This window comes from Monodon monoceros, unplaced genomic scaffold (genome assembly GCF_005190385.1).
Source record: "Monodon monoceros isolate NGI ecotype Baffin Bay Population unplaced genomic scaffold, NGI_Narwhal_1 Super_Scaffold_6, whole genome shotgun sequence".
NCBI classification, from domain to species: Eukaryota; Metazoa; Chordata; class Mammalia; order Artiodactyla; family Monodontidae; genus Monodon; species Monodon monoceros.
Genome location: NW_021703783.1, coordinates 9401784 through 9545962, shown reverse-complemented (window position 1 = coordinate 9545962; position 144179 = coordinate 9401784). Strand labels below are relative to the sequence as shown.

The 144179-nt window shown below is 44.7% G+C and overlaps 4 protein-coding genes and 1 non-coding gene across 6 annotated transcripts in view; 2 read left to right on the top strand and 3 right to left on the bottom strand.

Annotated features, from left to right (window-relative positions):
* Window positions 1–1831, top strand: part of HEBP1 (heme binding protein 1) — a 25478-nt gene extending 23647 nt beyond the window's left edge. Inside the window, exon 4 of the mRNA XM_029206575.1 lies at window positions 1238–1831. Coding sequence (XP_029062408.1) covers window positions 1238–1415 — 178 coding nt within the window. The 3' untranslated portion in view covers window positions 1416–1831. The remainder of the gene's footprint in view (window positions 1–1237) is intronic.
* Window positions 1832–14924: 13093 nt separating this feature from the next.
* TRNAG-CCC lies at window positions 14925–14997 on the bottom strand. Its single transcript has one exon. It is a non-coding gene; the product is annotated as a tRNA-Gly (tRNA).
* Window positions 14998–23339: 8342 nt separating this feature from the next.
* Window positions 23340–31503, top strand: GPRC5D (G protein-coupled receptor class C group 5 member D). The gene is given in 6 exon segments (XM_029205296.1): window positions 23340–23520; window positions 23523–24090; window positions 24092–24279; window positions 29841–29849; window positions 29852–29907; window positions 31251–31503. Coding segments are annotated over 6 exon segments (1074 nt in total). The 3' UTR covers window positions 31323–31503.
* Window positions 31504–51177: 19674 nt separating this feature from the next.
* Window positions 51178–71092, bottom strand: GPRC5A (G protein-coupled receptor class C group 5 member A). Its single transcript, XM_029205863.1, has 4 exons — window positions 70994–71092; window positions 55282–56210; window positions 52448–52506; window positions 51178–52150 (listed from the first exon to the last, which is right to left on the bottom strand). The coding sequence occupies exons 2-4, from the start codon at window positions 56201–56203 to the stop codon at window positions 52058–52060; spliced, it is 1074 nt and encodes a 357-aa protein (XP_029061696.1). The 5' UTR covers window positions 56204–56210; window positions 70994–71092; the 3' UTR covers window positions 51178–52057.
* Window positions 71093–111199: 40107 nt separating this feature from the next.
* On the bottom strand, window positions 111200–131574 carry DDX47 (DEAD-box helicase 47). Of its 2 annotated transcripts, XM_029206525.1 has the most exons (12): window positions 131442–131574; window positions 130669–130762; window positions 120272–120460; window positions 119953–120024; window positions 119628–119746; window positions 118040–118111; window positions 117798–117914; window positions 117097–117243; window positions 116401–116538; window positions 114657–114727; window positions 113950–114079; window positions 111655–112233 (listed from the first exon to the last, which is right to left on the bottom strand). In XM_029206525.1, exons 1-12 carry the CDS (start codon window positions 131526–131528, stop codon window positions 112102–112104), a joined length of 1368 nt encoding a protein of 455 aa, XP_029062358.1. In that variant the 5' UTR covers window positions 131529–131574; the 3' UTR covers window positions 111655–112101. The 2 variants fall into 2 exon arrangements, with proteins under 2 accessions (XP_029062359.1, XP_029062358.1); XM_029206526.1 differs by lacking the exon at window positions 116401–116538 and having other exon boundaries at window positions 111200–112233; window positions 131442–131532.
* Window positions 131575–144179: the final 12605 nt, after the last annotated feature.

Below are 144179 nucleotides of genomic sequence, written 5' to 3'. Positions count from 1 at the left end.
TTTCTCTTTTGCACAGGCTCCGGACGCGCAGGCTCAGCGGCCATGGCTCACGGGCCCAGCCACTCCGGGGCATGTGGGATCTTCCCGGACCGGGGCACGCACCCGTGTCCCCTGCATCGGCAGGCGGACTCTCCACCACTGCACCACCAGGGAAGCCCTGAAGTGACTTCCTTATTTGGGGCAGGCATGCTTAAAGCTTGCCTAGGGGCCCTGTCTTTGGTAGCTCTGTTTTCTTTTGTTTGTTTTTTAACATCTTTATTGGAGTATAATTGCTTTACAATGGTGTGTTAGTTTCTGCTGTATAACAAAGTGAATCACCTATACATATACATATATCCCCATATCTCCTCCCTCTTGAGTCTCCCTCCCACCCTCCCTACCCCACCCCTCTAGGTGGTCACAAGGTAGCTCTGTTTTTTAGCAAAGCTGCTACTTGTCCTTAGAACTGCTCTGCAGTGGGAGAAACTTGAGCTCCAGCTCCACCTTAACTCCCTTGGTTCTCCTCCCCGCCAGCTGGCTACAGGAAGAGAGGCGACTGGGGCAGCAGGGGAAGCTAGAGAAAAGGGTAAAGACATGGCTTTGGGAAAAGTCAGCCTCCCATCTCTTCAGGAAATTTCAGAAAGGGAAGGGAAGCTCGCCTATGGTACCGACTACAGTACTGGTTCCAGACTGGTTCCAGGACCCTCACAGATACCAAAATCCAAGGATGCCAGAGTCCCTTATCTAAAGTGGTGTAGTATTCGCATATAATCTACATACGTCCTTCCACCTACTTTAAATCATCTCTAGATGACTTATAATACCTATTACTGTAAATGCTATGTAAATAGTTGATGGCACGTGGCAAATTTAAAGTTTTGCTTTTTGGAACTTTCTGGAACGTTTTTTTCCCCCAAAATATTTTCAATCTGCAGTTGGTTGAATCTGCGGGTACAGAACCCCCCGATGCAGAGGGCCGAGTGTAGTGTGGTTCAGGCCCTGCGTTAGAGTTTTTTACATCCGTGATTGTAGTTAATGCTCATAACCGATTGGAAGAAAAAGGAAACATATCCCTGTTTTACAAACGAGGCTCACGCTCGGTGAGATTCAGTCCACCCCTGTAGGAAGGGGCAGATCTGAAGTCTTAACAACTAGAGCATGCTTGTCATAATAAGAGTAGTGAGTGACTCTTTTGAAGTCCCCCCATCTCTCTGAGACCCTGTCCTTTCTGAACCAGTGACTTGCTTTGTGTCCTCAGGCAGTTTGGCGGTTATGCCAAGGCAACTGACTACGTAGCTCATGCCGCCGAGCTGCGCGCCACCCTGGAGGGTACAGCCACCTGCCGGAGTGACTTCTACTTCTGCACTGGGTATGACCCTCCCATGAAGCCCTACGGACGTCGCAACGAGGTCTGGCTGGTGAAGAGCAATGAATAATTGGCTGAACTAGAGCTCCCTGGATGCTTGCGTCTGTGCCCACTTCCTCCAGGAGGAAATGAAGTTCCCTGTGCAGCTCCAGCAGGGCCGACTTTCCTTCAGAGCCAATCAGTCACTGCCAATTTCCTGAAATAAGCACGTTCCAGATCCTGAGGCTCTTGTTCTCGTGGAGGGAAATAAGGCACCCACGATACATATGCGTCCTTCTAAATGACTTAGAAAATTCCGTGGTAGACCAGAAAAACCCAGCAGCATTTTCCCAGCTCTCTGGATCCCTAAAAACTGATTTTTAAAAATTATTGAAAGTGTATTTTTGTTATTGAGGAAGAAGTGTGATTTACGTGTGATCTTTCATCTCTGATTCTTATAAGAACTTTCTTTAAAAAGAAACTGGAAATAAAGCTCTTTGACTTAAACAGCTGAGACGAATCCTAAGTGTAGATATTTTCCAAGTTTCCACAGGTGTAGAGATACTATTGATGGTGTTTACTGTCGCAGGAATCCTGTGTTTACAGTTCCAAAGTCCTTCAGAATAGAAGCCCAAAGATCCCAGGGAAGGAGGACACGCACCACATGCTTGATCGTCTCTAAACCACAGACACTTACCGTGACCGTGTCACAGTGGTTCCACGCTCTGAAGTTGAGGAAACTGTTTGCAGCTGTGGGCCACAAAGGGTTCCAGGGACCACAAAGATAGACCAAGAAGAAAAATCACTACCCCAGATGCATAACCGTGCAGACCTGCCCAGAGGGTTTATGCAGGATGATGAGATGAGGTTAGAAAAGCTGGGGTCCAGTTTCATTAACTGAAGAGGATAGAAGTGAAAGAATCAATGTGCATCTTGGCCAGAAAAGAAGGAAAGGGGACTCGAGGCTGTGAGGGGCGGTGGGGAAAGTAGCTAAGCTGGAACCAAGTGCCTGGGTGAGCCAGTAAGGATGAGAGCCAGTGGGTCACAGCACTGGGAGGGCGTGCCATCCTCCCAGGGTGCGCAGGGCCACCCCTGTCAACAGCTCTCCATGGGGTTTGCTAAAGAGGAATGAGAGCTATGTCTTCACCTTTCCTGGCCACCTTTCAAAACAGTGGTCTCTTCTAGGGGATGGGCTTCCCCCTTTCTGAAGATCATTGGGAAATCACAGTGGCTACCGGCCTTGACTGCTGTCAGAGGCCATGCTGGGTGCCTTCCATGCACACTTTATGAGGGAGGTGCTGTCATGACCCCCATGCACATGAGGAGCTGAGAGTCCCAACATTTGTAATGTTTGGACTTACTCATTTCCTTTTTTTTCCATCTCTCACACTTGATAATATGTTTGATAGGAAAGAGGTCCGCACCTGCTTTGTTCTCCATTATATCCCCGGCACTCAGTTCAGGGTCATCCATCATTTAAGAATGAATTAAGCTGTAAGTAACAGAAAACTAAACCGGCAGTAGCTTAAGCTAATAAAATTCTATTTTCTCATGGAGCAGGACATCTAGAGATAGGTCAGTGGCTCAGTGCTTACGTCTCTGTACTCGCCTTGCTCTTTCCCTCATGATTACAAGATGGCTGCAAGCTCCTGCCATCTCATCCATGTTCCGGGTTGGAAAAGGGGAGCAAAGGAAAGGCTGTATTAGCTGCATCTGTCCCATTTTATGAGGAAACAAAAGCTTTCCCAGAAGTTGCCCTAGCAGATCTCCACCTACATCTAATGGACCAGAACTGACACTTGGAGCCACCCGTACCTGCCACAGAGATGGGGAAAGTGTGTGTGTTTGGCTTTCCAGCCTCTATGGTGGGGAGCAGCAGAGGAGAATGATTTTCAGAATGGCTTTGGGGTAGCTAATCTCCAGGGTTTTCTGCAAAGGGATGATGACTAGGTGTGTACATCTGGAATCAAGAGTTAGGGAAGGTGAGAAGTGAGAGACAGCTGGAGAGATGGGTTGAAGCCAGGTTGCAGAGGATCTTAAAGGTTTTAATTCTGCATTTTCACTTCCGAGCCCATGCAAATGGCTCGGGAGCACTTTGCTCCCTCTCTTCCAGTGTCTCCTGCTCCTTCGCTCTCGTCTATCCCTAAAAACCCCAAACAGTGGAGCATCATCGGGTGGAAAAGGGAGGGCTTCCAGGCTCCTGCCCCACAGTGAGGACACAGGTGACTGACGGGATGGCATCAAACAGTGAATTAAGAAAAGAGAGGGACAGGAGCCAAGGAAATAAGTTGTTTATCCTCATTCTGGATTAAATCATGAAAACTAGAACAACAGAGACCAGGGTTGCTAGTTGCCAATCTATGGACTAACGAAGCAATCTATTTTTTTTTAAAGATTTTTTTTTTGATGTGGACCATTTTCAAAGTCTTTTTATGAATTTGTTACAATACTGCTTCTGTTTTATGCTTTGGTGTTTTGGCCCCAAGGTATGTGGGATCTTAGCTTCCTGACAAGGGACTGAACCCACACCCCCTGCGTTGGAAGGCAAAGTCTCAACCGCTGGACCACCAGGGAAGTCCCTAAAGCAATCTTTTTTCCCAACTCCAACCCACTTTCTTGTCCGTATCTTTCCTAAAATAGAGGTCAATGAAAAGACCCTCTGGCCCCATCCCTCTCCTCCTCTCCCTAGAGGAGTAGAACATATGGCCGTTATTTTAGATTGTTGTATAATTAAGTTTGAAAACAGTAAACAGTAGAGATATTAGCAAATATTCAAACTGTGCTCTAGGTGTAATGCTCGGAATCGCAGCCTCAAGGCGGCAGCCTCCCTGGAGCTGCACGTATAAGGATGCTCTGCCTTCCGCCACAGACCATCTTCCCGCGCCATTAGTATTCTTGTATGCAGCTCATTGTGTACGTGTACACAATGGAATACTACTCAGCCGTAAAAAAGAACGAAATACTGCCATTTGCAGCAACATGGATGTGACTAGAGATTATCCTACTAAGTGAAGTAAGTCAGAAAGAGAAAGACAAATACAATATGATATCACTTATACGTGGAATCTAAAATATGACACAAATGAACCTTTCTACAAAACGGAAACAGAATCACTGACATAGAGAACAGACTGGTGGTTGCCAAGGGGGACGGGGTTGGGGGAGGGAATGGAGTGGGAGGCTGGAGTTAGCAGATGTAAGCGATTATATATAGGATGGATAAACAACAAGGTCCTACTGTATAGCACAGGGAACTATATTCAATATCGTATGATAAACTATAATGGAAAAGAATATGAAAAAGAATACATATATGTATAACTGAATCACTTTGCTGTACAGCAGAAATTAACACAACACTGTAAATCAACTATACTTCGATTTTTTAAATGTTGATAAAATTTTAAAACTTTTTTAAATGTCCCTTGTATGTTCTGTGAGCACCACCTCATACATTTTGTCCTGCATGTACCACACCACAATTCTACACTTTCCTGCTTATGTGAGCGCTTACAGGCCGTCAGGTGATTGTGTATAAATACCGTGGGACTCTTGGCTGAGCTCAGGGAGTTGGTCATCACCTGTTTAAGGAAGACCTCCTTCATTTACATTTGGCTTCTCCACTCTTGAGTAATGTTACATTGATCTTGAGCACAGTAATTAGAGCTTCATAGCATGCCACGTGGATGGGTATTGATTTGGTCGAGTGCCATGGGTTTTGCCTTTGAATTTATATCCTTGACAAACTTTAGGTTTTTCCTTTGAAGTATTTGGTTTCTATAACAACCAGAATTCTCTAGGAATTAGGGGATAGTCTCAAGCAGTATCTACAAATGCAGAATCAAGAACCAATCCATGGGGACTTTCCTGGTGGCACAGTGGTTGGGAGTCCGCCTGCCGATGCAGGGGACACTGGTTCGTGCCCCGGTCCGGGAAGATCCCACATGCCGCGGAGCGGCTGGGCCCGTGAGCCATGGCCGCTGAGCCTGCGCGTCCGGAGCCTGTGCTCCGCAACGGGAGAGGCCACAGCAGTGAGAGGCCCGCGTACCGCAAAAAAAAAAAAAAAAAAAAAAAAAAAAGTCAGTTGATGAGCTGGCCCACACAGCCGCTTCTCATAACATGCCTTTTCCTCTCTCTTGGGTTCCTTACCCTCCAGCAGAATGAGAATAAATGCTGGTTACCCTGCACTGTCCCCCACTTTACTCGCCTTTACTTGCTCTGTTCCCACACCTAGAATCCCCCCGCACGTCTCCCTATCCATCCTCTACCCATCCCTCGAGTCCCAGCTCAAGAGTCTTTGAATTCTTCCCTGATCCCTCCATTTACACCCCTCTTCCTAGTGATTTAGAGTCCCCACGTCACCCCCTAGCATAAGGGTATGTGTACAGTAGACGCTCAGTCTTCTTAATGTAGATCCATTTGAATTTTTAAAAATAAGAGTTATTGATAGCTAACATTTATTAAGCATTCACTGTGCAAACTCATTACACGAATTACCTTATTTATTAGACACCACAGTCCTATGAGGCAGTCACAGGCACTGTCATCTCTCCCCATTTACAGATGAACTGGAGCAGCTCAGAGAGGTTCATTAACACGCTCCAGGCTACACAGATGGTACCCAACTGAGCCAGAATTGGAACACAGGCAGTTTAACTCCAAGACCAAATACTACTAAACACTCAGTTCAATGTCTGTTTTCCTTGTCTGGCAAGATAGGAAATGAGGCAGAATGTGGCTCTACAAGTGAGTATACTGGGTGGGTGCTCCCTCTTCCCTGTATCATTTATTCTGAGGCTCAGCCACAGGGGCAGTGATATAATCCCTATGTCCCTACGGCATATGCCACTGCCTGGAATGTAGATAAACAAACTCCATGAACTTACAACTCCAGAAACAGCACGGAGACCCAGCAGCAGCCCTGTCTGTCTTCTCTCCCTCTATAGATTAAAAGTGAGGGCTTCCCTGGTGGCGCAGTGGTTGAGAGTCCACCTGCCGATGCAGGTGACACGGGTTCGTGCCTCGGTCCGGGAAGATCCCACATGCCGCGGAGCGGCTGGGCCCGTGAGCCATGGCCGCTGAGCCTGCGTGTCCGGAGCCTGTGCTCTGCAACGGGAGAGGCCACAGCAGTGAGAGCCCTGCGTACCGGAAAAAAAAAAAAAGTGAGCTAAAAGAAGTTCTGCTGTACTAACACAGGACCATTGTCCCACCTTAAATAATGTCTACAAAATATGGACTCTTTTTTCTTCAGGTTTCAGTGAGATATAATTAATATACAGCACTGTAGAACTTTAAAATGTACAGCATAATGACTTCCATACATCATGAAATGATTATTACAATAAGTTTAGTGAACATTCATCATCTTATATAGAAACAACGTTAAATGGGAGCTCCCTGGTGGCCTAGTGGTTAGGACTCTGGGCTTTCACCTCCGGGGCCCAGGTTCAATCCCTGGTCGGGGAACATCCCACAAGCCATGTGGCACAGCCAAAAAAAAAAAAAGAACCAACGTTGAAGAAATAAAAATATATATATTTTCCTTGTGATGAGAAAACTTCAGGTTTACTTTCTTAACATCTCTCCTGTGTAACAGACATCAGTGAGAATTATATTTATCCTGTTGTGCATGACATCCCCAGGACTTACTTATAACTGGAAGTTTCTACCTTTTGACCACCTTCATCCAATTCCCTCTCCCCCCACCCCATGGCATATGTGCCTCTGAACATATAATGCGTGTATGTAATCATGTTGTCTCCACTCCCAGAGTCCTTTCTTCCGAGCTGCCACGCTGTGGACTCACACAGGGTATTTGCCGTGTGAGCAGACCCACAAATGAACGGGGTCTCCTAAACCAGAGGCAGAGCCCAGCAGAGCCTCAGCCACTCTAAGAATCCGGAGGATCCTTCAGCACTTGGATGCATCTGCAAGGGCTCCGTGGAGGAAGGAGGGTTTGGGGAGTCGGTTTCATTCTTAGGAGAAGCAGCTTGGTACGCAGTGGAGTACGCCTTCCTTGCCTCCTTGCCTCTCTCGAGGATGAGGTGTCCCACCTGCCAGCCAAGGCGAATCCTGTCACTTGTGCTGGGAGCCAGTTCTCTCCCTTCCCTCGGAATTCCCGTCTGTTTTACTCTGTCGTTATGACTTCAGTCTCTCCCTCTTCCGTGGCGCTTTCCTCCTACCACATAATCACGCACACTCTCACGCTCCAATGTGAACAGACGAAAACCTTGCCTCAGTCCCATCTGGCTTTCCAGGCACCATGTCAGGGCTCTCATTTCCCCCACCAATTGCCTAACAAGTCACTCCACGCACAGAATGTTCGTCTCCTTCGCTCCATTCATAGACAGGTACTTCCTCTGAAACTGATCTGCATCCACAAAGTCCAGCAGGCACATTTTGGTCCCCACTGGGTTGAATGCTCCTCTGTACCAGCTGACACTGACACCTCTCCTTCCCCCTTGAGTTCCTCCTTTGGCACCTGTAACCTGTCAATCTCCAGGTGCACCCACCTCTGACCACTTCCTTACTTCCCTCGTTGGCTTCTGTCTCCTGCCCAGCCCTTAAATGTTGGCGTTCTCCAAGGTGGGGGAAGGGAGGATGACATACTCTGTCCTCTTATTACCGCATCACATCACTCTGCACACTCTCCCAAGATGAGCCCATCTGTGACGATGCAGATCACACCCACTGGTTCTCTGACCATCCATGTCCCGGTGACTCCCAAGCGTTCATTTCCAGCCCATCTCTTTTCCTGACTTGATTTTTTTAATGCATCCCATCTCCTTTCAAAATGTGACCCTCAGGCATGCAGAAATAAGAAATGGGTTCATTGCTCAGACATACTCTGAACTGTCCCTCGAGTTTTGTCCTGCATGTTTTGTGACAAAAAGCATAAAAACTTTGAAATAACCACTTGTAAGGTCTCATAAGGCACCGCTAAGATCCATTCTCTTTTGAGGGTCTCTTTCTGGCAGGAGGTGGAAGTATTAATTTATTCTTTAAGTTACGCACATCTCAGAGTACATAAGTCTCAAGTATTTGTCAGCAAGTCTCACCAACTCAATGTGATTTTCCTGAGAGCTGATACTTAGTAGTATTCATTTTTGTTCTCTCAGCTCCCAGTAAAAGCTCAGTGTATGATTGTGGGATGGATAAATGAATGATTGTATTTCCCAGTTCTTGCAACTGCTGAAAGCAAGCTGGGAAATGAGGATGGAGAGGGATGGGCAGTCCACCTGTGTGCTATCCAGCTTGGTGTATATCTACGATGCCAACAGGAAGTTGGACATAAAAAAAGTACAAAAAGGCAGAAAAAAATCTATAAGCTCCAGACGCACAGATCCAACGAACTGCTTGATGTATCCACACAAGTAATTCACAGATTTCTCAGACTCAACATGCCCAGAACAGAAAGTCTCGGTTCAGACTCTTCCATCCCCCCAAACCTTTTCCTCCCTCCATCTTCCTCGACTCTCTAAATAGCACCACCATTCATGAACTTGCTCAAGTCAAAAAACCAGAAATCAGGGCTTCCCTGGTGGCACAGTGGTTAAGAATCCGCCTGCCAATGCAGGGGACATGGGTTCGAGCCCTGGTCCGGGAAAATCCCACATGCCACGGAGCAACTAAGCCCATGCGCCACAACTACTGAGCCCGTGCTCTAGAGCCCACGAGCCACAACTACTGAGCCCACGTGCCACAACTACTGAAGCCCACGCACCTAGAGCCCGTGCTCCACAACAAGAGAAGCCACCGCAATGAGAAACCCGAGCACCGCAACGAAGAGTAGCCCCCCTCGCTGCAACTAGAGAAAAGCCCGCGCGCAGCAACGAAGACTCAACACAGCCAAAAAAATAAGTAAAAAAATAAAAATTAAAAAACCCGGGGCTTCCCTGGTGGCACAGTGGTTGAGAGTCTGCCTGCCAATGCAGGGGACACGGGTTCGTGCCCCGGTCCGGGAAGATCCCACATGCCGCGGAACGGCTGGGCCCGTGAGCCATGGCCGCTGAGCCTGCGCATCCGGAGCCTGTGCTCCACAGCGGGAGAGGCCGCAACGGTGAAAGGCCCGCGTACCGCAAAAAAACAAAAAAACAAAAAACAGGAACTCATCCTAAGAGACAAATCTTCCTTATTTGCTGGACGGTTCTCAGGCAGTTTCCCCTCCCCACGCAGCTATCATCTGAGGTCAGAACATTCCTCCTGCCCACAAGGCCATTCCCCGCCCCCCTCCCCGGGAAAGCCCCCATTTCACCTCGATGGCTTGGCCTCCCAGCGTCTCTTCCAGGAGATGGAGGGGCGGGTGGGGAGGAGTGGGGACCCTCTCCTGCGGCAGGAAGTCAGCCGCAGGGCCTCCAGCCGTGCCCGGTCAGGAGTGGGCCTCTGGGAGAGCGCACGCGCGCAGGCCTTTTGCTGACTCCGCCTCTAAGTCTTCCCCCTTCGCCCTGCTTTAGCCTGTGCTTATTGTTTGTGATATTTGGCTTCGCCCTCTGGCTAAACACCTTCTGAATTCCTTCTCATCATTCATTCATTTCACAGGTATTTCCCGAGCCCTTGCCATAGGCCAAGCACTGTTCTGGGCGATTAGATTTATCAGTGAACAAAACAGACAAAGACCCTTGCCGTTGTAGGGTAGGGAATAGAGAGAGTGAACAATTCTTTGTTACGTTATATTTTAGAAAGCAATAAAGGCTGTGGAAAATTAAAAAGTAGAGCGAGGGGCTTCCCTGGTGGCGCAGTGGTTGAGAATCTGCCTGCTAATGCTGGGGACACGGGTTCGTGCCCCGGTCCGGGAAGATCCCGCATGCCGCGGAGCAACTGGGCCCGTGAGCCACCACTACTGAGCCTGCACTCTAGAGCCCGTGCTCCTCAACGAGAGGCCACCACAATGAGAAGCCCATGGACCGCAACCAAGAGGAGCCCCCACTCACTGCAACTAGAAAAGCCCTCGCACAGAAACGAAGACCCAACACAGCCAAAAATAAATATAAAAATAAATAAATAAAATTTTAAAAAAAGTAGAGCGGGATAAGAAATTGGGCAGCGTTAGAGAGTACAGGATGGAGAGGGTTGTGTGAAACTTTGACGGGTATGGTCAGGGGAGGCCTCTTAGGGAACAAAGCCTTGAAGGCAGCCCTGTGGGGGAAGGAAGTACATTCTAGGCAGAGGAAACAGCCAGTGCAAAGACCCTAAGAAAGGCGAGCCTGTGTGATTATGGAACAGGTCAGAGAGGCTGAAACGGCATAAGCAAAGGCTAAGGTCAGAAAGGTAATGAGAAGGGCCTGGTCATTTAAGGCCTTAAAAGGCTACTTCTTCTTCTTCTGGTTTTTTTTTTTTTTTTTGGCTGCACCTGCAGCTTACGGGACCTTAGTTCCCAGACCAGGGATTGAACCCAGGCCCATGGCAATGAGAGCACCGAATCCTAACCACTGGGCCCGCCAGAGAACTCCCTTAAAGGCCACTTTAAAGACTGGCTTTTCCTCTTATAAAATAGAGAAGCCTGCTACTGGATTTTAAGCATAGGGCTGACATAATCAAACTCAACTTTTTAAAGAACCCCTCTGGCTGCTGTATTGATTATACACTGTAAGAGGTCTAGGGTCAGGGTTGCAGTTGGGAGACAAAAGTGGAAGCAGACGGCCAGTTAGGAGGCCACTGCAGCCATCAGACAAGAGATGGTAGTGACTTAGGCCCGGCTGGTGACATCAAAGTGGTGAGAAGTGATCAGAGTCTGTATATATTTTCAAGATAGAACCAACAGGATCTATACATGCGGCATGAAAGAGAAAAGTCAACGTGAGTCCAAGACTTCTGATTTGAGCCACTGGAAGGATGGATTTACGATAAACACTGGAAGGCTGCTGGTGGAACAGGTTTATGGGTATCAGGAGCCCAGTTTTCCTTCATTCTCTGTCTCCCAACCACCAGCCAGACAGAGAGTCCACTTCCAAAGTGTCTCTTGAATATTACTGGCTCTCTCTATCAACCCCACGCAACCCTAGGAAACTCATAGCCGCCATCACAGCTCACCTGGACTCTTGAGACAGCCTCCTGCCTCCTATCCTGATCCCCTGATCCATTCTCAAATGCCTCGTGTTTCTTATGAGGTTACACAGTCTGCAGCCAGAGTGATTTTTTTCACAGTACAATTCATCTTCCCTACTTAATGCCCTTTAGTGGTTTCCTGTGGCATCAGACTCCATTCCCTGGGTCGCAAGTGCTAAACCCTCCATGATGCAGACAATGGGATTCTTGCAATTTCTCAAATTTCCACGCTCTTTGGCACCTCCAGGCTCCTGCCCATCTTGACCTCTCTGCCTGGAACGCTCTTTCTCCCCCTCTGCATGGGCATGGCTGGTTCTTCCCCATCCTCCAGGTCTCTGCTTCTCAGAGAGGCCCCCCCCAACCCACCCTAACAGAGGCACCCCTCTCCATTGTTCCCCATCACAGCATCTTTTATAGTACTTTCCACAATCAGTAAATATTTATATATAAATATATACATACATATACTTTTTTTTTTTTGCTGTTTTATTGGCTGCTCTCCCACCAAACTGTAAGCTCATTGAGCACGAGAAACATGTCTCTTTTGTTCATCGCTATAGCCACAGGTTGGCAAAAGAAATAGAGATGCTCCATAATGATGTGTAAATAAATATATATATAAATAAATATATTAAATGCAATGCAATATAAAGCTTAAACACAATACCTAAAATTACTCTCCGAATAGCATCTGTACTCCTTAAAATACAAGGCCTGGGACCCTCTGTCTCCTTCTCTCTCACCCATTGGTGCTTCCTCCACACTCACCTACTCGCCATGGCTCACGTTGGTCATCATGGGGGCTGTTTCCTCTGTCTGGAGCTCTCTTACCCCTCATTTCACATAGCTTCCCTCAGCTTAGACATCTCTCCCTCTTGAAACGTCTTCTCTGACCCCCTCACTGGTGTACACACAAAATATTTGCTGTTTTCATTACCTGCTTACCCTCTACTCACCCCCAGTCTATAAGCAACTTGAATACAGGTGATGGGCCCTAAGCCTCATGTGATGTGATATTGTAATAGGGAAGAACCTTTATGTTCTATTACAAGTTAATCACTAAAGGGATGTTGCCTATAAGCTTAAATTACATAAAATGGCCCATCTCTTGGAACCCTGCCTCCCAGGTAATGAACTTTAAGCTAAGATACCTTTGTTTAGCTTGCAAGAAACATACTAACCAGGCCCACATCTGAACGGCTGCAGGAAGAGTCTGGCAGGCACCAGGACTTTACCTCCACCCCTTTTGTATAAAGCCTGAATTCTAACTTGGGGAAGATGTTTCTTTGGGACACTTGTCCGCCATCTTCTTGGTCTGCTGGTTTCCAGATAAAGTCGCTATTACTTGCCCCAACATCTCGTCTCTCAATTTATTGGCCTGTCATGCGGCGAGCAGTATGAGCTTGGACCTGGTAACAATAGCTCAAGCACAGGCATGGTGGCTGGCACAAAATAGATGCTCATAAAAAGTCATTAGAAAGGACTTCCCTGGTGGCGCAGTGGTTAAGACTCCACCTGCTAATGCAGAGGATGTGGGTTCGAGCCCTGGTCCGGGAAGATCCCACATGCCACGGAGCAACTAAGCCCGTGCACCACAACTACTGAGCCTGCACTCTAGAGCCCACGAGCTGCAACTACTGAGCCCACAATGAAGAGAAACCCCCGCTCGACACAGCTAGAGAAAGCCCGCGTGCAGCAACGAAGACCCAACGCAGCCAAAAATAAATAAATAAAATTTTTAAAAAAGTCATTAGAAGAATGAACAAGCCCATGAGTGAGTTAATGCCAACAACATATTTCTAGGGAGAGATTCTAGGAGTAAATAAATGGGCTACTTTAATGTGTAAGACCTAACATTCGAATTTAACATAATACTTTGCACGCTGATAATTAAGGTATAAAAGTCCTTTAAAATTCGTAGTACTCTTCGTCTAAGCAGTCTTACTTAACTTTTGGTGTGGTTTATACCATCATGTTGCTTTCAAAACTCTAACTCAGCCCAGACCAAATGATCACAAAAATCAGTTTTTCCATTATGTAAATATACCCACAGGGAAGAGGAAACATTTATTAAGCTTAAAGAGATCAAGACACTTGCCCAAGATCATAGCAAACATCCAACTCAAGTCAGAGGGTGAGCAAGTGCTCATTTGATGAGACTAGTATTTTTCAAGCTTCTTTTTCATCCCAACCCAGCATCAGAAATACATTTTACCTTTCAATCCAGAACGAGCGCTCACACACACACGTAACACATGTTTTATGAAAAGGTATTTCCCATTACTACCAATGGTAAAGTGAAAGCAGAGTAGGGGAGAGAGGGAGGGATGAAGAGGTGGAGCACAGGGGATTTTTCGAGCAGTGAAACGATACATATGATCCTGTAATGATGGATACATGTAAATTCCATAGAATTTACAACACAAAGAACAAATGTAAACCTCAGAAACAATAGACTTCAGGTAATAATAATGTATCGATATTAGTTCATCAATAGCAACAAACGTACCATATACCATTTCAAGGTGTTAATAACAGGGGAAACTGGAGTAGGAGGCGGGGAAGGGGGAGGATGGGAACTCTGGATTTTACACTCCACTTTTCTGTAAACCTAAAACTGCTTTTATTTTATTTTATTTTTGCGGTACGCGGGCCTCTCACTGCTGTGGCCTCTCCCGTTGCGGAGCACAGGCTCCGGACGCGCAGGCTCAGCGGCCATGGCTCACGGGCCCAGCCGCTCCACGGCATGTGGGATCTTCCTGGACCGGGGCACGAACCCGTGTCCCCTGAATCGGCAGGCGGATTCTCAACCACTGCGCCACCAGGGAAGCCCTAAAACTGCTTTTTCTAAAAAGTCTGTTAGGGACTTCCCTGGTGGTCCTGTGGTTGAGACTCCGTGCTTCCACTGCAGGAGGCGTGGGTTCAATCCCTGGTGGAGGAATTAAGATCCCACACGCTGTGCAGCATGGCCAAAATAAATAAATAAATAATAAAAAGTCATTTAAAAAAGCATAGCAGAGACAACATTGCATAGTATTTTATTTATATAGAATATAAAAACTTTAAATAACACAGAAACAAAAATTTAGACATGATTTTTATTTAGTGAACAAATGTGCTCACCTGCTTGTAAATTCATTCTATGGACTACCAGAGGAGAAAGCAGTGTGTACATCTGGTACACTGTTGGACCTGGTTCTTTCCCTTTTTAAATCCAACCAAAATTGAAAACCCTAAAAATTCACCCAGATAGGTTGTTGTGATTAGTAATATAGTAATACTCTCTATTTAGCACTGGAAATTTTTCTTTAATCTTAATCCACATGATAAACATAATGTCTTTTTATCATTCTTCAGTATAAGAATTAATGCAATCATTTATTCTCTTCATTGTTCAAGTTTAATTCAATTATTGATTCACAGTTTTGAAAAGCAAATGGATCTTTTTTTTTAATATTTATTTATTTATTTGGTTGTGCCAGGCCTTAGTGGCGGCATTCAGGCTCCTTAGTTGTGGCATTAGAACTCTTAGTTGCGACATGCATGTGGGATCTAGTTCCCTGGCCAGGGATCGAACCTGGGCCCCCTGCATTGGGAGTGCGGAGTCTTAACCACTGCACCACCAGGGAAGTCCCTCAAATGGATCTTTTATTCAAACATTTTTCTTTCAAGCTTCATATTTTCCTCGAAAAAGTAATGATTGTGACCTTGAGAGAAAAGCAAAATGTAACAATGCATATCTCTAACTTTATTTCATTCAAACTGACTTTATAACCTTCCATTCTATGTGTTACAATTATGTTGGGAACATACAGCAGCTAGAATTACCTTCTTTATAAGGAAAATTTAAAGACTTTGGAATGAACTTCCTTTTGATGGAATGCTGGTGCCTCTGAGATTACCTGATCCTATAAAGATGTGTGCCTTTGGCTTCGACTAGGCTATTTTAGAACTCTATAGAAATAAACTTTAACTTGTAGAAAACTCATAGCAATGCAAGTAAGTCTTGCATTTGACATGTACATAAATCCTGTTTAGCGAAGGTTTAACTGAACCGCTGGAACAAGAGGATCCATTTCCCAACTGGCTTTTCCATTCCCATGTCTGGTGCTTTGGCCACGATGGCTGGAAGGCTGGGCTCAGCTGGTGCTGTTGACCACAGAACCTACATGTGGTCTCTTGTGTGGCTTGGGATTCTAAGAACAAAGCAACTGTGTCTCAGGAGAAAGCAGCCAGAGACCAAGCATTCCAAGGGACCAAAACTGAAGCTGCAAGGCATCTTTTGACCTAGCCTTGGTAGAATTTGCACATCATCACCTCCACCCCATTTTATTGGTTACAAGAGAATCACTAAGGACAGCCAGGGCTTCAAGTGGAGGGGAATTCGACCCCATCTCTTGATGAATTACAGCCATCTTTTAAAACCACCACGTCTTTTGGAATCCTTGAATGTGTTTGACATGTTAAAATATATCATGATTTTCTTCCAAAATTGTACTTAAGAATGTCCCAAAATCAGTTAAATGTGCACTTTTATTATCCGAATACCATGTCCAAATATATCTGCCAAATGAGACAGTTTTTCAATCCAAGAAATCTACATCTTATTTCTGAGTGTATGTATTATGCTTAGCTTAGTATTTTACCTTCTGGCAACCAGGAATTCCACCATGTACGTAAGTGGATATAGCCAGCTCCAACATCTGAACAAAATATGTCTAAAGGTTTTGCTCACTGGCATTTCATTTGATTTCAATAAATTTGTGAGGTTCAAGTAAAATTTCTTTAGGTGCCAAAGCTTCATGATGAATAAACCATGGTTGTTAGTCCTTTTTTGTGGTCATATTTGTTGTCTAAGCTTGTAATTCCTCTACAGTTTTCCAGTTTAAACAGCTGAATTAACAATATATTTTTGGGCTTCCCTGGTGGTGCAGTGGTTAAGAATCTGCCTGCCAATGCAGGGGACACGGGTTCGATCCCTGGTCCGGGAAGATCCCTACATGCCACAGAGCAACTAAGCCCGTGCTCCACAACTACCGAGCCTGTGTTCTAGAGCCCGCGTGCCACAATTACTGAAGCCCGTGAGCCACAACTACTGAGCCTGTGAGCCACAACTACTGAAGCCCGCGCACCTAGAGCCCATGCTCCGCAATAAGAGAAGCCACCACAATGAGAAGCCCGCGCACTGCAACAAACAGTAGCCCCCACTCGCTGCAGCTAGAGAAAGCCCGCACACAGCAATGAAGACCCAACGCAGCCATAAATAAATAAATAAATAAATTTTAAAAATATATATATATTTTCCAACTCAGAGATCATATCTAATACAGTTGCGAGTGAAGTTAAACACCACAAAAAAAATCCTTTTGTAGGAACAAAATTGTGTTATTTGTAATGAGGTGGATGGACCTAGAGTCTGTCATACAGAGTGAAGTAAGTCAGAAAGAGAAAAACAAATACCATATGCTAAAGCACATATATGGAATCTAAAGAAAAACGGTACTGATGAACCTAGTGGCAAGGCAGAAATAAAGACTCAGACGTAGAGAACGGACTTGAGGACACGGGGAGAAGGAAGGGTAAGCTGGGATGAAGTGAGAGAGTAGCGCTGACATATGTACACTACCAAATGTAAAATAGATAGCTAGTGGGAAGCAGCCTCATAGCACAGAGAGATCAGCTCGGTGCTTTGTGACCACCTAGAGGGGTGGGATAGGGAGGGTGGGAGGGAGGCTCAAGAGGGAGGGGATATGGAGATATATATATATATATATATATATATATATATATATATGTAGCTGATTCACTTTGTTGTACAGCAGAAACTAACACAACATGGTAAAGCAATTATACTCCAATAAATATATTTTTTAAAAAAGAAAAAAATCCTTTTGTCACTCATATCTGATCTAATTGAAAGTGTTGGAAATTTATATCAGTGTTTTTATCAAGCTGAATCACAAACGCTATATCAGACTATAATTGCATTAAAGCGTTGCTTCCCTATGTTCTGCAGTAGTACGGATTTGGTGAGATATTCTGAGATACTAAGAGGTTTAATTTTCAACTTGTCAGCTGATGTATCATTTTACCCTCAAAAGTCATATGTCCTATTCCATACATACTGGAAGAATAATTGTTAGCAGTTGTGTGACCCATTTTCCTTTTTGCCACTTAATATGTTGTTAAATAGATTATTAGAAGTCTCTTTCATTCATAGCAGATGACAACTTAGAAATCATTGATAAACTTATGTATTTTCCCTTCAGAAAGTGAGGGACTTACTGACAGGTTACCATGTTATTTTCTTGGGTGTGTTTTTAATTTTGAAGATTTTAAGTTTTCGTTTGTAAAAATTTCATCACAAATTATATGTTGTCTCTCATTTTTGTTAAGCTTTGCATATTTTATTAAATCACACTTAAATAATGTTCATTATAAGACTTTGCATCTACTTCTTCCTTTTCAGAATGCAGCTCAAATAAAATAAAAAATTTTATTGGTTAGTATTTTTCTCAATATTGTCATGTTTACACTTCCAGATCGAGAAGTTGAACTTGAACATACCTCTACATTTTTCCCATCATCTTCTACTAATAATGATAAAACAACCCAGTATAAGAGCAATGTATATTAGTTCAATTAAAATGTTATAATAGGGACTTCCGTGGTGGTGCAGTGGTTAAGAATTTGCCTGCCAATGCTGGAGACACGGGTTCGGTCCCTGGTCTGGGAAGATCCCACATGCTGCGGAGCAACTAAGCCCATGAGCCACAACTACCGAGCCTCCGCTCTAGAGTCTGCAAGCCACAACTACTGAGCCCGTGTGCCTAGAGCCCGTGCTTCACAAGAGAAGCCGCCGCAATGAGAAGCCCGTGCACCACAACGAAGAGTAGCCCCTGCTCGCCGCAACTAGAGGAAGCCCGCGCGCAGCAACGAAGACCCAATGTAGCAAAAAAAAAAAAAAAAAAGTTATAATAGCCACCAACTGGGGAAAAAACGTCAGATAACTTCCTTCCCCAAAAATACTCTGAATGCTAATTAAATAATACTCAGTTGAGAGTCTTCACAATTTCCTGACCCAAATAAAACACTGCGATTCTTCAAAACTAACTGCACATTATAATATACAATTAAACTGTACAACATTAACGTCCCGATAGGAAATTGATCAAGTTAGCCATCATATACCAGAAAACTGAAGGAGATGCCCAGGGCCAGCTACATAATTTGCAGGGCCCAGTGCACAATGAAAATGTAGGACCCTGCTTGGACATAAGTCAATCCCCCGTTTCCAAGGGCCCATCACCCCAACCCACGTCAGACAGGTGCGCCCAGTGGAATGTGGCAGCAGTCGAGAGACAGGGGCAGAAATGGGGAAACCAGGTGACCCAGTGCACCTGGGGTGGCATGGAGGGGTGGCTGAGAACCTGTCCCAGAGAGGCAGGGAGGCGATGAGACAGAGACACCGTGGAAGGCAGGTCATGTATAAGTCGAGGCTCCAAGCCCCCAGTGCCTGCTTCATTGTCCCATCTGACTTCACCGATACAACACAAATTCAAAGATTAAATTAATAAGAATTTCAAAACAGTGACAGCAAAGCATTAGATTCCAAGTACAGGACACTTCTGTGTGTTGGGCCCTGAACAATGGCACTGGTGGCACCCCCATGAAGCCAGCCCTGGAGAGGGCAGTGAGCAAAAGAGTGAATGATGTTCCCAGCTAACTCACCCCATCTCACATAGCTAGCTGGTCCTCACATGGTTGCCATGACAGCTGTTTTGGGATGAAGGGTATGTGATGCTCTCTCCTAATCTTTTTTTTTTCTTTCACGTCTTGACCAACTTATCACATCTAAGGGCTTATCTCTCTTAGGGCCTGTCCTCATGAGGTGAGAAGTGTCAGGAAAGCAACCTGGCACAGCAGCAAGAATGGGACCAGGAGTCAGACAACTGCTGGTTGTCTCCCTCTAACATTCCACACCTTGGGCGCGTCCCTTCGTCACTCTGGGCCTCTGCTTCCTTATTGCTAAATTCCTCATGTTAAAATGGTGGCTTCCTTATTATTATTATTAATGAAAGGGTTAGACTAGGTCACCTCTAACATTCCCTCCAGCTCTGTTTCTGGGAGAAGGAAACAATGAAAATAGATGTTTGGCAAAAGGCGTTTGGCCTCTTGACTGTTTTATCTCCCTTTTCAGTGGGCTCGTTGTAATCAGTATAATTTGATTTATCAAAGCCATATCTGAGCTGTTTGGTGTGGTGCTGTCACCACATAAAAGACAAAAGTAAGGAGGTGTGAGTAATTTGGGCGTGTGTAGGCAAAGGAAGCTCTCATTTCCTTAGGGCCCAGAGCAGATAGGCTAATTCTGTGACTCCAGATTTTAAAATAACAATAATTAGTACCTGTGACAGTTCTTTTATCTAAGGTGCTCATAGGGCTTTGTTGTCTTTAACCCATTAATTCACCTGCCTCAAGCCATCAGGGGGTCAGGAGGAATCTCCTTAGCAGACTAGCACACCAGGAACTCAAACCTCACAACAGTGAGGAATGCCATGACTAAAGGCCAGTCAGAACTGGGTGGGAGGAGAGACAGGGTCACCAAAATAGTCCTCTTGGAAGAATTAAATGGGAAATCTTCCTGTTGGTCTCCTAACAGCAATTTCACAGCTCACAGGGTCTTTGAGTGAATCCTCCTGGATGTCACATTTTAGCATCTGGAAAATTCCTTTACGCTTAACGTAAACTTTAGATTAGCTTTTACAGCTTCAGACAGACCGTGATTATGCCCAAAGCAAGTAAAGGGGAGGACTCTTCTTCCTAGAATCATCTTCTCTCAGAGGAAAAAAAAGCTTTTTAAAGTTAAGGAATCTTGGGACTTCCCTGGTGGCGCAGTGGTTAAGAATCCGCCTGCCAATGCAGGGGACACAGGTTCGAGCCCTGGTCCGGGAAGATCCCACATGCTGTGGAGCGACTAAGCCCGTGCGCCACAACTACTGAGCCTGCGCTCTAGAGCCCGCGAGCCACAACTACTGAGCCCGTGTGCCACAACTACTGAAGCCCGCGCGCCTAGAGCCCGTGCTCCGCAACAAGAGAAGCCACCGCAATGAGAAGCCCGCGCACCGCAACGAAGAGTAGCCCCCGCTCGCCGCAACTAAAGAAAGCCCGCGCGCAGCAACAAAGACCTAATGCAGTCATAAATAAATAAATAAATAAGTTTTAAAAAATAAAGTTAAAGAGCCTTTATATGATAGAACACCACTGCAGAATGAATTTGTCCAGGGTTTGTTAAGATTCTGATTTATGTGCAGGTGGTTTCCATTTAAAAGCATTGGTTGGAAAACCACACTGCTAAAAAGTACCTTCACATGGCCTGGAATTCTATCATTAGAATCCTTCAATTAATCAACCCATCCATCACCTAGGAGGTGCTCCCCACAGGGCCAGGTGCTATGGGGACATAAAATGTGGAGCCTAACCCCCAAGCAACTACAAGTCTAATCAAGGGGATGAGACCATTACAAATAAAAGTAATTAATAGATGTATTATTTAAATTCATTTATTGCTTATAGCTATTAATAAATTGATTAATACAAATAAAATGGGAAGAAAATATTATTTCCATAATTTTGGACAGCACAGACCCTGCATGTTGTAGAGTTCCTGGCAGGAGTGATGAGTGAGGGCCAGAGTGATGAGGGAAGCTCACAGAGGAGGTAAGATGAACTAGACCTCAGAGGTAGGGAAAGTATATTTGGGTAGGAAGCAGGATCAATGGGAATTGAGCGCAGAGGATAAGTGGGAGGAAAGCAAAAGGCAGTACAGGACAGGGACAACCCCTAAGAGAAGGCAAGCAGATGGGGGGTGAGAAAACCAACCTGAACAAAACACAGGGTCAGCAGACCTGAAGGAAATATGGTTGGATGGGGGAGGGAGGGGCCAGATCACAGGGACACTTGAAACCACACTAACAAGCACTGATTGGGGTCTTCAGGAGTCCCCTGTCAAATGCAAATATCCATATATTCAATATCCTGTAATAAGCCATAACAGAAAAGAACATGAAAAAGAATATATATAAACAGCAAAGATATATATATCTCTGAACCACTTTGCTGTACACCAGAATCTAACATAACATTGTAAATCAACTATACTTCAATTTTTAAAAATTAATTGTAGATAACTAATAGGGACCTAATGTCTAGCACAGGGAACTCTACTCAATACTCTGTAATAACCTATACGGGAAAGGAATCTAAAAAAAGAGTGGATATATGTATATGTATAACTGATTCACTTTGCCGTACAGCACAAACTAACAAAACATTGTAAATCAACTATACCCCGATAAAAAATTTTTAAAAATAAAATTATAATAATAGTTCATTTAAAAAATGAAAGCAAGGAAAACCTCCAAACATTTTTTTAAAAGGCAAATATCCAGGAAAAGAACCAAGGAGTCAAGTAAATTTGAAGGGGAGCTTGGGGGGTGGCCTGCAGTCAGTATAGCCTGGACCCTGTACTGCGCGCTCTATTATACGTCACCACAGAGAAAAAGAATATGTTATACCAATATCAGCTGGAACTTTTAACTGCAAGTTCTTCTATCTTGGGCCCTGGGAAAGCCCCAATGGAATGAGACCCAGAAAGAGTACGTTCTGATGGGGGTGAGGAGAGCAAGGAGAGCGGGAAATTATACCAAAGGCTTTGGCAATCCTGGAAGAGCTGGTCCAGGTAGGGACCCCACTTGATGGGCAGCCGAAGCCTGAGGAAGCACCTCCACAGGAGAGGAAAAGAAACGGGCAGGGCAGAGAAGACAAATTTCCCCTAATTCACACTGATGCCAACCACTGGCCCTTTTAATGTGTGTAACCCTTCTTTATGGCCCAGTAAACGTCTTATTCCTCTGGGATGGATGCCTTTTTGGATCTTATGATCAAGATGTGGGGAAGACTGGAGATGGCTTTTTAGGGAGCAGGTCAGAAGAAGAACGAAGTGTCCTCACGTGAGCCCAGCAGAGGGCCTCTCGCAGCCTCCAAGTCACATCGGAGGCTGTGGGGAGGGGGCGGTCTTTCCCAAAGCCACACCCCTTTGTAGGCCCTGCAGGAACCCGAGTGCGGGCCTCCATCCTTCTGCCCGTTTGGGGACAGATTAAAGACGCTGAGGTTGTCTCCTTCTTACTCATTGGCAGTTACAACCTCGCAGCCACTACAGTCTCAGCCTCCAGCGTGCACACAGAGGAGGTAAGTGGGACTGAAGGGGCCATGCCCTCAGCTGTCAGCCTGGGTCACTCCAGGGAGCTGGCTTGGGAATAGCTGAAGGGGAGTAGAGCTAGGGGTATTCAGCTGCAAGGTACTTGTTTCCAAATGAATATATGTGATGTTTTTCTAGACAACCCCAGGCAAGGCGTAGAGTTTGGTGCTAAACTCTCCAAAAAGTTAATCGAAGGCAGAGACCTTTTTGTAAAATTATTCAACAGACCAACAGTGGGTATTTAACTGTGATGCGCTGTCTTGGATCGACTTGAATTAAAAGAAGGAAGAGTCATTGAAATGACTGGGAAAAGTCATCTGCCTGTCTGCTTCGAGCAGTGCCTCGTGTCTTGAATGATCGAATGGCCCGTTAATGTTGGCAACCCTTGTCCTGGAGCCTGCTATAACTGGAGTCCTAACCATCATGCGAACGTTGTCACACGCCCGATTTTTATGAAAAAGATCCTGCCTTAGCCCTCAAAAAGCCTTGGTGGAAATTATGACGTGAAACTTCATGAGTTATCTGGAGCCCCTAAGCGAAGATGGTTCTCCTTCCCAGCAGGATAGAGCTAGGATAGTTTGGAGGGGTGGATGGTTTTGAGCTATTTCATTCAGTAGGTCCAGGTGTCTTCATGTGGGAATCAGAGACATTATAGTGTCCTGCCCAAGACTACCCAACAGCGGTTCTTGAGGGTGCAGGTAAAGTTATGAAGTTATGTTTGTTCCTTTTTTTTGCACGGGAACAAAAGACCATTCTCGTGAGGTCCACCTACAAGTCACCACGTATGAGGACTGCAAAGAGTCCACTGGGGACTATTACTTCCTCTGTGACACCACGGGAGCATGGGGCATTGTTCTGCAGTCCCTGGCAGTAATTGGCATAGCAGTTACAGTTTTGCCACCCTGGCCTTTCTCTTCCTCATGAGAAGGGTTCAAGACCGCAGCCAGTGGAATGTCCTCCCCACCCAGTTCCTCTTCCTCCTGGGTGGGCTGGGGCTCCTCAGCCTTGCTTTTGCCTTCCTCATCCAGCTCAACAAGCAGACTGCCCCCATCCGCTACTTTCTCTTTGGGGTCCTCTTTGCTGTCTGTTTCTCGTGCCTCTTGACTCATGCCTCCAACCTGGTGAAGCTGGTCTGGGGTCAAATGTCCTCCTCTCGGACGACGATTCTGTGCATTGCTATTGATGTCAGCCTGTTGCAGACGATCATCGCCACTGAGTATGTGACTCTCATCATGACCAGAGGTACGATGTTTATGGATATGACACCCTGTCAACTCAACGTGGACTTCGCGGTCCTCCTGGTTTACGTCCTCTTCCTGCTGGCCCTCACGTTCTTCGTCTCCAAAGCCACCTTCTGTGGGCCGTGTGAGAATTGGAAGCGGCACAGAAGGCTCATCTTCCTCACCGTGCTCATCTCCATCATTATCTGGGTGGTGTGGATCTCCATGCTCACGAGAGGCAACCCAATGGGACGACCCTGTCCTCTGCATCGCCCTGGTCACCGACGCATGGGTTTTCCTGCTGCTGTACATCATACCAGAGCTGTGCTTTCTCTATAGATCGTGTCAGCAGGATTGCCCTCTGCAAGGCAATGCCTGCCCACTCCCAGCTTAGGAACGCAGCTTCAGAGCGGAGAATCAGCAACTCTCAAGAGGTACTTTCCTGGGGAGCTTGGGGAGGCTCTCCCGTAAGAGAAGCAGGAGAAAAAACAGGGCATAGGTGGGTGACGACATAGCTCAAGCCTGGAGACGGGGACACTCAGAGTCAAGGTTAAACTTTTCTAAATAATCAGTTCCTCCGAAATACAGAGATTTATGGGGAGAGGCCAAGAGAGAAATGACTCAAAGGCCCTAAATAGAAAGGGTGTGGCTCTGAGTATTCATGCTGGATAAAGAAAGGCACCCACTATAAAATGAGTTAACCAGCCCCAAATTAGGCTTGGGCCGTGCCATTGCATGACACACCATGCTAAGCACAGATGTTTGGCCATCAAGTGCAAGAGCAACCCTGGCACCGGTAACTGACATTTTTCACATTTAAGTCTCAAAGCCGACTTGCCCAAATATCATAACAGACTGATCTGCACGACTCATCACCTCATTAGAGTCTCAAAGCCCAACAACTTCTGGATTCCTACTTTGTAAATCATTCACTCCTTGAAAGCCTTCGAGGTTTACACAAAGTGACAGAATGAGCCGTGAAGTCAGAATTCTGAGCAACAGTCTCAGATGTGTAATCATTAATAGAAATAAAGAACTTGCTTTTGTGACATTTTCATAATAATTTCTGGGTCGGATTTGTATCCTTATATAAGACCAAGCCACCTGACTATATACTGGTAAAGAATAAAATATATTATCCATGATAACAAGGAGGTTTGGACCCCAATAAACCGGGGGAATTAGTGGCTAATTTCAGTTATCCGGAAATACGTCAAAACTCATTAATCCCTTTCTGAAATATCTGGCCTATTATTCAGAACCCAGCAGCACGGTTTTACATAAAATTTTGTGTCTTAATAGGCATCTGATTTCTCAGTGTGTTTCTAATGTGCAAAGATGATGTTAGTTTATATATTGTATCACGCACATTATGCTCACCAGGCTCAAAAACATTAATAGAAGGTTTCCTTTTAAATCAGACACTTTTCTGAGCTGTAATCTATGGCTAATTACATACTCAAAGTCAATCCTGTTCAGAGGGAAGCATCCATTAATTCTTTTCAGTTCAGTTGACCACGAGTTGGAAATTGACACTATACATCCTTCTTTTAAGAGTTTTTCATTGTTTTTGATGATGTGAGGTTTGGGGCAGAATTGCAGAGTCTATCTTTCTTTTTTTTTTTTTTTTTTTTGCAGTATGCGGGCCTCTCATTGCCGTGGCCTCTCCCGTTGCAGAGCACAGGCTCAGCGGCCATGGCTCACGGGCCCAGCCGCTCCGCGGCATGTGGGATCTTTCCGGACCGGGGCACGAACCCGTGTCCCCTGCATCGGCAGGCGGGCTCTCAACCACTGCGCCACCAGGGAAGCCCGGGTCTATCTTTCTTGAAACTACTTCTTATAGTTCTCACCGAAAAATGGGATAAAACTTCTTCTGTTTGCTTCGTTGCTGTTATGTTTCCAGGAAACAAAAGTCAGAGAGAGAGAGAGAAAGTTCTTAGAGTTTCATAATACCCAAAACCCACTGGGACTTGTAATGATCAATTTTCCATACGCCCAAAAGACTAGGCAGGTGTTTAAAGTGTTCTAAGAAGTGTCTTAGTGGAAAAGCAAGAGCTTTCAAAAGCACAGTGTTTCCTTATAACTATCCTTATTACTGGCGCATGGTTAGAAAATCCATTTCTGCCAGTGATAGTCATTGTCAACGTAGCTCAATATTTTGTGGCAGAAAAAAAAATCGATAGTGTAGAAAAGAACATATAGATTGCTCTCCAAAACTAGGCAGAATAACCAGAAACTTAAGCTTAGAGAAGGAAATCAGAATTTAGGTCACCTAGAAAAAGTACAAATATCAAAAATGAGAAGAATGATTAAAACGCAAGAAAAAGTACAGGATGACACCTAGCTAGGAAAAACATACAAAGAGATACAAAATAAATAAGAGTCAGAGCAGTACAGTATAATAACAGTAACTCAAAAAATCCTAAGTGTTGCTGTAGGTCGTGAGCTGACAGTAGGAGCGCAGCTCACGGCTGTCTGTTTTTGTTTGCCCGAGAAACAATCGTAGTGCTGTGTACACAGACAAGTGGTCGGCTGGAACAATCAGGCCATTGTTCTCAGCACCTGTCAGTCTCTGACAAGAATCCCCTTTCCAGCACTGAGATCCACTGATGAGAAATGTGGGAGAGGCTGGGTGGAAAACCACAGAGATGATGAAGGAGTTATAACGTCAGACCTCCGTGGAAAGGTTAGGACAATGAAACTGAGATGGTAGTTCTTAAGCTCTATGTGTCTTTCTCATGGACATTCAGGTTCTCTCTAAATTCTGTACTGAAACACAACAGTCCATGAGGCGTGCATCTGTCATGTGACTCTTCTGATTTATAGCTATGACCCCAGTCACATAATTTGTTGATTTACCACTGGGTTGTGAGACCAGAATTACTCAGTTGAAAGAAGAGTTAGACAAGAGGGGATTAGCAGGGAATTTCACACGTATGAATACCTCTCTCCGAGAGGTTGCTGTCCTGCTTTCTGTCTCCAGCTAAAGACGAAGGGTGGAAATAGACTCAAATCGAAGCACAAAGCATTTAGATTAAATACGAAACTAAGAGTTGGTACACACTGAAATAGATGAGCAAAGCGGATTAAGGACTTCATTTCCTTGGAAGTCTTTCAAAAGATTAGTCTTTATCTCTCGGAAGTGGCTTAGGGACTTAGTTCGAAGATATAAAAACATCTTGATGGAGAATGAATATGAAATCAGGTATATCACTACAAAACACCAAACAAATGGGTATAAATATTCCTTGCCCCATGTTATAAATGTGTTTCTTAAAAACTGTAGACTGGGGCTTCCCTGGTGGCGCAGTGGTTGAGAGTCCGCCTGCCGATGCAGGGGACAAGGGTTCGTGTCCCGGTCCGGGAAGATCCCACATGCCGCGGAGCGGCTGGGCCCGTGAGCCATGGCCGCTGAGCCTGCACGTCCGGAGCCTGTGCTTCACAACGGGAGAGGCCACAACAGTGAGAGGCCCGTGTACCGCAAAAAAAAAAACCGTAGACTGACTGAACTTTTAAAATCAATTGCTCTTTTAACTGAGAATTTTAAATGTGATATAATTTTCAAACACCTTAAATATAGAATATCAGCCATGAATCTTTGTTTATGAAGGGAAACTCCTGTTCTAATTATTGTCTGCTTTATCTGTTTTAGATGAATTAGAATATTGTTATATCAAGTTTGCTAAAAGCAAGACCCCTGTATATTTCAAAGGATCATGTAATTGTGGGCATTTTTTCTATCCTGTGTTTAAATATCTACAGACAAATCTAGTATGATTTTTTGAAGGTATTAAGACAGAAATAATGAGGCTATGAAATGTAAAAATGGGTCAATGAATACCAAATGATGTAAAACGAGAGAAAAATGTTCTTGCAAACAGAGGTCCTTCAGATTGTTTTCCTTACAGCAAGTACCAGGCATACCAAGTTCTGGCAAACATAGCCTTTTTTTGGACAATTCTCAACATTTTTTGCTTCAAGGTGCCCACCTTACTAGGAGAAACCAAATTTGGATGGTCCCAGGCAGTGTCATTTTTGTTTGTTCTTTCAGGGGGACAAGCCTGAAAACCTCTCTTTGTCGCCCTCTAGAGCTACAGGTCACAAAGAGTGAACTGGCGTAAAGTACAGAAGAAGACGTGGTCTGGGCAAGATTTGCTTGGTGTGAGGACAGACCAGGCAAGGATAATGACATTCTCCTCGTCATTATGCTTGGGTGACAGCAGAAAGGGTGCAGACCCTGTCCTCACATGCCCTGTCTTCGAGGCTCAGCTCTGCTTCTTACCAACATTGAGACCCAACCAAGCTCTGCAACCTCTGGGACCTCAGGCTCTTTGTAGTGAAGTGATGGTCATAGTGTCCCTGCCCCCTCCAGGTATCAATGTAAGGTCTTACTTACTCAACTCGGATCCATACCAGGAGCTGGTGGCAGGATTAATAGAGAGAAACACTCGACTTTTTGGTAAATTCATGAACAATAACTCAAGTTGGAGAATTAGGCTTCTCTGATTTATGATCTGGTCTGATGAGACTATTGGAGGAACACGGGTTACCAAGGGGCTGAGTGGGAAGGAGTCTTGTTATGCTGCAAGGAACAAAGTTAAACCAAGGATTCAGCTCATTTCTGCTGAAAGAAGAATGTTTTATTTTCACAGGATTCAATCCCTCTAAAAAACACCAGTAGGAGAAGGATGTCGGAGCATCAATTATAACTATACCACCACCACCACCGCCAATAATAATATACAAAGGGAAGCACTATGGTGCTTTCTATACTTCATGTCCTATTCCAAGGGCTTTATAGATATTGACAGATTTAATCTTCAAAGCAACCGTATGAGATAGATTGACTATTATGGTCATCAGGAAACTCCCATCAGGAAACAGAGGCAACAAAACATTAAGGAACTTGACCGCAGGTAACACAGCTAACAAGTGAGAGGGCAGAACAGTCCATGCTCTCAGCGCTGCAGCCACCAAGCAGGAACAAAATGACACAGTTACATCCCAGACCATCGAAGGACAACTATGTATCGAGCAAGGAGCTGGTCTAAGAGACAGACACAGCTCCTGTCTTCACAGAGCTTACAGGCTTGTTGAGGAGACAGATATTAAACAACCATGTGTGATTATTCTACGACAGTATAAAATGGTCTTTAAAAATTATGTCCAGTTTTTTTCTTTTCTTTTTTTTTGGCCACGTGGCACAGCCTGCGGGATCATAATTCCCAGATCAGGGGTCAAACCCATGCCCCCTGCAGTGGAAGTGCAGAGCGCGAACAACTGGACCGTCAGGGAATTCCCTATGTCCAGTTTTTAAAATTGAACCAAAGCTTGCAGAGTATCGAGCCTAAAGGGACTTTAGAGATGATGCAGGGAAGGCCTTTGATTCTACTGCTGAAGACAGTGAGATGCCCAAGGTCACGAAGGTGCAAAGACCCTGAGCCCCTGCTGATGCTCTTTCTGTAGAAAGTGACGATAAGCTTTCAGCCTCTTCAGTTACGAAACACAGATGTGCTTCTCCTGAGCACACAAATGTGATCCCTAGGCAACCTTCCTCAGAAGCTTTTAAAACACTCTTTTTAAAAATCACAGATTAGGGGCTTCTCTGGTGGCGCAGTGGTTGAGAGTCCGCCTGCCGATGCAGGGGACACGGGTTCGTGCCCCGGTCCGGGAGGATCCCACATGCCGCGGAGCGGATGGGCCCGTGAGCCATGGCCGCTGAACCTGCGCGTCCGGAGCCTGTGCTCCGCAACGGGAGAGGCCACAGCAGTGAGAGGCCCGCGTACCGCAAAAAAAAAAAAAAAAAAAAAAAAAATCACAGATTAAAACACACACACACACACACACACACACACACACACACAACCTCAGCGGAGAATTCCTTTTCAAAGGGTCAGGAGCCTCTTTGCAAGCCATTGAGTCTCTTAGTCCTCATGTGCTGTTTCCAGGTAAATCTGTGACACTAAGCCAGCCCCTTCCCTCCTTTGACCTTCAGCTCGAGACAGTGAGGAGCTGAGGAGGGTGTAGCAGTAACTGAATACGGTACCGCAATTCAGCAGCGGGTAAATGTGGTCATCTGCATTCTCCAGGGAAGCACAGAGCAACTCACTCCTTCCTCAGGAGGGCAGTCAGTCTTCATCTCCAGTGGCTGTACTGACCTGAGCTGAGCGAGGAGAGGCAGGGCAGGGTCATCCCTCCAGGCATGGGGAGCTTGAGCCATCCAGACTGAATCCACACCAGGGCAGTGCAGTAAAGCTAAATCATGCCTTTGCCTCTGCAGGAGGCCCTCCCAGTCCCCCATGGTGCTATATTCTGATGCAGGTGAATGTCCCTGAAAGAAAAGGCAGCTTGAAGGGTTTGTGTGAGGGTGAAGAGATGCAAGCTCACGGCTTTTTGCCTTGGGGACAACAGGGGATTATAAATATGTATGAGTGTCAGATCTGTTCTTATTATCAGTTGTCTAAATGTATCCTCTGGGCCACGCTGGCTGCCTCTCTGAGTCACTGTCTAGCTCCAGCAGCCCAGGCTGCCCCAAGAACTGGGCTGCGTCTGTCAGCATCATCTGGATGCCCAGATGGGTGTACCAATTTTTTTTATTTTTTTTTTATGTTACGCGGGCCTCTCCCTGTTGTGGCTTCTCCCGTTGCGGAGCACAGGCTCCGGACGCGCAGGCTCAGCGGCCATGGCTCACAGGCCCAGCCACTCCGCGGCATGTGGGATCTTCCCAGACCGGGGCGCGAACCTGTGTCCCCTGTATCGGCAGGCAGACTCTCAACCACTGCGCCACCAGGGAAGCCCGGGTGTACCAATTTTAATCCTTGCCTGCAAAAACAGAGGGACACGGCTGAGTAGGACTGGAAGTAACCTGGATTTGTGCCGTGATGGCTTGAAGACACACAAATCCGAACAGCTAAAAATACCACTTTGGGACACAATTGTTTTATTATAAGGATCACAAGTCACTAAGATCCGAGAGGGAAAGCCATGCTCAGGCTGTTTGTTTAATGAACTGTACTAGGCAACTGTAACTAGGTTAAACCCTCTGGTCTGTTATCTGAGAATTTGCCTTTTCCTGGAATGACACACAGACCAGGACATAGCTATATCATTTGCTGTAATTAATCCTCCAGAGGGCCTTTACACGACGAGAAAATCTTTACTATCCCCGCCAAGAATTTCTCGGATTATTTTCAGTTTCCAGTAATCCTGCAAAAACATTCTTGTTAATGGCTAAGAGGGAAGATGGTAAAGTAGTTGTGATATGGATAGGTTCAACATTTTTTTCTTTTTTTTATTATCAAAAGATTAAATGATGGTGAGATGATAATATTTCAAGCATAGTTTTGGAGAGTATTATCCCCTATGTTGCCTCAGAAAGCTGATGGTGGCATTTCTTCTTTTGCAGACTGTTGATCCCATACAGGAGGATTTCATCCCTTGGGCTAAAGTAAGCCCTCAGCAAGATGCAGAATTATAAAGTCCACAGGAAACATGGGTAGTGAAAACCCAGCAGATCAGCCTAACGTAGCCCTGATGGGCCACCGGGAAGCCCATCTGCCAGCGAAACATCAGCTCATCCTTCCTTCCCTTCCACACAGTCCTCTCCATCCATCTGGACCCTTCATCAGGAGACTGCCCCTTCAAGCATAATTACAATCTTGCTGGCCACCCTACCGTGACTATGTGTCTCTTCATTCTTTTTCTTTTTCTTTTTCTTTTTTTTGTCTGCGTTGGGTCCTAGTTGCACGCGGGATCTTTGTTCCGGTGCTGGAGCTCAGTAGTTGTGGCACACAGGCTTAGTTGCCCCACGGCATGTGGGATCTTAGTTCCCCGACCAGGGATCGAACCCGCCTCTCCTGCATTGGAAGGCGGATTCTTAACCACTGGACTACCAGGGGAGTCCCTCTTTCTTCATTCATGTAACTGAAAGATTCCCTTCCCTAGTAATGCTAGGACAAATTGGCACCTCTTACTAATGGGACCGAAAGACCTCAGTTTGATGAAATTAGGGTCATGCTAATATGACAAATTATAGGTGTCAGTAGCAGTTTAGTACTGGATTACCCCTCTAGTCATTTTTATAAAGGGCCCCTAAATATGACTGACCCAGAATTTGCAATAAAATTATAGCAGAACCCTCAGGATCCCCACAATTGTGCATCTCATGGGCTTGCAATCTGGCAGGTTTCTCCCATGATGTTAGCACCCTCACGACAGTGAGTACGGCAGCCGATGTGACTGAGGTCAATGACCTGCTTTCATGAACTAAAAACAGCAAAGGAAGAGCCACCCGAGTTGATGCTCATAAAGGATTTCGGGTGTACATGAAAAGGAGAGTCCACCTGTCTTGATGTTTCTAACGCACTGATGCCTCTGCCCTAATTACTTTTCCGTCATCCCTCATGCAGCTTCACATCCTTCCCAGTGGATATATACATCCTTAAGACCCATTTGTTAGATATAACAGGTATAACAGGACCAGAATCAGAGGCGTGTTGCCCTAAGGGTTTTTAGAGTCTAATTCAGCCTCCCACCTCGCAGATGAGAAAACAGAGCCTCAGAGAAATGGAATGACTTGTCCAAAGTCACGTGGTAGTTTGTATTGGGCCCGGTCTTCTGACTCTCAGGCCACTCCTCTCTCACTCTACAGGCTTCTCCATGCCTGTATTTCTGTATTAACAAGTAAGGCGTGCACCCTTGAGAATCAAATGTGATATTTCAGACCAGTGACTGTTGAGCGCCTGCTATGTGAAAACACTTTGAAAAGAAACTAAGACTCCATATATTGGGAAAAAAAGCCCTTTTAATGACCAGTGCACAGCACGGATGAGTATTTCCCGAGCACCTGCAAGGTACCAGGAATTTTTCTCAGACTCAGTCCTCGGCAGACAAGGCACACGGCGCTGCTCTGACGGGGCTTACGTTTTTCGTGGGGGAAGATAACACAATGCAGAGAATTTCAGGAACACCACTTCCTCTGTTATCAAGTCCAGACACATAACTGCTCACAGCACAACAGCCCAATCGGTCCAGAGACAAAGTGTTGGGGCAAAGAACAGCAACTTTATTCGGAAAGTCAAAACACCGAGAAGATGGAGGGCTAATGTCCTAAAGACCATCTTAACTCAGAATAGAATTCAGGCTTCTTTTATGCTGAGGGAAAAGGGGAAGCAGGAGGGTTCAAGATTAAAGGATAAAGGTGGATTGCAGGCTTCTTGGGGCCACCTGGCCTTCAAGGGAAGCATAACTTTGTTCTGCTTGCTCACGTAGGCTGGATCACGAGGCTTCTGCAAAACTTCAAGTTGCTAGCAGTTATTTTTACTTTACCATTCTTATCTCTGCTTAGTTGCAAGGTTTCTAGGCTGAAAGAGAACTTATCTATAAGTAATAGCCATAACTAATTCAGATCCAGTCCGTGGTATAGAAACTTTCTTCAGGAGCTTAATGAACTATTTGGGTACAAGTGACATTTCTCTAATGTTTAACTCTTGATGTGCGAGGCTAAAGTAATGGAATACACAGGCTTAAGAATGAGAGAGGCAGTTTCAACATGGTGTTAGTTCTGTTCTTCCTCTGTTACACCTCCTTTTACAGACAAGGAAAGGGACTTGCCCAGGATAATATAGCTTGCTAGGGGCAGAACCGACTAGAATCCAGGTCCCCAGCTGCTGTTCAGGGGCTCACCCTCTACACAGTGTTCCAGCGATTTCATATATTTTTCTGCTGCGCTCAGATTACCTGCTCCTTTTTAAAATCTGTGCCCTGAGCAATGTTCTCAGCACAAGCAAGCACCTAGGTGAACGACCAAAGAGTTTGACCTTCTGCCCTTATTGGTAATAAAAGAATAGAAAACGTTTAAACATTAAGACTCTGACCGGTGGCATACTATTCAACAAACCACATAAGAAACCTAATTTGAGACAGAACAGCAAGCCATGCAGGCTTACATCTGCTCTGGAGGGAAACTATCATCACTGATCCTCCTAGATTTTATCCCCAAAATGATGACAATGACACCTTCAACGTAATTTTGTTTTGTTTAGTTTTGTAGGTAAGAGGTGTTTAAGTCAGCTGACAAATGTCAATCAACCTATTAAAGTCACATAGGATGGCTAATATTGTTTCCCAAAATGTTTTCCCTAAAATCAGTAAAGGTAAAATAGAACCTCTTTGTACCAAATTGCCTCCGAGGTTTATAGCACAATTTGATCAAATTTTGGACCGTGCATTAATATTAGTTAGATTTGGGGGGTTGTAAGGTTGCAAAGTATCTCCTTCAGGCTGTTTCAGGAATGGAGTCGTAAGGTTACATGTGGGAGGAGGGAGCGAAAACTCCCTCCGGGAACCCACTATAGCCGCCGGCTTCATGGAGATGGAATACTGTCAGGTGTTGGGTGGACCCTGTTGTCTCCTGCCCCAGCCCCACAATCCCCCTCAGCCACTTTGATACTTTCCTCACTATTTCCTTTTGTGGTATCTTCACATGTCCATCCACCCACCAGCCGCTGATTTATTCTCTCCCCATATGTCAGATTCCTGAGAGGGAGTCCGCTTGGGCCAGCTGATCATCATTGTCTCTGATTGGGTACTCCTTTGCCTTGGCCAGCCTCTTCATTTACATTCAGCCTGTGGATTGGTTGCCCTTGGATCCCGTACCCACCATTGGTCCATTCGGCTATGTGTGGCTTGGTCTTGTGGTGCAGACTTGATTGTACATGTCTGCCCCCTCAGTGAGATGCTGTGAGCAGGGAATTATCCTCTGAGCAGCTAGGGAAGGTATAGCATGCACGATGAGTGACCTACTCCGGAGAGATTAATCCAGGAAAATATAATTTTATGAAATTATAGAATATTTTAGTGAAAATACCATTTCATTTCTTTTGTGTTTATGCAGCAATTCACGTAAAGCTAAAAACCTCAATAGTCTTCTAAGTTGGGATCCATGAGGAACCACTTAAAAGAGGAGATAAAACTATTTGTGGGGTCCCCTAGTGGCACAGTGGTTGCGAATCCACCTGTCAATGCGGGGGGCACTGGTTCGAGCCCTGGTCTGGGAAGATCCCACATGCCACGGAGCAACTAAGCCCGTGTGCCACAGCTGCTGAGCCTGCGCTCTGGAGCCCGTAAGCCACAACTACTGAGCCCGCGAGGCACAACTACTGAAGCCCATGCGCCTGGGGCCCGTGCTCCGCAACAAGAGAAGCCACCGCAATGAGAAGCCTGCACACTGCAACAGAGAGTAGCCCCCGCTCGCCGCAACTGGAGAGAGCCCGCGCACAGCGGTGAAGACCAAACGCAGCCAAAAATAAGTAAATAAAATAAATAAATTTTTAAAAAACTATTTATGATACGCATATTATACTCAATTACTCAATTCAACATGGAGTATCTGAAGATCTATCATGTACTGAATGCAAAAGCTGTTTATTCACTTAAATATTTTAGATCATCCTCTTCTGATTTTATTTTTCTGATTTTATTCATTTACCAAAAGAAAGGGTATCAATGAAAAAATTCATTACAAAATACCTTCCTGCTGGAGGGAATTCCCTGGTGGTCCAGTAGCTAGGACTCCACGCTTCCACTGCAGGGGGCCCGGGTTCAATCTCTGGTCAGGGAACTAAGATCCTGCATGCCACGCGGTGTGGCCAAAATAAATAAATAAAATAAATAAATAAAATAAATAAATAAAATAAGATAAAATAAAATAAAACACCTTCCTGGTATAGCATGGCTGGTTTGCTCAGTAGAGCATGGTGCTAATGAAATACCTGCCCAGGTAGAATTAATATATCCTTCATCTTGATGAATTTTTTCCTCATCCAGAGCATCAAAGATTTGTTTCTCTCTACATTAAATTTCATGATCTCTCCATAAGCTTAAAGCGTCTTTTACTTATGCCTTATTTCAACCTGTGGTCTGGTCAGGTTAAAGTTTCCTCATTCTCTCTACCCATTATTCCTTCTTCTTTCTTCTTTTAAACAAACGCTCCCTTTTCCTAGGATTATATCTACTTCGTATTGGCCAGATTCATGCCTTCTTATCATTCTTTTCCTCCTTCCACAATCAGCTCCGAATCTACCTTTTCCCAGAAACTTTCTCTGATGACATGGAGACACAGGGCTGTCACATACCAAGCCTTACTTAACTTATGGCAGAATAAAAGTCTCTTTTTTTCTTCAAACTCAGATGGTAAACAAGATACTTCTGTTGCATCTTTCTCTGAATAAGCCTAATCATCTATTTCAAAAGTACACAATTCATGAGAAATAAACTAGAAAATCTTGTTTTTTCTTCCTTGGTACAAAAGCCTCTTTTTTGCATCTGAAAGAAGTGCTTCTCAGTTAACATTAAATGGGAGTGAACATCCTTAACTACTGAGAAGTCAAGCTTGACACCTGAGTAAAGAAAGACTTTTTCTTGGAGTTGTTTAAAATGTCTTTTTTTTTTTAAGATATTTATTTATTTACATATTTTGGCTGTGTCGGGTCTTAGTTGCAGCACGCGGGATCTTTCGTTGTGGTGCGAGGGCTCTTCACTTTGTTGCGATACACAAGCTTCTACTTGTGGCACGCGGGCTTAGTTGCCCCGTGGCATGTGGGATCCTAGTTTCCCAACCAGAGATCAAACCAGCGTCCCCTGCATTGCAAGACAGATTCTCAACCACTGGACCACCAGGGAAGTCCCCGGAGTTGTTTAAAATGTCTTAATGGCTCAGACCAGTTTTAAGCTGCTGGTCTCCAGTGAGAGATCATGTTTGCTACTCTTCAAAGATAGATTAGTTAGAATTATGTTTGCATTTTAACCTATATCAGAACTTATTTATTCAAAGGACTTCAAAGTGACTACCTCAGGAGGCATAAAGATCACCATTACTTAAAGCATTATTAGAATGCCTTTCCTGGACTGCCTTCAAGAATGTCTCAGGGGGCTCGCCTGCTGGCGCAGTGGTTAAGAATCCGCCTGCCAATGCAGGGGACATGGGTTCGAGCCCTGGTCCGGGAAGATCCCACATGCTGCGGAGCAACTAGGCCGGTGCGCCACAACTACTGAGCCTGCGCTCTAGAGCCCGCGAGCCACAACTACTGAAGCCTGTGCGCCTAGAGCCCGTGCTCCACAACAAGAGAAGCCACCACAGTGAGAAGCCCACGCACTGCAATGAAGAGTGGGCCCCCGCTTGCCACAACTAGAGAAAGCCGGCACGCAGCAACGAAGACCCAACGCAGCCAATAAATAAATAATAAATAAATAAATTGATTAAAAATAAAAAAAAAAAGAATGTCTCAGGAAAATCAGAGGGATTGGGTTGCTAGCATGGCCAAACTGTCAGATCAGAGAGGTGAGTTCAGGAGTGAATTTCTACTGCTGATCTCATCCATCACTCAAAGAACTACCACGTACACTTTGGAAACACCATCTGCTATCTTTCTGGATTCTTCTGTTTAATCCTTACGTGCAGGCAAGGTACACACTTGCAAGGCATGTTGTTATTTTGCAGACGAAGAAATCGAGGATCAAGGAGATTAAGCCACTTGACCAAGGTTTTAGATAGTAAGAACCCAATTCTGGCCACGCCACGCAGCATGTGGGATCTAGTTCCTCAACCAGGGATCAAACCCGGGCCCCCTGCACTGGGAGCGTGGAGTCTTAATCACTGGACCGCCAGGGAAGTCCCTGGATTTTTCTAAAGATAGTGGAACTATTAGAACTTGAACCATATTTAGGATGTGGTTAAATCAAGTCTGGGTTTGGAAAAGAATCCTCTGGGCAGACTTTTTTTTAATGTGAAAATTTAGAGGATTATATTGACTTTTCTATGTTCTTAGAGAAACCCATTCCCATCTAAACGTCTGATATTTGATCTGAGATTTATTCACATTTCTACACATGAGTTCTTTAATGGGAGGTTAACGTAATTTTTCATTTCAACAGGATTTTCACATGATCACTGTCACAGATTGTGGGGTCACAAGTTCTGTGTCATCACAGGATTCAAGGTAAACTAAACTGGTAGGAGTTTCAGTTGCCATCCATTACTGTCCACTAACTGTAGGACAATGGAGTCTATGCTGTGAAGCAGATAGAGAAGAAGCTATCCATTTTAAAAGGTGTCAAACACAGACAAAGAAAAGATACAAATTAGGGCATTGCATATATATTTCAATTTGTAGAACTGACACTTCTTAACTGTAACATGTTCTTTGTATGATATAAATGCACTAAGGGAGCACATTGCGCTTTTAAAGTTCCTTTTTGAAATTCACCCCTTAATTGTTGTTATTAAGAGTCGAAGGCTTTGTAAGTCTTCCACCTGCGTATAAGGAAGGGGGCTGGGCTTTTTAAAAATATATGCCACAAAGGGAACGTTTGGCTGTAGTTTCCACCTGGACTTTATTTGCATGCAGAAGAAACTTGTATAGACTTCATCTTCAGCTCATTTTTAAATTCCTGACTGTCTAATTCAGTGGCCTCATTCCCAGGGCAATTTGTTTCTGGAAAAACTGAGCTTTCCAACTTTTGTTTGGAATATATAGCTGATTCAGACTGAAAGAATGTTTTCTGTGGTTCTGTTCTTATTAGGGGTTTGTTTTAAAAGCAAAGGAAAATCTATGGAAAAGAAATGAGAAGATACCTATAGCAGGAGGAGATCTTAGAACATAAAGATTTGGGTTGACTGGTGCAGTAGACTAATAATAATGCATTTTTAAATAGAACTTAGTTTTTAGCATCTTACAATTTGCAAATGGTTTTCACATCCACTGTCTATCTCATGTGATCTACTGGATGGATTAGACAACTTATTTATTTATTTATTCTTAAGATACTAAGAATCTAAAACTGCCCTTGGGCCACCATCACTCGGCTGTTTTGTACAATACAATCTGAACTATAAAATAAAATAGACACATACGTCCAAAGAATCCTTACTTATGGACAGAGATGTCACTGAAAGGTTTCCAAAACAGGCTGTGCTTTAGCTATAGCTGTTATTGCCATGTCCTGCTGTTGATTTTTCTGAAGGCCAAAACAACTGGTAGAAATGGCTATTTAGGAAATAAGAAAAGTCAGTCAATTTTATGGAAAATGTCAATTCTGGGAGTCAGCAGTGCTGGTTGCCAAATGTTTCCAAACTCTCCTGCCGTCCAGGCCCATGATAGGATGGCACTTTTTGTCCCTTTTGAGGTTGGGTGGGACCACACATTAATTCTGGCCAATAAGTCGGAGCAGAAATGATGTCATTTCCAAAGCTGATTCCAGGCAGAAGCAATTAATTGTTGGTCCAACAAGATCAAGAACTTTTTTCCTCCACCATGTGGCAAGCAGAGCTTCAAACAGTGGCTACTGCATCCATCTGGGTTCCATGATGAACATAACGGTGTGAGCAAGAAATAGAACTTTCTTATTGTAAGCTGCCCAGATTTGGGGTTGTTACCTCCACCTGCCCAGCCCAGCCTGACTGACTGTCGTAGCCACTGAACAAATTGTCCGGTACCTTAACGTAAAACAAGGAGGTACTTGTCTGAATGTTTTACTTTACCACTTGCTCTTCCAGTGTTCTACAAAGGCATCCTTAGATTAAAGAAAAACCATCCTGAAGTTAACTGATATAGGCCGGACCTCTCTGCCAGGCGTGTGGCTTTACAGCTGTTCACATAATTACACTTCGCTGGGACAGCTGCCGTCATAAAAGCATGCAGAGGGCGAGGTGGTAACTTAGAGTCACTCTGTCTCAGAGACCGAGGGCAAGAAAGACTTCCCAGTAGAGGTCAAAGCTTGAGCTCTGTCTTACATGGGAGGTAGGCAGGAATTCATGGGGCAGATAACGTAGGGAATGATACTATGAGCAGCCGCTAACAGGGCGTCTTTGTTTAAATTAGAAAAATGTGCCCCCTCTGGGTGGATGAATCAGAAAACATGCCCACAGCCCCCAGGGATGCAGCCTATGCTAAGGGCACGGAGCTTGGTAAGCGGAGCAAGGCTGAATTCCAACCCCACTCACCATCTCAGCCAGGTGTCTTGGCGCAGGGCAGAAAGCAACAACAACTATGCAACTGACTGCAATGACCCAGATTTGCAGGGCAGAAAACATGCCAGTGCAAAGGCGTAGCTGCAAAGAAAACCAAGGCGTATTGGAGAACTGCAAGGCATTCATTATTGCCAGAGCAGAAACACACAAAGCAGAAAGCAGTAAGAGATGAGGCTGGAGAACTGGGCTTCCTCGGCTCACACCGGGCTTATATCCCAAAAGCAGCAATCTGGATGTGGGTGTGAAGGACGTGAAAGGAGCGGCCGATCAGCCTGGAAGCTCGGGCACGAGGCATGTGTACCCCTGAGCACGCTTATCAACAAATCCTCCCACATTTTGAACCTAATGGAAAAAGTTAACAAAAGCTCTCCAGTCAAAAAAAAATCTAGAGCCCTTCATAGCACAATCTGTTTACACGCCTTTGTCAACCCTCAAAAACCCCTGGGAGGGACCTGACAGGCACACCAACCCAGGGAACCACAGCCTGATTGGAAAAAGTTGTTCCTGTTGCGAAATAACGCAGGGTCGTGAAACAAACCGTGACAGCCTGTTTTTTATAAAATGTCTCTGTGTTGTTGATCATGGACTTTTTGCACTAATTTTGGTTTTTCAAAATATTGTAATTTATCTTGATGACTGAGGGTTTTGGCGCTCCCTTGAATTTTGTGCCGGAGGCAAGAGCTTCGCTCTCCCCACCCTGGCCCCAGCCCTGCCGATGGATCAGATTTGCCTGGTGGGAAAGGGTGGGACGGCGGCTGGAGAGGGAACCCTGGCTGATGTTAGAATTACTTAGGAAGTTTTAAGAGCTCTCCATGGCCTGACCTCACCACAGACCAATTTAAATCAGAATTTCTGGGAGTGGAGCCCAGGCATGGGTATGTGTTTAAATCTTTCCAGATGATTCTGTTTTGCAGCCAGGCTTGCAAACCACTGCAGTTAAATGGATATTTAGGCTTCGAGGTACAGAATGAGGAAGAGGAAGGTGCCAGGATCCTGACCTGGGTAACTCGGAGGGTGATGCTTCCACTTTGTAAAAGAGGTGACCCCAGGTGGAGGGTCCAGGAGGAGAAACAGATCTGGAAATGGAGAGGACAGCAGATGAGTTGTTTTGAACCAGCTGAGTTGGAAGTGGAAATGCGCAGCTGAATACAAGGCCGTGGAGTTCCACCAGAAACAGAGAGAGAGTTTCAGGAATGAGCTTAGAGGTGGAGGTGGGTGTTGTGAGAGGAGATGTGCTTTTATGGGGAGCATGAGGAAAGGGCCCCAGAATGCTTCGTGGTGGAGAAGCCTGCTCCATCCCTAAGGGGATTCTCTCCTGATGCCGTTGCTTTCATAGCCACTTCCACCTTTAACACTGGGAGGTCTCCACCAAGATCCCTCCAGAGACGGAACCGGAGTCCTGTTTGCGGAATCACGCTATAGCTCCAAAACAAGAGAGCAGACTGAGAGTCTTCCTCTGGATTTGAGTTCAAAGGTGGGGAAGGCAGCTGCTGGGGCTTGCCTGGAAGATTGGTGAATTAGAAAATGAGGACAAATGTGGCTAACTCTCCAAGGCCTTTCCCCAAACCTGCCCAATCAGAAGAATCATCCGGGATACTTGTTACAAATATAACTTCTCAAACCTGGATCCGGACCTACTAAATCAGAACCTCCAGAGAGGGCCCTGGGACTCTGCCTTTTTAACAAGTTCCCATGTGACTCTTAAGATAGTATGAGTTTGGGAAGCGCTGCTCCGTTGACAAGAGAAGGCTTCCTCTTTGCTCTGGTTTGGAGCAAAGACTGCCTGGGCTTTTCCAGTTTGGCCCGAGAAGGCAGAATGCGATTGGCCTGATATGGCATAATCAATGGAAAGATTTTATGAGTCAGTCCTGTCCCTAGGAACATTCAGCTTCCAGTTTGCATCTTCTTCTCTCCCCTTGTCCGCCGAGCCCCGCCTGCTGCATCCCTGCTGACCCTCGCCCACTCCCATCCAGTCCCCACCCAGGACACACTCACCCAGTTTTCCTAAGAGAAAATGTTGCCAGAAGCAGCTTACTGCCTTGAAATGTAAGAAGATAAATCCTTTCTGAGCCTTCTTGCTGACACTCTCATCTATTTCCAGCAGGGTCTATATAGTCTGAAAGGTCCTTGTTCATCCATTTGGTTCAAGTCAGTTTAGAAAAGGAATGCACTTGAAAAAACAACGGTTGCCATCGATCTTGGCAGGGCTGGGGAGGGGGGAATCAATCTAAAATGCTTCTTTGATTTTTGCCTTGGGGGCTGCTTTTCTCTTTTCTCATATTTGAAGTTTGTTCTTAGTAGTTCTCCTAGGAAACAGCACTTTCCCAAGCTTGACAAAGAAAAGCCTCAGGGAAATAAAACTTGGACGTGATGAAATGCACTCAGCCCAAAAAGTAAAGAATTTCCTTTCTTTCCTCCAAGCCTTAGGCTTGTGAATAGCTTTTATCACATTGGAGTTAAGTGTTCTTGTACAGAAACAAACAAAAAAAATCGGATGGTTGATCAGCTGAAATTCATCATAATTATTTAAAGATAAATGACACCGAAGACACCAGAGCAAACTAGAGGGAATCTGATAGCGGTGCTCTCTGAGGGAGGTGCCATAATCCTAATTAGCCTGTGACAAACAAAAAAATTACCTTTCTCCCCCCAAATTTATTGGTTCCTACAACAAATTCTCCTATGTGTGCAGGCACTGTGCTAGGCCCTGGGGCTACATGAGGAAACAAAACAATTTTCTGTCCTTCTAAAACATTCAGAATAGTGGGAGAAACACAAGTAAAAACACAGAAATATAATTGCAAATTATAAGCGTTCTGAAGCAAACAGACTGATGACTCAGAAGACCAGCTGCTAGGGGAGACCAGCATTAAATAGAATGGAGGTGGGAGGCCTCACTAAGGAAGCGACATTTGAGCTGAGATGCAAATGTGAAGGGGAAGAGCTGCAGCGGTGGGGGCAGGGAGACTCCAGTGAGAGGCGTGTAGAGCTGGGCCCCCTCGAGGGAAGAACTGCTGGAGAAACTTGTCTCAGAAATGAGTGACTGACACGTTAAGAACTCGGGGACTTCCCTGGCGGTGCAGTGGTTAAGACTCCACGCTTCCACTGCAGGGTACACGGGTTCGATCCCTGGTTGGGGAACTAAGATCCCGCATGCTGCGCGGCACGGCCGGGGTGGGGGGGACATTAAGAACTCTACCTGGAAGGGTCAGAACCAGATAGGAGAGAGGCATTGAGTGGAACGGATGACAAGGGTGGCAAAATGTTGATTCCCTAGGCACTGGGGCAGCAGGCAGGGTTTGGGGAGACCAGAGACCCAGACTGGCTATGTGGGACAATGTACAACAGTGTCCATTTACCCCTGTGAGCCTTAAATTATTTGTACCACTTCTAAGTATCCCAATAGGTGAACTGATTTGAAGGCCCTACGTAATTAAGGCTTTAGGCCCAAACCGAACCATCTCGTGAAAACCTACTTGGGATTAACCTTGACTAGGTATTTAGGTTATATGCTCAAATTTCTTCACTGTATATGGAAAGGTTTTTTCAGACTGGAATGCATTTCTGGCTGATGGGATACGCTGAGAAAAGCAGGGGTCTGGGAAGCTGGAGGAAGTGGGGTAATGCCGTCTGGCTGTGACCCAATCCTTAGGGTACGTGAGATTGTGGAGACCAAGGTCACAGGGATGGGTCATGCACCCTGAGTAAGGGACAGTGGTTGGCATGCATCCCTTCTCAGCTACGCACTCAGCAACCTTCTGATCTGCTACTGATTTGAATGGAAATATGTTTTCTTTGGCGTGATAATATGTATGCATACAGGCAGCGACTGGGATCAAGGATAATCGTTTCGTCACGCTTGTGAGAATGGCTCTCCGTACCTTACAGTTCCATCTGATCTGTGGCTATAGGCAAGGGTAGATATGTGTATTGCCGGGGGGAGGGCTGGGGGGTGGAGTGCACATGTGCTTACACAGGCGGACACCTCACACATGTACTGGGATTTCAGAGACTCCCATAGGCTGCTGGAAAATATATTTGGAGAGCATGAAAACTCTTCCATTTATCCCTTATGTGGACTTGATAAAGAACAATTTTTTTTTTCTTTTTAAACCAAGGCCTTTTTTTTTTTTTTTTTTTTTTGGCCGTGCCATGTGGCTTGCGGGATCTTACTTCCCCGACCAGGGATCAAACCCAGGCCTTGGTGAAAGTCCTAACCATCCTAACCACTGGACCGCCAGGGTATTCCCAAGAACACTTTTTCCCCCTATCCTCTTGTTTTCTCCTAAAATTAAATGCAGCACACACACACACATACGCATGCACACACCCCAGTGACCTGGGGAAAATAAACGGGTTCCGGTTTGGTGTGTCACTGCCTCGAGGTGTGGTGTGTCAGGGAAAGGAGGGGACAGAGGCCCCAGCCAGTGCCTTTGAAGGGGGTGCGGAGGGGAGGGGGGAGGGAGGGTCAGTGCAATCAGAAGAACCACATGCCTTCAGAGGCTGCTTCTCCTCACACCGTCCCAGCCTTTCATGATTCAGGGAACTTCTGGGAACTTAGAGGGAAAAACAGCCATCCTTCCTAGGAGGTTCTGTGATGAGGTCAAACCCAAACCCATCTGCCCAATATCACAGACAGCTCATGACACTCTGGGAACTGGAACTTAATGTTTTCCTGAATTTCTGATTCTTAAGTCCTTAACTTTTATTTCACCTTACAATGCTTTTTTCTTCATTATTTTGCCATTATTTGGTTGACGTTACAACCCTTCCTCCTGCCTTTCAACCCTCTCTCCCCATCTCCTCACCCCCACTCCCACACTTTCTCCCCAACACAGCCCTGGTCCTCCCCCTCCCCTCTCCTCCCACTTCCTCCTCCTCCTCCTCCTCCTCTTCCTTCTTCTTCCCCTTCTTCTCCTCCCCCTCCTCTCCCTCCCCTGCCCCTCTTCCCCTCCCCCTCCCCCTCCTCCACCTCCTCCTCTTCCTCCTTCTTCTTCCCCTTTTTCCCCTTCTTCTCCTTCTCCTCCTCCTCCTCCTTCTTCTTCTTCTTCTCTCTCCCTGTCTCTCTGTCTCCGTCTCTGTCTCTGTCTCTCTCTCTCGACTAGCTAAGTACAATCAGATGCTCCCTCTGACCCTCATCCTGGTTCCCAAGTGTTCACAGACTTCATGGGCTCATGACTCAGAGGACTGAGCTCATGCTGTACAGGCGCAACCCACAAGCCTCTTTGATTTTGCTGAGCAATACGGATCATAGCGTTCTTATGCCATGAATCCCCCTTGAAGAACGACATGGACTAGTAGTTTTTGAACTTAAGACATAGTAGCTTTTGAGTAAAGAACTAAATCAGGCAATATTTTGGGCATGGAGTGCATGTACCCGAGGCAAGGGGTAGGGGCACACTGGTTTTTATAAAGTTCAAGTATCGATGCAGAGGGTTCTACATCATCATCATCACGTCCACAGTAAACGCAAAATTAAACATGGCACAGACTCCATTCACAACATGGCACAGACTCCATTCACAACATGGCACAGACTCCATTCACAACATGGCACAGACTCCATTCACAACATGGCACAGACTCCATTCACAACATAGCACAGACTCCATTCACAACATAGCACAGACTCCATTCACAACATGGCACAGACTCCATTCACAAGGCACCTTCCATTCTAAAGCAAGGCTATGAAGAAGGGTTCTGTAAAATACAACTACCAGCCAGGGGATGGATTAAGACCCCCAATAATAACACTTACTAAAAGGTGAGGGCACCAAGAACAACAACGCGGCAAGTAAAAGTCCAGAGCCCAGAGGGTTACAAGAGGTTATCTGGTCCGGCCTCATTCCTAACGCAGAATTCCCCGCATTATCCTCAGCAGAGCACCCTTGACCTTGAACACTTCCAGCAAGAGATAACCCACCGCTTTGCAGGCAGCTCTTCTGGGATCCGTCTCCCTCGAATTTCTAACCCTGGAGCCGTCTGCTGTGCTGTCATGATTACAGGTAGTTGAGGTGGGCTGGAGCTGTGCATAGGACATCCAGAGGTGGCCCTCCAGCTTTGACTCCCAGCCCTCCCACTTGGCAACTGTGTCACCTTGGACACTAGTTAACCTCTTAATGCTTCCATTTCTGCAGCTGTTCAATAAAGGGAGATGATGATCCTAATAACTCATATGGTTTTTATAAGTATTAAATTATACGAAACAAGTAAAGCACTTCAGTGGAGCCTGGCATAGGGGAAGCACACGATAAATGTTAGCTGTGGTGATGGTCATACACCCTGCAAAGTCTTCTCCTTTCCGGATGAAATATCTCCAATACCATCAACCATGCTGTATCTCATGTCGTTCTAAAAATAGCTCCTCCGTTAGAAGCTCCTCCATTACAGTGAGATGCACAGAATGGATTTAATATTCTGATGTGGTATAACCTGCCCCGAGTTCAGTGGGAAGAGCACCTGCCTTGACCCAGATTTCACGATGGTATCAGGGCTGCCTTCGATTGAGTTGGCTTTTTGTCTGCTTGGTCCTTATCAGTCTTATAAACACCTAAAACTACCAGGCTTTTTTCATAAAAATTGCGGTCGAACCAAGCCTTTCCAACCTATACTTATGTAATTTATTCTGGAGGCATGAATACATTTACATCTATTAAACTAAATGCTTGGTCTGGGATCTTTATTCCAGTCTACTGCAATACATTTGTATTCTGGTTTCATTATTCAGTCTTTCCTAATTTTGTGTCATGTGCAAAATTTGAGAAATATGCTTTATTTTTATCCAAGTGGTCAATAAAAATGTTACCCAAACAGATCCAAAAACAGAGCCCTGTGGGACACCACTGGAGACCTCAGGCTAATAAATGACCTTTTCTTGGATGTTTGACTTATGACTCAACCTAACTCTATGGTCATTAGACCTGCTTTTTTCATGAAGATAGCTTGTTCATAAAGATATCATGCTAGACGCAAACTATTATATGTAGAATGGATAAACAACAAGGTCCTACTGTATAGCACCGGGAACCACATTCAGTATCCTGTGGTAAACCATAATGGAAAAGAGTATGAAAACGAATATATAGATGTATAATTGAATCATGTTGCTGTACAGCAGAAATTAACACAGCATTGTAAATCAACTATATTCCAATAAAAAAAATTTTTTAAAGATACCTGCTAAAACAATGTATGCTTTTACTATTTCAATTTCTTGTGGGTAAAAAAATGGTTGATCTGGAATTATTCCTCCTTAAGAGAAAGGAAGTAGCTTTACATAATCGCAGGGTATGGTGCGAACTTCTACCACCATGTCCCAGAGCTCAGGGCATAGCTACATGGGTTTCTCAGAGCTTTTTAAATTGAGTTGATAAAAATCCAGCGGGTTTGGTAGATCATATTGTGGAAGGGGATCTGACTCAAAGCAGCTGGTAACCAAATTTCATTCAAGTTTCATCTTCTTTTCTGTCTAAGATCGTGGTTGGATCTGGTGCTTGAGATCCACTACACACACAACAGCTCCTTGCAAAGTTTTCCTAAGGACTGCCTCTGAAATCTGCCATCAGAAACCGCATAGGGTGGTGATCATTTTGTAATGAATATAAATATGGAATCACTATGTCGCACGCCTGAGACGAATATATTGTAAGTCAATTATACTTCCATCTGAAAAAAAGAAAAAGAAATCGCATAGGGAGTGAGAGATTGCCAAGGGGATCTATAGCTCCAGGCAAAGGAAAAGAACAGGGGCTGGGTACAGGTTTTTGACACAGGCTGGGACTCAAGGAAGTGGAAGGATTATTACAGCAACCGGGAAGATGAACTCTTGCCTTCCCTTGCAGCCCCTCCTTTGACAGAAGGAGGCTCGTGTGGCTTGGAGGTTGCAGAGGAGTGACCTGGGGTGACCCAGAAAATGTCAGTCCTCATCGGGTCCCTCTCCCCACAGCTTCCATGCCCCGGGGGGAGGGATGCCTGGAGGAGAAAACAGGGGGTGGGCGGCAGGAAAGGCATCTGGGGAGGCAAAGGAAGATGAGAGGAGAGCTTAAAATATATGCTGACCACAGTCATTTTGTCTGATTCTTTTCTCAAACACCCCCTTTGGAAAAAAAAGTATCTAAAACAGACCACACAAGTGTTGACAGTAGAAGGAGCGCAGTACCAGAAATCTGAGCCCCGTTGCATTAAGTCCTTCAGGACTGAATTCCTTCCTCTGTAAAATGAGGGCTGTGGTTACCAACTACGGAAGCTCTGTGACCTTCTCAAACGCTAACGTTTTAGGCAGTGGAGTGTCCCACTCTGAAGGGGCAGGGAAGTGGTGGTAATCAGGAGGTTGCAGAAATCGGGGTGAGGCACCCATCCTCTACCACACAGACTCCTCTGCATACCTGGAAAACCTGAAGCCAAGGAGGCAAATCATTACCTGCCCGATGGAAGGGATGCCAGAAAATGACCACAGGTGGACCACAGAATTTCCAAAGGCAGCTGGCTACACCCTGGAGGCCGAGTTCCCAGATCCGGGATCTCAGCAATCGACACCTGAGAAAGATTTTTCTGAAGCTGCCACCTCCGGTTCTAAAGTAATCTCGTGTTTCAGGTTGGGGCTGGAACAGTGGCAAACCTGCAAACCCGGTAGCAACAGGAGGAAGTGGAAAAGGAGGAAAAGATTGGCGGGGCTCAGTTCGGTTCTCAGGGACGCTGACAAGTCTAGAAATGACGGCAGAAAACCCAGAATGCATGGGGAGGGGATTTCACCGCTGCATTTCCGGGGCCAGACCGTACTCTTGGTTTTGGCAAACTTTCCCTGACAAAAGCCAATGTTCTCACCACATAAATACTCTTCGACATTAATAACAACAGCCTATGAGACCAATATCTGTAAAGATGCCAGGCTGCATGCAGATGAGCTGGAAATACCTTGGAGAGTTTCACAAAGATGAGACACAGGGCAATGAAGCTCCGGGAAAGGAGATGGAGCGTGGATTCTTTAAAGAAGGTGGGAGGGAGAATGCAAACGGCTCACGCGTTCAAGCCTTTTAAAATGGGACACGTTTGCCTCAAGCCAGCTGAGTAGCTGCAGCCCTGCCTCGTACCCTTCACAGAAGAGCAGCTGTGGACTTAGGCTGAGTCCCTGAGGGCCGATACCTGAGGTGTCACCGCCATCCAGTGGAACCAGGGGGGATGGCCGCTGTGGACGGCCTCAGCCTAAAGTGAGAGGCAGAGGCGACACTCGGTCTATTTCTCAACTGACAGTGAAAGATGAGGGGAAGGTTGTTGAGCTTCATTTCATTATCACCCATTTAGTCACAAGGGGATGCCGTTCTGGTTTCCAGCCATCAATCAACTGACGTCACTCAAGGACCAGGCTGGGCTAAAGGTGCACATTCTATGTCAGCCCAGGTGGAGACGGAGACTTACAGGAGGGCTTTGAAACACTCTTCTCCAGTAGCATAGCGATCCTCAGATTCCCAAACCTCCAGTCCCTGAGATGTCCCTATTTTAATAAAAGCATTTCATTATGTCCAGAAGACAGAGACCTGAAGTCAGGTTAGCATGGGTGAGGGGACAGGGGTGACAAGTGCTATTTGAATGGGCAGCATTCTTCTGCCACCTGGAAAGTAAAAGAACTCAGTGAGGTGATGATCTACTTGTCCAAACTGTACTTCTTTCTTTTTTTAAACTTTTTAATGTTTTTGGCCATGCCACGTGGCACATGGGATTTTAGTTCCCCAACCAGGGATCGAACCTATACCCCCTGCAGTGCAAGTGTGGAGGCTTAACCACGGGACTGCCAGAGAAGTCCCCAAACTGTATTTCTTGGAGGAGAAACCAATCTCCAGCGATGGGTGCCACTTCCATGCCCTCTCCTGTCTTTTGTTTGTTTGTTTGTTTTTAATTAATTAATTTATTTATTTTTTGGCTGTGTTGGGTCATCGCTGCTGTGCGCAGGCTTTCTCTAGCTGCAGCGAGCAGGGGCTACTTTTCGTTGTGGTGCACAGGTTTCTCACTGCAGTGGATTCTCTTGTTGTGGAGCACGGGCTCTAGGCACACAGGCTTCAGTAGTTGTGACACGTGGGCTTAGTAGTTGTGACTCGCGGGCTCTTGAACGCAGGCTCAGTAGCTGTGGCACACGGACTTAGTTGCTCCGCAGCATGTGGGATCTTCCCGGGCCAGGGCTTGAACCCCTGTCCCTTGCATTGGCGGGCAGATTCTTAACCACTGCGCCACCAGGGAAGCCCCCCTCTCCTGTTTTTGAAGAGGCTTGAGGATGGCCATCATGGGCTACAAAGGCCTGGCACATTCTTTCCTTAATGAGAAAGCAAATTCACAGTATTTTGTGGCTTTACCTCTCCCTCAGCCCCCTTTGCCTGGTTGACAGGCCAGAGACAGAGAAGGAGAGAAAGGAGGGAAGGAAATACATGTTTCTTGAGTATCCACACTGCAATAGATAATATCCATGAAACGATATTGTTTTCTCTTCAGAACAAACCTCACTGGGTTATGGCCTCTTTGGGAAGAAGACTTGAATGGTCTAGAAGGATCCACATCATCATTTGTAATTCCCCTTTTCAATACAAAGCTGGGCTAATGTGAGTGCGAAATCATATGGGAAACAATCAACTAAATCTCCGTGGAATGTCAATATCCCTAATTCGGCAAGCCATTAATTCCTCTCCAACCTCTCCCCAGAAAACTGGGTTTTCTTTGTGATGAGAAGCCAAGCGTCAAGCTCTTAGGCGGTAACTCCCTAACTCAGCTATAATCTCGTAAAGGTCATTCAGTTTCTGCGCGTGGGGATTTCTTTTTTTCTTCTTCACCCAAAAGCGAGTTTCAATTGCCCCACCCCACAAAGCCGTTTCTGGGATTAAGCAAATGATCATTGTTAGGTACCCTTGTCTTTTCCGAGAGATATTATGAACCAATTCTGTCAAATTAGGGATCTGAATTTATCCCCTCCTACAATTAAACCTCAGATGAAACGAGAAACTGCCTTTGAGGTCTCCTCCCTGTCTGACCGGGGCTGCCAAACCCCATTCCGAAGTTGCCACTCCTCTGTTTCCTGGAGCAAAACCTCAGGTCCATGACCCTTCCCAGCTTCCCCCTCACCTTTGCCACTCACCCCCAAAACTGGGGAACACACACTTGTCGTAGACGTAAGGAGGAGGAAAGAAAGGTCAAGTCCACACCCAGTGGGACTGAACCTTGAACTTCAGCTCCCCCGTGAAGATGAGAGCGAGCCTGCAACTCTCCCCGTGTCCGGCGTCCACCGCTCACACTGCCACAGCAACAGTCCAAGAGCTGCCACCACACCTTTATTGCATCTCCAGTGAAGAACAGTGAGTAACTTATTTTACAAGGCACGCTCCCCCGAGTGGACAATACCCACTTCCAGAACGCGGGGGGTGAACACGGTCTGAGGAGCGAGGGGATGGGAGAAGAATCAGTGCTTAGAGCACTGAGCAGAACTTAGAGCAACCCAGTGCCCACATTCTCCTGGCAGAGAGAAACTGGGCTTGTCCATGCTGGTGAGGGCTGGAGGGAGATCTCCCGGTGAAGCACAGGGGGCAGGGAGGTGAGTCTGGGGACCAACGGTGAGTCTGGGAGTGAATTGGCACTGGGGACCCTGGTTAGGCAGCATCACAGAGGTTAGCAAATTTCGGGTGACTTTTAGCGCCTGCCATCCGGGCATGCAGGGAGGTGTGGGTAAGTTGGCTTCCAGTGTAGATGTGGGCGGGGTGATCTGAGAGACGGGCCTTTGCTGGTTTGCTCAGATAGGCAGCTCTGCTCTGAGCCAAGCGATTCTCACAGAATCAGCCCACAGTTGGAAAAAAGTTGGCTTCTGAGGCTGAATGAGCCAGTGTGTGGTCAGATGACCAGAGCCTGAGTCATGTGTAAGATGGCAGGGATGGTTAAGGGCCACCCTGAGTTGCCCGAGACTCCCACTCGAGAGAAGCAGCCTAACTATGGGGCAAAGGAAACAACTACAGTGCTACTGAGGACTGCTGGTCCCGGCGGCCCTCATTAACCCCAGAACAGAAGAATCGTGGCTGAAGGCTGCAGGGAGGCGAGGTCTTCCTGTGATGTTCCGTACAGCTTCCTGGGAAGACTCAGGACTCAGCCCATGTCCCATGAACTCCCCGCTGGCTCTGCTGACTTGCTGTGTTCATCCCACCCTTTGGGACGTGTTAACTGACATCTTTCCTTCCTTCATAGTCACTGTAAGGGCTAACCCGAGACTGGGCCCGCGGAATGGAGAAATCCTTTGGGGAGTTCCGATTCTGAAAAGAAAACACTCGTATTGTTCAACCCACTCCACTTCCCGGCCATTTCCACAGCACTCTGCACTCCAACCTGGGCAGGAGTCTAACTTTCCTTCCCTTCCTCTAAGCCCTCCCCTGCCCTGCACTCCAGTCTCCTGTCCTAATCCCATGAGGCAGATTACAGAAAGTAGACCCGTGATCCTTTCTAGGTGGCATCTAGGGGCCATCAGAGTGGCAACATCATCTATTCCCAAAGGACAAATGCTCCTGGGTTGCTAACACTGCTGATGAAAAAAAGAGAAAGAGCTCATTTACCTGCAGCTGGAAATGGGTGGAGTACGGGGCACAGAACGTGTCACCTGTCTCTTCAGTACCTGAAACAGACAATGCAGATTAGGTCAATGTCAGGGTTCCCTCCTTGACAGCCCCCACTTCTGCTCGCCCCAGTTATTTATAAAGCATGATGCTTTATCCCTTTAATTTTCTGTCTCCCTGGTAGATGGTCAGTTTCATGTGGAGGAGACTGTGTCCTCAAGCCCAGGCACAGAGTCAGCCCAAAACTGGTTGAACAAATGAACAACTAGCTACATATAATCACTAGGGAAATGCTTTCCAAAACCTCTCCAGAGCCCTCCTCATCCTAGGACCACTCCAAAAGCACATCTGACACCCGTCTTTTCAGACATAGATCTGGCTGGAGGTGTACCTAGAGAGAATCTCACTGGAGATTTACCCACTTCCTTACCTGCCCAAACAGGGGGGGAGAAAGTCACGATTTTCTTTGTGAAGGGATAGAACCTGTGAGTAATTGTTTTCTATGTATTTAGGGGAAATCAGAGGGAATTTTTTTTTTTTTTCGCCACACCACACAGCATGCGGGATGTTAGTTCCCCGACCAGGGATGGAAGCCATGCCCCTTGCAGTGGAAGTACCGAGTCCTAACCACTGGACCACCAGGGAAGTCCAAAATCAGAGGGATTTAAACTCAGGAACAGACGAGTAAACACATACGCTCATCATGAATACGATTTAGGGAATTCCCTGGCGGTCCAGTGGCTAGGACTCGGCGCTTTCACCGTCATGGCCTGGGTTCGATCCCCGGTTGGGGAGCTAAGATCCCACATGCCGCAGGGCACGGCTAAATAAATACAACGTAAAGCAATCCATTTATTTCCCACCAAATTTACCTGTTCAGTTTACTCAATAAATACCTAAACACCTTCTGTCTGTAAGATATTGTGAGGAATAGAAGCATTAATCAGAATGATTCCTGCCCTGATGGTGCCGCTGGAGAGTCCGGAATATATGACAGCTACACAAATAACTACGCAATGAGACAGACTCTGCTAAGGTCATCTCAAAGGTCTAGAGTTAGGCGGGCGGAGCAAAGACTGAGGGAGACTGGGGAATAGGGACTCTGCAAAAGGGCAAGAATAAGGAGGGACGCGTCAGGCGGAGGACAGACGCTCTTTGAGCCCAGACAAGCAGGCAGGAAATTGCAGGGACTTGGTTTGTTTGAACTGAGAGCACAGCTTCAGGGGTGGTGGGTTCAGGCTGTGAAAAGCCTCATCAAGGATTCAGGAAATGCAGTGGATGCTGGGGCGCCAGTGAGGCGTGTGGGCAGGAAGGGAACTCTGGCTGTAGTTGCCAGAGAAGTATTTTAGGGAGGGGAGGCTGGCAATGGCCAATGGAATGAAGGGAAAGAAGGATTAAAGGAAGGAAGGATTAAAGGAAGGAAGACTAGGGACTTCCCTGGTGGTCCAGTGGGTAAGACCCCAAGCTCGCAATGCAGGGGGCCCAGGTTCCATCCCTGGTTGGGGAACTAGATCCCGCGTGGCGCAACTAAAGATCCCACGTGCCGCAACTAAGATCCTGCACAGCCTAAATAAATTAATGAATTAATAATAAGGGAAGGAAGACTAGTTAGGGACCAATAACACAGAGTCCAAGCATGAGGTGACAGAGTGAGAGTGTCCATTGGGAATTCACAGGAGGGGGTGGGTGGTAAAATCTCCCCTCCGGCCCTCTCCCTCCCTTCACTCTTTCCACTGCGCAGGAGAGGGACCAGGGCTGCAGAGAGAAACGCCGGCAAGCTTTGCACTGAAGGCTTCAAGAGCAAAGAAATTTACTAGCTGGAGCTACGAACCTGGCCTTGGAGGTCCCTCACTCCTGTCCCATACCCACTCCCCTCCCCCGATTAGACCCAGAGGCTGATGTAAACCCAAGAGATCTATAGTTTCTGGCTATCAGTGCAGCCTGGCTGCTCAGGACTCCAGACAAGAGCAAAACTCCCTCCTGTGGGCCACGGATGGGCGATAAAATGTATCTCTTCAGGCTACATCGAAATCCTCAGTAAATTTATGGAGATTCCCACTGGTTTATGATAAAAGAGCTTTCTCCCCACTCTGTGCTCTGCGGTCACTGCACGGCTGGGTTTTGTGCACTCAAATCTACAAAGGCTCCACATTTCTGGAAGGATTGCCTAGTTGACGTGTATAAAGAACACTATCTCGCCCACTTGTCTCGGGGAATTTATTTAATCAATCTTTTTCCATTCCTTTGCTCCATCTTGTTTTGATTCAGAGAAATCTACATGGTAGAACATACTAGATAAAGACCACCAAGGCCAGCTTCTAGTTCTACTTGTCTCTAACTAGCTGGATGATGTTTTCTTTTTTAAATTTTTATTTTTTGGCTGCATTGGGTCTTTGTTGCTGCGTGCAGGCTTTCTCTAGTTGCAGCGAGCAGGAGCTACTCTTCATTGCGGTGTGCAGACTTATTGCGGTGGCTTCTCTTGTTGCGGAGCACGGGCTCTAGGTGCATGGGCTTCTGTAGTTGTGGCACGTGGGCTCTAGAGCGCAGGTTCAGTAGTTGTGACACACGGGCTTAGTTGCTCCGCGGCATGTGGGATCTTCCCAGACCAGGGCTCGAACCCCTGTCCCCTGCATGGGCAGGTGGATTCTTAACCACTGCGCCACCAGGGAGGTCCCTCTAGCTGGATGATTTTAAGTAAGATCTGAGCCTTGGGGACCTTATCTGTTCTATCGGGAGAATGACCTGATAATCTTGCATGTTCCTTACAGTAATAATATCTTATGATTCTCCCCCATTTTCCCACAAGGGATTCTCTACCCAGCCCGGCTCTGTACCTTGAGTGATTCCCTCTTGAGAATAAGCTATGTTCTCCACACCATAGTTCTGTTTCACGAGCTGGGGTTTACAGAAAGCATCCTCCACAGGGTAATCCATGGGGTTCCGTTGCTTTGTGAGCAGCTGCAGCTCGGGTGCGACATAAGCCAACAGGAAAACCCAGCCATTGGCCACCAAGGCTGAACTGAGGATGGTGTCATCCCACTGGGGGCCGGGGGTAGGAACAAAGAGCAGGGTGATCCACGTCACCCAGATGGCAAGGGAGAGGAACATAGTGAGGTAGATGTGGGCCCCGTGTCTCTTCCAGCCAGTGAAGGATCCCCGAAAGGTGAAAGAGGCCGTGAAGAAGGTCAGCATCATCAGGAAGAAGACGTAGATGAGCAGCATGACAAAGTCCTCGTTGCGCCGAGGAGGAGAAAGCTCGGAGAAGATGTTGACGTTGGTCCTGTTCATGGTGAGGACCACATACTCGATGGCGATGACATCCTGCACCAGACTGAAGCCCAGGGCCAGGCCCAGCATCGCCAGCATGGAGAGGGGCTGCCTCCCTTGGACCAGCTTCGTCAGGTTGAAGGCGTGAACCAGGAGGCAAGAGAAGCAGAGGGCAAAGAGGATGCCGAAGAGGAAGAAGCGTGTGGGCCCCGTGCTGCCGTCAAGGCTGATGATGAAGGCGAAGGGGAGGCCGAAGATGCCCAGCACACCCAGGAGAAAGAGGAACTGGGTGGGGAGCACTTTGCGCCTGTTGGAGTCCTGGACCTTGCAGATGAAAACCAGGAGGGCGATCATGAAGGCCACCGAGGTCACAGCGCCCACCGACGCCAAGGCCTCTAAGACGATACCCCAGGCTGCCTCCTTATCGCAGAGCCTGTAGTACCTGGGGTCCAGGTTCGAGCGGCAACCATTGGGGGCACCTGTGGCCATTCTCGTCCTGCAAGAAAGCAAAGTCGCAAGGTGGGGGTGAATCTCCCCACAAACTCAGGCACAGAGGACCAAAAACGATTCAGAAACTATCTTGTATATTTAGCCAGGGTTTTGCCCCTGAACTTACAACGTTAGATCAAGCTACTAGCTGTTCTCCACCTCTCATGGCAAATTCTAAAGGCTGATGAAGGGAAGAAACAATCTCATACCTTCCTCCCCGCAATTTAACTATATTAATATTTACCCTGAAGCCAGAGGGCCCAGGGCTCTGATGAGGTGTTTCAGAGTCACATCTCAAAAAATACGTCACAGATAACTTGCCAGGGTTCCTGATATGTTTGGCTAGTGTTTCCTTAGGAATTGGTGAACGTGGAAATATGTAACCGTAAAGTTAACACTTTGGGAATTCCCTGGCGGTCCAGTGGTTAGCACTCAGTGCTCTCACTGGTGGGGTCCGGGTTAGATCCCTGGTCAGGCAACTAAGATCCCACAAGCAGGGCAGTGTGGCCAAAAAATTTTTAAAGTAAACACTTTAAACATAATTTGTCAGTCTCCAGTTTTTTGCCACCTTGGGCCCAGCCTCAGATATTATTTGTAAGCATCCCATTCTCTCATGGACAAGAGGAGTTATCTGAACTGTGGATTTCTCTGCGGAAGGCCAGCCTTCCCCTCTCAGCCACTGGGTCCTCTTCTTCAGCTCTGATGTCACATATTATTTTCCCTTCTTAATTAAGGTTTGTAAGGATGGCTCTGCTAATCCAGAAAAGCAATGGAAGGGGTCTTCCCTGTCATAGGGTTGGCCACGCGTTGTGGCTTGTTGGATCTTAATTCCCCAGCTAGGGATCGAACCCATGCCCTCGGCAATGAAAGTGTGGAGTCCTAACCACTGGACCGCCAGGGAATTCCCCAGAGTGAGCTCTTAATTAGCTACCTGTAAGGAGGGATGGCCTGGATGACACAAAAACAGTGGGTGACCCAACAAAAAATATTACCAATAGCTAATGCTCATTTTTACTATGAATCAGAAACCCTTCTAATCACTTCTCATATATATATTTATTAGTTTAATTTGATAGCAATCCTATAAGGTAAAAATGATTATCCCTATTTGACAGATGAGGAAACTGAGGCAGGGAGAGATCAAGTTACTTGCCCAACATCACACAGCCAGGAAATGGCAGACACAGGATTTGAATCCAGGTTACCTGGCTCTAGGTGAGGATCCCTGGTCCTAACTACTATAGGTGCTACCTCTCCAGGGAGTTCTAACTGGCCTTAGAATGCAATCTGAGATATTCCCTCCCCCTTCTTTCCCTCGTCAGATGCCCCATAAACCAGCTATTTGTGGTCCTAATTCTACTCTCTTAGTTCAGCCCCATGAAGGATAGGCGCTCCCAGGTGATAGATGATCCACAAAGCAGGTAATCTACTCACCCACTCAGGGATAATGAGAAATCAACTTGAGGTAGAGCAGCTTACTTCCTATACATCTGTCCTTAATCTCCCAGATCTGCTGCCTTTTTTCCTTCCACAAGTTCCATGTCAATTTTAGACCCAGCTGATTTCCCAAACCCCATGAAATCAAATTCCTTGGGATTCAGGGCACACGTCGGAAGATGAGTTGGGAAATGGGAAGAGAAAGGAGTTTGTATATTTCCTCAAAATGGATAGTTCTCAAATTCCAAAGCCAGTGTCAGATAAGACGTTGAAATTCAGGACCGCTGTGGTTTTAACAGCTTCTCAACAAAACTATAATTTTTTTCTGAATTATATTACTGTTTATAAGTTTCTATGGCACGATTCTTTTTGATTTGTTGTATACTATTTATGCGTGTAATCTTTTTTGTTTTCTAGTGTTTCTTTTTCTGATAGGATTGCTCACTCAACAGAGAAATCTTTTGAATTGACTAGAAGATACATATTGGGGGGGTGGGGAGCGGGGGCAGAGTTAGAAGAAGGGAAGGCTCATTGAGACCCCCTCCATAGAAAAGCACACGTGAGAGCTCTTGGCCTCTCCTAGTGCCAAATTGGGAGAAAATGTGCATAAAGAAATCAGCAAGAAGAAGACAGCTAGGATTGAGAAGCAAAACATACCCAGAGTCCTGCCTCTTTCCTTATAGCAGAAAAAACAGCTCAGAATTTCTGCACCACATACCCATAAATGCTTATAAACAAGATTTCTCGGGCCCTTCACAGCACTGCAGGGGTGCTGTGATCAACCCAAGACGAAAAAGAACGCCCTCCCCTCCCCTTCCATCCTGTCTCTTCAAAACCAAATCACAAAATATGACACAAATGAACTTATCCATGAGACAGAAACAGACTCACAGACATAAAGAACAGACTTGTGGTTGCCAAGAGGGAGGGGGTGGGGGAGGGATGGATTGGGAGTTTGGGTTAGCTGATGTAAACTATTATATGTAAAATGGATAAACAAGGTCCTACTGCATAACACAGGGAACTATATTCAATATCCTGTAATAAATCACAATGGAAAAGAATTTTTTAAAAAAAGATCAAGGACTTCCCTGTTGGCACAGTGGTTAAGAATCTGCCTGCCAAGGCAGGGGACACGGGTTCGATCCCTGGTCCGGGAAGATCCCACATGCCGCGGAGCAACTAATCCCGTGCGCCACAACTACTGAGCCTGCGTTCTAGAGCCCAGAAGCCACAGCTACTGAAACCCGTGCGCCTAGAGCCCGTGGTCCGCAACAAGAGAAGCCCGTGCACTGCAACGAAGACCCAACGCGGTCAAAAATAAATAAATAAATTTATTAAAAAAAAAAAAAAGATCAAATCACAAGACGGAGCACAGCGAGGTGGGACACATAATGAACAATTGCTGGCTGACTCTGCCGAGCAAACAAGCATATCCTCCTCCACATAGACAGAATTCAAACACTGCTTCCCTTAAAGATGCAAACTATGGGCTTCCCTGGTGGTCCAGTGGGTAAGACTCCACTCTCCCAATGCAGGGGTCCCGGGTTCAATCCCTGGTCGAGGAACTGGATCCTACATGCCACAACTAAGAGCCCACATGCAGCAACTAAGAGTTCCCATGCCACCAACGAAGATCCCAAGTGCTGCAACTAAGACCCGGCTCAGCCAAAATAAATAAATAAATTTTAAAATAATAATAATAAATAAAGATGCAAAATCATCTCTTCAGTTCAATGAGATAGTTGTGTCCCAGCATTGTTTTATTCCCATAGCCATTAGGAAAAAATTATATATATGTATATGCCATATAACACATGCATATGTATATGAATGACTATTATGTAGATGCAAGAATTTTATGTGTGGTGTGTTCGAATAAAATAAATAAATAATTGATGGCTTAAATCCATCTTCCATACTTTGTAATGAAATTTGCCTCTCCAAGCTTAACTTTTTTTTTTTTTTTTTTTTGGCCACGTTGGGTGGCATGCAGGATCTTAGTTCCCCGACCAGGGATCGAACTCGTGTACCCTGGAGGGGAAGCGCGAAGTCTTAACCACTGGACCTCCAGGGAAGTCCCTGCAAGCTTCACTTTGCAATATAGCCATTCATTCAACCAGCACCACTATGTGTCAATCATGTCAATCACTCTTCTAGATGCTCAATGGTAAAGGGGAAAACAAACATCAGACATGATCCTTGCTGTAGTAGAAGAAATGGACAGATGGACGTAATCTGCCACCACTGCCACGACCTTCCTGTGGCCTTCCCTGGCCAGGGGTCTGTCACCTGCAGTCCACTCCAGGGAAATGACACCCTGGTCATCCCGACTGCATGCAGAGCACAGAGCAAAGAGTGGGTTACGTTCCACCTCCCCAGGGCAGTGCAGAATGAGACACAGGAGGAAAAAGAAAGGCAAATGCACTTCAGATACAGGCAACCCCTGAAATACAAGGCCCCCCAAAGTCTGATACACTTGGCCCTGGGTGGAACCGGACAGGGAGAGGGGACACGCCCCCTCGTCTATGCTGAGGGTACAGAAGAGGAAGAGCTGGGTCTAGTTCAAGGGCAGCGTCACAGGGGAAGGGACCAGGATCCAGGATTCTCTTCACTCCCCACCTCCCCACCTCACTCCCTCTCAGATTAATCATAAGGGCAGTGTCCAGCCGGAAAGGTATTTCTCTCACCTCCCTGCCCTTCCCCGGAAACTGCTCCTTCCCCACCCCTCAGGGCTGTGCTGTTTGTTGACAGGTAGCTGTTATCATAATTACCTGATAATTATAAAGGAATCTGAACTTGATGACTGTCAGTCTTGAGAGACTGATGAGGTTTTCACCTAAAGGAAGGTCCCGGTGCTGCACAGAGGGATGGTAGGGCAGAGGCTTCCTGCTCCCAACTTGGACCTCTAGGCCCTTCCCATCTGTGCAGCTGTGCAGGAAGGGTTTGTGTCTTGGGGCCTCCTGGTGCCCACAGACCGGGGTCCCACACTGTAAGCACATAAGGTAAGGGGTCCCTGGAGAAAGAGGACCAGGCATGGCTTTCTTGACGTAAGAGAAGCCATTTTTGGCCTAAGTTGTTTTGTGATCTAAGCCTGGTCACAGTGCTTGCCCATGAACAGGTTTTAGAAATTAATGATCTTTTTTTTTTTTTAAGATTTTTTTTTGGATGTGGACCATTTTTTTAAAGTCTTTATTGAATTTGTTACCATATTGCTTCTGTTTTATGTTTTGGTTTTTTGGCCAGGAGGCATGTGGGATCTTAGCACCCCGACCAGGTATCAAACCCGCACCCACTGCATTGGAAGACGAAGTCTTAACCACTGGACCACCAGGGAAGTCCCAGCAATTAATGACCTTAAGGGAACAAAAGAATGCAGAAATAAGCAACTGTGATCAGGCAAGAGAAGTACCAAGAGCAAAGATAATAACAGATCAGTTGTAAAGACTCCCAGCTCTGCTCAAAGATTAGCCTGAAGTGCTCAACCACCAGATCAACTGGAGTCTAGGGGTGATGGTGTTGACCTTTTCTGACCCTCATGACTTCAGTCAACAAAAGCTTGGACTCTGTGGATGCCTGAGCCCCTTCATGAATACGCATGGAGCCTTAGCTTGAAACTTCCCCAATTTTGCCATTTGGGGAGACACTGCTTTGGGCAAGATCCCTGGTGCTCTCCTTACCTGCTACAAATAATAATAAATCCTTCCTTCTCCAGATCTTTGGCTTGGTTGTGTCTTTTGGCTCAACACTCACTAAGAAGTGAATCCAGTTTTCCAAGTAACACCATGAGCAATTGACAGCGGGTATGTAGAGAAGAACCCCACTTTCCCCAATTTCACCTCCACCTCCCACCCCCAATCGTGCAAGGGAGATGGAGAAACAGTCCCTGAATTACCTTTAAAATGCTTTTTTTAAACTAAAAATAGAAATACCATATGACCCAGCAATCCCAATACTGGGCATATACCCTGAGAAAACCATAATTCAGAAAGAGTCATGTACCACAATGTTCATTGCAGCTCTATTTACAATAGCCCAGAGATGGAAACAACCTAAGCATCCATCAACAGATGAACGGGTAAAGAAGATGAGGCACATATATACAATGGAATATTACTCAGCCATAAAAAGAAATGAAATTGAGTTATTTGTAGTGAGGTGGATGGATTAGAGTCTGTCATAGAGAGTGAAGTAAGTCAGAAAGAGAAAAACAAATACCATATGCTAACACATATCTATGGAATCTAAAAAAAAAGAAAAAAATGGTTATGAAGAACCTAGGGGCAGGACAGGAATAAAGACGCAGACGTGGAGAATGGACTTGAGGACATGGGGAGGGGGAAGGGTAAGCTGGGACGAAGTGAGAGAGTGGCATGGACATATATACACTACCAAATGTAAAATAGATAGCTAGTGGGAAGCAGCTGCATGACACAGGGAGATCAGCTCGGTGCTTTGTGACCACCTAGAGGGGTGGGATAGGGAGGGTGGGAGGGAGGGAGACGCAAGAGGGAGGGGATATGGGGATATATGTATAGCTGACTCACTTTGTTATAAAGCAGAAACTAACACACCATTGTAAAGCAATTATACTCCAATAAAGATGTTAAAAAAAGAATAAATTTTACCAAGATAAAGAAAAAAAAAAAACATGAAAAAAAAAGATGTTTAAAAAAACACTTTTTTTAATGTTTGTTTTTATTATAGAAAATTTCAAGCATACTCAAAAACAAAGAGAATAGTATAATGAAGGCCCATCATTTGGTTTCAAAACTTACCACCATTTGGCCAATTTTCCTTCATCTACATCCCCATCCCCCTCACTAGATCATTCTTAATCTAGTGAGAAATCCCAGACATCATTCTATGCATATATGCTTCAGTATGTATCTCTAAAAGATAAAACCCTTTTAAACTTAACCCCACTTTAAAAATTAACGATGGGGCTTCCCTGGTGGCGCAGTGGTTGAGAGTCTGCCTGCCGATGCAGGGGACGCGGGTTCGTGCCCCGGTCCGGGAGGATCCCACATGCCGCGGAGCGGCTGGGCCCGTGAGCCATGGCCGCTGAGCCTGCGCGTCCGGAGCCTGTGCTCCGCAACGGGAGAGGCCACAACAGTGAGAGGCCCGTGCACCGCAAAATAAATAAAAAAATAAATAAAAATAAATTAAAAATTAACGATGACCCTTTAATATCAAATATCCAGTTAGGGTTCATAGTTCTCAGTTCTCTCAAACGGTTTTTTTTAAAACTTCTGAGAAAGTAATTTTTTATCTGAGTGACTAATTTTTTTGGAATTATCCTTCCTACTTCACCTCTCCTCCACCCTCTTGCACCTAATTCACCCTCCTCCACCCCTTCCCCAGCATGACAGCGATTTCGCAACGGGTCTGAACTGTCCTAAGCACTTTGAATTTTGTCAGAGAGAAATCAAACTCACCAAACGCGCTCACAAGCAGGTCTGCACTAAGGAGGCGCTGCGTCATATAGGGAATGGCCCAGATGAGCCACCAGGAAGGTGGCTGGGGACGAAGGACAGGGTTCTGAGAAGCTGAGGTCTTCTAGCAAGCAGGGTTTGAGGAAGAAAAGGGAAGCATCAGCATTTAGGATTAGAAACTGCCAGGAGCTAAAGCAACAGCCTCAGAGAAGAACCTAAGGGCTGGAGCAGAAGGAGAAAATGAAATGGAACTGGTGGTCATATGGACATCGTATGACCAGAGTAATAACCAGATTCTGGTCCAGTTATGTCTGCTCATAACCAGAGTCAAGGGCAGACAGACCTATGGGAATTCCCTGGTGGTCCAATGCTTAGGACTCTGCGCCCTCACTGCCGTGGCCCGGATTCAATCCCTGGTCGAGGAGCTAAGATCCCACGAGTTGCAAGGCACAGCAAAGACAAAAAAGGGCAGAGAGACCTAGGGTCCAACCAAGAAAGGACTTGCTCCTACAAAGACCAAACGGGGGGCAGCCCTGGCCGCGGCTGGGCTCCTGTCTAAGTGACCCCAGGTGTCTTCTCTAGCATGGATTCTGAGCAAGCAGAGCCAGTAAGCAGAGGGATTTACTGGAATCCAGTCATTCACTCCCACTCACTTCCCTGATTGACTAAACCCTGCACTCTGGAGGGAGATGGTGAGGTTTCAGCGTGTGCAGCCTCTGGCCTGAGACACGACAAAGGACTTTGAGTCATGAGGGTGAGACCCTCTTCAATTATTACAGCAGCTGAGCCAACTACCGCCCGTCCAATAATCCACAAACACCCACAACCAAGACCTGACATCCCTCAGCATTGCCTTAAGCCCTTTTCAGGTGAGCCAAGGCATGACAGAAAGGTTAAAAAAACAAAAACGAAGGAGGGAGGAAAGGGAGAGGGAAAGGAGAAAGAAGAACCAGAAACCGGGGCTGAGGGGGAGGGGAGGACAGGGAAGGAGGGAGTCGCTGCACTCAATTCCCAGCCCTGTGACTCCGCCCCTTTAGGAAAAAGGGGTTTCAGCGGCCTCTGTGTGCGGACACCGTCTCCTGGAACCTCCGTCCTCTCCAAAGCAGGGATGGGTGCTGAACGAGGGGGTCTGAGCCCATGTCCAGTTCCTCTGTTCATCCCTCCAGGGAACTCCTTGTAGACAATTTCCAAATCACTTTCTCCCTCCCCCTCATCCTCCTTCCTGCCCCATTTCCTGTCATTAAAAGAATATGTGCTGCAAACTCCTAACCAAACCCCAGACCAGGGCTGGAGGTGAGATTGAAGGGTCTGAGTAGGGGCTGGGCTCAAGACGCAAGGTGAACGCTCACCTGCCAGACAGAGCCACAGGGGTGCTAGAGCAGGACTGGCCCTAGACTGGCCTTGACACACAGCACTGACTGGGATGCAGGGACAAATTCCAGCATGTGAAGGGTCTCTCAGCTTCTCCTTTGCAACCTCTGAGACTCCTCTTTCCCCAGAGAGGTGGGGAGGTGTCTGGAGTTTCTTACGTCCAGACCTAGTAGGTTTTCGAGCTGACTGTATGCGGCCCACCCCAGATTATCTGAGCAGGAATTACCCGCGACCCTGAATCTTGCCCAGAGCTGATCTTATGTTCCTCCTTATGAGATCTGTCTCCTTCTGTCATCTAAAAAAAAGAAGACGATACATGTATAACTGATTCACTTTGCTGCACACCTGAAACTAACACAACACTGTAAATCAACTATATCCAATAAAAAAATATTTTTAATAAAAAGAAAAAGAAGAGGACGATACTGACCTCTTAGGACAACTGCCTGGGGAATGATACCAAATAACTCAAGTGTTTGTTAAAGCTGGGCCTTCACACCATCCCAAGCCAGGCAAATTGGCAATTTTCTAGCATTTTAATTTTCTCTCTATTCTTGGAATTGCCACATTCAATCAGTAGTAATAACAATAGTCACAATACAAGTATGATTAAAACTAATGACAACTACTGTCACATACTGAGTCCTCTTATGAGCCAGGCTCGATGCTGAGTGTTTATGTTTTTCTATGTGTGTTCACTCATTTCCATGCTTTTACATCTATTTTCTTATTTAATATTCCTACAACCCATTTTATAGGTGATAAGACTGACTCTTGGAGAGATGAAGTTACACATCCAGTGTGAATTAGTTAGGAAGGATATCCCTTTATGAGTAGTCTTAATTAGAATTTAATCTTTTGTTTCATCTCTAAATCACTATTATGCTCTCTGAAGCTTTTCTCCCTGACTCCAGCTTCACTCTATTTTTTTTTTTTTTTGAAATTGAAGTATAGTTGATTTACAGTGCTGTGTTAGGTCCTGGTGTACAGCAAAGTGATTCAGTTATACAAATGTATATATTCTTTTTCATATTCTTTTCCATTATGGTTTATTACAGTATATTGAATATAGTTCCCTGTGCTATACAATAGGACCTTGTTGTTTATCCATTCTCTGTATAATAGTTTGCATCTGCTAACCCCAAACTCCCAATCCATCCCTCCCTTACACCCCTCCCCTTGGCAACCACAAGTCTGTTCAAGCCTCTCTATTTAAACCACATCCAAGAAGTCTCCAAAATAAGCAATCCTGCGTTTGGTCAATCTCCCCTCATTTGCTGTGGGAAGTATACAAATCATGCAGACCCGCAGACAGAAGGTGTGGCCGCTGCCCCTAGGAGCGCCAACAGAGTCACACTGACATACAAATAAGGCTTGCAGCGTGTGCGGGAATGCTGAGGGCACACGGAAAACAGTGACCCACTCTACCTAAAGTGTTAAAAAATAAAAAATAAAAAAAGGCTTTAGAGAGGAGACCAGGGGGAGATGAGGCCTGAAAGATGGGCAGGGGAATGGTGGGAGATTTTAAGAAGGTAGAACCAAATGGAGCTTAGAAATACAGGCTCGTGAGGAGAGATATCCAGTTTAACTTTGTTAAATCTAAGAAGAATTGGGAGGACTTCCCTGGCAGTTCAGTGGTTAAGACTCCACGCTTCCACCACAGGGGGCACGGGTTCGATCCCTGGTCGGGGAACTAAGATCTTTTTTTTAATTGAAGTATAGTTGATTTACAATGTTGGGTTAGTTTCACATGTACAGCTAGGTGATTCAGTTATAAATATATTCATTCTTTTTTAGATTCTTTTCTCATATAGGTTATCACAGAGTATTGAGTAGAATTCCCTGTGCTATACAGTAGATCCTTGTTGGTTTTCTATCTCATATATAGTGAGGGGTGTGTGTGTGTTCGTGCCAGATTATGCCCTCTTTTTACAGTGGAGGAAACAGAGGAACAGAGACATTAAATAACTTGCCCAAGATCACCTGGCTCTTAGAAGCCAGGCTCCTGGGAGTTCCCTGGTGACTCAGTGGTTAGGACTCAGCACTTTCACTGCCACGGCCCGGGTTCAATCCCTGGTCAGGGAACTGAGATCCCACAAGCCGAGTGGCACGGCCAAAAAAAATTTTAAATAAAAGCCAGGCTCCACGACACCAGATTGTGCTGACCCTGCGTGCTTGAACATGTGAGTCTGAGGCTCAGGAGAGGTTTGGGCTATGAGCACAGATGGGGGGTCACGGGCTCATAGCAGATGTCGGAAGGCTTTGGAGGAGACCAGATCACACAGGGAGCCTGCACGGCAGCAAGAGAGCCAAAGACAGAACCCTGGGACACCGTCTCATGGAAGCAGGAGTCAGCAAAGGTTGTTCAAAAGAAATTGCCAGGGTTAGTACAAGAAGTAAGTCCGGCTGGTTTCCTAGAAGTCAAGGAGCAGTTTCCCAAAGACTGGTTGATGGAGTTAAATGTTACAAGGGCAGCAAAGAAGAGAAGGCGTGGGAAGGAATCTTTGGGTTTAGCAATTTAAAAGCATAGCGAAAGAAAAATAAATAATTAAAGCATATTAATTAAATGCATAATTAAAAGCATATTAATGAAAAGCATATCATATTAATCATATTAATTAAAAGCATATCAGCGCCTTTTTGTCTGTTATAACAGATTCAGCCTCAATGTGAGCTTCAAGGCTTTTCTCCAACTGGTCCTCCCACCCACTTTTTCCTGGTTTCCTAACTCCCCTCCCCACATCTGTGCAAGGTAAGCAAAACTTCCAAGAGTATTTTCTATCTGGAAGGGAACTGGGGCTCATCTAAGACCCTCTCTTACAAAGTCGCTCTTTGCCTCATCACATGCGTTATTCTTGCCAGAAAGACCCTTCTCCTAGTCACAATTCATGTACCATGTTTCGTAGAAACTTGACCCAAAACTTACCTTTACCGTGAGGGTTTTTTAATTATTAGTCCCATCTCATTTTAAATTTGTAGATCTCTTCATAGTTTTTACAATTAAGTATTTCTCGGTGCTCAAGTTTTTCCATATATGTGTCATATATTATACATTAATATCAGTGCTAACTCGCCTATCAGATAACAACCTTCTTAAGGAAATAGAGCAAGTCTTCTATTTGTTGGTATCTCCCTATGTGCTCTGCACAGTGGTTGTTGAGCAAATGTTTTGGACTAAAACTGAGCGTGAATATAACTCAAAGCAAGTTATTCATTAGCAAGTATGAGTAATGGGGAGGAAGAATTTGGGGAGCTGAATATGTGCTGATGCTAACCCTTATATTTTTATCTGGCTGAGCTCTAAGATGAGGCTGGAGTCCCACAGAAATTTCTCTGCCCTAGGTGAAGGATTAGTTGTAAATGGAAAGTGTCTACAGGGAAATGTCCAGGATCCCCTCTTCTGGGTAAGCCATCCATGTTCTGATGACATAAAAGTGATGCATCATGGCAACAGCTTATGAATAACATCTGAATAACATCACTGAGTTGAATTTCTATGTAGTAACTGGGAGAAAATAAATCATCATTCCACCACAGGCAGATATAAACAAGTATAACAACAGTGTTCATCCCAGTTTATTCACTTTTGGAGGTATTACCATCTTCCTCTGTTCTAAACAATGCATGTGAACTTTAGATAAATTACTGAAATATAAAATAAAATACTTGAAATCCCCTTTTTTAACTTAAGATTTTGAGTGAAACTACTAAATCTCTTAGGCCCAGAATTTTAAGATATGAAATTTCCAGGAAATAGGTGGATAAAGTGAAGGCCTCTACTGGTATACCACCTCAAAGCTCTCAAAGACACCTTCTTTCAAGTATTTTATTTCAACATATGAAGGTAACATATTTATGTTCCCAAGCTAAACTTATCTCTCCTTACAAGCCTTTATTTCTAAACCCTGAGAATGGTACTACCATACACTCAGTGTATCTAAAAATACAGTATAGACTATCTAATGTGGGGGAAGATAGAGAGAGCAGACCACATGGCCAAAAATTAGATGACAATAGCAAGCAACTATTATTACAATAAATGTAAATGGTAATTTTTTATTTTGAAAAGACTAAATTAAACCATATTATACCTATAAGAACCTCACCTAAAACAACGAGATTCAGAAAAGTTGAAAGCAAAAGAAAGGAAAAAATGAAAATAAGTGCAAAAAAAGGAACAATAACAGATATGTTTATTTAGCAAGTATTATGTATCAGGTACAAAGTTAAATAATAGCTTGCTCAAGGTAAGAAAATTAAGTAAGAGTTGAGTTATTAATATCACACAAAGTTTAGTCAAGACAAAAAGCTATTATATCGACCTAAAAGCTTTTTTAATAGTAATTAAGAATACTCCACATTGAAGATACAACCATCATAAACTTTTATGCACTGAATAATACAGCACCAAAATACCTAAAACAAAAGCTACCAGAAATACAAGGAGAAATCAAAAGAAATACTACAGTTACAGAAACTTTAATACTTCTTTATCAGTCTTCAGCAGATGAAATAGAAAAAGCAAATAGTAATATGGTAAATTTTTATAAATGTTCTATGGATCCTTTAATATGCCCTATCTTCATATTTTATTAGATCTCTACTATTAATCGTGTAATTCAGATCCTCTATATCTGTGATCAGCAAACATTTTTTGTAAAGGACCAGATAATAAGGAACTTAGAAAATGGCTTTGCAGACCATTTGTTTGCAGCTGAGAGCAGTCATAGATGATACACAATGAGCATAACTGAGTTCCAATAAAACTTTATTTACAAAAACAGACTGTGGGAAGTGTTTAGGCAGGAATGTAGTTTACCAGCCCTCTCTCTATGATTTCTTTTATAGAAGTGGTCATGGAATGTTTATAAAAACAGCATATTCTAGACCACACCAAAAAAAAAAAAAAAGCCTGAAATAAGAAATGTACAGGAATAATGCACAGAAATGTATATAATCTGGCCACAGGCAATAAAAATAGGAATATAAGTAGAAGCAAAAACACCAAACTACTCAGAAAATTTGAGACTCCTCAAGCAAAATTATTATTCGATTCATTGTTTTTAAAGGCCCTATCATACCAACACATCATTTCCTACCCATTTCCTCAGCTCAGTCTGTGGATTTTTAAATAGCAGTGGACCTGAAGACAAACCCCCAGAATGAGAATAAAATCACGGTCAAAACTCTTCTTCACGCCCTCTTACCTTCAATTCCCACTAAGGAGTGGAATACAAAGAAGCAGACTCCAATGAGGACGCCCAAAGAGACACATACAGATAGAGAAGGGCTAGAATCTCAGCCCTGGGAAGGAGCTGGGGGCCTTTCCAAGACCCCTTAGGAGGAACTCAAGGCCCAGCCCAGGCCTCCTCACAGCTACATGGCCTGCAGAGCTGGGATGAGAAATCAGGCTTCCTGACTCAAGGCTCAGAGCGCTTCCCTGGAATGTTAGCTCGTTCTGAGTTCCGCTCATTCCCATCTGTCTTTGGAGCACCCACCTACCTCTCCACACCCCAGAGCAGCCTCTTTCCTGGGTGACACTTCTGCTGGCCCTCCTTCCCCGCCCCCCTCCATTTCTTCCCTCTCCTAGGAGAAGCCAGCACACAGACCGGAGGGTGGAGTTCTGACCCCCCCTATCCTCACCCCTCCCCAGGCCCCTCCTATCTGAAGTGGCTCAAGTATTCCCCTTCAGGAATGAGCCCACAGGCCTGGCTGATTCAACCAAACCCTTCAACAGGTGTGGCGTTTACAAAACCCTCAGAGGCAAAAATCAATCTGGAAAGAAGTCAAGAATGGAAAGTCCTTCAAATTCCTTGAACCGGAGCTGCTTCCCCTTCCTTCCCCCATAGATGTTTAAGGGACCATCTTGGACAGTTTGGGCCCATTCCCAAGTCCCATCTGGTTGGTGCCTGAAAGTGGGCTATTACTGGACATTCAACCCAGGGGATCCAGAGCAGTTCAAGGGACAGCAGAGGAGGGAATGCTGCAGAGCTGAGGGCCACACTCACGTCAAGAGAAGGGACGGCTTCTAGAATCTACTTCCCAAAATTCAGAAGGGCACACTTGTCGTGGAAGGACAAAATAAATGGACACTTTACAGTACCTGGGGAAAGTAGCAGTGGTCACCATCTCCCTCTTCCTGCGCACCCACGCAATTCCCTGCCATTCCTCTAAGATCTTCCTCCTACTTTTCTCTTCCCCTAGACTGATCCCAGAACTGCTCACCTGCCGGGCCAGGATTCCACCTACTCAGTTTGTTCAATGTGTCTGAGCAGAAACTATTGATCCTGATTATCTTTTTGCTCTCTGCCTCTTAGCCTGGGAATGGGATGGGGGTGTGGGATCTGAATTGAATTAAACTACAGGAATTCCTTTCCTGGGATTGTTTTTTGCTCCGAGCCAGCTGCAGTCCATTATCAGGGTTTCTTTCCTCTTGTATCCCCCCTCCCAGCGCCGCTCTCCCACCCCCACCGGGCGTCCCCCCCCTCCCCCGGAGGATTTCAGTCCCGAGGCCGGGCGCGTTCTGTGCTCAGTGCGCCTCACTTACCCTGGTACCTTGGCTTTGGCGAGTGAACTTGGCGCTGCTTCCCGCGCACAGAGGCAGCACAGGAGCCCCTCGGTGCTAGCGGAGACCACGGGCAGCAATCCCGCCCTCCCGGCGCGGAGCAGTTATAAAGGCGGCTGTCGCCGGCGGGAGGAGGGAGAGAAGGGGTGAGCAGAGGCACAAGGGGCGGGGGAGGGTCAGGGGGGGGTGGGGTAGAGGACACGCCTATTCCAGTTCCACGGTACCGCTTGCTGTTATGAAAATAAAGTCCCCGTGCCAGGGAATGAGCCAAAAGCCGCCTGACGTCAGCAGCACAGCCACCCTTGAAGTAGGTGGTGGTGGTGATGGGAGGGGCCACCCAAGGCACCCAGCCCGCCCCACCCGGCGCACCAGCAGCTCAGGACGTCCCAGGGCGGGGGGTGGGGGGGGGGGTAAAGAAAGGAGTCAAAGGGGACTGCTCAGTATCCGTCCTTCCTGCTGTCACCTCCAGGAGGGAGTCACACCTGCCCTTGCTCCGGGCACTCCTGTGCGCCCAGGGCAAGGGCTAGACAGCTTGCAGTGCCTGGGGCCCCTGGGAAGCTAGGCCCGGGACAGGAGGAGCTGCCCACCCTCTCGGATCTCCTCAGCCAAGGCAGGTGAAGCCAAGGAAAGCCTCCTTCCTGGGCCCAGAGTCAGCTCTGCAGTTCCGCCGGTCAGAGCTGTCCCCAGACGGGCAACGTGAAGGCTGCCCCAGTGCAGAGAGATGGGGAGATGTTTCCCTCTCTACTTTCCTACCTCTCTTAAAGCCTTGATGATGCAGGTGGAGGAGAATGTGGGTGCCAGATAAAATTATGAAATCAAGGAATTTGCCTTTGGTGTCTGGTTCCCCCTCCCTCCGCTGCCCACTCCTTGGCCATGATCAAGCCAGTGCCACTGAAACGTGTCTTTATTGACTTGTCAGACAATCCCTGAGTGGCTGCCTCCCGGGTGCTGGCCTCAGGCAAGGCCCTACCCCACTGCCTGGCAGGAGGGCGCTGCGTGCTTTTAAGGTGCTGTTTAGTTAGCACACTGGTCAGCTACCTGGGATACTATGCATATAAAGAACGGGGAGGCCTAGGGCCCCCCGGCTTTCTCCTCACGTCTCCTCACACCCCAAGTTTCCAGTCTTTTTAAAGGTGACTTTTTGGAGACAGTGCCTCCACCTTTGTTAGGTTTTTATTTCTCTCTCTCAAGAAACCTCAGCCAATGTCTTGAGTCCTGGAACATTTCCCTTGAGGCCTGCAGCTCAAGTCCACAGGCTCCTCTCCCAGGCTCCTAGGCGTGCGTGTGCCTGTGTGTGTGCCTGTGTGTGTGTGTGTGTGTGATTGTCAGGGACTGGAAATGACGGTGCTTTTTAGTGTGTGCCATCTGCTAAATCAGGTCTCCTCTCTTGACCAGTTTTCTCATCTGTTGAATGAGGAAGTTGAACTAATTCAGCCTTGTCCCATAGATATGTCATTCAAGCCACGAAGGTCAGCCACATGTGTAATTTAAACTTTCTAGCAGCCACATTAAAAGAAATAAAAAGAAACAGGAGGAATTAATTTTCATGATGTATTTTACATAACCCAAGAGACCCCAGACATTATCATTTCAACATGTAATCAATATTTTTAAAAATATTAATGAGCTACTTTACATTCTTTTTTTTTCAAACTACATCCTCAAATGCCCAGTATGTGTTTTATGCTTCCAGCCCTGACCAGATTGGACCAGCCACAGTTCAAGTGCTCAAAAGCCCTGGACCAGCCGTTTCTAAGGGCTCTTCGGGCACTGGCATTTTAGGGGTCTGGATCACCAAGGCTAGGGTGAGGTTCATGACATCGAGAAAAAAATATCAGGGCTTTCCTGGTGGCGCAGTGGTTGGGAGTCCGCCTGCCGATGCAGGGGACGCGGGTTCGTGCCCCGGTCCGCGAAGATCCCACATGCCGCGGAGCGGCTGGGCCCGTGAGCCATGGCCGCTGAGCCTGCGCGTCCTGAGCCTGTGCTCCGCAACAGGAGAGGCCACAGAGGTGAGAGGCCCACGTACCACAAAAAAAAAAAAAAAAAAGATGTCAAATTGGAGGAGGGAGTGAAAGCAGAGGGCTCATCACTTTGGGGATCTGCCCCACATCCCCCTACCTCTGACGTCCACAAGAAACTCGGGGAAACCTAGTGAGAAAGGGGTGCATGTGTTTTGTTTCTCCTGTTGCTGCCCCTTCCCTAGTGCCGGCTGGCGGGCAGGCTGGCGGGTCCAGGGCTGCGTGCAGGACAGCTTTATGGGGTTGCGTTTTGAAGCCCTGCCCTTGGTCGCCTGTGCCCATGAGTGTCTGCCCTTCTGTTGACTTCAGATTCCCCACCTTGTCCTCTTAGCACTCTCCCTTCTACCCTCCTTTTAACCTTTCCTCCTCCCATCCCTTTATCAGTAGCCAGCCCAGCGCCAAGCCAGGACTGGGGTGAGGCACTCAGGGCACAACATTTAAGGTGACACTAACACAGCCCTGAGAGTGGGCGCCCTCTTAAAATCTGAGCCCTGGGTGCCTTGCGCTGCCCCAGAATCCTTGTGGGTCCAGCTGTCTGAGAGGTGGGGTAGGGCTGGGAGGTAGACTGAGGAGGGCGGGGTAGCTGAGTAATTGTGAGACGCCCCCAAGGAAGACAGGGAGGGACCCAGTAGCTGAAATAATTCATTTGCTGATGGTCCAGAGAGCAAGGTTGAGGCCCTTGGAAATCAGTGAGAGAAAGACCATAAGGGGAGTCTGGAGACCCAGGTACAATCCAACTCAAGTTCTCCTCCTCTGAGTGTTACCTGGCTGCGAGTGACAGGTGGCATTGTTGAGGGACACAGAAGGGAAGCTCAAGTGACTGGAAATGAGAAGAGAGAGGCTCACAATAAGGGCGCTTGTTCCAGAGGCTGGAGAGCACCTTCATTCAGCTGCAAGGCCGGCAGAGGTCACTTTCCATGAGGAGGGGCCTGGGTCTGCCTCCCTCTGGGAGCCCCAGAACCAGTCCTTGCTGACGCTTCCCTCTCCCGCCCAACCGTCGCCGCCAGGACCCCATCCTTGATTGCAGGACTGAACTGGGAATGCGGTGGCTCTCCCAGTGCCCTGGTGCTCTGACCCCTTCACCAAGGCCACCTCAGCATCTGGGGCTGTAGAACCTCAGGGCAGGGGCTGCCCCTTTCTCTCCCCACACTTCCTCACCAGCAAAATGGAAGGTGCCACCTGCCTGCCCCCCGCCCCCCGCCCTCCATGAAACCCCATTTAAGAAGCACAGTGGACTTCCCTGGTGGCGCAGTGGATAAGACTCTGAGCTCCCAATGCAGGGGGCCCAGGTTCGATCCCTGGTCAGGGAACTAGATTCCACATGCATGCCACAACTGAGAGTTCTCATGCCACAACTAAGGAGCCCATGTGCTACAACTAAGGAGCCGGCAAGCCACAACTAAGACCCAGTGCAACCACATAAATAAATAAATATTTTTAAAAAAATAAATAAGCCTGCTCCCTTGGGAAACCTGTAAGCAAGTGGACCCTTGTGGAAGCGCCAGGTGAGGTTGAAGTGGCCTTTTAAAACAAAAAAAAAGGAAGCATCTGAGGAATTCCCTGGCGGTCCAGCGGCTAGGACTCCGATTTTCCACTGCAGAGGGCATGGGCGGATCCCTGGTCAGGGAATCCCACATGCCATGCCGCGAGGCACAGCCAAAAAAAAAAAAGAAGCATCTGAGTTGGAGGAGAAAAACACAGGGTAATTTTATGTCCTCAGGTCATTACACTCATGGAATGGAGGGGATCACTGAACCTCAGCTCCGGCCAGCTTCCTGCTAATCGTGGCTTCTCCACCCAATTACTAAACTGAACCGGAAGCAGCTGAGAGCCAACTACACACCAAGCATTGCAGAGAATGTAACACATGTATGAGAAAGATGCTACTCTGTCTCTACGCCTGAAAGGAATCTCAATGTTTTTTACAGCCATTTAGCAGCTGCGGATGAACTTCTGTATAACATGCTAGGGACTCATAAGAAAACTGCCTTGAAGGAGCTCAGTCTGGAGGAGAGATGGATGTAACGAAACAAATGTATGCATTGTGTTACATGTTATGCTGAAGGAAGGAACACACGGGGCCACAGCTGGGCATGAAAGGCCGCAGCGTTCAGGGTAGCCCTCCCCCGGGGGGTGAGGCTTCCAGGAAGAGTAAGTTTTTCAGCTGGAACAGCAGGAGGGCGAGTGACAGCCTGGAGGGCCTTCCAGGCTGAGAGGACAGACTTTGCAAAGGCACAGAGGTTGTGACAGCCCTGCCCATCAGTACAGCGTGGACACCGAGTGTGGACAGCGGGAGATGAAACCGGACAAGTAGACAGTGGCCAGCTGGAGTGTGGAGTCCCAGACTCATCCTGGAAGCAGAAGGGCACTGCAGCAGGAAGCAGGTGGCCCACCTGACCTTTGAGAATGTGTGAGATGGGCAGCCCCTCCGGCGACCGGTGTCTTTTTTTATTTCTTGGTCGCTCTGCATGGCATGCGGCATGTGGGAGCTTAGTTCCCCGACTCTGCAATGGATGCGTGGATTCTTATCCAACGGACCGCCAGGGAAGTCCCAGCAACCGGTGTCCTTATAAGAAGAGGACACGGAGAGATGCACAGGCACAGGTGAGGCAGAGACACAGAGGAGGAGGCCACAGGAAGGCAGAGGTAGATATTGGAGTTATGCTGCCACCAGCCAAGGAGCACCAAGGATGGACGACAGCCACCAGAAGCTTCTCCCTCAGAGCTCCAGAAGGAGCCAGCCCTGCCCACATCTGGGCTCCAGAGTTCCAGCTTCCAGAACCCTGAGAGAGTAAACCTCTGTTGTTCTGGTCTGACATACTTCATTACACAACCCTGGGAAAGTAAAACACTCTGAAGTGGAGATGATTTTGCATCAACCAGCAGGTCCTGGGAGCTGCTGAGAAGAGCCCGCCTAGCGCAGCAGGAGTCCCAGGCCTTCATCTTGACGTGGCCTTGGTTCCATCCTCCCACCTCCAGGAGGTGGAAGCAAAAAAGTGGAACACACAGAGGGTAAACACGTGTAGCACGGGAGACACAACACTTGAGGCCCTGGCGTGCAGCCTGTGGGGAACCTGAGCTTGCAGTCAGCACGCTGGCCGAACACCAGCCCTGCCTGTCCCTGCCTGTCCTCTGCCTCGTGTGGTCGGGCCATTAAAAATGCTGGGGTTACAGCTCACACTTGCCCACCTGTTCTGGGACTGACTTTAAGACTACTCATACTCAGGGTCTTGATTCCAAGGAGGGTTATGAGCTGAAGCTGCCATGCGCACCAGAGAGGTGCCACCAGTGACCCCAAGGCTGGAGTAGAGAATCCCGTTCAGTGCCCAGACGGGTTTGGTGACTGAGAAACCCAATGCAGCTGGTAGTCTCCTCTTTCAGCTCCCTCGCACCTGCCCAGTGGATCTGCCCTGACCTCTCTCTCTCTCTCTCTCTCTCTCTCTCTCTTTCTCTCTCTCTCTCTCTCCCCCCACCCCTCCCTTTCTCTCTCTCTCTCTCACTCACTCGCTCTCTCGCTCTCGCTGTCTCTGGTTGTACTCAGCCCAGGGCAGGGAGGCAGTGTCCAGGGGGGTTCACATTGCAATGAATTTGAATGGCGACCCTTGGGGTCAGGAAGATCTGCTCTGAATCCTACAAACAGCTCCAAGGTCTATTTCCTTATCTGAAAGAAGGAAGTTCATTACATTGAATTCACAGCGTTCACAAGCATCATTTAGAGTTACGCAAGGCGCGTAGGAGACATTCAGTAATATGCATCCACTCACTCATGGATTTCCGGCACTGAAGGCAGGAAGGTAGCTTCCTGAGCCTGTACATGAAAGACAAGTAAAACAGTGAAGCTGGCAAAATTGTCCTTCAGTATCTTGCCCTTGTCAATCCTCTCCCTCATGTCCAGTTACACGAACGCCCTTATATTTTCCATCGGCTGCTCAATCAAAAAAACTCATTCGAACCACAGTATCCAAGGACTGAAAGGATTGCCTTTTGCCCCTCCTGGGAGTATTTTCTATTAAAAGAAAGGCTTACCAATTCCATTCAGCAGTAAAGAGAAACGAACCACTGGTACATACCACAACACGGGTGAATCTCAAGAAAAACATACCAAGGAAGAGGAGGAAAGAGTACAGACTCTATGCTTCCAGTTCTATAGAATTCTAGAACAGGCAGAATTTATCTGTGATGACAGAAAGCAGATCACTGACTGTCCAGGGCCAGGGGTGAGGGCTGAGGATTTCCTGCCCACTTTTTTGGGGTGATGGGAATGTTCTAGATCTTCATTGTAATGGTTGTTACACAGCAGTATGCATTTGTCAAAACTCAACAAACCATACCTTAAACATGGATGCATATATGTACATTATACAGCTATGAAAATGATTTTAAAAGAAAAAAAGGAGTCTGTTAAAGAGGTTGATCTTTTTTTTTTTTTTTTTTTTTTAATATTACTTTCTTTATTTATTTGGTTGTACCAGGTCTTAGCTGCAGCAGGCGGGCTCCTTAGTTGAGGGGTTGATCTTAACACTAAAAAGAATGAATCCCTCAGAATAGAATTTTAAGGAAAGTGAAGGATGACAGAGCCAGGCCAAAGAGGGCATTTCAGGAGAACGTTTTGGTGAGACAAGATTATTTGGTGTCCCTTCCAGGCAAAAGGAGCTATTTTGGGAATGTGGTTAAGACACGGAATATTTAGGGTGCAGTGGTCACCCAGACTCCTACCTGTTCGTTCTTCACTCCCTGGCTTGAGGCTAGGACATTGAATCATTCAAAAAATACGTATTGAATATCTCTACGTGCCAGGAACCCTTCCAGAAGGTGGGGATTCCATCCTGAACAAGTCAAAATCTCTGTGCTCATGGAGCTGACATTTTAGCAGAGGGAAGAAAACAATAAGCAAGTGCATATGCTATGTTCAGCAGAGTTGGGAGGTAGGGTTGGAGGAAATAGATGCTGTTATACACAGGGGGCCAGGACAGCCCTCTGGGAGAAGGCAACATTTAGGCAGAGACCTGAACGCAGTCAGGGAGTGAGCCTTGCGGATCTCTAGGAAAGCATCCCAGGCAGAGGGAACAGCTGGGCAGGGCCCTGAGCTTGGCACGTTCATGGAACAGTAAGGAGGCTGAGAAAGGTGCAAGGGAGAGAGTGGGGCAGGAAGAAGGTGCAGATCAAGTCCAGCCTCGGAATCACTGTGAGGTCTCTGGCTTTCACTCTGAATGAGACGGGAAGCCGGTGGAAGTGAGGAGGGATATTTTATGAGGGTCACCCTCTCTGTGCTGAGCATGTGCATGGGGGGGTGGTGCTGGGGGCAGGGCTGGACAGTGCGAGGCCACTGCTAGGCAAGGAGGCTGCTTGGAGCAGGCATAGCAGTGGGAGTACTAAGAAGTGGCCAGATCCTGGATACATTCTGAGGATAAAGCCAACAGGACTTGCTAGTGAATTGAATGTGGGATGTGAAAGAAAGAAAAGGAATCAAGAATGATTCCAGGGCTTTCCTGGTGGCGCAGTGGTTGAGAGTCCGCCTGCCGATGCGGGGGACGCGGGTTCGTGCCCCGGTCCAGGAAGATCCCACATGCCACGGAGCGGCTGGGCCCGTGAGCCATGGCCGCTGAGCCTGCACATCGGAGCTTGTGCTCCGCAACGGGAGAGGCCATAACAGTGAGGGGCCTGCGTATCGCAAAAAAAAAAAAAAAAAAAAGAATGATTCCAAGGTTTGAGGCTTTGGATATAATTGAAAAGAAATTCCTTTTGTTCTATATGTTATCAAGAAACAACTAGGACGCTTATTACTAAATTCTTCTTTGAAGGACCATCTTTTCAAAATAAGAAATGGAACAATGCAGACAACCGAATGTTTTGTGGGGTTTTTTCCTCATTTCTCTTCTATTTCTTTTAACATCTTTATTGGAGTGTAATTGCTTTACAGTGTTGTGTTCGTTTCTGCTGTAAAACAAAGTGAATCAGCTATATGCATACGTATATCCCCATATCCCCTCCCTCTTGCGTCTCCCTCCCTCCCACCCTCCCTATCCCACCCCTCTAGGTGGTCACAAAGCACCGAGCTGATCTCCCTGTGCTATGCAGCTGCTTCCCACTAGCTATCTACCTTACGTTTGGTAGTGTATATATGTCCATGCCACTCTCTCACTTCATCCCAGCTCACCCTTCCCCCTCCCTGTGTCCGCAAGTCCATTCTCTACATCTGCGTCTTTATTCCTGTCCTGCCCCTAGGTTCATCAGAACCATTTTTTTTTTTAAGATTCCATATATATGTGTTAGCATACGGTATTTGTTTTTCTCTTTCTGACTTATTTCACTCTCTATGACAGAGTCTATGTCCATCCATCTCACTACAAAAAACTCAATTTTGTTTCTTTTTATGGCTGAGTAATATTCCATTGTATATGTGCCACATCTTCTTTAGCTATTCATCTGTCAATGGACACTTAGGTTGCTTCCATGTCCTGGCTATTGTAAATAGAGCTGTAATGAACACTGTGGTACATGACTCTTCTTTTTTTTTTTTTTTTTTGTGGTACGTGGGCCTCTCACTGTTGCGGCCTCTCCCGTTGCGGAGCACAGGCTCCGGACGCGTAGGCCCAGCAGCCATGGCTCACGGGCCCAGCCACTCCGCGGCACGTGGGATCTTCCCGGACCAGAGCATGAACCCGTGTCCCCTGCATTGTCAGGCGGACCCTCAACCACTGTGCCACCAGGGAAGCCAGACTCTTCTTGAATTATGGTTTTCCCAGGGTATATGCCCAGTAGTGGGATTGCTGGGTCATGTGGTAGTTCTATTTTTAGTTATTTAAAGAACCTCCATACTGTTCTCCGTAGTGGCTGTACCAATTTACATTCCCACCAACAGTGTAAGAGGGTTCCCTTTTCTCCACACCCTCTCCAGCATTTATTGTTTGTAGAGTTTTTGATGGATGGTCATTCTGACAGGTGTGAGGTGATACCTCATTGTAGTTTTGATTTGCATTTCTCTAATGATTAATGATGTTGAGCATCTTTTCATGTGTTTGTTGGCAATCTGTATATCTTCTTTGGAAAAATGTCTATTTAGGTCTTCTGCCCATTTTTGGATTGGGTTGTTTGTTTTTTTTTTATATTGAGCTGCAGGAGCTGCTTGTGTATTTTGGAGATTAATCCGTTGTCAGTTGCTTCATTTGCAAATATTTTCTCCCATTCTGAGGAGTGTCTTTTCATCTTGTTTATGGTTTCCTTTGCTGTGCAAAAATTTTGAAGTTTCATTAGGTCCCATTTGTTTATTTTTGGTTTTATTTCCATTTCTCTAGGAGGTGGAGGAAAAAGGATCTTGCTGTGATTTATGTCATAGAGTGTTCTGCCTATGTTTTCCTCTAAGAGTTTGATAGTGTCTGGCCTTACATTTAGCTTTTTAATCCATTTTGAGCTTATCTTTGTGTATGGTGTTAGGAAGTGTTCTAATTTCATTCTTTTACATGTAGCTGTCCAGTTTTCCCAGCACCACTTATTGAAGAGGCTGTCGTTTCTGCATTATATTCTGGCCTCCTTTATCAAAGATAAGGTGACCATATGTGTGTGGGTTTATCTCTGGGCTTTCTATCCTGTTCCATTGATCAATATTTCTAGTTTTGTGCCAGTACCATACTGTCTTGATTACTGTAGCTTTGTAGTATAGTCTGAAGTCCAGGAGCCTGATTCCTCCAACTCCATTACTCTTTCTCAAAATTGCTTTGGCTATTCGGGGTCTTTTGTCTTTCCATACAAATTGTGAAATTTTTTATTCCAGTTCTGTGAAAAATGCCATTAGTAGTTTAATAGGGATTGCATTGAATTTATAGATTGCTTTGGGTAGTATAGTCATTTTCACAAGGTTGATTCTTCCAGTCCAAGAATATAGTATATCTCTCCCTGTGTTTGTTAAGTCATCTTTAATTTCTTTCATCAGTGTCTTATGGTTTTCTGCATACAGGTCTTTTGTCTCCTTAGGCAGGTTTATTCCTAGGTATTTTATTCCTTTTGTTGCAATGGTGGATGGGAGTGTTTCCTTAATTTCTCTTTCAGATTTTTCATCATTAGTGTATAGGAATGCAAGAGATTTCTGTGCATTAATTTTGTATCCTGCTACTCTACCAAATTCATTGATTATCTCTAATAGTTTTCTGGTAGCATCTTTAGGATTCTCTATGTATAGTATCATGTCATCTGCAAACAGTGACAGCTTTACTTTTCTCTTCCAATTTGGATTCCTTTTATTTCTTTATCTTCTCTAATTGCTGTGGCTAAAATTTCCAAAACTATGTTGAATAATAGTGGTGAGAGTGGACAACCTTGTCTTATTCCTGATCTTAGAGGAAATGGTTTCAGTTTTTCACCATTGAGAACGATGTTGGCTGTGGGTTTGTCATATATGGCCTTTATTATGTTGAGGTAAGTTCCCTCTATGCCTACTTTCTGGAGGGTTTTTATCATAAATGAATGTTGAATTTTGTCAAAAGTTTTTTCTGCATCTATTGAGATGACCATATGGTTTTTCTCCTTCAGTTTGTTAATATGGTGTATCACATTGATTGATTTGTGTTTATTGAAGAATCCTTGCATTCCTGGGATAAACCCCACTTCATCATAGTGTATGATCCTTGGATTCTGTTTGCTAGTATTTTGTTGAGGATTTTTGCATCTATGTTCATCAGTGATATTGGCCTGCAGTTTTCTTTTTTTGTGACATCTTTTTCTGGTTGTGGTATCAGGGTGATGGTGGCCTCTTAGAATGAGTTTGGGAGTGTTCCTCCCTCTGCTATATTTTGGAAGAGTTTGAGAAGGATAGGTGTTAGCTATCTAAATATTTGATAGAATTTGCCTGTGAAGCCATCTGGTCCTGGGCTTTTGTTTGTTGGAAGATTTTTAATCACAGTCTCAATTTCAGTGGTTATGATTGGTCTGTTTATATTTTCTATTTCTTCCTGGTTCAGTTTGGAAGGTGGTGCTTTTCTAAGAATTTGTCCTTTTCTTTGAGGTTGTCCATTTTATTGGCATAGAGTTGCTTGTAGTAATCTCTCATAGTCCTTGATATTTCTGCAGTATCAGTTGTTCTCCTTTTTCACTTCTAATTCTGTTGATTTGAATCTTCTTCCTTTTTTTCTTGATGAGTCTGGCTAATGGTTTATCAATTTTGTTTATCTTCTCAAAGAACCAGCTTTTAGTTTTATTGATCTTTGGTATTGTTTCCTTCATTTATTTCTGATCTGATCTTTATGATTTCTTTCCTTCTGCTAACTTTGGAGTTTTTCTTGTTCTTCTTTCTCTAATTGCTTTAGGTGTAAGGTTAGGTTGTTTATTTGAGATTTTTTTTGTTTCTTGAGGTGAGATTGTATTGCTATAAACTTCCCTCTTAGAACTGCTTTTGCTGCATCCCATAGGTTTTGGGTCGTCATGTTTTCATTGTCATTTGTTTCTAGGTATTTTTTGATTTCCTCTTTGACTTCTTCAGTGATCTCTTGGTTTTTAGTAGCGTATTGTTTAGCCTCCATGTGTTTGTATTTTTTACAGTTTTTTTCCTGTAATTGATATCTAGTCTCATAGCGTTGTGGTCAGAAAAGATACTTGTTGCGATTTCAATTTTCTTACATTCACCAAGGCTTGATTTGTGACCCAGATATGGTCTATCCTGGTGAATGTTCCTGAGCACTTGAGAAGAAAGTGTATTCTGTTGTTTTTCGATGGAATGTCCTATAAATATCAATTAAGTCCATCTTGTTTAGTGTGTCATTTAAAGCTTGTGTTTCCTTATTTATTTTCAATTTGGATGATCTGTCCATTGGTGAAAGTGGGGTGTTAAAGTCCCCTACTATTATTGTGTTACTGTCAATTTCCCCTTTTATGGCTGTTAGCATTTGCCTTATGTATTGAGGTGGGGGATCTGTAGTTGTGGCATGTGGACTTCTTAGCTGAGGTATGCGAACTCTTAGGTTGTGGCATGTAGGATCTAGTTCCCCAACCAGGGATCAAACCTGGGCTCCCTGCATTGGGAGCGTGGAGTTTTACCCACTGGACCACCAGGGAAGTCCCAAGATTTAGAAATTAACATAAACTTTGTCAGTCCCTAGAGTGGTTTAGAATAAGTCATTCATCATTTAGCCAAAGGGGGAAAATATCAGAGGAGCATAAATGATAACTTTTCCCATCTTGTTTTTATCCTCTTTGGTACCATCTTCCAAATGTTTACCGTCTTAGGGTTTTTTTTCACAGTTGTTCACAGTGTTGATTCATTTAGATTCTCATGGAACCACAAATTTCTTCCTCTGCCTTCAATCCATAACATTTATCTCCCAGCAAATTAAATAAGATGAGAAGAATGAAATCATTTCTACTGACATCGATTGAGACACTCCAGAGTTTCTACCTGGACAGACACAGATGGCCTTCACTTCTAAAACTGTTTTCAAATAAACTAACTCCCCAAATGCCCAGATTTACCTTTGTCCCTAAAGGCTTGGCTAAGACCCATAGAAGAAAGGTGACTTGTCCAAAATTTACTTGACGAGACAATGGAACACGGGGAAAATATCCCTAGCAAGATAAGAAGGTCAGTAAATGAAGTTAATTCTCCCTTGAGTGCAGAGGAAATATTTGGCTTTCCAATACAGACTGGCCTGAAGTTTTTAAATATACATATGTTCTTTACTGCAGCCTCCATCATGATTTCCTGAGTTATCAGGAGAAGAATGAAGTACATGAGGGGAGAAAGAGATAAGAACCAGCTATTGATCGAAGGCCTATTTTGTGCCAGCTCTTTTTTCAGTGCAAAAGGACTAAGCAGAACTATCCATGTATCCTCTGTATAAACTTGTACAAAACACCTACTGTGTGCCAGGTATGTATAGTGTTTCAGATGAAATGGAATCAATGAGTAAGAGGGCTTCACCCAGATCAATAAATCACCTCTACATCAAAATGTCCTTATGGGTTGGAAAATTAGCAGATTATCACCTTGTGTTGCCTGTCCTTTGGTTGCTAAGTGTATTCAGTGTGTTGGAGGGGGACTGCAAGGAATATGGCCCAAAGGGCTAATGTCCCACGGGGCTGGAATGAGAGGGGTCCCCAGTCTGCTTTCCAGCCCCCAGGCCACATCCCCGTCTGGTTCTGACCTCATCCCAGAGATGGGCAATGGCTAATTCCCAGGACAACACAAACCCAAACCGGAGTGAAACTCCTGTGGAAAGATTCTGGGCTGGCACTTGGGCAACACCCCAGGGCCCCCACCAGCAGAGACACACTGCCGTGGCACCTCTAAACCACCCTGGCCCACGGCAGGTGCAGAGCAAACTAAGGGTGCTGTTGGGCCTGCCACCTACGTGCCAGTCACTTCCTTATTTCTCTGGTGCTGTACCAAACCATGACTGCTTGAAACGTCTCTTCAAGAAAATGATGGGTGTGACCCTGGGAGGGAACCGTGTAAACAGGTACCTAAAAAGGTGAGTATTGAGGAAAGAAGACGATTTTAACAGAAAGTGGGAGAAGACCAAGCTGCCTTCAACTTGGTAAAGGCATTTCTGGGTATGACTACTCAGTTTCCCAGAACCAAGGCTTGTCTTGGATCCCTTGAGAAAGAACTTCTGAATTGAGACCTAAGGAAATTTTATTTTCCCATTGTAAAGAAATTTGGCTCTCCTCCAACAGAATAATAACCATACTGTGTGTATGTGATATACATATATATATGCAGGCTTTGCAATGTTGAACTGTTAGTTAATAATATTTGGGGGTGAGGGGAACACTTAGCATAATGTGTCTGGCCCATGATATAGCATCAGTAATTAGCAGCTCTAGGTGGGAATAAGCTTGACCAATAATAGGACTGAAGTTCAGAGAATGAGAGACATATCTTAAGTCCCAAATCTAGTGAACTGGGGAGTCAGAACTAGAACCTAGGTCACCAGACTCCTGTTCCAGGCGTCCAGCGGTTGTATCACCCTAATTCCCCTCTCATGACTTATTTAAGGATAACAACTTACATAGCAAACCCTTTTGCATCTTGCATTTTTTTTAAATCTTGCATTTTTACTCCCATCCACCAAAAAAAATGGAAGAAATTCCTTGGTATTCTCAAGGACCACCAACATTCCCTATTTTCAGTAGCACAGGGGTTCATGGTCCATGGACCATAGACACACAGACACACACCAGGGATCAAAAGATGGATTTCAAGTTGAGAACCCCTCTCCACTGTCAGAAATACATGTGCATTTTCCTTGAGAAAGTGCCATAGGGAATTCCCTGGTGGTCCAGTGGTTAGGACTTCGTGCTTTCACTGCCTAGGGCGCGGGTTTGATCCCTGGTCCGGGAACTAAGATTAAGACTCCACGCTTCCACTGCAGGTGGCACGGGGTCGATTCCTGGTCAGGGAACCGAGATCCCGGGCATGCTGAGCAGCACAGCCAAAAATTAAAAAACAAAAAGACTACGGTAGTGATATACCAACAAGACTACCCAGGACCTTTTCACTAAAATACATAACATCATGGAATATACATAACATCACGGAATATACATAACATCACGGAATATACATAACATCACGGAATATATATAACAAAGAAGGAATGGTTTCTTTTTTTTTTTTTTTTTTTTGAGGTACGTGGGCCTCTCACCGCTGTGGCCTCTCCCATTGCGGAGCACAGGCTCCGGACGCGCAAGCTCAGTGGCCATGGCTCATGGGCCCAGCCACTCCGCGGCATGTAGGATCCTCCCGGACCAGGGCACGAACCCGTGTCCCCTGCATCGGCAGGTGGACTCTCAACCACTGTACCACCAGGGAAGCCCGGAATGGTTTCTTTTTAACCAGTGTAATGGACTTGATGTTTGTGTCCCCCCCAGATCCCTATGTTGAAGCCCTAACACTCAATGATGGTATTTGGAGGTGGAGCCTTTGTGGAGTAATTAGGGTTAGGGTCATGAGAGTGGGGCCTTCATGGTGGGAATAGTGCCCTTATAAAAAGAGACACCAGAGGAACTTCCCTGGCGGTCCAGGGGCTAGGACTCCGCACTTCCACTACAGGGGGCATGGGGGGTTCCACCCCTGGTCAAGGAACTAAGATACTAAGATCCCACATGCCACACGGTGCAACCAAAAAAAAACAACTGAGGTCATGTGAGCACACAATGAGATGGTAGTCACCTGCGGGCCAAGAGAAGCAGCCTCGGGATGAAATGACCTTGCCGGCACCTGGATCTTGGACTTGCAGCCTCCAGAAGAATGAGAAAATAAACCTCTGTTGTTTAAGTCTCCCTGGGCATGGTATTTTGTTAAGGCCGCCCGAGCAGACTCAGACAACCAGTTTACTTTCTTTTTCATGATCAGGACACCTGCTATCCAGAATTTTCAGTTGCCGCAGCACTTGTGTTTTCTGTCTCATGTTCTATCTTTCCAGAAACTCTCCAACGCGGGTGTTATCATCCTCAATTTACAGATGAGGAAATCGAGGCTCAGAGAGGCAAGCGACCTGCACATGGTTCAACCTTCAGAATGTGATGTCACGTCCACGCAGCGGGGCCCTCCTCACTCCAGAATCAGGCCGTCTTTGGGGCCTCCCTCTGCCCTTGGCCTCCTGGCCCCCCTGCGGCTGACTCTGCAGGGACCTCAGGGCTGTGTCTCTGCTGTGTTTTCCCTGGAGCTCTGGAGGTCTCCCTGCTGGTCTCGCCCTTCTGAGCTCATTTGCACCTGGTGTTGCCCTGCGGCCTTCAACAGCCTGCTTTTCCACAGTTTAGGTTTGGCAGGAACTGCGGCTCCTCCCTTCGTTTCTCTTTCCCAAGTGAAAAGAGCTGACAAACTGACTTCGCTGGGGCCAGGCTGACATCTCTGAGCAAACACCTCCATTCACCACTTGTTTTCCGTGACTCGGATTTGGTGCTACTGCTGTATTTCTACACATTCTGAGATACATCCCTGGGCATTAGTCAGGGACTTTACCTCATTTCCTGGTTGCAGCTCACCTGGAATCTTAAGGGCTTCCCAAACAAGCTAGGAAGGGGAGGCTCCCTGTCCTGGGTCTCCTGTCCCCGCCCCCTACCCCCCACTGATTCCACATCCCTCCCCATAGCTCTTCCGTGTGCCAGAGCACCTGCCCCGTCTAATCTGCTCTTCTGTTTTGTTTTCTGTTTTCAGCTTACATCTGTTGGGAACCTTCTTATGCCAGACACAGCGTTATCTCAATCCTTTACATCCATTATCTCAATCCTTTCCCCCTCCCAGGAAGAAGCTGATAAACACATTTACGACAAGGAATATAGGACAGATAAGGTTTAATGGGTTAGCCCTGGGACACTTCAGCGGAAAAACAGAACTTCCACCAAAGCTGTCTGTCCGCTGTAAATACAAAAGTATTTACAGTTAAGGAAGGCAGTGCACAGTTTGATTTAGTTTGATAGGAGGTACCTTCCTTTAAGAGCTTGAATCATGTTATCAGGTGCTCAGTCACTTGTAGCCTCTTTTGCAAGGCTGTTTCCTTGGCATGTATCATTACTCAGTAGATTCAACACAATGGTACTTACTAAGCACCTGCTGTGTGAGGGGATTATATTACTCTGGTAACACAAAGGAGGCTGCTGAACTCTTTTTCTTTTACTTAATTTTATTTTTGGCTGCATGGGGTCTTCATTGCTGCGCTCAGGCTTTCTCTAGTTGCAGCGAGCGGGGGCTCCTCTTCTTTGCTGTGTGCGGGCTTCTCATGGCGGTGGCTTCTCTTGTTGCAGAGCATGGGCTCCAGGCGCGCGGGCTTCAGTAGTTGTGGCTCAAGGGCTCTAGCGCACAGGCTCAGTAGTTGTGGCACACGGGCTTCATTGCTCCATGGCATGTGGAATCTTCCCAGACTAGGGATCGAACCCGTGTCCCCTGCGTTGGCAGGCAGATTCTTAACCACTGTGCCCCCTTGCCAAACTCTTGAAACTACAGAAAGTTCATGACTGTCTCTTTACACCCCTCAGGGAAGAAGTTTCATATCTTTCTGAGATTTTCAAGGACCTTCAAGTCACTTGTGGTTCAGAATGACTGCTTTACAGATTTCAATTATAAGCCCCCAGGTGTTAAGATACTTTGTAAAAAGAATGAACGTGGAAGCAGAACTAATACGTAAACACATAGAAAAATGAAGTCCCCTCTCTCTGTTACCATCTGTCATGGAGGCATGCTGTGACCTTCGGGAACAGAAGGACCCTCTCCTCACTTGCACTCTCTCCTCTGCTCATGGAGCATCAATCCGGACTAAAACAAAATAAGACACTTGACTGAGTCGGAAAGGCCCATGAACTGACCAATCTCTTCTTTAACCTCATCCATTTGGTACTGTTACTCCTTATAAATCTACTGTTTAGTGTGTTTTCTTGGCTAGATTTGCCCTGAGTGAAGGGAGTCATCGAGAAAAGCAATTTTTTAAGTTCATGCACACAAACACACACACAGACACCCGTGTACATATTTATATTGTAATTTAAGTCAACAGACACCCTGCTTAGCCAACCGGTTCATTCATTCATTCATTAAATAATCAACATTTATCGTCCTACCTGGAACCAGGCTCTGGAGTTAAGGACAGAAGTAAAATAGGTTGCATGCTTAAGGCTCTCACAGTCTAATGAGAGACAGACATCTAAGCACTTGATTACAAGACAGTGAGTTAAATGCAAAGAAGTAAATAATTGGAAATTCGAAAGAAAGAAAGCAATTTCTCCTGGAAGGATAAAGAAAGCAGGAAAGGTTTCACAGGAAAAGTGACTTATGAGCTGACGAATAAGTGAAGACCAGACCAATAAAAAAGACACAGTGCGTGCTGCCCCTCCAGGGGGCCACCTCATTCCTCTAAAGCACTCACCCAACACACACTAATCCAACACCCATGCGCGCTATGCACTAACCATACAGCCTTCAACTCTGCAACGGCAACAACACACAGTCAAAGCACCCACGGCCTCTCCCCCTTTCCCCTTTCCCCGCGGAGTGAGGAAAACTATTTGCATTGCAAACATCTAGGCTGGGGTGGCAGACACTTTACAGCAGGGGTTGGTGAGCCCAGGCGCTTTATAAGTCCGATTCAAACCTACTCCCATTTCTGGCTAAGTGAAAGCCAGACTTTGACATAAGCTGTGTCAGGAAGGCCCATCTACCCCCCAAATCTCCTGCCAGAAAGAACCTTGTCATCTGCCTAAAGGTGGACCGTGACCATTAGTAAGAGTCTTACTTTGATTTTTGGGGTTTTTTTTTAATTTTTGAATTTTATTTTACTTATTTTTTATACAATCGCCCAATTCATCACCCCACCACCCCCATCCCCCCACTGCTTTCCCCCCCTGGTGTCCATACGTTTGTTCTCAAGAGTCTTACTTTGAAATGCCAGGGTGCCATGAAACACCAGTATTTTTTTTTTCATTTTTAAATTTCTTTTTATTTTTTTATGTCTTTATTGGAGTATAATTGCTTTACAATGCTGTGTTAGCTTCTGCTCTACAACAAAGTGAATCAGCTATATGTGTACATATGTCCCCATGTCTCCTCCCTCTTGAGCCTCCCTCCCACCCTCCCTATCCCACCCCTCTAGGTGGTCACAAAGCACCGAGCTGATCTCCCTGTGCTATGCAACAGCTTCCCACTAGCCATCCATTTTACCTTTAGCTGTGTATACATGCCAATGCTACTCTCTCACTTCGTCCCAGCTTCCCCTTCCCCCTCTGTGTCCCCAAGTCCGTTCTCTGCGTCTGATGGAACATCAGTGTATTAATCTGGTCATTAGATGATTATTTTTCATACCTTGTGTGTAAATTATAATTCAATTCTCCTCTCCTTTTTTTAAAATTAAAAAAAATTTTTTTTGGCCTCATGGCATGGCAACGTGGGATCTTAGTTCCCCAACCAGGGATGGAACCCATGCCCCCTGCATTGGAAGGGCAGAGTCTTAACCACTGGACCGCCAGGGAAGTCCTCTCCTCTCCTCATAGTTGCTAGATATCATCCCCCTTTGGAGCCCACTCTGCCTGCACCTGTGAAGAGGCAGCAGAATCTGGGCACTGATGCCTCTCCATGGCCCTGAACCCAGGCCCTGCTGTCTGCTGGAACAGGAGTTTGAAAGTCCGGGTCGGTCCAGTCTCCTCACCCCTCACTCCCAGGCAGACTGGCAGTCCCCCACCTTGCCTGGAGCCTTCCTTTGCCCCGTGCGCTGTCCCCCATCCCCCCTGAGAGCACTTCCTTAGGGATCCTGCCCTCAGGTAGCTGTACCAAGGAGCTGAAGAGGGAAGACGGAAAGGCCTGGACAATACATTCCCGCTGTTGACGGTGTTTCCTGGGGAGGCCCTCTGAGAGGGAACACAGGGGACTGAGACACCGTCTGTGGAGAGGCATGGGCAGGGGCTTCCCTGGCGGTCCAGTGGTTAGGGCTCCGCACTTTCACTACTGAGGGCGCAGGTTCAATCCCCGGTGGGAGAACTAATATCCCGCCAGCTGTGCTGTGCGCCAAAAAAAAAAAAAAAAAAAGTGATGGGCAAAGTATCCCAGGGACCCATGTTGTTTTGTTTTTTTAAACTTTTCTTTTTGTTTGCCCTGTATATTTTAATTCACCTTTTTGAGTTCTGTTATTTCATTTATTTATTTGATATTAATTAAAATTTTTTTTTTGTCACTCCACGCAGCTTGCGGGGTGGGCCGTGGCAGTGAAAGCTCCGAATCCTAACCACTAGGCCACCGGGGAAGTCCACCAACGTTGTTACTGGTCCTCATTCACGTTCCTGTCTCAGGCCTTTAAACAGCCCACAACCGTGGCTGCCGTCCACTGCACGCCGGGAGGAGGCCCATGCACACGTTTTCTCATTTAATCCTCACCACAACCCCAGGAGGCAGGCGTTATGTGTCTCCCCACTTTACAGGGACAAAATGGAGGCTTCCTAAGGTTCAGTGACCACAAACCCGGCCAGGAGGAGAACCAGGACCCACCCCAAGTCGCCCTGACCAGAGACAGGGCTTTTCAACCCCACCGTTGAGGTGAGTGGTCACTCTCTCCAAGCATTTCTGTGGATTGAAACTAGACCCCTAATCCCGGAACGGAGGCCCAGCCCAGCAGGTCTGAAGGCTCCTGCTGTCCCCAAGGGAGCTTCCTGTGCACCTCAGTCCCAGCCTCCTGCCATGGGGCCTTCAGAGGAAACCAGGAAGGAAGAGGTTTCTGACGGTGCCACCTGGAGGGGAGTAGAGGCTCCCGTGAGGTCCTACTCTGAAGGGGCCGGACAGAGTAAGCTTCCGCATAGGCCCTTGCTCAGCATTTACTGAACAATCTCTTACTGGACATCAACTAGGTCTCACGTTCTGTGCTAGGCCCTGGGGTCACCGAGATTTAAATGAAAACAAAAGCATAGGCCCTGCCCTCAGAAAAGGGCATAGTCTCACCTGTAGAGGGGACAGGTAGGTACACAGGTGCTACGAGGCAGGAAGTGATGACACAGGAAGCAGCTGGGAGCCAGACCAGCTGGGTTTTAGTTCTGGGTGTGTTCGGCACACGAGTGCTGTGGGCCTTTTTGAACACCTGTGCGTTTCTGTTTCCTCAGCGGTAAAACGTGGCTACTAGGACCTACCTCTTAGGGTTGTCGGAAAGATTGAAAACAAAAGTAAGGGAACTGTTAACTGGGGACCGTTCCCACTTGCCTCCTGAACAAAGGCCAGCCTTCACAAGCTTGGGCAGGTGACTTAACCCTTTCCTCCTCAGCTTCCCAATCTGTAAGTTAGAGCTAACACATCCTCCAAACTTCTAGATCTGTCCCTCAACAGAGGTTGCCTGAAAACTCTGAGACATGTTGTGGCCACAATGGAGGGAAAACCATCAACCCTCAGAGGGCTTCCAGTAAAGCTGGGAGATGCTCGGAGTAGCGTCCTGTTGGAGGAAGAACATACACGGCGTGTGAGTAAGGGCGGAGTTATATGGCGCCTACTCTTCCTCTGGGGTTCTTTAAATGTTGGGGGCGGGGACACAGGTGTGGGGCAGTGACCCACAGGGGCTAAGAGAGCGAAGAGAGGTTCCCACAGACGTGGGACCTGAGCTGTGCCTTGAAGGATGTGTAGGCCCCATGTGGAATCAGGAGCAAGTATGGGGTGTTCTTGTGGCTCCTGTCAGAGGCTATTTGTTTATTTTATTTATTTATTTTTTAAATAGACACCTAGCCATTTTATTTTATTTTATTTTGCCACACCACGCAGCATGCGGGATCTTGGTTTCCCAGCCAGAGACTGAGCACGTGCCCCCTGCGGTGGAAGCGTGGAGTCTAACCACTGGACCACCAGGGACGTCCCTGTCAGAAGTTATTTAAAACATAATCTTAGACCTTCAGGGTCCCCTAGTTCAGTGGATGAGACACCATGAGGCTCATTCTTTGTCCAAGGTCCCCTTTGCTGCCACTGGGGTCCCCTGTTCCCAGCTGTTCTCAGACCTTCTAAGAACTGTGGGCTCCACAACCAACTTGTGTCTACAAAGAATATTTGAGAATCACAGCTTGAAAGGCCAAAGATACCCCAGCAGAGTAGCCAATCCGACCTTCCTAGTGTTTTACACACCAAGTAAACCAGAAAAAGCAAATAAACACTGCCAGGCTGACCCAAAGGAGAACAGATGAGGCAGTTATGAAAGATGGAGTGTGACCCTTCCAATACAGCTGGGAAAACGCCTCTCCTTCAAAGAGTCACTCACCTTGCTCAGTCTCCCTTGAGGGCAGTGGCGCCTGAAGCAAGCTGTTTATTATTAGCAATTGCAGGTGTAAACAATGGAGATGAGACCCATACCTCCCAGCTACACCATCTCTGCCCATCTACTTGTCGCTACTTATCTGTCTCATCAAATTATATGCATTAGACTGGTGCCTAAATAAACAAGGGGAAAATGTTAATTTCCTGGCAGGAAATTCCTGTGTAATTAGTCAGCAGCTCCAGTTCCTGCTGTGTCACTAACCAGCACTGTGACCTTTAGCAGGGCCACCTCTCTCCAGCCCTGTTATCATCACCTTAGGCCAGGCCACTTTGTCCCTCTCCTGGACCACACAGCTTCCTACTGATCTCTGTCTCTAGTTTTTCTCCTCCCCCTAGTCTTTCCCACTCTGGAGATCTTTAGGATAGAGATCTTCCTAAATCCCAAATCTCATCAAGTCCCCCCTCCTTAAAATCTCTTCATTTACTCTTGGATAAAATTCACACACCTCTGCACCACTTACAAAGCCGTGCTCCGGCCTCTGCTTATCATTCCAGACTCCTATCTCCCCCTTCCCCTTTTGGAGTCCTATGTTCCAGCTGTGTTTAACCTCCCACGTTCCCCTGTATGGTACTAACAATAACCAATGTATTGAGTGTTTTCTATGTACCAGATATTGTTCTAAACAACTCTTTGTGCATGAACTAACTTAATCTTTATAACACTACTGGATAATGCTGTGATCCATCTCCATTTCACAGATGAGGAAACTGGGATGCAGAAAGGTTAAATAATTATCCAAAGTCACCCGGCAAGTAAGTGGTAGAACGTGAGTGCACCGTGCTTACCGTCCCCTCGTCCCCTCTTCTTATCTCCAAGTCTTTGTACACGGGGTCCCTTCCACCTGGAAGACTTCTCTTCCTACCCTTTCTCTTCCCCAGCCTTTCGCCACTTGGCTAACTCCTACCCTTCGTCTGAGATTCCCCATGTATGTATCTCCTCCTCTGAGCTTTCCCTCCCCAGACTGCCCTCTCCCCAAAGATGGCCCCCCACGAATGATGTCTCCTGACACTCATGCCCTGACGTAGTTCCCTCACGTATTTAATCTCAGCTGGCCCTGTGACTCACAACAGAATATGGTAGACGTGATGCTAACTTCTGGGCCTAGGTCGTAAGAAGCCTGGCAGCTTCTACCCAAATCTTCTGGATCACTCACTGTGAGATAAATCAGACACTATGTAAGAAGTACCTCATGCTGTGGGGAAGCCAAGGTAGCCACATGGAGATAGAGAGGTACCCAGCCAACCCTCAGCTGTTCCAGCCATCCAAGGCCATGCACCAGGTGGGTGATAAAGCAAGTGTCTTGGACGTCCAGCTTGGTTGAGCCTTCACATGACACCATCCTCAGCCACCCACTGACTACAGCTGTATAAAAGACCCCAAGAGGGAGCCACATAGCAAGTCCAGTCAACCCACTGAACTGTGATTTGTTATTTTAAGCCACTCATCTTTAGGGTGGTTTTGTTAAGCAGTAATAGATAACCAGAATGATGGGGATACAGTGGTGAACAATAGATTGTGTCTACCCTCAAGGAAGTCTTAGTCTAATGCCAAAATCAAGCAAACAGGCAAGTACAAGATGCAAGGACAACACAGTGTGATGAGTTTGAGTGGCAGGTAAGAGCAAGGGGATGACTGTCCAGTCCTTAGCGCCACCAAGCTGAAAACCAACAAAAGAAAGCAGAATGGTGTGGGTGATAAAAGCATGGGCTTTTGAGTCAAAAGGAGGTCTTTGAATCCTGGCCCTGTACTTGCTTTTGGAGTGACTATATTACATATATATCACATGTGATTAAATATAGTTAAAGTTAATTACAGAAAAAGAATATGGTCCAACAATAATCCAGGCTTGTCAAAGTTCACATCAAACTAACACAGCGGAGAATTCCCTCTAGACATATGACCTTATCTCCAGGCTGTACATTTTATGACTAAATCATTCATTCTATTCCATTTACTGGAAAACCCATATCTTTGGGAAGAGCATGAAGAGGGGGATTATTCCTTAGACTTTGGTGCATATTAAACGGGAGACTGGACTGGTCACTGTTTCAGGGAGAGAACTGAATCTTGCTTATCCTCGTTTCTCCATGCTGATAACGGCATCTGGTACATGGTAGCTGCTTACTAAGGGTAAGTTGAATGAATGAATGAGTGAATGAATGAATGAATGAATGAATAAAGGAGAAGGAGAACTCACAATATGAAGTGCAAGATCTAGGCTGAGAATTTTACCTAGAATATCTCACCTACTTCTCATAACCACCCTATGATATAGGTTATGTAGCTACTTCTGATTGAAACCACTCTCCAGCATTCAACACCTTGCTTTATATTACTTGTACCATGGACTCAGGGATGATCTTTTTCATCTATTTTTTTTGGCTGCACCACGTGGCATGTGGGATCTTAGTTCCCCAACCAGGGATCAAACCCTCAACCCCTACATTGGAAGCACAGAGTCAACCACTGGACCGTCAGGGAAGTCCCCAGGGATGATCTTTTTCAGAAAGGAAAAGTGTGGCTTGACTTAACTAGCTAGAGAGCACTTTCACTGCCACAGAGAGTTTATCTTCAAATCATTACATAAATATGTAAATAACCTTTGAAAGGTAAGATAAGTGGGTGAAGGCAATCTAGCTGAGGTAACTGTCCAGTAACTGGAGCAGAATGAGGGCCAGGCATGTAGATACCCTCAGAATCATAACTGAATATTTGCAATTCATGGATGAAAGGAATCCCAGTCTGGTAGATCAAACAAGTTATCAGGAGACAAAGAACCTCTTTAGTAAAACAGAAGGCTCTGCATTTTAGCTTCCGGTCAAAGAGGGGATGTACCTATATCAGTCTGGGTCCAATCAGGAGGCAAAAACTACACAGTAATTTAACAGGGAAAGTTTAACATAAAGAATTATAAGGCTGGGCTTCCCTGGTGGCGCAGTGGTTGAGAGTCCGCCTGCCGATGCAGGGGACGCGGGTTCGTGCCCCGGTCCGGGAAGATCCCACGTGCCGCGGAGCGGCTGGGCCCGTAAGCCATGGCCGCTGAGCCTGCGCGTCCGGAGCCTGCGCTCCGCAACGGGAGCGGACACAACAGTGAGAGGCCCGCGTACCGCAAAAAAACAAAACAAAACAAAACAAAGAATTATGAGGCTAAGATAGGAGCGTAACTATAAGATGTAAAGAGAACTCTAAAGGGTACTTTAGGGAATTCCCTGGCAGACCAGCGGTTAGGACTCAGGGTTCTTACTGCCAAGGGCCCGGGTTCGATTCCTGGTCGGGGAAATAAGATCCCGCATGCCACATGGCATGGCCAAAAAAAAAAAAAAAGGAAACGTAGTTTTTATTTATCCAGCTAAAAATTAGAGGATTTATTACCAAGGAAGAATGGATGGAACAAATATTGGAGTACAATTAGCTGTCTCTGTCACGAGGATTATCAAAAAAAGGATTTGATTAGATACTACATGCAAAAGATTTGGCATACAATAAGCACTCAGTAAATATTAGCTATATTTTGACACAGAGTTTTCTCAGTGTATGTATTCTTGGGAGCTACTTGTCCTCTGCCTTGAATGCTTCCTCTCACCTCTGCAACTCTTTTCTATCATTAGGCCCCTCCATGTTCTAGCTCCACTGTGGAGTCTTCCTTAACTTATCCTTCAACTCATGCCACAAATATTCATTGAGTGCCCATTATGTGCTAGGCATGTTACTTGGTGCTGAAAGTACAATGATGGGTAAAAGCATATTCAGTCTTACCTCTCATTGTGCTTATAAAGTAGTGAGAGAAATAGATACCACTCAAATAACCAGGCAAATATAATACATGACAAGTGTTAGTTACCAAGTTACCAAGGGATGACACTAGGAGGATTTAACCTAGTCAGTGTTGTCAAGCAAGACTTTCCTGAGGAAGGGTATGCCTGAGCTGGGATCTGAAGGATGAGTAGAAGTTGCACAGGTGAAGAGAGCAGAAGAGGAGAGCAGGTAGAGAAAACAGCATGTGCAAAGGCCCTGTGGCAGGCAAGAGCTTTGGGACTGAAAAAAGGCCCGTGGGGGAGGAAGGACAAGTGAAAGAGTTGCTGGAGAGGTCAGTGGGGCCATGTAGAGCCTTGTAGGCCATGCTAAGTGGCTTTGTATTTATTCTTTCTCCAAAGAGCAATGGAAAGACAATGAAGGGTAGATGGGTGGGTGGGTTAGTTGTTGGTTTGTCTTTTTGAGGGTTGACAAGTATTACTTCACCTAGCAAAGAACTCTGGGAAAAGACCAGAATTAGTGACAAGCCTCTACTTGGGCTGACGTTGTCTGCCTCCTCTGGACTCATCTACTCTGTGTTGTTTTTGTGCCCCCTTCCCTGTGCAACCTTGAGCAAGTTATTTGTCTGAGCTTTAACTTCCTCTTCTGAAAAGAAAGATACTGATAGTAGCTACCTTTGAGAATTTTTGTGTAAATTAGGTTAAATTAAATCATGCGTATAAAGCGCTTAGAAAGGCATCTGATAATAGCATGGGCTCAGAAATACTATCTGTTGTTATTTTACTATTACATTGTAAGCATTATATTATTTATTGATCCATTCTTTAATTATATGCCATATAACCAGCACTCCATTTTAATTTTCTTGAATCATCCTTTAATTGTATACTTAATTTTAAGTATACAATTTAAGACTGAAAGCTCCTTAGAGGTAAAAACTATTAGCTCTCTTGTCATCTGACATGCTGCTGACCTAAATATTTGTTGATCGATTAGTTTTTCAGAGTTTGATCTGCATCTACTCCCATTTATTTATTTAAAAAAATTTTTTTAACATCTTAATTGGAGTATAATTGCTTTACAATGGTGTGTTAGTTTCTGCTGTATAATAAAGTGAATCAGCTATACATATACATTTATCCCCATATCTCTTCCCTCTTGCATCTCCCTCCCTCCCACCCTCACTACCCTACCCCTCTAGGTGGTCACAAAGCACGGAGCTGATCTCCCTGTGCTATGAGGCTGCTTCCCCCTAGCTATCTATTTTACATTTGGTACTGTATATATGTCCATGCCACTCTCTCACTTCATCCCAGCTTACCCTTCCCACTCCCTGTGTCCCCAGGTCCATTCTCTACGTCTGCGTCTTTATTCCTGTCCTACCCCTAGGTTCTTCAGAGCCTTTTTTTTTTTTTTTAGATTCCGTATATATGTGTTAGCATACGGTATTTGTCTTTCTCTTTCTGACTGACTTCACTCTGTATGACAGTCTCCAGGTCCATCCACGTCACTGCATGTTCTTGGTTTGGAAGAATCAACATTGTGAAAATGACTATACTACCCAAAGCCAGCTACAGATTCAATGCAATCCCTATCAAACTACCAATGGCATTTTTCACAGAACTAGAACAAAAAATTTCACAATTTGTATGGAAACACAAAAGACCCCGAATAGCCAAAGCAATCTTGAGAACGAAAAAAGGAGCTGGAGGAATCAGGCTCCCTGACTTCAGACTATACTACAAAGCTACAGTAATCAAGACAGTATGGTACTGGCACAAAAACAGAAAGATAGATCAATGGAACAGGATAGGAAGCCCAGAGATAAACCCACGCACATAGGGACACCTTATCTTTGATAAAGGTGGCAGGAATGTACAGTGGAGAAAGGACAGCCTCTTCAATAAATGGTGCTGGGAAAACTGGACAGGTACATGTAAAAGTATGAGATTAGATCACTCCCTAACACCATACACAAAAATAAGCTCAAAATGGATTAAAGACCTAAATGTAAGGCCAGAAACTATCAAACTCTTAGAGGAAAACATAGGCAGAACACTCTATGACATAAATCACAGCAAGATCCTTTCTGACCCACCTCCTAGAGTAATGGAAATAAAAACAAAAATAAACAAATGGGACCTAATGAAACTTCAAAGCTTTTGCACAGCAAAGGAAACCATAATCAAGACCAAAAGACAACCCTCAGAATGGGAGAAAATATTTGCAAATGAAGCAAATGACAAAGGGTTAATCTCCAAAATTTACAAGCAGCTCATGCAGCTCAATAACAAAAAAACAAACAACCCAATCCAAAAATGGGCAGAAGACCTAAATAGACATTTCTCCAAAGAAGATATACAGAATGCCAACAAACACATGAAAGAATGCTCAACATCATTAATCATTAGAGAAATGCAAATCAAAACTACAATGAGATATCATCTCACACCAGTCAGAATGGCCATCATCAAAAAATCTAGAAACAATAAATGCTGGAGAGGGTGTGGAGAAAAGGGAACACTCTTGCACTGCTGGTGGGAATGTGAATTGGTTCAGCCACTATGGAGAACAGTATGCAGGTTCCTTAAAAAACTACAAATAGAATTACCATATGACCCAGCAATCCCAATACTGGGCATATACCCTGAGAAGACCATAATTCAAAAAGAGTCATGTACCAAAATGTTCATTGCAGCTCTATTTACAATAGCCCGGAGATGGAAACAACCTAAGCGCCCATCATCGGATGAATGGATAAAGAAGATGTGGCACATATATACAATGGAATATTACTCAGCCTTAAAAAGAAATGAAATTGAGCTATTTGTAATGAGATGGATAGACCTAGAGTCTGTCATACAGAGTGAAGTAAGTCAGAAAGAAAAAGACAAATACCGTATGCTAACACATATATATGGAATTTAAGGGGAAAAAAAATGTCATGAAGAACCTAGGGGTAAGACAGGAATAAAGACGCAGACCTACTGGAGAACGGACTTGAGGATATGGGGAGGGGGAAGGGTGAGCTTTGACAGGGCGAGAGAGAGTCATGGACATATACACACTAACAAACGTAGTAAGGTAGATAGCTAGGGGGAAGCAGCCGCAAGGCACAGGGATATTAGCTCGGTGCTTTGTGACAGCCTGGAGGGGTGGAATAGGGAGAGTGGGAGGGAGGGAGATGCAAGAGGGAAGACATATGGGAACATATGTATATGTATAACTAATTCACTTTGTCATAAAGCAGAAACTAACACACCATTGTAAAGAAATTATACCCCAATAAAGATGTTTAAAAAAAAAAAAAAAAAGACTTTAACCAACAAAAAAAAAAAAAAGAAAACAAACAGCAAAATGACAGAAGTCCCTCCTTATCAGTAATTACTTTAAATGTAAATGAGTTAAACACTCCAATCACATGACAGAGATTGGCAGAATGGATAAAAACACATGATCCAATCATATACTGTCTACAAGAGACACACTTCAGCTCCAGAGACACAAACAGATTGAAAGTAAAAGGATGGAAAAGATATTCCATGAAAATAGTAACCAAAAGAGAGCAGAGATGCTATACTAATATCAGACAAAATAGACTTTATTTATTTATTTAGGCTGAACCGGGTCTTAGTTGTGGCATGCAGGATCTTTGTTGCGGCATGTGGGATCTTTAGTTATGGCATGCGGACTCTTAGTTGTGGCATGTGGGCTTTTTAGTTGCAGCATGTGGGCTTCTTAGTTGTGGCATGTGGGCTTCTTAGTTGTGACATGTGAACTTTTTTTTTTTTTTTTTTTTTGCGTTACGCGGGCCTCTCACTGTTGTGGCCTCTCCCGTTGTGGAGCACAGGCTCCGGACGCACAGCCTCAGCGGCCATGGCTCACGGGCCCAGCCACTCCGCGGCACGTGGGATCCTCCCAGACCGGGGCACGAACCTGCGCCCCCCGCATTGGCAGGCTGACTCTCAACCACTGTGCCACCAGGGAAGCCCCATGTGAACTTTTAGTTGCAGCATGCATGTGGGATCTAGTTCCCCGACCAGGGATTGAACCCAGGCCCACTGCATTGGGAGTGTGGAGTCTTACCCACTGGACCACCTGGGAAGTTCCAACTTTAAATCAAATAAGTTTACAAGAGACAAAGAAAAGCGTTATATATTATAAAATGTTTAATACAGCAAGATGATGTAACAACTATAAACATTCATGTACCTAATGATAGACCATCAAAATATATGAAGCAAAAACTGGCAGAACTGAAGGGAGAAAAACTTCTACAATAATAGTTGGAGACTTCAATACCCCACTCACAATAATGGATAGAACAATGAGACAGAAGTAAGGAAACAGAGGACTTAAACAACAAAATAATCCAACTAGCTCTAGCAGACAAACACAGAACACCCTACCCAACAACAGCAACATACACATTCTTCTCAAGTGCATGTGGGACATTGTCCAGGATAGTCCACAAATTAAGTCTCAGTAGACTTTTAAAAACAGATATCATACAAAGTATGATCTCTGACCATAACCAGATGAAGTTACAAATCAATAACAAAAGGAAAGCTGGAAATTGACAAAATTGTGGAGAAACTAAACAACACATTTTTAAACAACCAATGGATCAAGGAAGAAGTCACAAGGAAAAGTAGAAAATACTTACAGCGTAGTGAAAATGAAAATACAACTTACCAAAACTTATGGAATGTGGCAAAAGTGGTGCTATGGGGAAACTGTACAGCTATAAACACATCAAAAAACAAAAACAAAAAGGAAGGAAAGAGGAAGATAAGAATAGGATCAAAAAATAAGTGCAATGATAAGAAAATAGTTACACATGGTAAATGTTCATCTAGCTATATTAATAATCACTTTAAATGTGAATGGTCTAAACATACCAATTAAAAGACAGAGAATGCCAGAGTGGACCAAAAAACAAGACCTAGTAATATGTTGTCTACAAGAAATCCACTTTAAATATAAAGACACAGGTAGATTAAAAGAAAAGTGATAAAGAAAGGAAAAATAAAACAAACGAAGACCTCAAATCAACAACCTAATTTTACAACTTAAGAAACTAGAAAAAGAAGAAACTAAACTCAAAGCTAGCAGGAGGAAGGAAATAATAAAGATTAGAGCAGAGAGAATCAAATATAGAATAGAAAACAATAGAGAAAATCAATGAAACCACAAATTGTTGCTTTAAAAAGATCAACAAAATTGACAAACTTTTAGCTAGATGGACTAAGAAAAAAGAGGGCTCAAATTAGTAAAATCAGAAATGAAAGTAGAGGGACTTCCCTGATGGCACAGTGGTTAAGAATCCACCTGCCAATGCAGGGGACACAGGTTCGAGCCCTGGTCCAGGAAGATCCCACATGCCGTGGAGCAACTAAGCCGTTGCACCACAACTACTGAGCCTGTGCTCTAGAGCCCACGAGCCACAATTTCTGAGCCTACATGCCACAACTACTGAAGCCCACAAGCTCTAGGGCCTTCATGCTGCAACTACTGAGCCTGTGTGCTGCCACTACTGAAGTCCGTGCACCTAGAGCCTGTGCTCTGCAACAAGAGAAGCCACAGCAATGAGAAGCCCACACACAGTGACAAAGAGTAGCCCCTGCTTACTGCAACTAGAGAAAGCCTGCATGCAGCAATGAACACCCAATGCAGCCAAAAGTTAAAAATAAAAAGAAATGAAAGTGGAAACATTACTCCTGATTCTTCAGAGATAAGAAGGGTTGTAAGAGGTACTATGAACAACTGTATGTCAACAGATTGGATAACCTCAATGAAATGGACAAATTCCTAGAAACACAAGACCTTACGAAGACTAAATCATGAAGAAATAGAAAATCTAAACAGATCTATAACTAGCAAGGAAAGTAAACCAGTAATAAAAATCTCTCAACAAAGAAAAGCCCTGGACCTGATGGTTTCACTTATGAATTCTACCAAATATTCTTTAAATGACTTTAAACCTCTTTAAAGAACTGATACCAATCCTTCTCAAACTTTTTCAAAAAACTGAAAAGGAAGGAATACTTTTTTTTTTTTTTTTTTGCCATGCTGTGCAGCTTGCGGGATCTTAGTTCCCCAACCAGGTATTGAACCCGGGCCACAGCAGTGAAAGCACCAAGTCCTAACCACTGGACTGCCAGGGAATTCCCAGGAAGGAATACTTTCTAAGTGATTATCTGAGGCCTGGATTACCCTGATACCAAAGCCAGACAAAAACACTACAAGAAAACCACAAAACAATATTCCCCATGAACATTTATGCAAAAATCCTCAACAAAATAGTAGGAAACAGAATTCAGCAGCATATTAAAAGGATTACAAGTGACCAACTGGGATTTACTCCTGGAATGCAGGAACGGTACAACGTTGGAAAATTGATGGATATAATGCGCGACATCAACAGAACAAAGGGGAAAAGACACGTGATCATATGATTAATGCAGAAAAAGAATTTGATACCCTTTCATGATAAAAACATTCAGCAAACTAGGAGTAGAGGAAACTACTTCAACATAATAAAAGCCATATATTAAAAAGCCATAGCAAACCTCATATGCAATGATAAAAGACTGAAAGCTTTTCCTCTAAGACTGGGAACAAGGTAAAGATGTCCACTTTCACCCTGTCTATTTAACATAGTACTAGAAGTGCTAGCCTGAACAATTAGGCAAGAAAAAAGAAGTAAAAGACACCCAAATTGGAAAGGAATACACTATCTCTGTTTGCAGCTGATTCAAAACTGAGCAAAGGACTTGAATACTTTTCTCCAAAGAAGATATACAAATGGCCAGGAAGCACATGAAAAGATATTCAACATCACCTAGGGAAATTCAAATCAAAACTGCAATGAGATTCCACCTCACACAAATTAGGATGGCAGCTAACAAGAAACAAACAAAACCCAGAAAAAAACAGCTTTTGGCGAGGATGTAGAAATTGGAATACTTGTGCACTGTTTGTGGAAATGTAAAATGGTACAGCTTCTGTGGAAAATAGTTTGGTGCTTCCTCAAAAAATTAAAAATAGAATTACCTATGACCCAACAATTTCCCTTCTGGGTATATATACCCAAAAGAATTGCAAGCAGGGTCTCAAAGAGATATTTGTACACCCACATTCATAGCAGCCTTATTCACAATAGCTAAAACATGAAAGCAATCCAAGTGCACACTTAACAGACGAATGCATAAGCAAAATGTGGCTATACATACAAGTGGTCTATACATACAACTCTTTATTGCCTTCTTTAAAGGAAGGCAATTCTGCAATATGCTATAACATGGATGAACCTTGAGGATATTATGCTGAGTGGAATAAACCAGTCACAAAAAGACAAACACGGTATGATTCTACTTACATGAGGTACTTAGTCAAAATCATAAGGATGGATAGTATAATGGTGGTTGCCAGGAGTTGAGGGGAGGGGAGAAAGGGGGGTTATTGTTTAATGGGTAGAGTTTCAATTCTGCAAGATGAAAAGAGCCATGGGGATGGAAGGCGGTAGTGGTTACGCAACAATGTGAATGTATTTAATACCACTGAACTGTATATTTAAAATGGTTAAGATGGTAAATTTTATGTTATGTGTATTTTACCACATTAAAAGAGAAGTAGGGGGAGGAAAAACCTGCACAGGAATGTTTATAGCAACTTTATTCATAATTGCCAAAACTTGAAAGCAACCAAGATGTCCTTCAGTAGGTGAATGGATAAACTATGATACATCCAGGCAATGGAATATTATTCAGCGCTTAAAAGAAATGAGCTATAATGCGATGGAAGCTAACCGGGAAGGCTATATATATACTGTATGATTCCAACGATGTGATATCCTGGAAGAGGCAAAACTATGGAGGCCGTAAAAATATCAGTGGTTGCCAGGGTTTCAGGGCACAGGGAGGGACAAACAGGTGGAGCACAGAGGATTTACAGGGCAGTGAAAATACTCTATGATACTACAATGGTAGATACACATCATTATGCGTTTGTCCAAACCCATAGAAGGTAGAACACCAAGAGTGAACCCTAAGGTACATTACGGACTTCAGGTGATTATGATGGGTCCCTGTGGGTTCAGTGATTGTTAACTGTGCTGTGGTTAAATGTACCACTCTGGTAGGGGGTGTTGATAATGGGGGAAGCTATACAAGCATGGGGACGGCAGGGTATATGGGAAATCTCCGTACCTTCCTCTCAATTTTGCTGTGAACCTAAAACTGCTCTTTGAAAAACAATTTTTTTAACTGTAAGGATATATCAGAGTTTTGTTTGAAAATTAATTTCAGAATGAAACGTAATTCTTCTAAAGGACTGTTGTCAGAATAATTTCCTAGGGCTTTAGTCTCCAACTTTCCCAATAGTGCACCCCTATTTAACATTTTTAAGATACTTCCATACTTGTATATGTTGTCATTAAAATAATATTTTATGTGCATTATAAAAAATATACAAGAATAGAAATTCAAAAAGGATGAGTTAAATATAAGTAAAAATTCTAGTGTCTTCTTCTCATACTCCGATAAACTGTCATGCACTCCCCTGGATGTCTGTGCCCCACTGTGGCCACTGCTCCTCGAGGTCAGAGGAAAAAGAAACGAGCCCTGGCCACGGGCCACTGACCAGTGAGTGACTCAGGGAGTCTGCAGAGTGGAGGAGAAGAGGCAGGAAATGACGGTACTCCTGCCAATACCATAAACTCCGCAGCCTACGTCAGGCTGTCAATCTCAGGAGATACACTCACTCCTTCTTTCCTCTCCCTCCCCACACCCTACCCAGGTGATCAGCCCAGAGGTGGCTCTTCTCTCTTTCCCACGTAAACTGCTGGCCTGAACCTTGTCCTTTTGGGGCTTTTGGCCTCCTTCCAGGCCGCCCTTGGTGATCACATCAACTGGAGTTCACCTGGGCAAAGATGTTAAAGAGGTGAGCTATGAAATATGACTTACCCGTACTCCTCCCAAGATAGCACCTGGAACCTGGTTGGGGACAACACTGGCATTTGTTAGGAAAATTAGGCTAACCAGGGCCATCTAAAACACATATTTGTGCCTCAACATCTTCCACCACGTTTCTCAAAAAGGAGACTTCAGTCTTAAGCTATTATCCTGAAAAGCAAGCGTTTTTTCCCTTTAGGCAGGTATTATGAACAAAATTCCATCAGAGCTTTTTTTTTTTTGGCTGTGCTGCATGGCTGGTGGGATCTTAGTTCCCGAAACGGGGGGTCAAACCCAGGACCTCAGCAGTGAGTAGAACTTTTTTGAAGAATAGTGTCTCTCTTTAAATTGTTATAACCTTGTGAGCATGTTATAAAACAAACACAAACTTACACATTGTAAAACATATACAAACTTACAAAGATACACATACTGCCTTTAAGTATCCTCAAAGGAAAAATGAACAATCTGGTTGACCACCAAGGTCCTCTCAACCCTAAAATTCTGGTTTGGGGTGAGGTTTCACATGAATATTATGACAGAGTCCAAACATCAAATTTATTAATTTTATAGAGACTTGGTGAAAATATAAAACTATGGTGAAGAGAGGCATCTCTTCCACTCCCCCCTCACCCTCAGGCCTTTGGATTCTACCCAGATCAATGAAATGGACAGAGAAGTCACAGATTATCTCTGATGTGATCAAATCTCTATTTCATTTTGTCAGCATCAGCTCACCATGCTAATTTCCTGAACAGCTTTGGATGAATTTAACAAATCATGGAAGACAAAGAATAAGGAGTGACCAGGTTGTGATTTTAAAATATCACAAACCAGCTTTTCTGTTTCCTCAAGAAATGACTCATTATCTCCAGTAAATGGAACAGTGTATGCCAAGCACCTAGCAAATGCCTAGCACACAGCAGGCTCTCCACATCCTTATGTAAAGAGCAACAAACAAGCCATTACAAATATACAAGCAGAAATATGTCAAATAAGAAGCCTTCTCCTGGTCCCTACTGTTTTGACCCACCCAGAAAACACAATAAGGATGTTGGTTTGAAGTCGGCACGGGATGGAACAGCTTGGGTTGGAGAGTTTCTAAGAGGTCAGGTATTGGGCAGGAGTCACCAGTGGACTCCTCCCCCAAAAGGAATGTGTGAAGAAAGAGCCAGCACAGAAACCAGTGATGGTGGAGTTAGCTCCGTTATTTCTGACCACCACACCTGAAGGCTGCTACCACTCATCTGGAACCAGAGGGACAATGGCCCATCACTTGGAGCTGAAAGATAATGTCTTTAGGACAGAATGAAGGAACAAGTGGCTCTCCAGCTAACCAGCACCAGGCTTATCTGACAGAGGAGTGAGGGCTATGGATAAAGCTTACTAGATGGATGTGCAGTAAAAGAGAAGGTACAACAGAAGGGGGGTTCATGGCTCGGCAAATTTACACTCAGAAACACGAACATGTAGTGGGAGTAGGCAGTGATGTTGGGGGGAGAATAACAGTACTCTGAGGTTACAGACTTGGGTGGGAGCTGGAGGGGGCATAAACGGAGGACAAGGGACTTAAAATCCCAGGAGGGAAGGGCAGACTTTTCAAAAGAACAAAGCTGCTTGCAGGCTGAACAGTAGGGAATGCAGGCTGGGAATGTGAGGAAGAGATAATAGTGGAATGCAACTTCTTCTTCTTACTACATCTGAGCCTCAGTTTACTTCTATCCCCAGTCCCCATCTTCTGGGTCGACCTAGTAGACCTTCTTGAAGGCTGACACCTTGAAATACCTGAAGGTAGTTCTCATACCCACCCTGACCCCCGGGCCCTCAGTCACTGTGGGCCAAACATTAGACAAAGAGCCCTTTTAATCAGCCACTGTGAAAACTCCTCCCATTTAGGGGTATCTTTTCTCCCTTCTGCCATCTACTGGTGGAAATGAAAATGTCATATTCCCCCACCTGGCCGTTCCAATCTGCAAATATTGAATAGGCTGGAGTGCGAAAGCTCATTTGTGTCATACTTTTTGTTATGTGGAATACATTTTTCCAAAGGAAGAAATTACAAATGATGGCTCAGTCTTCATGCAATAAGCACTTGCTGAATGAATAATATGAAATTATACACACACACTTAACACACACATAGTGTATTTAAGCATAAAGAGTAGAGGCTTGAAATCAAATTTGGTCCATTACACGCTGTATGACAAGCTGTATGGGCAAGCTACTTAGCCACTCTTCATCTGTAATAATAGTAATAATAATGACAATCACAATGGCTAACACTTATTGATCATTATGGGGACAGCCGCAGTAGAGGTCATTTAAACCTCACAAGGTAGGTTTATTACTGTCTGTGTTTCTTCAGATAAGGAGATTGAAACAAGAAGAGGTTGAACACTTTGCCCTGGGTCTCACAGCTGGTACGAAGCAGACTGGATAGTCCGGCTCCTTAGCTTATAATGGGAACAATAACAACCACCTTTCAGGATTGAAGGGAACTAAAGACACGCGTGAAGATGCCAATACACGGTTTCAGAAAAGGACACATATTGAACCTTCACTGTGTGCTGGGCCCTGCAAGATGTTAGAGTCACACCCACGAATAGGCCCTGCTCCCTGGGCAAGCACGACCACAATACCACGCTAAGACTGAGTTCATCCAAGACAGCGTCTGACCTTTCTCTTCATTGTGGTCTTCCTGGTACCTGGCACAGTGGCTGGGACAGAGCAGACACTGGAAGGGAGAGAGGGAGGGAACAGAATTTAAAAATCAATAAAACCAGCTTCAAGACTCTGAGGCAGATTGGCGAGATGCTCTTATTTCCGTATTAACAAGTGAGAGAAATGGAGGTTCAGTAACTCTCACGAGGTCACAGAGCTACAGTGTGAACAAGTCTCTTGACTAACACTTTGCCCACACTTCGCTGTTCCGCATCCCTCCAGTTTCTTCCAGTCCCTAGATAGCATCCACAGGTTAATGAAGAATTATAGTTTTGGAAGGTATTGGGTGGACTACAAACAGATAAAAACTTCAAGAATATGAAGACATCAGGGCCCACCAACTAGAGATTACACAGTCTCTACATGAGCCCATTTTTCCCCGTCTCTCTTCCACTGGGCACAAATCAACTCTTTCTTCTAGGTGAGACTGTTCAGTGTGATTTCCCAGAGTTCAGGTTTCTGCAGTTATTTTTAGTGCATACCTGGGACAGGTGAGGCATGAAAAAGAATGTGGGTGTGGGTAGCCCTTGAGTCTCTAGTGCCAGGGTCTGGGTCTCTCGTCATTCCTACTGAAGAGGGGTGACTCACACCCTGATTTATTATCAGCCCTGAGGCTAGATTTCACCTTGAGAACTATGTGGATTAAAACTTCTTGTATACTCTCTAATTCTGCATTCAAGTCTTTGGAGCATACTTGCTTGATGTTATTTTGTTACCTGCTTTTGATAACTTGGACGCCTTCATTTTCTGTAACCAATACCACAGCCTGTGGTTCTTTCTGGTCTCATTTCCCAGGGCTTTGAGGGACCTGGGGTAGGTACACAGTCTTTGATTTGGATTTTTGGATATATCTGCAGGTAGGAAGCTACCTGGAAAACACTCTGGCTGTAAGCCAGATGTCTTTATAGAGTCAGCCAAGTTCTAGGATATTCATCACATTTTTGAGGGACTAAGAAAAGAATCATCAAGATCTAGTTGAGTCTAGATCCCTCTGGGCAACTGCTAGAATCCTGAGTGCCCTTAAATTCGAGAGCCTGGAATTCTGGGCCTGCTTTTAAGCCTAGAATAGTCTGCTCAGCTGAAACCCCATCACTGGGATCCTAAGACCCCTTCACAAGGTAGAGATATTTTCCTCATCTCACTTTAGCTCTGTACAGAGGAAGTAAAACCACGTTAGCTAGTATCATGAAGCCATGATACAATGAATACTGTATAAAGTGGTTTTATGATTCGGATGAGAAATAAGGGAGAATTTTCTCTGGACCAGCATTATTAATGACTATCGCAAGATACTCCCTTTAAATCATAAAAGTTAGGTGTGGGAATTGTTTGCAATTGGGGGAGGGGGAGAGGTTGGTTGGTTGTTTTGAAGCCCTCAGTTTCTTAAATCAGGAAAGCAGAACTAAGGAATTACACTAAAATGGGACAAGAAGAAAGGCCGGAAACCTCCTTCTCCATTTCTAAAACGAGACCCTTTGGGACCTTGACTACAAAACAATTTACATTTCATTTCAGAGGATGTCACTGTAAATTTCTCTACTTCTACCCATCCTGTTTCTGAAGACCTATCTCCCGTCTTTTCTCCACTTTCTTTGTAATTAACTCTATCTACCACTTGTATTCCACAACACAATCTTAAACCCCCCAAAACACAACAGTCCAGAAAGGCGGTTTGTACTGGGCTAAATGGTGTCCCCCCCCAAATTCATGTCCACGTGGAATCCCAGAATGTGACCTTATTTGGAAATAGGGTCTTTGTGGAGATAATGAGTCAAGACAAGGTCATACTGGATTAGGGTGTGCCCTAAATCCAATTATCGCATCCTTATAAGAAGGCCATGTGAAGGCAGACACACAGGGAAGAAGGTTACGTGAAGACATGGAGGCAGAGACTGGAGCTACGTTGACACAAGCCAAGGACCCCTGGCCACCACCAGACGCTAGGAGGCAGCAAGGACAGACCCCGAGACGTTTCAGATGGAACCCTGCTGATAACTTGGTCTTGGACATCTAGACTCCAGAACGGTGATCCAACAAATTGCTGTTTTAAGCCCCCGGGTTTCTGGTACTTTGTTTCAGCAGCCCCAGGAAACTCATACACACCTCGATTAGGGTTTCAGCCTCAAGACTTCTGCAATCTTGCCTTTGCATACAGGGAGCATGAGAACAGTTCAGATTAGTGATACAAACCAGCAGCTTTGCCCTCATTTACTACTAGATCGCATTCGTTTATTTCTGTGCCTCCTGCCCTTCACAGTGGCATTTTACCTGTTCTGCTTGGGACTCTAGTTTATGGTCTGGGCCTACTAATACGCCCGAAGACACATCATCCACCTTTCTCCCCTTAGAGTCCTATCTTCCCATCCTAGCAAAGCAGAATACGTATATACTTCAGAAACAACAGATAAGCTTTAGAAGAGGTTTTTAACCTTTTTAGTCTCCCCAGAAATATGCATATACCTCAGGGGTCCACAGACCCTAAATTAGAGATCCTTAGAGATCCTGTCCATTTAGAAAGTTCAGACTCCTTCAGGATAATTCCAATCCCTTCTTACCCACCACCCATAACCCGATTCAAATTCTGCTTGCTTCTGAAGTCTTCCACTGAGCTGAAACAGCACCCATCCACTGGCTTTTACCCACCAGCCCAGAGGGAGAGGGAGTTGCTATTAGCTAACCCACTCTAGAGAGTCCCATCAGGAAACAAATGGAGAATTAGCCCCCCAGAGGTAGGCACCCCACCCCCTATTTTTATAAAGATCTTCCTGCAATCAACATCCACACTTGACTCCCACAGAGAATATATTTTTTAAATTTATTTATTTTTGGCTGTGTTGGGTCTTCATTGCTGCATGCGGGCTTTCTCTAGTTGCAGCGAGCGGGGGCTACTCTTTGTTGCAGTGTGTGGGCTTCTCATTGCAGTGACTTTTCTTGTTGCAGAGCACGGGCTCTAGGCGCGTGGGCTTCAGTAGTTGTGGCACGTGGGCTCAGTAGTTGTGGCTCGCGGGCTCTAGAGCACAGGCTCAGTAGTTGTGGTGCACGGGCTTAGTTGCTCCGCGGCACGTGGGATCTTCCTGGACCAGGGCTCGAACCCGTATCCCCTGCATTGGCAGGCGGATTCTTAACCACTGTGCCACCAGGGAAGCCCCCCACAGAGGATTTTAATCCAAGGAGCCAGGGATGTGAATCTATTCAGGGATCTAAGAGACTCTGCTCCATCCCCAAGAAAAACACAACCTCCTTTCAAGCAGGACTTCCCTTTCAAAGCCATCCATCCTCTTGTTTCTTTGTTGATTTTTTTAAAGTCATAAATAATGGTTACCTCAAATTAAGGACAACCAATGAATCTGCCATGGAATCACCACTGTCAGTTTCTTACCTATTAGGAAGATCTTACTAAATCTATAAAGTCTGTAACCCAAAAAGGTCCTCAAGGAGTTTCAATTTTTTTTTAATAATATTTAAATTTATTATTTCCCATTTGGTCTCACGAAACACAAGCTGAGACTGCAGAAGCATCACTGTTTTTAGATCTAGAAGCTCCTTTCCTTTACAATCACAGGTCAAGGGCTTCATTAGCCCAGTCCTTGACTTGCAGCTGAAAAAAGCACAGGTCTGTGTGAAGGGATAGGAGAACATATCTTACTAGTGTCAGGAGCAAGGAACCAAAGCTGAAGAACAGTCCGAATCTTGACATCAGCACTTCAAAAATATTCTGCAGGCAACGATGTTCTAACACACGGAAAGGGGGATGAGCACTGAGTGAGCTGGGCAGATTCTGGACACAACTCTGATGGATTTCGGCCTGCAGCACTCTGGAGGGAGAGGTCCCATTCTCTCCTTCAATCCTCTTTACAGAACAGAAAGCAGAAGTCAAGTCTTTATAAAAGAGATTAATGGCCTTTCCGTTTCTTCATTTTTCCTCCAGCCACCTTGTTCCTGACACCGATTGCACCCTCCCTATCGTCACCGTCCCCAGCAGCCTCCCACGAGCGCTTCTTCTTCTCTCCATGCTCCCTTAACTCCTGCAAGAAACGGAAAGGATGGGATTGAAAATGAATGGCTGTCACTGAGAGTGACACATCCTAGTCTCTGCTCCTTAAAATCAAACACTAAGTAACTCCCTAACACCTCACATTAGCAAAGGAATAAGACCAAAATCCCAAGATACAAAAATGTTAATCTTATTAGTAATCAAAGACAGGAAGATTAAAACAATAAGCTATTATTATTATTCTGGCAAAGATTTAAGAGAATGGTAATACCTAGACCTGGTCAGGTGTGCGGACAGTCACATACACTGTCGCTCATCGTGTAAAAGTGCTTTAGCTTTTCTAGGGGGGCAGTTTGACATTATGTATGAATTCGAATTTTAACTGTGTATTCTCCTCCACCCAACAATTGATTCTACTTCTAGGAATTTATTCTAAGGAAACAAGACAAGTGTGCAAAGCTGTACATATCAGGATGTTCAACAGAGTTCTAGTTAAAATACAAAAAACCGGGAAAAGCATAAACACACATCAATGTAAATCACATTATATATTCATGACAGAATTCTCTGTAGCCATTAAGAAATGATCCCATGAGAATTCTAAGATGCTAGCGTCTAAGATGTCAGTTTCTAAACTTGCAAGCAGTGCTATTTTTAAAAAACTTAATTCTCTCCCCTCAGATTACCAATTTTCAAAACACTGGAAAGTAATAAAATATACCTAATGCAAAGTCTAGAAGACCCAATTTGGTTTCCCTTGACGAGTCAGAAGGCCGTTAAGGACCTTGCAACAACTCCAAGAGATTACTCCTGCCACTGGTGTTTAGGAAAGTTTGGTAACTGAATCGATTCAGGGCTAAGACACAGCCTAGATGACATTTTTTGAATAAAGTTTAAAATGTGAAAAAAAAAAAAAAAAAAAAAAAAGAAATGATCGCATGATTCTCTGCTAGTTCAAATAGAAAAATGATATACATTTAGATAAAGTCATATACAATTAGATAAAGTCTAATTATGGCTAAGGAAAGAAAAACAGCCAACTGTTACCAATGGTTTTCTGCGGCGGGTGGCTTACGTGTTTCACTTACTATTTTAATCCTTTGTGTATTTTCTAAAAATGTCTCCCAATGCACATGTAATATTTTTATAAACAAAAATACCAAACGAAGAATTCCATGTGGGGAGAAAAACAAAAACAAGTCCACACCTCAGCTACTCAGAAAGCACCCCACGGGCGAAGTTTCTTCACCCCTCAGACCAGCACCCCAGAGAGCAGACGGCACTTGGAAGGGGCTCCTTTAGAACCTTCTCATCGCCACTCCTACCGCCACCGCTACTATCAGTAACTACGCTGTTTACATCAGCTTGATCGATGCTCATAAAACCCTGTACTCAAGGTAACTATTATTCCCAATCTACAAATGAGGAACTGATTCTGAGAGGTTAGACACCTTGTCCAAGCTCACAGTTCACAGCTGCACCTCCTGATCTGATCTCAAGTCCAAAGGTTTTTTTTTGCCTCATGTGAAACATGAACAGTGGCTGGGAATGTGGTCACTGTGGTCAGACCGAGTCCAAACCCTGATTCAACCATTTAGTCGTACAGTCGAAAGCAAATTACCTACATCTGCACTTTAGTATGCTCATCTTAAATTTGGAATCAAATACTCCAAGTTGAAGATTAACACAATAAAGTGTCTTGCATGTAAGTTAATTTCATTTGCTGGTGAGAAAATGCATTGCATACCATTCGGGCAAATCTTTGGGCCTCAGACACACGTTCTGTCAGCATCATAACCTCGTCATCCTGGGTTGGAAAGACAGGCAATTTCTTCCCAATTAAGTGTTCTATGCGCTGGAAGAGTTCCACGTCGTATCTGAAAAAGGAAAATTGCCATGGCTCTGGCTGGCTGACAATGCATATGTCTGTCCATTCCAAAACTATGATGCAACAGGGGCCACAGTTTTCAACAATATCGAACCTATTATTCCTTTTCAGAATACTAACTAAATGCAATCTTCTGTGCACAGCCCAGCAGAAAACCACCCAACATACCCCTTACTCCCAGAAAAGCCCTGGGTACATAACAATTTGTTCCCTAGAAAACAAAATCAGAAATAGTTATTGTAATACTGTGAGTTGAGGGAATGGTCACTGTTCTCTGGCTCCAGCATTTAAAAGAAGTAACAGGGTTTTTTGTGTGTGTGCTTCTGTATGCCAAGTACTATACTACGCCTATGTAGTACAGTATATGCTCTTTACATATACATCTCCAGTCTTCATTAAAACCCTGCTAGACCGGTATTATTATTTCTATTTTACAAACAATGAAGGCGGGATGAGGGAGGTTAAGTGACTGTTACAGTAAGTGGTGAAGTCAGGTTGCAAGTCTGTCTGCCCCACAGTTCTGCTCTTTTCTCTACATTGCTCTGCCCCAAAGTCGGGTCACTTACTGCGTGACAAAAGTAATAGACTTTCCAGAGCGCCCTGCTCGAGCTGTTCGACCTACTCGATGGATGTAATCCTGAAACGAAAACGGTAAGTAACTTTGAGTTAGCTGGAAGATAAATTAAAAACTGTATGTAAATTCTTCCTGCAAACCTTTGAAAGAAAACAGATTTGTGTTGGAACGTGGAGAGATGAACTGGCAATCTGTTACAGAGATAAATCTACTTCACTTTTCTTATTCTCCTCACAGCACAAAACTGACCCCCTTTTTCCTTTCTTTTATATAAAGACAAATCTACAAAGCAAATCTCCATGGACATAGCACAGGCAGAGGAAAATGGCACTAGATCTAGAGGCAGACCTGGGTCACAGATCTGCTTTTCCCACCGACCAGCGACACAACTGTCTACAAGTCCAGAACTTCTCTGAACCCTGGTTTGCATCTATAAAACAGGGACACAAATACATGGCCAAACTCACACAGAGTTACTGTGAAAATCATGAGACAGGACCCTGTCTACAGCAGTTTAATACGAAGTCGAGACACACTAGTTGTTCACAACTGGGGTCAGTTTCATCCTCCCCAGCGGGCATTTGGAAATGTCTGGAAATATATCTGGTTGTCACAATGTCACCTGTGAGTAGAAGCCAGGAATTCTGCTAAGCATCCTACAATACAAAGGACAGCCCCGCAATGAAGAATTCCCAGACCAAGATGTTAACAGTGCCGAGGCTGAGAAACCCTGGGATACACTGAGGACCACAGGCTGCCATTTCTCATCAGATAGACCGACAGAGGTGAGCACGCGGTGCATCTACGCCTCCGACGGTGAGCCTCTAACCCCTCTCCTGGGCTCCTTCATTCACATTCATTAATATCAGATCCACAGGCATGTGCAAGATGAGGAGAATGAAAAGATCTAGAGCTTTCCCTATTTTTGACACTTAACTAATCAAGGACACACACACACCAAAAAAACTCCAATACTGTAACTAAGGAAAGACAGAAAACGTTCCATTAAGAAATACACTTTGGATACGATGGAATAGTATTCGGCCATAAAAAAAGAATGACATCTTTCTATTTGTGACAACATGGATAGACCTTGAGGGTATTCAGCTAAGTGAAATAACTTAGACAGAGACAAATACTGAGATCTCACTTATATGTGGAATCTAAAACAAAAACAAAAAAAACTGAGCTCACAGATACAGAGAACAGATTTGGTGGTTGCCAGAGGCAGGGATGGGTGTGTGTGAAATGGGTGAAGGAGGCAAAAGGTACAAATTTCAGTTATGAAATAAATAAGTCATGGGGATGTAATGTACAACATGCTGACTAGAGTTAATAATACTGTACTGCATATTTAAAAGTTGCTAAGGGAAAATTCTCATCATAAGAAAAGAAATGCGTAATTATGAATGGTGACAGATGTTAACTAGACTTACTATGACCAATCTGCAATATATACGAATATTAAATCATTACATTTTACACCTGAAACGAATATAATGTTATATGTCAATTACATCTCAATTTTAAAAAAAAGAAAAGAAAAGGAGGAAGAAGGAGGTGGGGGAGAGAGAGAGAAAGAAGAAGGGAGGGAGGGAGGGACAGAGGGAGGGAGGAAAGGAGGAAGTGAAAGAAAGGACAAGAAAGGAAAGAAAGGGAAGAGAAGGGAAAAAGAAAAGAAAAGAGAAAAGAAAAGCACTTTGGGGCTAGAAAGTCAGGTCAGCAACAGGACTCACCTTGGAATGGGTAGGAATGTCAAAGTTAACAACTACATCCACATGAGGTATGTCCAAACCACGGCTTGCAACATCAGTTGCTAAAAGAATGGAACGAGCTTTTGCCTTAAATTTATTAAGGGATCCTAGGCGCTTGCTCTGAGACGATGAAAAGAAGAAATTTTAATCTTGAAAGAATTTTAATCTTGAAAAACTTGGAATCCAAGACACACAAACTAGACATACTAAATAAATACAAGAACCAAGAGAGAAATTTTTAAAAGGATGTTTCCCCCTTAGTCTGAACTAGGCTTTACAGGTCAAAAGGAAACATGGAAGAAATAAAAAGATATTTAAGACTAAAGCTAGAAAATACTAACATGAAACAGAGTTTGTTAAACATAACAGAAAGATAATTGAGAAATAATTTACTGAAAGTCTTTAGAGACGAGAGAGTCACTATTACCATGAGGGCTGAATAAATCAACTCAATAGCTTCCATCCCAGACAACTACCTGTGGAATATTTTAATTTGAGCCTCTTGCTATCCTGAAAGGAGGAAGTAGCATCCAAAGCAACACTTTAATGCCCATAAGATCAGGAAAACTATGGGAAGATGCAGTAATGTCATGTGTTGCTATTGCAGAAATCTCCTGCTACAAGATTTAGCTTTCTCGTGCCCCCAGTTCCCCACTAATGATTCCAAAGAATAGTTACCTGACTCATCTGTCCATGGAGGGGAATGGCAGTGAATCCAAGATTTCGGAGTAGCAAAGCTGTCCTCTGAGTATTGTTACAGGTGGTGCAGAATATCATAAAGGAGTTTCCAGCCAATTCATTTAGAATATAAACCAGGTAGGTATCCTAAGTCACAAAGCCAAAATAATATATGTAACTGAACCTGGAAGAAGGTTGGCGTCCTGGGCATATAAATTACGTAAAAGACTAAGCCCATAGCTGCTTCTCAGTTATCCAGACCCCCAGCCGCCAGCTTTGCACTCCTTAACTGGCATTATCATTATCATCTCTGTGAACCATGAGTTTCACACACAGCCTGAAGCCGAGCACAAGGAGATCTGTACTCAGCAAGCACGCAAAGTCCTGACATCAAAGCACAAAACTAGGGTCCTCTGTCCATAAAAAAGCCACATAATAAGCAGGCAAAAGAAAAACTACCTCAAGGATGGGGCTAGGAAGGGAGTGTATCATGACTTCATTACTGTGGTTTAATATGTTGTGAATTCCCAGAATGTTTGACTTTATCAGTGATAAAATAAAGCACGGCATGAGCTCTAAAACAAATAGAAAGGACTCCAATCTGTAGCACAGCTCTTAGCCAATCAAGAGTTGACACATTTTCAGATGTCTTGGTGAAGAAGGAGAGGGAGAGGCAGGAATGATCAAAGCAAACACTTTACCTTGAACTTAGAAGGAATAAAAAGATAATATTGCTGTAACTTTTCAACCGTCTGGTATTTAGAGGAAACAGCACATTTCACAGGATTCTTCAGCGCTGCTCGCTGCAGTTTTTGCACCTGAAGAAAGAAAACCTAGAATAGTGCACTGATTCCTAAATATTCTGTGTTTATTATTGTCACTGTGACTGTTTCTGTTTATCAATTTTTATAAAGAAGAAAAGAGAAGTCCTAGAAAAGTTCACCTTCTTGGTCATCGTAGCAGAGAAGAGAAATGTTTTCCGATCTCGGGGAATCACTTTAAGGATCTTGTCAACCTAAAAGGCAGAAAGAACAATGGTACCAACATAACATTTAGACTGGACACCTGCAAATGCTGCTTGTGAAGGAGATGAGGGGTAACAAACTAAATACATCACTGTGGGGATTTGGGGACTCAAAACTTTGATTCAGTTCAGCTAAAACTGACTATTTACTATTTGATACCACACCAGATGCTACCAAAAAATAATGCCAGTCAGAGAAAAGCACCATTTAAATCAGCAGAGCTAATCTAAGAGAAAAGTAAAGAATAAGCATTAATCAACTAAATAAGCTATGATGAAGGGGTCATCAAAGAAAAGATGGAAGAGGTTGAAATCAAATGAAATGGAAAAAGAAAATCTGGTTTTGGTATTTCTCATCTCTGAAATCAAAGTCAGTCTATATATATGTATGTATATATGTATGTATATATATATATACATGTTTTTTGCCCAACTGTCTTTTTAAATTGAAGTATAGTTGATTTACAGTGTTTCAGGTATACAGCAAAGTGATTCAGTTACACATACATACATATTTACACTTTTTCAGATTCTTTTCCATTATAGGTTATTACAAGATATTGAATATAGCTCCCTGTGCTATACAGTAGGTCCTTGCTGTTTATCTATTTTATATATAGTAGTGTGTGTATGTTAATCCCATATTCCTAATTTATCCCTCACCCCCCAAGTCAGACTATATTTGAAAGAGGATGCTGAGACTATTTACAATACCCAAGAGATGGAAGCAACCTAAATGTCCATCAACAGATGAATAGATAAAGAAGATGTGGTGTATATACAGAATGGAATACTACTCAGCCATAATAAAGAATGAAATGATGCCATTTGCAGCCACATGGATGGACCTAGAGATTACCACACTAAGTGAAGTCAGACAAAGACAAATATCACATAATATCACTTATATGTGGAATCTAAAATATGATACAAATGAACTTATTTACAAAACAGAAACACATTCACAGACATAGAAAACAAACTTATGGTTACCAAAGGGGAAAAGAGGGAAGGATAAATTAGGAGTTTGTGTAGGTATATGTATATACACACATATATATATGTATATATATACACATATTTATATATGTATGTATAACTGAATCACTTTGCTGTACACCAGAAACACAACATGGTAAATTAACTATACTTCAGTAAAAAATTAATTAAATTTAATTTAATTTAAAAGCAACAAGCACAGGGAAATATAGCCATTATTTTGTAATAATTTTAAATGGAGTATAATCTACAGAAATACTGAATCACTATGTTGCACCTAAAAATAATATAATAATATAAATCAACTATCCTTCAATAAAAAAGAAAGAAAAAATAAATAAAGAGGATGCTGAGGCAGACAGTGTAAAGAGCATCAAGAATGAAAAAAGCAGCAGAGATGTTAAATTAACCAACAATGGTTAAGTGCTCCACAAAAGCAGGTATGCAATGAACCAGATTTTGAACAGATTTTGAGATGCTCTAGGAAGAGGAAAGATGTTGAGCTCACCTCTGTCTCAAAATCCATATTCAATATTCGGTCTGCTTCATCCATGACCAAGTACTTGAGAGCTCTTAAGTTGAAACCTTTTGTATTTTCCAAGTGGTCAATTAGTCGACCAGGAGTTGCTAACAAGAAAAGTTGAGGAGAGAGGGCAATGTTTAAGAAAAAGGACAGAAAGAAAGTGATCACCCCCTCCCAACCAGAATTTCATAAGTTAAAAAAAATTAAATCCATTCTTTGAACTCTTTCTGCACAAAGAAGTTGCACCCAATATCAGCAGATTTTCTCCAATTCGTCACCACCAGTGTCTTCTACCATTGTCATCACTCACCTATTACTATATGTGGCTTTTTGGCCAGGGCCAGAGATTGAGACATTGAATCAATTCCACCTACAATCACAGCTACAGAAAGAAAAAGAATATAGAAAAGAGATCCTTAATTTTTTTCCATAGTTCACGGTAAAGCCAATGACACATTTCTACTTTCATTTTTCTTCCCTTACAATTACAACTTTCCCCGAAGCTAAAATACCAAATCAGCCCTTTAGGTCAATGAACTTATGTTAACGACACTTCCTTCCATTCTCCTTTCACACTCATTCTCAACCTGTGAAGAAATTCTGAAGATTCCTTTCCTCTCGACACTTACCACATTGCACCCCAATAGAAGACCCCAGGGCTTCAAACTGCTCTGAGATCTGAAAGGCTAGCTCCCGAGTGGGGGTGAGAACTAAGGCAAACAAACGCTGAGGCGTCTCCAGCAGCACATTCAGAATGGGCAGAGCAAAGGCCCCTGTCTTCCCAGAGCCGGTTTCCGCCAGCCCAATAATATCACGACCTAGAAGACAAAGAAAACACCTAATAGCAAAGAAATGCTCTCTGCACCATTTCCACATTATTCCACAAGGACCCAATGCTGGCACAAAGTAGACCATGAATAAATATTTGATGAATTCAGGGGAGGGGGAGGTTGATGAGACAGAAGACACGGTCTCTGTCTTAAATTAGCTCAAAATCCAGGGGTGAAATACACAAATATGTTCTAATATGATAGGTCCCTACAGGATACAGTGAGAACAAAACGGAATGAGCAACCTACTGCCAGGAAGAGTCAGGAAAGGTTAACAGAGGTGATGAGTAAATTAAATCTGGAAGTAAGCAAAGAAGGAAAGGAAGGGCAGTCCCCTATGAGGAAAGATGCTTTAAAGAACACAGCATGGGACTTCCCTGGTGGCACAGTGGTTAAGAATCCGCCTGCCAATGCAGGGGACACAGGTTCGAGCCCTGGTCCGGGAAGATCCCAAATGCCATACAGCAACTAAGCCCGTGCACCACAACTACTGAGCTTGCGCTCTAGAGCCTGTGAGCCACAACTACTGAGCCTGTGCTCTAGAGCCCAAGCTCCGCAGCAAGAGAAGCCACTGCAATGTGAAGCCTGCACACTGCAACGAAGAGTAGCCCCCGCTCTCCACAACTAGAGAAAGCCCGCGCACAACAACGAAGACCCAATGCAGCCAAAAATAAATAAATTAAATAAATTAATTTTAAAAAAAGAACACAGCATGAGTTCAGAGAGGGAGAAGTACAACGTGGCCAGAACAGAGAAGTCAAGGGGGAAAGGGAGAAGAATAAGGAAACCCACAGCCATGCTAAGGAGTTTTGACATCTTCCTATAAGAGAGAGGAACTGAAGGATTTTAAGCAGGGAATATCATGACCAATGTTATTCATTAAGAAGATAAACCCCAGGCCTGATGGCATAAGAAGGACCCAAGGAGCTTAACAGTATAGCCATTTACACTGCTCCTTGAGGGAAGAATGCCAGAAGTAATACCTTAAGAACGGGTCCCCATGGTTTGTTATCACCAATCAAGCCATAACTGAGAAGATCTGGCAATCAATTTCGAAGCCAAGACCACCGCCTCTATGCTGCAGCCCCCAAGGTAGCTGAGCACTAGGACAGCACCCGGCGGGAGGCCTTCCTGTCCAGTAACGACTTCCACAGTTGACTGCTGAGGCTTCCTCACCTAGAGAATAACCCCCTTCCCCTGAGGTAACCTGAGTATGACTCTTCCCTACAACTTAAAATGAACTAAAGTGCAGAATGGGGAACACACAGGAAAATCAGAGCTCAGTTAGGGTACCAGGGGAGCTATGATGGTGGTCTGAATGGAGGCCAGCCGAAGTGAGAATTACAAAGTACGGAAAGAGGTCCGTGGAACCAGAGAGTTGGCACCGCAGGCAACACCTTTGGTATTTATGCCTTATGTCTTTTTCGCACCTTAATTCACTGGCAAGCATCCCTCGTACCAAGTTGAGCCAAGTGGCTAACAGGGTCTTGGTGCTCTGGCTGGGTGTCAGGCCTGAGCCTCTGAGGTGGGAGAGCCGAGTTCAGGACACTGGAACACCAGAGACCTCCCAGCTCCACATAATAGCAATCGATGAGAGCTCTCCTAGAGATCTCCGTCTCAACGCTAAGACGCAGCTCCACTCAACGACCAGCAAGCTCCAGTGCTGGACACCCTATGCCAAACAACTAGCAAGACAGGAACACAACCCCACCCATTAGCAGAGAGGCTTCCTAAAATCATAAGTTCACAGACACCCCAAAACACACCACCGGATGCGGACCTGCCCACCAGAAAGACAAGATCCACCCTCATCCACCAGAACACAGGCACCAGTCCCCTCCACCAGGAAGCCTACACAACCCAGTGAACCAACCTCACCCACTGGGGTTAGACGCCAAAAACAACAGGAACTATGAACCTACAGCCTGCGAAAAGGAGACCCCAAACACAGTAAGCCAAGCAAAATGAGAAGACAGAGAAACACACAGCAGATGCAGGAGCAAGATAAAAACCCACCAGACCAAACACATGAAGAGGAAATAGGCAGTCTACCTGAAAAAGAATTCAGAGTAATGACAGTAAAAATGATCCAAAATCTTGGAAATACAATGGAGAAAATAAAAGAAACATTTAACAAAGATGTAGAAGAACTAAAGAGAAAACAATGATGAACAACACAATAAATGAAATTAAAAATTCTCTAGAAGGAATCAATAGCAGAATAACTGAGGCAGAAGAACCGATAAGTGACCTGGAAAATAAAATAGTGGAAATAACTACCGCAGAGCAGAATAAAGAATGAAAAGAATTGAGGACAGACTCAGAGACGTCTGGGACAATATTAAACGCACCAACATTCAAATAATAGGGTTCCCAGTAGAAGAACAGAAAAAGGAAGGGACTGAGAAAATATTTGAAGAGATTATAGTTGAAAACTTCCTGAACATGGGAAAGGAAATAGTCAATCAAGTCCAGGAAGCAGAGAGTCCCATATAGGATAAATCCAAGGAGAAATTCACCAAGACACATATTAATCAAACTATCAAAAATTAAATACAAAGAAAAAATATTAAAAGCAGCAAGGGAAAAGCAACAAATAACATACAAGGGAATCCCCATAAGGTTAACAGCTGATCTTTCAGCAGAAACTCTGCAAGCCAGAAGGGAGTGGCAGGACATATTTAAAGTGATGAAGGGGAAAAACCTACAACCAACGTTACTCTACCCAGCAAGGATCTCATTCAGATTCGATGGAGAAATCAAAAGCTTATATTCAAGCAAAAGTTAAGAGAACTGAGCACCAAGAAACCAGCTTTACAGCAAATGCTAAAGGAACTTCTCTAGGCAGGAAACACAAGAGAAGGAAAAGAACTACAATAACAAACCCAGAACAATTAAGAAAATGGTAATAGGAACATACATACTGATAATTACCTTAAATGTAAATGGATTAAATGCTCCAACCAAAAGATACAGACTGGCTGAATGGATACAAAAACAAGACCCGTATATATGCTGTCTACAAGAGACCCACTTCAGACTTAGGGACACATACAGACTGAAAATGAGGGGATGGAAAAACATATTCCATGCAAATGGAAATCAAAAGAAAGCTGGAGTAGCAATTCTCATATCAGACAAAATAGTCTTTAAAATAAAGACTATTACAAGAGACAAACAAGGACACTACATAATGATCAAGGGATCAATCCAAGAAGATATAACAATTGTAAATATTTATGCACCCAACATAGGAGCACCTCAATACATAAGGCTAATGCTAACAGCCATAAAAGGGGAAATCAACAATAACACAATAATAGTAGGGGACTTTAACACCCCACTTTCACCAATGGACAGATCAACCAAAATGAAAATAAATAAGGAAACACAAGCTTTCAATGATAACACTAAACAAGAGGGACTTAACTGACACTTATATGACATTCCACCCAAAATCAACAGAATACACTTTCTTCTCAAGTGCTCACGGAACATTCTCCAGGAGAGATCATATCTTGAGTCACAAATGAAGCCTTGGTAAATTTAAGAAAATTGAGATCGTATCAAGTATCTTTTCTGACCACAATGCTATGAGACTAGATATCAATTACAGGAAAAAAACTATAAACACATAGAGGCTAAAAAATATGCTACTAAATAACCAAGAGATCACTGAAGAAATGAAAGAGGAAATCAAAAAATACCTAGAAACAAATGACAATGAAAATATGACGGACCAAAACCTATGGGATGCAGCAAAAGCAGTTCTAAGAGGGAAGTTTATAGCAATACAATCCTACCTCAAGAAACAAGAAAAATCTCAAATAAACAACCTAACCTTACACCTAGAGCAATTAGAGAGAGAAGAACAACAACAAAAAAAAAACCCAAAGTTAGCAGAAGGAAAGAAATCATAAAGATCAGAGCAGAAATAAATGAAAAAGAAATGAAGGAAATGATAGCAAATATCAATAAAACTAAAAGCTGGTTCTTTGAGAAGATAAACAAAATTGATAAACCATTAGCCAGACTCATCAAGAAAAAAAGGGAGAAGACTCAAATCCACAGAATTAGAAATGAAAAAGGAGGACTAACAACTGACACTGCAGAAATGCAAAGGATCATGACAGATTACTACAAGCAAGTATATGCCAATAAAATGGAAAACCTGGAAGAAATGGACAAATTCTTAGAAAAGCACAACTTTCTGAGACTGAGCCAGGAAGAAAGAGAAAATATAAACAGGCCAATCATAACCACTGAAATTGAAACTGTGATTAAACATCTTCCAACAAACAAAAGACCAGGACCAGATGGATTCACAGGTGAATTCTATCAAACATTTAGAGAAGAGCTAACACCTATCCTTCTCAAACTCTTCCAAAATATAGCAGAGGGAGGGACACTCCCAAACTCATTCTATGAGGCCACCATCACCCTGATACCACAACCAGACAAAGATGTTACAAAAAAAGAAAACTACAGGTCAATGTCACTGATAAACATAGATGCAAAAATCGTCAACAAAATACTAGCAAACAGAATCCAGCAACACATTAAAAGGATCATACACCATGATGAAGTGGGGTTTATCCCAGGAATGCAAGGATACTTCAATATATGCAAATCAATCAATGTGATACACCATATTAACAAAATGAAGGATAAAAACCATATGATAATCTCAATAGATGCAGAAAAAGCTTTTGACAAAATTCAACACCCATTTATGATAAAAACTCTCCAGAAAGTAGGCATAGAGGGACCTAACCCTTTAATAAAGGCCATATATGACAAACCCACAGCAAAAATCATTCTCAATGGTGAAAAACTGAAACCATTTCCACTAAGATCAGGAACAAGACAAGGTTGCCCACTCTCACCACTCTTATTCAACATAGTTTTGGGAGTTTTAGCCAGAGCAATCAGAGAAGAAAAATAAATAAAAGGAATCCAAATCGGAAAAGAAGAAGTAAAACTGTCACTGTTTGCAGATGACACGATACTATACATAGAGATTCCTAAAGATGCTAACAGAAAACTACTAGAGATAATCAATGAATTTGGTAAAGTAGAAGGATACAAAATTAATGCATAGAAATCTCTTGCATTCCTACAGACTAATGATGAAAAATGTGAAAGAGAAATTAAGGAAACACTCCCATTCACTACTGCAACAAAAGGAATAAAATACCTAGGAATAAACCTACCTAAGGAGACAAAAGACCTGTATGCAGAAAACTATAAGACACTGATGAAAGAAATTAAAGGTGATACAAACAGGTGGAGAGATATACCATATTCTTGGATTGGAAGAATCAACATTGTGAAAATGACTATATTACCCAAAGCAATCTACAGATTCAGTGCAATCCCTATCAAACTACCAATGGCACTTTTCACAGAACTAGGACAAAAAATTCACAATTTGTATGGAAACACAGAAGACCCCGAATAGCCAAAGCAATCTTGAGAAAGAAAAACGGAGCTGGAGGAATCAGGCTCCCGGACTTTAGACTATACCACAAAGCTACAGTAATCAAGACAGTATGGTACTGGCACAAAAACAAGTATAGATCAATGGAAAAGGGTAGAAAGCCCAGAGATAAACCCATGTACATATGGTTACCTCATCTTTGATAACAGAGGCAAGAATGTACAATGGAGAAAAGACAGCCTCTTTAATAAGTGGTGCTGGGCAAACTGGACAGCTACATGTAAAAGAATGAAATTAGAACACTCCCTAACACCATATACAAAAATAAACTCAAAATGGATTAAACACCTAAATGTAAGCCCAGACACTATAAAATTCCTACAGGAAAACACAGGCAGAACACTCTATGTCGGCAAGATCCTTTTTGACCCACCTCCTAGAGAAATGGAAATAAAAATAAACAAAGGGACCTAATGAAACTTCAAAGCTTTTGCACAGCAAAGGAAACCATAAATAAGACGAAAAGACACCCCTCAGAATGGGAGAAAATATTTGCAAATGAAGCAATTGACAAAGGATTAATCTCCAAAATATACAAGCAGCTCATGCAGCCTAATATCAAAAGAACAAACAACCCAATCCAAAAATGGGCAGAAAACCTAAACAGAGATTTCTCCAAAGAAGGTATACAGATTGCCAACAAAACACATGAAAAGATGCTCAACATCACTAATCATTAGAGAAATGCAAATCAAAACTACAATGAGGTATCACCTCACACCGGTCAGAATGGCCATCATCAAAACATCTACAAAAAGTAAGTGCTGGAGAGGCTGTGGAGAAAAGGGAACCCTCTTGCACTGTTGGTGGGAATGTAAATTGATACAGCCACTATGGAAAACAGTACGGAGGTTCCTTAAAAAACTAAAATTAGAACTACCATATGACCCAGCAATCCCACTACTGGGCATATACCCTGAGAAAACCATAATTCAAAAAGAGTCATGTACCACAATGTTCACTGAAGCACTATTTACAGTAGCCAGGACATGGAAGTAACCTAAGTGTCCATCAACAGATGAATGGATAAAGAAGATGTGGCACATATATACAATGGAATATTACTCAGCCATAAAAAGAAACGAAATTGAGTTATTTGTAGTGAGATGTATGGACCTAGAATCTGTCCTACAGAGTGAAGTCAGAAAGAGAAAAGCAAATACCGTATACTAACACATATATATTTAATCTAAAAAAAAATACAAAACGGTTCTGAAGAATCTAGGGACAGGACAGGAATAAAGACGCAGACGTACAGAATGGACTTGAGGACACGGGGAGGGGGAAGGGTAAGCTGAGATGAAGTGAGAGAGTGGCATTGACATATATACACTACCAAATGCAAAACAGATAGCTAGTGGGAAGCAGCTGCATAGCACAGGGAGATCAGGCCATGCATGCTTTGTTACCACCTAGAGGGGTGGGATAGGGAGGTTGGGAGGGAGACGCAAGGGGGAGGGGGTATGGGGATATATGTATACGTATAGTTGATTCACTTTGTTATACAGCAGCAACTAACACAACAATGTAAAGCAATTATACTCCAATAAAGATGTTAAAAAAAAAGTCATAGATAAAACTTACTGAAATTATTTCTTACAATTCTTTAAACAGGCATTTAAAATTGTTACTGTTGATTATATTCAGAGAAATAGGACAGATACTCTATTTGCATAACTTTTGCTCTCAGTTTGGAACATGAACAACAAAATGCCGTGATTAATGATTTTTACTATTCTTTTTGTTTTCCTGCAGATAGCTGGCATAAAAATGAGCTATCAAGCACATCAAGTTGAAGTAAGTAGGAATAAAATACATCAAAATCCTTAAGTTGAGTCAACTACAGAGTCAGAATATGATACTCCACTGGACAAATTTGCATCCAATTTTGGGGGGCAATTTTTGGTCATCAAAATAAGTGCATTTCCCATTAAGTTGGCAATAAAGCTTGAGGGAGAAAGATCATATTGTTTACTGTAAAACTGATACGATAAAGATTATATGAGGTCACATGTATAGATACAGATATGTAAACTGTGATGGGATTTCAAATAACAGAATTATGAATTTCAAATTTTCGTTTATATGCAATAAAAGTTGATAGTACAGTATAGATCCAAATCTCTAGGCCATAGGCAGATAACCTGCTGTTAACATCAGTGATTGGAATTTTGTTTAAATAATAGCTATATAATTAGGACCACATTGCCTGACAAATGTCTGGCACATACAGCTTCCTAGGTTTCACACACCTTGGAGAGAAAGAAGGAAACATCTAACAAAAGCTGATAATAGCCAAAACAATGTGGAACAATAAGACCTTCCTTCCTCCCTCCCTCCCTTCCTTCCTTCCATTCTCCCATTTATTTTTTTGTCTTTACGTGGGAGAGTATGTGTTAAGTGAGCTCTCTGATGTCTTGCCTTGAGGCTCATTTTATGCTTCTAAAACTGAATAATGGGATGGCACACCAGACTGCAGTGGGGAATTTTCCTTTGTAATCAGAGCTCTGAGGAGATATGTTATACTGTATCATATTAGAAAAATTAAAAAGGTCATCCATGCCTTTCCCGACTATTCTGTTCTCCCTTAGTGGGCAAGAGTCGAATTTCCTGAGGAAGGATGCTCTCTGTCAGGCAGACAACCCAATGCCCAACCAAAATAAATGAATAAACAGATTAATTAATTTAAAATAAAGAAATAAATCAAAGGCTCAACTTTGCTACTTTATCACAGACTGCCTTTCAACCTTAAACACCAGGCTCTGCCTGGGGATCTCAAGCCCTCTTTAGGTGGTTTTTCAAGAGCTGCTTCCGTAACACTAGGCCTGACGTTAAATGTTACGTGGCTGGTTAGAGACTGAAAAATCATCAAGCTGTAAAAGTCTATGTTGTTGCTGAGACTCCAGAGGACTAAGCAGTATTGGATAATAAACTCAAGTTGTATGAGAAATGGAACATTACAAAGCATTACAACATGAAATTCTAATTTATTTGAATCAACACATATATGATTATTCACAAAATAACCTCTCTCGTGAGTGTTATTTTGTTTCTATAGACCTTTGGAATCATTCTTATGTAGAAAGTTCATAGGTGTGATGTACACAATTTATTGTTTCTGCTGGTGTTAGTACTGTTGACCTGTTACTTATTCTCATCATATCTTCCATGTACATTTTTGCAAATATAAAGTTCACGTATTCCCAAAATCGTTAAAAATATATTGAATACATTTTCTTTCTTCATGCGACTTCCAAAAAAAAAAGGAAAGAGAAATTAACACAACATTGTAAATCAACTATACTTCAAGAAAATAAAAAAATAAAAGAAAGTAACAAAAGAAAATGTGATTGACACACAGGTTTCTAGCTTGGGAAACTCAAAAGCCATATACTGAGATAAGGGCTACAGGGAAATTAGTTCTGGTGAGAAAAATAAGGACTCTGTTTTGGACATAGGGAACTTGAGATTCCTGCAGTAAGCTTAGAGAAAAGTATCTAAAAACCAGTTGGACATACTTGTTCGGAGCTCAGCAAAGAAGTGTGGGCTAGAAATATAGACATGGGAGCCATGAGCATCTGACCAGTGCTCATGTGTGCTCCCCCAGGGGAAGACACATTAGAATAAACTATTAAGTTTTTTTTTAATTTATTATTATTATTATTTTTTTTTACATTTGGCTGCACTGGGCCTTCATTGCTGTGTACGTGCTTTCTCTAGTTGCGGCAAGCAGGGGCTACTCTTTGTTGCGGTGCACAGGCTTCTCATTGTGGTGGCTTCTCTTGCTGCGGAGCACGGGCTCTAGGCACGCAGGCTTCAGTAGTTGTGGCTCACGGGCTCTAGAGTGCAGGCTAAGTAGTTGTGGTGCATGGGCTTAGTTGCTCCACGGCATGTGGGATCTTCCCGGACCAGGGCTCAAACCCGTGTCCCCTGCATTGGCAGGCGGATTCTTAACCACTGGACCACCAGGGAAGTCCCAGAACTATTAAGTTTTGTATCTATATACGCCTAGGTCCCATGCCTGGAAATTCAAATTCAGAAGGTCTACGTTGGAGCCCAGAAATCGCTAGTGTTTTAAAAGTTCCACAGGTGATTCTAATGAGCACTGGCTGAAACTCACTGATGCAGACAGTATTAAAGCTTCAGGACTGGAAGAGAAATCTTAGTAACATTTTAGAGTGAGAAAAAAGGATAAAGGCAGAATTAACACCGCAAGGCAAAGGGAAAAGCCAAAAGAAACTGAGAAAGAAAAAGCTAGAAAAACAGGAGAAGACAACAAACCCCCTAGTAGAAAGTAAGCTCCGTAAAACTGGAGAATTACTGTTTCAAAAACCAATAAGCCGCGCTTCCCTGGTGGCGCAGTGGTTGACAGTCCACCTGCCGATGCGGGAGACGCAGGTTCGCGCCCCGGTCCGGGAAGATCCCACATGCCACGGAGCGGCTGGGCCCGTGAGCCATGGCCGCTGGGCCTGCGCATCCGGAGCCTGTGCTCCGCAACGGGAGAGGCCACAGCGGTGAGAGGCCCGTGTACCGCAAAACAAAAAACAAAACCAGTAAGCCACAAACTTTTTATCTTTAGGGACCATATTTTATTTCACTTGTATGCAAAGCAATAGCTCTCAAAAGTGGTATTTAATTGAATATGTGTAACTTCATACTGAATCTGAAACAGGCCACACACTTAATTTCAACCTACCCTGTAAGGCCAAAGGAATAGCTTCAATCTGGATCTTTGTTGGCTTTGTCCATCCCAACTGGTCACAAGCTTCACACAACACATCTGTCACACCCTTAGAATTCGGAAAAACACAGTTTAGCAAAGGAAAACACACACTCACCTCCCACATAATTAAATGACTGTTAGGGCCGCCTTGCTGGTGATATGTGCGTCCCCTACGCTTTGATTCAAAAGGTTTTTGTTGTGAGTCTACCCAGTCTTCTCCTTAACTCTGAGAACTGGGACAGGAACTTAAGACTTACCAATCACTCTCCACTCGCCGGGGCCAAAGCCAAGTTCTTTGCCTGTGTTACTTCATTTAATCTAAACAGCTCTATGCGGTACTTATCATAATCCCCAATTTACAGATGTGGAAAGTGAGGCACCGAGATAACTTGCCTCTAGTCAGTGACTGGGTCAGAATTCAATACCGGTTCATCCGAATCCAAAGCCCAAGATGCACAAAATTCGGATTCGCCGCATGGACCACACCCTGCACAGACACAGCGGTGCCACACCGAGGTGGAATTCAAAAGGGCAAATGGGGGCTCCCGGGCACCGGCCGCCCTCCCACCACCCAAACTCAGAGCCGAGGGAGCTCGTCCGGAACCCGAGCTTCGGACACCCCGGGGGAAACCTGAGCTAGGCCCCGGCTGTTTTTTGCACACCAGCGGCCTGTATCGAAGGCAACCGGACTCTGCCCGCGCCTGGCGCCAGTAGGAAAAAGGGAAACCGGCGTCATCTACACTTACCAGGTCTTTAAATGTTTTCGTTTCCGCCTCCTCCACCGCCATCTGGGGCACCTCAGCCGGTGAATCGCGCTCCTCGGACGCCGCCATGCTGTCCGCGGGCTCCGGAAGTGGATCGGCGGCGCGCGGGATGCTGGGAAATGTAGTTCTCGTTCTCCCGGGTGGCGTGTTGTGGGCGCCCCCTGCGGGCTTGGAGGGGTTTCGCGGAAAAGCAGTTAAAAAAAAAAATTAGGTATGGGTATAAGCGTTTGGAGTTGCGGAGCTGAGCCAAGTACAGAAGGGCCTGATGACCAGAACCTCTAATCTGCCCTTTAGGTCCCTTTAGAAAGTTTTCCCCACCTTCCACAACCGCTGTGTTCCTCCCTCTTCTAACCATAGAGTTTTGAACATGTTCATATTACAGTACTATTTATTTATTATAAATATTATTTCATTCATTTATTCAATAATATCTTGAGAGGGCTTCCCTGGTGGCGCAGTGGTTGAGAGTCCGCATGCCGATGCAGGGGATACGGGTTCGTGCCCCGGTCCGGGAGGATCCCACATGCCGCGGAGCGGCTGGGCCCGTGAGCCATGGCCGCTGAGCCTGCGCGTCCGGAGCCTGTGCTCCGCAACGGGAGAGGCCACAACAGTAAGAGGCCCGCGTACCGCAAAAAAAAAAAATAATAACAAATAAATAAATAATAATAATAATATCTTGAGAGCCTACCATATGCTAGGGCTATGCTAAATGCCTACTGAACAGGACAGCGACCTCTACCGTCATGGAGAAGACAGATGATAAATAAGTGATCACAGATCATTTCAATTTGTGGAAAGTGTGATGATGCAACAGATATAAAAACGATAGAGATTTGATTTGCATTTCTCTAACTATTAGCGATGTTGAGCATTTTACATGTGCCTGTTGGCCATCTGTGTATCTTCTTTGGGGAAATGTCTATTTAGGTCTTTTGCCCATTTCTCGATTGGGTTTTTTGTTGTTGAGTTGTATGAGCTGTTTGTAAATTTTGGATCATTTATATGTGTATCTAAAATATGACACAGATGGGGACTTCCCTGATTGACCAGTCGTAAAGATTGGGGAAGGCCTCTCTGAAGTAGTGATGTTTGAGCTGAGACGTCACTGGGAAGCAGAAGAAAGTTCCTTCAAGAACCCAGGGGACAATGATTTCAGGCTGAGGGAACAGCAAGTACAAAGGCCCTGAGGCTCGGGTCAGACCCTGCAGGGCCCTAGATTCGAAGGTATGGGGATTGGATGTTATCCTAAATATGAAAGAGGCCACTGGAAGGTTTTGAGCAGGTGAGTGACATGATCTACATATTTAAAATATCACTCTAACTTTATATGTAGAGAGGAAATAATGAAAAAGAGAGGCCATCTAAGAGGCAAGAGATGATCTGCATACCCCCAGCCTGACACGAAATAGAGACCCAGGAACCCCACCTGGATGAATTACAGCTCAGCGGAGCGTTGGGATCAGGTAGCGTGGCAGATCAGGAAGGACATCGCTGGTTGTTTCTTTAGGGAATGAAGTTGTTTCCATCTCTGAGGTTACACCGCTGCAGAATAGGCCTTTTGTCTTTTTATGTTGATTTACTCCAAGTTAAAGGTAAGGAGAGAAGACACACATTGTATGAAACAAGAGGTCACCTTGAAATCGGCTCCATCAGGCAGTCGGAAACAGGGGCTTATGCCATGGCAGCAGGCTAAGATGCTCAGGCCCGCTATTCAGCTCTCCCTCATGGCCACCTCTCCATTTTCCTAGGACCGGGATTAGGCCACTTTAGATGATGTCCAAAGCAGACAACATGCTTTGAGATAAGGGGGAGTTGATTTATCCTAAAGAAAACCCACCCAAAAAGCTCTGTCTCTTCCTCTTCCTGTTGTGATAAAAACAAAATTCAGCTGAGTATGAGACAGGCTGGGACCTGGGTGTCAGGAGCAAAAGCAGGGCACTACCCATGCTCCCTGCACACAGCACCACCAAGGGGGTGGGCAGGCCACCTAAGCCGCCCCTCTGACCCCACCCATGTATCCACCTCTACGCTCACCCCATTTAAGGGACCAGCTCCACCGCTCCGGGGAGTGAGCAAGGGAACCTGTTACTTATTTTCACTCCCTTGTTCCCTCGTGCTGCAGCACGAGTCCCAATAAAGCCTTCCCTGAATTTCGCATCTAGCCTCTTATCAATTTCTTCCCCACCCCCCACCCCCGGACCAGGAATCGAACCCACGCCCCCTGCAGTGGAAGCATGGAGTCTTAACCACTGCACCAGCAGGGAAGTCCCAGCCTCTTATCAATTTCTATTGATTAAGGAGTCCAAGAACCTTGGTCGGTAACAAGTCCATTTTAAAGATCTTACTGGCTTTACTCAGTGATTCATGAATTGGGCAGCATCCCATCTAGCAGATAGAAAGGAGCTCTAAAGAGTTGTACAAAAGGGCAGGCTTTTATAGGCAGGAGGAGGTGGGACAAGGAAGTTGTTCTATCAAAGAGCTGATTGTTTCAGGCCAGGTCATCTTCCTTTGGGGCACAGTATGAGTCTATGAGGCCAGTTACCTCCCTAGTTCTGACCAGGTAATTCTAAAGTGACTGGTTAAGATTACTTTCCTGAAAGCAGCTGAAATTGCAGTTAGGTTAGGTATTAAGTCTGGATTTGGTGAACGTGGCCTTAGCATAAGTGACTCCCTCTTGGGCCTGTTGTTTCTTTTTTTTTAAAAATAAATTAATTTATTTTTCGCTGCGTTGGGTCTTCATTGCTGCACGCAGGCTTTCACTAGTTGCGGTGAGCGGTGGCTACTCTTCGTTGCAGTGCGCAGACTTTTCATTGCGGTGGCTTCTCTCATTGCAGAGCACGGGTTCTAGGCACACGGGCTCCTGTAGTTGTGGCACGCAGGCTCAGTAGTTGTGGCTCGCTGGCTCTAGAGCGCAGGCTCAGTAGTTGTGGCTCACAGGCTTCGTTGCTCTGCGGCATGTGGGGTCTTCCTGGGTGAGGGCTCGAACCCATGTCCCCTGCATTGGCAGGCAGATTCTTAACCACTGCGCCACCAGGGAAGTCCCTGTTGTTTCTTTTTTTAACACTGTCCTCTGCTTTGTAGACCTGCTGGGGAATCTGTGCTCCTTGTTTGACAAATGAGGAACTCGAGTCCCAGAAGGTAAAAAGACATGTCACGTGGCAAGGTAACAAGAGACAGGACTAGAACCCAGGCCTCTTGAGACCCAGACCAGTGCTTTTACTGACAGAAACATCGCTTTACACAACAACAAGCAATTTCCCCTCCACAGTCACACTCGGAATTCCTCTGCCACACAGATTTTTCTGTAAAAACAAAGAGAGAAGGAGTTACTTTGCTTCCCTTAGGCTCACACTCTGATTTCATGTAGGAGAGTGGAATGGGAATTAAAAGTGCTGGGAAAAGGTGAACGACTCAATCGTAAAATTCAGGGAAGCAGAGCGAAGAGGCCTGGAAAAGGGGACCCAGATGGAAACAATTGGGAGGACTATAAAACTGTGTATAATACCGGGTCTAAAGTTACCCAAGTTTTGGTAAAATGTGTTACAGGAACGAAAAAAAAATTAGGCCTAAGATTTCTGGGACTCTGGGGCTGCTCTAAAGGGAAACTGATTTAAACCACCAAGCTGCTATTATAACAGCAAACTCTGCTCTTTTTAGCCAGGAAAAAGTTCTTCTGTGTGTTCTTGGATAATAAGACATGGGCTCCTTTTCAAACTTCCTCTGGTGCCAGTGCCCACCTCGTTGACAGGATTCACGTCAGACCAGCAGGGTAAGCACAGGTGGATTCCAGCGGAGAGGACTGTCTGCTTTTGACTATTCCTACCAAGTCTGGGGTAGTTTGGACATTTACGTTCTGGTCGTGGAAATAATAGAGGTCCATTCTAGTAACTGAACCACGTCATGTCCTGTACTTGCAGAACAATGAGAAAGGTTAAAGAGGAAATCCAAATAAACATTCAAAGTAAGGGGCAAAGCAGGCCTGAAACAATACACTGGCCCCAGAAGGAGAGGTCAAAGTGACTGAGCCCATCTCCCTCTGAAAGGTTTTTTTTTTTTAATTTCAATTTTTTTTATTGAAGTACAGTTGATTTACAATGTTGTATTAGTTTCAGGTGTACAACAAAGTGACTCATTTATACATATCATATTCCTTTTCAGATTCTTTTCCATTATAGGTTATTACAAGATACTGAATATGGTTCCCTGTGCTATACAGTAGGTCCTTGTTTATCTATTTTATATATAGTAGTGTGTATCTGTTAATCCCAAAGTCTTGGTTTATCCCTCTCCCTCCGAAAGGTTTTCATAGGCCTTCATGTGCCCCTTCCTCCAAACACACAAAAATATCTAGTAAAAATTACAGTTTATGACTGCCTTAATATAAAGATAAATATATTAATATATATTAAAATATGTTCTTGGACTTAAAAGTTTATCTTTTTCTTTTGATTTTTTTAAAAGAAATTAAACCTTGGGGCTTCCCTGGTGACTCAGTGGTTAGGAACTCGCCTGCCAATGCAGGGGACACGGGTTCGAGCCCTGGTCCGGGAGGATCCCACATGCCGCGGAGCAGCTAAGCCTGCAAGCCACAACTGCTGAAGCCTGCGCGCCTAGAGTACGTGCTCCACAACAGGAGAGGCCACCGCAATGAGAAGCCCGTGCACCCCAACAAAGACCCAATGCAGCCAAAAATAAATAATAAATTAAAAAAAAAAAAGAAATTAAACATTAATGTGGGCCTGTGAAAGTGTGGTGGTCTCCCAGGCACTGTGGCTCCCGGCCCTAGTGGTTGAGGGAAGGGCGTGAGGACCACAGGGAAGCCTTCAACAAACCAGTGACACAGGCTGCTGTGGGGTGAGAGCATGTGAGGATAGAGGTGGCTCCTGGACCAAAAGTAACATGAGCCCAAAATTACGACAAGAGTTCTGTGGAACTGATTCAGATAAGAATAAATTCGTAATCAGTTTCTGCTCAAGATCTTCCCAGAAGCTGCATACCCTGTAGTCTGTTTTGGAGAGACCTCCCTCTAACAAAGTGTCCTATGCTCATCATGAAGGAAGCAATGCAAAATTTAATCCATCAAAAAATTATCTTTAACTTATGAATTCTTTTTTATTCCCTTCGGCTGCCCCGCACAGCCTCTTAGTCCCCCGACCAGGGATCGAACCTGTGCCCCCTGCGGTGGAAACACGGAGTCCTAACCACTGGACCACCAGGGAATTCCCCATAATTTATGAATTCTAATCTGTTATGAGTAGGTATGTCCAAGGGGAGAAAGGAGGTAGTTGATGTAATAATGAGGGCAGAGAGAGAAGAGGACAGTCTCCAAGGAATCTAGAAAAAGAGAGATGATGTACAAAATACTTCATTATCGAACCAATTTGTGACTAGGGAAAAAAAGATAACTAGCTCTGGTTACTTGTTGATTTCTTTCCTTTTTTTTTTTTTTGCCTTTAGTTTGGAAAGTTTTTTAAAATACAGAAAATCTGTATGTTTCTTTTTTTATTCAACAAACATTCTCAAACACTACGGCAGGCCACGGACCACACATTAGGAAGCAGAAGTAAGCATGGAATTTATGCTCCAGTTGTAGGAGGGGCAGCCTATGTTTTAAATAACAATAAATAAATAAATCCTCACAATCAAGTGGGACACAAAAAAGTAAACACAAGTGAGATGCATGGTAAAAAGGAAAAAAGCAAGATGCTAGAGCAACGTATGATGGGATGACCCGGCCTTTCTCTGCACATCGGGGACATTTTCCTCGTGGAAGGGACTTTTAAACTGAGACCTGGAAGATGAGCGCCACTCACTGGCTGTGTAGGGAGCGATTTACAGACGGAAAGAACATTCCCAGTTAAGCCTTGCAGTGGGGAAAATCAAATGAAGCTTTTAAAGATTATAAAATGGTGATTTATGATGAAGCTGGACATACAGTTAGGGACCTGAATATTTAGGACCTTATAGGTCATGTAAATGACCTGGGGATTTGGGACTTTATTCCAAGGTCAGTGGGAAACTTTTGAAGAGATTTCATCAGAGATGCATTTGAAAAGGACACTCGGCTACAGTGAAGAATGGATTGGGTCAGGGAGAGGGATGCAGGCAGATCAGTTAGCAGTTGTTTAAGCAAAAGATGGTGACATTTTTAAATTAATTAATTAATTTTATTTATTTTTGGCTACTTTGGGTCTTTGTTGCTGCAAGTGGGCTTTCTTTAGTTGCAGTGAGCGGGGACTATTGTTCATTGTGGTGCGCAGGCTTCTCATTGCGGTGGCTTCTCTTGTTGTGGAGCACAGGCTCCAGGCGCGCGGGCTTCAGTGGTTGTGGCATGAGGGCTCAGTAGTTGTGGCTCACAGGATCTACAGCAAGCCTGCCTTGGCAGGCAGATTCTTAACCACTGCGCCACCAGGGAAGTCCGATGATGGCATTTTGGACCAGATAGGGGCAGTGGGGTTGGGGAGAACTGGACAAAGTTCAAGGGTGTGTAGAGGTTAGATAAATTCTCATGACTGATTTAACATGGAGGATGAAGGTCAGGGATGTGTCCGTGATTTCTAGGTTTCTGGCTTGAGCAAGTAGAGACTTGGTGGAACCTTTACAAAGCTAGAAAACACCAGAAGAGGGGCAATTATGTGGGAGGATAGGGAAACAAGGTCATGTTCAGAAGGTAATGGTTACTGTAGAAACAAAGACTTGCACCCAAGCAGATTGGCTTGAGATCCCACACTCTTACCACCATAGTGTATTGTCACTGTGTTTTCCCTAGTGTGACAAAGGGAGTTGGAAATATAAGTAATGTGCCCTTAAATTTTTCAGTTAGCTTAAGCCAAATTATTGTGTCCTGTGTAGTTACACACCCCAAAGGGTGTCTCTTCTGTGGATAGCTTTGAGTCTCAACTTGGCCTTGTCTTCCAACGAACATTAAGACACGAGCATCTGGATTTCTCCTCCACACTTGTTTCTCTCTGCATCTCTTCGTCTCACCTCTTCCTTTCTTCCAGCCTCCACATCAGCAAGTCCTGTAGACTCAGCTGCCTAAATTTATCTTGAGTCCCTCTAGGTCTCCTCCCTTTCCATCACTACCACCTAGTCCAAAATGAGCTACACTATTGTCTGATTTGCTAGCAGACTATAAGCACTCCATTCCCGGCGCCTTGCACAAAGCAGGCATTCAGCAAATTTTTGTTCAATGAATATGAGAATGGTTTGTAAATTAGTCTCCTGTGAACGTGCTTGGCACGAATAAATCCCCAGAGCCTATTTATTTGCTAACTATCTGAAGAGGGAATTTCTGAATCTCGGGAAGAAAATGGAGACACTGACCTTGGAGTGTGGTCATTTAACGAGGCAGGCTGCAGCCACTCCCATGGTAGGCATCACCCCGTAGGCAGGGGCCAGAAGCAGCTCAGCATGGCAGTAAAGCCACTTCTCTACCAAACTTGTCACTTGGGCCCTGGAACAGTGGTCAGAAACCCTTGTCTACTACCATCCTTGGATTTTTAGGATGAAAGATTTTTATGTCCAGTACCTGAAAAAACCTGATGTCTCAGACTGAGAATTACAATGAAGAGATCAAAGATACTCTGAGATGTAAATAAAATATGTAAGGAATGGGTTTAACCTGAATTCAACAACAAGCAGGAAACTCAAATGTTATTTTATAATCCTTACAAACCACAGAGGCTAGAGTTTCAAGGCCACTTCATACTATGGGGTAGCTAATAGAGGGAAGGCAGCTTGGACTCATTTCCTGATTTCCTGGTTGTTTCGTATTCCTTTCATATGAGTCTTATTTTAAATGAGGACACAATTGTTTAGAAAACAACTTGCTAGAAATGGAGGTATTTAAGAAATTCCTTGGCAATCCAGATACCATTGCCGCAATGAAATAGTAAGTATAATACACAGCGGCTTCCAGCCACACTTTCAAATGGAAGCATAGGAATTTAAGTAGAAGTTTAATGTCTAAGTGTTTGAAGTAAACAGATAAAATAAAACATTAACTGCTATCCTGGACAATTTCTCATGCTTGGTGATAGCCCAAAATCTTTTGGACAATTTTCCAATGATGTGCAAAGTTCTCCCCATACAAGTCCTTCTCCTTAAGTAGAAACCAGAAATTCACTCTCCCACTCTCCCTTGCACCCAGGGCTCAGACACATGACTTGCTCTCTACCAAGCAGACACACCCCTCCAGAGCTTAGTTCAGAAAAGAGCAACGCGAGGAAGTGGACACTGGCATTGGCACAGGTGTCCAGCTTAAGTGGGCAGCAGTGGCAAAGGTTCTGGTGTCCAGAGCGTTTGTGGGACATGCAGTCTGAGGTATCCTAGCTTAGTGACAGTGGCAGTGGAGTTTCTGCTGGAGCAGTGATCTCCAGCTTGGGGCATTGTTTCTGGCTGCATTGCCCCCAAACCTGACTTTCACCTTCTTGGAGATTCTTCCTCGTTATGCTTTAATGCATTAGCAAGTAATATATAACGTCTAAACATAAATTAATAAATTCCTTTTCTGCTTAACTAGTTGGAGGAGCTTCTGCTCTTTGAATCTAAGAACCCTAACTAGCCAACCTTCTGAAGGAAAAGAACTATGCTTCCCCGATGATACATCATTAAAACACATTCACCACACTGTCCCTCTGTAAGTGGCCCTTCATGCTTCCTGGCAAGCTTAGTGCATTTCCTCAGCGCATCCTCTCCTAAATGACCTGTCAACCATCCCGTGTTCCTCTCCCATTGTCACTCTCATCCCATGACCTCACTTCCTATTTCAAGGGAAAATGAAGAAAATCTCAGCTTTTCCACTACAAGTTCCCACACCCATCTAATCACCTGCCCACCTTCCCTCTCATTCAGAGGATGTGCTTTTTTTTTTTTTTTGGCATGCGGGATCTTAGTGTCTTAGTTCCCCAACCAGGTATCAGAACCCAGGCACCCTGCAGAGGAAGCTCGGAGTCTTAACCGCTGGACCGCCAGGGAAGTCCCGGGTGTGCTTTCAATGCTCCTACCAAACGAAGGCCACGCCTCCACCCGTGCTCTGGGGCTGAATCCCACCCCCGCTTACTCCTTCCAGGACGTTCCTCTCAAGTCTCCCTTTTCCCTCCCGGACTATCAGCTCTTCCCTCTCCACTGGATCATCCCCATAGCATACACATGTGCTATTATTTCTCCTCATCTTGAAAAGCATTTCTCATGACCACACATCCCCCTCCAACTAAGGCCCACTTCTCTGTTCCTCTTGACAGCAAAACTCTTCAAGAGAGAGGTCCACCTGTGCTGCCTCCAATTCTTGTCCCTCAAAACCACTTTCGCCTCTGTTTTCCCACTTGGCAGGTCAGGAGTGACCTCCATGCTGCTAAGCCCAATGGCCAATTCTCATCCTTCATTTGACTTGACCCTTCAGCAGCATTTGGCGCTGTCCTCCGTGAAAAACCCTTTCCACTTGGCTTCCAAGATACCAGAGACACCTGATTTGTCTCCTGCTTTGCCGGCTACTCCTTCTCAGTCTTCCCAGTTAGCCCCCTTCATCTCCACTGGCTCCTCACTCAACGGTAGAGGACCAGCTGGGGCTCGAACCTAGTCTCCGTATTCTCTAGTTCCACTTATTCCCATAGTGGTCACATCCACTCTCATGGCTTGAAATGCCTCCTGTTTGCTAAGAATCCTCAAGTTTATAGCTCCCCCTACCTCCTTCCTTGAACTGCAGACTCATATATTCAACTGTCTCATCATCTTTCCTCCTGGATACATCAGGTAGCTCAAACTTGACGTGCCTAAAACTGAACTCCTGATTCCATGACTCGCATCTCCCTGTCCTCTCCATGGTAGGTAATAGCAGCATCACCCTTCTAAATGGCTCAGGCCCAAACTCCTCTCTCTCTCCCCGCTCCCACATCCAATCCGTCAACAAGTCCTGTTGGTCCACCTTCATCATATATCTGGAATCTGACTACTTTTCTCCACTCCCAGCCACCAACAGCTCTCACCTGGATTACTGTAATAGCCTCCTAACTAGTCTGCTTGCCTCCTAACTAGTCCACTTGCCTCCTATCTAGTCTGCTAACCAACCTCCTAACTAGTTCGCTTGCCACTACTCACACTCCCTCAACTGCAAATTCTCAACATAGCAGCAAAGGCATCTTTTTAAAACGTTAAGTCTGATCAGATCACTACTCTGCTCAAAACTTTCCAAAGATTTCCCATCTCAGAGTCAAAGTCAAAGTCCTTACAACTGTCCGTAAAGCCCTACATGTTCCAGCCGACATCCCTCCGAACTCATTCCGTCACTGCACTTCCCCTCCCCTACTCCACTCTCACTGTTCCTTAAACACATCAGGCATGCATCTGCCTCAGCCTCTTTGTCCTTTCTGTTCCCTTCACCTGGCATTCTCTGTCCTCAGGTACCCTCTTGGCTCTCTCCCCCACCAACTTCAGGTCTTCACTCAAGTGTCACCTTGTCATCAAGGTCTTGCAAACCACCCCCTCCCCATACTCTCTCTCTCTCTCCCTGTTTTGTTTTTCTTCATGGCACTTATCGCCAATGGTAAGCAGAATAATGACCCCAAAGATGCACACATCCCAATCCCTAGAATCTGTGAACATTTTATGTTACGTGGCAAAGGGGAATTAGGTTACAGATGGAATAAAGGTCACTAATCACCTGACCTTAAAATAGGGAGATAATCTTGGATTGTCCAGGTGGCCCCAATGTAATCAAAGGGCCCTGAAAGTGGAAGAAAAGGCAGAAGTTCAGAGTGGCACAGTGGGGAAGCACTCAATCATCATTGCAGGCTTTGAAGAGGGTGGAAGAGGGTCATAAGCTGAGGAAAGCAGCAGCCTGTAGAAGGTGGAAAAGGCAAGAAAACAGATCCTCCCTGAGATCCGTCAGATAGGATCATAGCCCTGTCAACTACCTTATGTTAGCTCAGTGAGACCCACATCAGACTTCTGTCTGTAAGAAAATTAGTTTGTGTTATTTTAAGCCACTAAGTTTGCAATAACTTGTTACAGCAGCAATCGCAAATGAATACACACCATCTTGCAAACCAGACGTTTATTTCTTTATGTCTGTGCTCCCTGTCATCACTAGAATCAAAGTCCATGACAGTCAAGACATTTGACTGTTTTTGTTCACTACTCTATGCTCAGTGCCTAGAAATAGACCAAGCAAATAGTAGGCACTCAATAACTATTTAGTTGAATGAATGATTAGCCGAGTGTCTGCAGGTGTGTAGTGTATATGGGAGGGGTTGAGGAAGGAGAGATGAAGCAGCCATTGTGATGTGGAAAGGCCATATCCTTGTGTGTAAAAGATGTCGTGAACTAAACTGAGCTTCTGGAGACAGGTTATTACCCTGAGCCAAGATTGGTCATTCCTGGTGAGGACAGAAGCCCGACAGCTTTCCTTGTAAGTAAGGCAGTGGTACGGAGACAAGGTCCACTCTGAGGGTGGTACACAAAGGAAAAACCTCACTTAGCAGCTCCTGCACACCGGTGTCCCCCTCTCCTGTTCTGAGAGGTGAATGTGAATTAGCAACTTCAAGACAGAGCTTACAGAACTGGTCACATTGGAGAGGAGGGACATGGAACCCCAGGTCACTCTGAAGTCTTCCCTTCTTTGGATAACACGCCTTTAAAAGGAGGCCTCTCTGGGGAGGAAAGATTTCAGAGGTCAGGAAGTTCATTGTCATCTCCATAGATTTATGATTCAGCTACAAAATAGTGCTGACCTAGAACTGGGCGTGCATTTTCTTTTTATGCCAACTGCACAGGTTTAAGAGCCTGTGGAGGTGAGACATCAATTTCAACCACCTTTCCTCTCTGCTCCTGTTTCTCACCATCGAAGGTCCTGCAAACAGTTTGTTTTGTTGGTATGTGGTGGTCTGATTCTTCCCTCCAGGTCACTCAAAACCAGGATACCTGCAGCTTCATGGAGGATATTCCCCTAGGGATGGCCCAACCCTGCCTATCCCAGCTGCTTGCCCTCTGCTTTCCACCTTCATCCCCCTCCTAAGGCTCCTCCCCGCTTGGACCTGTTCTTCCAGACTCGGCCCTTTTTGCAAAGTCCATAAAGTACTTTATTGTTTTTTCCATTAAAACCACGGGATTGGGACTTCCCTGGTGGTCCGGGGGTAAGACTCTGCGCTCCCAATGCAGGGGGCCCGGGTTCGATCCCTTGTCGGGGAACTAGATCCCACGTGCATGCCCCAATTAAGAGTTCACACGCCGCAACTAAGAAGACCGCATGCCACAACTAAGACCTGGAGCAACCTAAATAAATAAATAAATAAATGAAATGAAAAGAACTCCACAGGATTAAGTCTGTCTTAGCCCTTCTCAGCATCACCCATCATAATCCACGGTTAAAATATAACAAACATCGCAGGAACCCTCTCTGGGGTGTGTATTCAAATTCAGAGTCAAGTTTTAGGTAAGGTGATGCTCCATTAGATTGTAATATGAGGAAATCCATGATTTATGTCAATGAATCAAGGATTGGAGTATAGCATGAATTTGAGCAGAAAGAACCTGGAATCGGGAAAACCAGTTTGAAGGTTGTTGGAAGCGTTAGGAGGTAAAAGCCTACATGGGTTAGGGTAGCAGTGGAATGGATCAGAAAGCACTAGAGAGACATTTAAGGGGAAGGATACACCTTGGCAAAGGTATATCAGAGAAATAAGGGAGGGAAAGACTGGGAGATAAGAATGAGATTTCAAGGTA

What these genes read in the sequence shown, in the direction of transcription:
- GPRC5A (XM_029205863.1), bottom strand. Translation starts at nt 56,203, where the DNA reads ATGGCCACAGGTGCCCCCAATGGTTGCCGCTCGAACCTGGACCCCAGG. An exon ending in TCAAGAGGGAATCACTCAAG is followed by an intron (nt 52,507 to 55,281) that starts GTACAGAGCCGG and finishes TGTCTGTTTCAG; the next exon opens with GTACTGAAGAGACAGGTGAC. An exon ending in CCACCCATTTCCAGCTGCAG is followed by an intron (nt 52,151 to 52,447) that starts GTAAATGAGCTC and finishes TTTTCTTTTCAG; the next exon opens with AATCGGAACTCCCCAAAGGA.
- DDX47 (XM_029206525.1), bottom strand. Translation starts at nt 131,528, where the DNA reads ATGGCGGCGTCCGAGGAGCGCGATTCACCGGCTGAGGTGCCCCAGATG. An exon ending in CGAAAACATTTAAAGACCTG is followed by an intron (nt 130,763 to 131,441) that starts GTAAGTGTAGAT and finishes CCGAATTCTAAG; the next exon opens with GGTGTGACAGATGTGTTGTG. An exon ending in TCCATGGACAGATGAGTCAG is followed by an intron (nt 116,539 to 117,096) that starts GTAACTATTCTT and finishes TCATCGTCTCAG; the next exon opens with AGCAAGCGCCTAGGATCCCT.